General features: G+C 33.5%; 9 protein-coding genes and 1 pseudogene across 13 annotated transcripts; 6 read left to right on the top strand and 4 right to left on the bottom strand.

Moving 5' to 3' along the window:
- Positions 1-13,083: 13,083 nt before the first annotated feature.
- On the bottom strand, positions 13,084-14,680 carry LOC114179173 (uncharacterized). The gene has a single exon (XM_028065414.2). It carries the CDS (start codon positions 14,626-14,628, stop codon positions 13,204-13,206), a length of 1,425 nt encoding a protein of 474 aa, XP_027921215.1. The 5' UTR covers positions 14,629-14,680; the 3' UTR covers positions 13,084-13,203.
- A 7,066-nt stretch (positions 14,681-21,746) lies between these two features.
- On the top strand, positions 21,747-25,829 carry TBL12 (trichome birefringence-like protein (DUF828)). The gene is made up of 4 exons (XM_028060835.2): positions 21,747-22,346; positions 23,741-23,878; positions 24,220-24,469; positions 25,106-25,829. The coding sequence occupies exons 1-4, from the start codon at positions 21,820-21,822 to the stop codon at positions 25,385-25,387; spliced, it is 1,197 nt and encodes a 398-aa protein (XP_027916636.1). The 5' UTR covers positions 21,747-21,819; the 3' UTR covers positions 25,388-25,829.
- A 4,211-nt stretch (positions 25,830-30,040) lies between these two features.
- On the bottom strand, positions 30,041-32,512 carry LOC114179664 (glutamyl-tRNA reductase 2, chloroplastic-like). Its single transcript, XM_028066076.2, has 3 exons — positions 32,183-32,512; positions 31,825-32,066; positions 30,041-31,465 (listed from the first exon to the last, which is right to left on the bottom strand). The coding sequence occupies exons 1-3, from the start codon at positions 32,406-32,408 to the stop codon at positions 30,341-30,343; spliced, it is 1,593 nt and encodes a 530-aa protein (XP_027921877.1). The 5' UTR covers positions 32,409-32,512; the 3' UTR covers positions 30,041-30,340.
- Positions 32,513-40,274: 7,762 nt separating this feature from the next.
- KEA3 (K+ efflux antiporter 3) lies at positions 40,275-54,647 on the top strand. Of its 3 annotated transcripts, XM_028065601.2 has the most exons (19): positions 40,288-40,578; positions 41,037-41,405; positions 42,098-42,199; positions 42,701-42,781; positions 43,059-43,160; positions 43,522-43,599; positions 45,774-45,842; positions 45,989-46,039; positions 46,658-46,771; positions 46,899-47,000; positions 47,099-47,233; positions 47,788-47,969; positions 48,062-48,197; positions 48,558-48,635; positions 48,715-48,813; positions 49,295-49,456; positions 49,849-49,938; positions 50,012-50,173; positions 54,198-54,647. In XM_028065601.2, exons 1-19 carry the CDS (start codon positions 40,543-40,545, stop codon positions 54,420-54,422), a joined length of 2,373 nt encoding a protein of 790 aa, XP_027921402.2. In that variant the 5' UTR covers positions 40,288-40,542; the 3' UTR covers positions 54,423-54,647. The 3 variants fall into 3 exon arrangements, 2 of the variants coding, with proteins under 2 accessions (XP_027921402.2, XP_085527224.1); XR_014993770.1 differs by lacking the exon at positions 54,198-54,647 and having other exon boundaries at positions 40,275-40,578; positions 49,833-49,938; positions 50,012-50,039; XM_085671098.1 differs by lacking the exon at positions 41,037-41,405 and having other exon boundaries at positions 40,289-40,578.
- Positions 54,648-66,779: 12,132 nt separating this feature from the next.
- LOC114175981 (putative sphingolipid transporter spinster homolog 2) lies at positions 66,780-76,223 on the top strand. The gene is made up of 16 exons (XM_028060854.2): positions 66,780-67,172; positions 67,540-67,668; positions 67,906-68,007; positions 69,045-69,149; positions 69,261-69,336; positions 69,866-69,940; positions 70,363-70,465; positions 70,541-70,603; positions 72,677-72,758; positions 73,019-73,116; positions 73,324-73,400; positions 73,600-73,713; positions 74,309-74,428; positions 74,869-74,997; positions 75,141-75,219; positions 75,911-76,223. The coding sequence occupies exons 1-16, from the start codon at positions 67,051-67,053 to the stop codon at positions 76,048-76,050; spliced, it is 1,614 nt and encodes a 537-aa protein (XP_027916655.2). The 5' UTR covers positions 66,780-67,050; the 3' UTR covers positions 76,051-76,223.
- A 2,277-nt stretch (positions 76,224-78,500) lies between these two features.
- On the top strand, positions 78,501-83,767 carry LOC114176579 (uncharacterized). 3 transcript variants are annotated; one of them, XM_028061660.2, is made up of 3 exons: positions 78,501-79,111; positions 79,464-79,567; positions 80,090-83,767. In XM_028061660.2, exon 3 carries the CDS (start codon positions 80,443-80,445, stop codon positions 81,349-81,351), a length of 909 nt encoding a protein of 302 aa, XP_027917461.2. In that variant the 5' UTR covers positions 78,501-79,111; positions 79,464-79,567; positions 80,090-80,442; the 3' UTR covers positions 81,352-83,767. The 3 variants fall into 3 exon arrangements, with proteins under 3 accessions (XP_027917461.2, XP_027917463.2, XP_027917462.2); XM_028061662.2 differs by lacking the exon at positions 79,464-79,567 and having other exon boundaries at positions 80,128-83,767; XM_028061661.2 differs by lacking the exon at positions 79,464-79,567.
- Positions 83,768-84,095: 328 nt separating this feature from the next.
- Positions 84,096-86,613, top strand: LOC114176580 (uncharacterized). Its single transcript, XM_085671553.1, has 6 exons — positions 84,096-84,356; positions 84,440-84,784; positions 84,826-84,886; positions 84,973-85,199; positions 85,559-85,689; positions 85,896-86,613. Exons 1-6 carry the CDS (start codon positions 84,096-84,098, stop codon positions 86,611-86,613), a joined length of 1,743 nt encoding a protein of 580 aa, XP_085527679.1.
- Positions 86,614-93,148: 6,535 nt separating this feature from the next.
- On the top strand, positions 93,149-106,114 carry LOC114176639 (Ankyrin repeat family protein with DHHC zinc finger domain-containing protein). Its single transcript, XM_028061749.2, has 13 exons — positions 93,149-93,523; positions 93,756-93,896; positions 94,580-94,692; positions 95,099-95,178; positions 95,831-95,994; positions 98,616-98,754; positions 98,874-98,973; positions 103,414-103,471; positions 103,905-103,982; positions 104,130-104,228; positions 104,487-104,565; positions 104,671-104,819; positions 105,546-106,114. The coding sequence occupies exons 1-13, from the start codon at positions 93,290-93,292 to the stop codon at positions 105,732-105,734; spliced, it is 1,623 nt and encodes a 540-aa protein (XP_027917550.2). The 5' UTR covers positions 93,149-93,289; the 3' UTR covers positions 105,735-106,114.
- Positions 100,954-102,360, bottom strand: LOC146887469 (uncharacterized; annotated as a pseudogene).
- Positions 106,115-107,633: 1,519 nt separating the features above from the next.
- Positions 107,634-110,327, bottom strand: LOC114176640 (NAD(P)-linked oxidoreductase superfamily protein). Its single transcript, XM_028061750.2, has 5 exons — positions 110,094-110,327; positions 109,781-110,009; positions 109,370-109,669; positions 108,580-108,708; positions 107,634-108,041 (listed from the first exon to the last, which is right to left on the bottom strand). Exons 1-5 carry the CDS (start codon positions 110,252-110,254, stop codon positions 107,910-107,912), a joined length of 951 nt encoding a protein of 316 aa, XP_027917551.1. The 5' UTR covers positions 110,255-110,327; the 3' UTR covers positions 107,634-107,909.
- Positions 110,328-111,062: the final 735 nt, after the last annotated feature.

The following is a 111,062-nucleotide window of genomic DNA, read 5'->3' as shown; positions in this document are numbered from 1 at the left end:
ATAAAAATAAAGAACCATATGTGACAAATCTATTGTTAAGTATTTAGAAATCGTAATTTTATTGAGATAGTTCAATGAATATAAAAATAATTTCTCTCTCTTTTATTTCTTCCAAGTTTGCGACTTTTACGCACTCTTTTGATCTATAAGATCATCTTCATTTAGGTTAAGTGGGACAACATAAACTTAACTAATTTGAACTCTTTCAACACCTAGTTGGGAGCCCAATACAATAGTTGTACATGTTTTCTAATATTTTGGCTTTTCTTAAATATTTTAAATTTATACTTTTAGATCTTATTTAAATTAAAAAAGCATATACTATCTAAATAAACGTATTAATTTGTAGTAACATGTGGGTTTTTGAATGAAAAATTGTCTGAACAGAATCACACCCATACAATTTGACCATAATGTTGGTGGAATTCAGCTAACTTCAAAGTCAAAGGTGTTGTTAAAATGAAATAAAATTGTAGATGCTGCTTATTTATTCAAAGTAAAGCATACTCATTTGTTGACGAACTCTAACTAAACTTTCTTTACGAATTCAAATCAAATTAATTCAAATTTTTGTTTAATTAGATTTCATTTCAACTTCACTAAACCCGACAATTCATTTAAGTATTAAATGTAAATTTTAAAAATCTAATGAATCGTAATCAAATTAGTTGTGCAATTCTTTCATTATTACTGTTATGTAGAAACTTTTATGACAAAATTAAATATATATATATATATATATATATAAATATATAAAGTAAGTTTTGATATTAAACTCGAGAGCCATTTAAGGTAAAATAGATATTTTAAGGCTTAAATACATTTTTGGTCCTTATTCTTGTAGTGTTTGTTGCGAATGATTCTCACTTTGACAGAATATTTAAAATGATCTTCATTCTCGCAATTCGTGTTTTATTTAATCCTTTCCTATGACATCATTTAAATCATTAACGGAGCCACATGTACAATGTTCCATTAATGATTTAAACGACGTAACAAAAAAGGACCAAATAAAACATGAATTGCGAAAATGAGGACTATTTTAAACATTCGGTCAAATGAATACCATTTTAAATATTTTGTCAAAATAAGAATCATCCACAATAAACACTACAAAAATGAGAACTCAAAAGGTATTTAAGAGATATTTTAATTATTTCTATATCGTTAGATATCTCTCTAGACCATTACTATAAACAACACATATTAATTAATTAAAAATTAAGCTTTCTGAATATTTGGGTAGAACAGTATATATAATATGAAACAAGATTTGATGGAAGTTGCAATGGGAGAGTGGTTGAGTAACTGAATAGCCTAGAAAAGCAAATGTAAGTGGTCCACTAGGATCTTGCTTTCGTAAAAAGTGTAAAATATGAGAAGTGCATCCTTCCAAAATAGATTTCGCCCCACGCACTTTCTATTCCGTACATTAGGTGTTAGTGGTCACTCCATTTACTATTATTATAGTATTCAAGGATCGAGTTATGTTCTCCAATCTTGTCTGTAAGATATTATTCATCTGAAAAATAATTTTTTGAAAAATAATTTTATTGACAAAGTTATTAGATAGAGTAATTTTTTATTTTTTAATGGAAGTTAAGAAAATAAAGTAATAAAGTTTTAAGTTTTTTTTTTATCAAAAATATTGTTAGTCAAAGTTTGTCAATTTTTTTTTTTATCAAAGTATCATTTCTTTATTTATCTTAACTTTTTTACAACATACTTTTTGTCAAGTGACTTACTAATTTATTGGGTCCACACTGGTTTAATTAAGAAAAATAAAAGGAGATATTTTTTTATTGCTCCCGTCCAATTATGTAATTTAAATATGCAATTCTTGAATCAGATTTGAGATGAGAGAAAAATAGAGTGAAACAGAGAGAAAGAAGTTGTGAGTGTCTCTTAGAGAAAAGAGAGAGTGAAGATGAAAATATCAACCAATTTATCTTATCATGTGCAAGTTTGTGCAAAGAAACTACCTTAGAGAAAATGTTTTATTTCTCTACTCATATATTGAGGTTCATTATATTGTTTATTTAAAGTATTTATTGGGGTTTGTTATTCACCTTGTTAATGAAGAGAATAGTGCTCTATTAATCATTGGAATCTCCTAGAGAACTTGTGCTGTATCCATTAATTTTTATTAGTGGAAGTTTTTACTGTACAAGGTCCCGTGGATTTTTTCTCCATATTGAAGTTTTACCATGTTAAAAGTTTTGATATTTTTTGGTTTCTCTCTTCTCTATTTTATGTCTTTTATTATTTTACATATTATTTATTTATGAAAGATTTGATCTGGATTTTGCTTCCGCGTTTAGTTTAAACCTATTATTTTTTCTGAGATCTTCCCAACACTTTTAATTCTCCCTCACTTCATCTTTTATGTGTGCTTTTCATCAAGTTCTAATTTTTCTTAATTTTATTCAGTTTAATCTTTTTTTAATTAACTTGAATCATTAAAAATAGAGTGGACAAATTTACTCATTTTGATTTTAATGATGTGGCATGTTTTGTCTTCCACCTCCTCCAATTTTCTTCTTCTCCACAGTTCTCCTCTACCACTGTTTCTCTGATACACCACCTCCTCACTTTTTATTATTCTTCTAACTCACCTACCACCTTCATCTCCAAACACACCTAAGTAATAAAACAGGAGGAGGATATGTTGTGATGCGTTTAAGTTTAGGAAAATAAAATTTATATTTTGAATTTTTTTTAGCTTACAGGTTAACAAACTAGTTTGTCCCATCCCAGACCCGTACGGACTACGGATTATGCGAGTCAAATTTGTGTGGATCAATAGGTTCAAAATTGTAATTCATCCTATGTTTTTAATTGTGGATCGATTCATCCTACATTGTCACCCTTAATAAAAATTGATATTAATTAATATAAAATATTAATTACAATGTAATTTATTATTATCTCTAATTATAGTCATAATATTTATTTTTGTGGTAAAATAGAAGATTGTGATAAATATATGGTGAAAGAAAATTACATTTAACAACTTTGAGATGAAGAAGTTTCTAAGATAAGGAAGCTAACATGATATACAAAATCAAAAAGGGTATTAAAGTTATTTTGTTAAATAAATTATACCCGATTTAAAAAAAAAGAAAGAAAAATGAAGCTAATTATTTTGGTAGGTTTCAATTACATTATCTAATTTTATGACACATTTAATGGTACACTATGAAATAATTTTAACCATTTACTTTTAATATGAGTATTGAGAGAGTAAGAAAGGCACAAGCAATGTTGACGTGTTAAATCATCTTGCAAGCACAATTTTAAGAGGAAAGAATCCTCAAAGTTAATTTGTTATTGCTCAAATAAATTTTGAATTGTCAAAGTCTTAAATGAATCTTAAAAGAATAGATAAATAATAGCACTTATTAATAAAAAATATTAGGTACAATCGGTATCGAGACTATGTTCAAGAGAAAAATGTCCTTTAGTAGACACTTAATATATAATATGTTACATTCGTTGCTGATAATGAATTACAAACTTTGATTAGACTACAAAGATAATAGATAAAGAAGATTGGATTTAAGTTATGGATGAGAAGATGACCTAGTTGCATGACAATCAAATGTATGAGTTTATGGAGTTATCCAAAAAAGATGTTCGTTAAAGAAAAAGTGAGTATACAAGTTAAAATTCAAACAAGGAGAAAGAAAGTTCAAAATTACACTAAAGGGTTGTAACAAGAAGAAAACCATAAATTTCAAAGAGATTTTCTTAATTGTACTGAAGACATCCTCTCTAAGGATAGTCTTAGGTTTGATATTGTCAAGTTTTACAGAGGGGGTTTCACTAGGGAGAATAACACCAATGAGATCTGAACTTAACCACATAAGACATTGACATCACTCTCAACCCAAAACCTTAAGACAATGGGTTTATGGGTCTTGATTCTTATATAGTGCTCTACTTTCTCAATTTTGGTCAATGTGGGACTTAGACTCACACTTGGATTCTTAACAATCTCCCCCTCAAGGGTGAGTCCCTTCAACCACAGGACACTCCCCCTCCAGTGGAGGCTGCCCAACCACGAGTACTCTTTTTCTGCCCTTTTCTGTACCGCCGTTCTTCTTAACGGGACACGCTTACCTGGAACCCTTACCTGGGACTCTTGCCAGGAAGACTTTTGATACTAGGACCATACTGCACTCGTCTGAGCCGATATTAACCATCGGCTCAGACGAGTGCAGTATGGTCCTAGTATCGAAAGTCTTCCTGGCAAGAATCCCAGGTAAGGGTTCCAGGTAAGCGTGTCGCGTTAAGAAGAACAGCGGTACAGAAAAAGACAGAAAAAAAGTACTCATGGTTGGGCAGCTTCCACTGGAGGGGGAGTGTACCAATGTGGTTGAAGGGACTCACCCTTGAGGAGAAGATTGTTAAGAATCCAAGTGTGAGTCTAAGTCCCACATTGACCAGAAATGAGAAAGTAGAGCACTATATAAGAATAAAGACCCATAAACCCATTGCCTTAAGGTTTTGGGTTGAGAGTGGTGTCAATGTCTTATGTGGTTAAGCTCAGATCTCATTGGTGTTATTCTCCCTAGTGAAACCCCCTCTATAAAACCTGACAAGTGGTATCAGAGTCGATGGTTAATATCGGCTCAGACGAGTGCAGTATGGTCCTAGTATCGATAGTCTTCCTGGCAAAGGTCCCAGGTAAGGGTTCCAGGTAAAACGTGTCCCGTTAAGAATAACGGCGGTACAGAAAAGGGCAGAAAAGGAGTACTCGTGGTTGGGCAGCTTCCGCTGGAGGGGGAGAAAGTAGAGCACTATATAAGGATCAAGGCCCATAAACCCATTGCCTTAAGGTGTTGGGTTGAGAATGGTGTCATTGTCTTATGTGGTTAAGCTCAGATCTCATTGGTGTTGTTCTCTCCAGTGAAACCCCCTCTATAAAACCTGACAGATATTTTATAGAAAATTAAGGTCATGAAAAACCATGTAAAGAATAATTGATGTGTTCTATAAAGAAAAATATTTATAAATGAGAGTAAGTATTTTGTAATCATATTTTCAAAGTGAATTCTTTATATTAACTAATAACATAATTTTTCCTTTTCGTATTAGGTAGATTTTTCATGTTTGTTTCACTTTTTTTATTACTATTTTTTTTATGAATCTGTTTTATATTATGTCTATATTAGTGTTCACTTTTTTATACAATAAAAAATATAAAAAAATTATTATTACTATTATTACTATAAATAATTTTTATTTATTTTGGAGATGGCTTTTAAATAAAAAAATAGTTAAATTTAAAAAAATGCTCAAATAAAAAAAATAGTTTAAATTTAAAAAACACTTAAATTTACTTAAAAAGATAAAAATTAATAAAATAATTATTTTAATTTAAAAAAAAAACAAATTTAAAAAACAAACTTGAAAACAAATGTAGACCGCAAAAAGATAAATCTATTTTATTTATACTCGTGAAACACACATTAGTGAAACACACATGTATTCACTTTTTCTATAACATAATAAAATTATGATTATAAAAATAAATATGAATAATTTTTACAATTGCATTATAGTTTTTTTATTTATTTCTTAGATTCTTAGATGATTTTTTATTTATTTAATTTAATAATTAAATTTTAAAAAAATGGTTAAATTTATTATATATATATATAGAGAAAGATGACATAGAAGATATAAATATTAAGATGCATTTATACTTCAATATATTTCAAGTATTAGTGTCAAGTACGTATTTGTATCTGAGATACATATATAATATGTAAATCAATTACTTTTATAACACAATAATTTATAAAATTTTATGTTAAAAATGTTTAATACATTTGATTTTAATTTTGATTCAATAAAAATAATTATATAATTATCATTTTTTTTAAAAAGTTGTATATTTTCAATATGTATATATCATATATTGTGTCATATTATTTTTAAGATAAGTGTATGATCGTATCTGATACGTGTCATATCGAATATATGTATTTTAATATTAAAATTCATAATAAAACTGTTTTTAAATACATACATTACAACATATTCATTTATAACAATTTAACTTTGAATAAACTAATATTGATATTTTATCCGCGTTAAATATATAAATAAATACACGTTATAACATTATCTATCCTATGGGCACATGAAATTGATTGTGCATATCAGTAGTTGGACAAGGAGAGTTGGGATCCAAAGTTATCTTAATTGTCAATAAATGACTGATTGCTACACTTTTGTTCCCATATGTGTCTCTCACATGTCCACAACTTTAATGTTTCATATAAGGTATTCATAAATTTTATTTAAAAATTATAATAAATTGGATATAAAGATTATTAATTTATCTTTCTTTTTAAGAAAGTTATCTAAAAATTTTGATCTATAAAATAAAAAGTCAATTAATTTCTTGACAATTATTTATGTATAGATATTGAATTCATGTGTAAAAATAATATTTTTAAACTAAGAAACAAATGTATAAATTATATTCATAAAATAAGATTTGTAAGCAAATTTGAAATTTGAAATTTTTAAAAGAAATAAATTTAAGAATCCGTAAAATAAAATTGGTTAACTTAGGAAGATTCATTCAATTTTGAAAAATAATAAAAAAATCATTATACATTCATAAATTTAAAGAAATAGATTTAATAAATTTACTTATAAATAAACCAAATAAATAACTAATGAAGAGATTGTTTTATTATCGTTGGTATAAGATGACAAAGAGATAAAAACTGAGTTTATGAAAACATGACACAGCATGCTCAGTTTTGGTGATTTTATAATTTTGTTTTCTTTAATCCTGATATTTAAAGAAATAAAAAAGTTTAATTTATCATTAAAGATGTAAGATATATAATTTTGTATTTTTGTACACTCGAAAGATATAAAAAAAATAGGAGACAGTTTTTGTACGCCTTATACATTCCTAAATAACATTTACATCATCCTTTTAATAAAGATCTATATTTATATTTTTGATAAAGTAAAAATATTAGAAATTAAAGATTTAAAAAAAATGCATATTGATTTTCTAGTTTTAAAACAAAAATGAATGTGTTTTCAAAATGGATAGTTGAGTCCAATCCGATCATTTGGGGTAGGTTAAAAAATAAAAAATATTGTTCGTTATTAACTTGTATTTTAAAATGGACCATAATTTGTTTTATGGTATAATATGACGTGAGAACCTATAAAAAGATTTAAAAGTAACCATAATTTTAAATGAATAGAACATTATATAAATAGATTCTTAACAGAAAAAAATCATTCTTATAAATTATCATTTCTCTAACCTATTTTAGATTTTCTGTCATCTCTTTTCAATTATGATCCTAATATTTCAATCATCAGAAATCATAAAATTAGAATTATTCCAGTTGAGGAAGAAACCTTCTTATCAAAGACTTTAACAAAGTAAATTCTTGTTTTATCCCTTTAAAATGTTTAACTCTTAAGTTGTATGTGAACTTTGAGACAATATATGTGACTCAAGGTTGCTCTTAATGACTCTTTGTTGCTCTATGATCATGATGACATGTTTATAACTTTAATCGAGATCTTGATATTGATTGTTTAGGTGATATATATTGTCAGGAAGGTTGATTCTAGTTGTTGAATAATAAACATTATTTTAAATATAACCATATACTAAATAAAAATTATTAAGGATAACTAATCAGGTCAAGAAATTCTAAAATGGGATAAGCCTATGGATCTTAGGTCCAAGAAAGAAAGGGCCCACACAATACTATAAATAATTATTGTTCATGAGGTATGTTAGTAGATTCTAATTATTACAACATTTATTACCTGTGACATATCACTGACTTGAGCATCAAAATATATTTGTAGGCTCCTCGGTCAAGGACCTCAATGATTAGATCGGAAAAGAACTCAAAGGCAAAAAGACCCAAAGGCATGTCGAATTGCCAAGAAGGAGTGTGGTAGACACCTTAGAAGATTTCAAGTACATCTTAGTTCTTATAAGAACATTCTAGCACCCACTATGGAGCCAAGGTGAATTTCTGTAAACACTTAGTGTTTACTCGCAACATGACTAACAATGGGAAACCATGTGAGGAAGAGATACCAGCAAACAGTTGATGAGAAATGGTTGTATAGAGAACTACAAAAGGAGTTAACTGAAATGAAAAGGAAGAACGCAAAGAAATGACCGCATTGAAAGAAGAAAATGCTAACATGAAAATGAAGTTGGAGGAAGTCGGGCAAGAGAGTACCAATTGCCCGTACACGGAGACATCAAGGACTAGTTGTAACATCCCGTCTGGATATTACAAATTTAATAAAATAAAATAAAGTAAATAAGTACATTACATTTAATAATACTTCATTTTCCAAAAACACGGGAAATTTAAATCTTTATTACTTTACTAAGAAGTCCATAAATACAAAACTGCAAGTGTAATCAAAATATTCCATGAGTCTTTACAATCCATTTCAAATAAAGTAAAGAAAACATTAAGAAAAAGATCACATGGTCATCCTCTCTCCGCAGCTAAACCTCACCAGCTCCACTTGCATCATCACCTGCTCACGTGTACCGCGTACACGATCATCGCCAACCACAAGCAGATAGGGTGAGCTAACAGTTGAAACACACAAAAACATACCAAACATACATATACATGTATAACCAATACAAATAATATAACAATAACACAAACTCTTTCTTTATACTGCATGGCCACAACCATATAAAATATTCTTTCTTTTCCCACAGAACCTTACTCCATTTCCATCACATGGCCACCACCATGTACACCGATGCACCTAGTGGAAGACTCGTTACCTTCCCTCCACATGGCCACCACCATGTATATTAAGTACATCAGGGAATCTCGTTCCAGTTCTTTCACATGGCCACAACCATGTTAGCAGGGTTCTACATCTTCTATTAATTATCTCAAGGTGCCTTGCTGCCACACCTATCGGCCACAACTGATAGAGCACGTGCGAAAACCATGCTACGGATCACACACCGTAACGCCAGGTGGAGTTCCCAAGTACGAACATAGTTCGTAACGTCCTAGGACTACCAAACTCGTCAGCGACCACTAAGGAGGGCAATCCATCTGGACCCATCCGTACTGGCCACAACCAACACACTCACACTGGCACACTCGCCAACCCGAGCCACAACTCAAGGTTCCTCGTGTGCATCCGCTATCCCGAGCCATAACTCAAGGGAAGTCATTCCGGGCCACAACCCATAGAATGCCACGTGCTTAACCCCTATCCTGAGCCACAACTCAAAGATACGTTCCGGGCCACAACCCTTGGAACACCAGCAAGCCCACCATCGAAATATTCTTTGAAGCCTTTTAGACCATGCTTTACAATTTCCACCTCATCCCATTAATATAGCAATAATACATGCTTTGAAAGTTTCCCGACACCCTCGCTCATTTAAACTAAACTCCTTTGTTTAACTTGTCCAGCCTATCTCGCTTAAGCAAGACCCACTAGCTTGGACGAGCCCACATCACCTCTGCATCATATGAAGTCTCGCTTAAGCGAGACCATTCTCGCTTGGGCGAGACTCCCACTCGCCCAAATTTAATATACTTCATCTAGGCGACGAGTTCAACAACAACCACAAACCTTCCCTCGAGATCTCGCTTAGGCGAGAGGTGCTCGCCTGAGCGAGACGCCATTCCACTCAATACAAAATCGATCCCGCCTACGCGAGATGTCCAATCAAACCACCCAAAACACCCACGAATTCTCGCTTGGGCGAGGTATACTCGCCCAAGCGAGATGACCTGTCGCCCACGACCAATTCACACCACCTGGGCGAGATGCATGAGCAAAATAGAGGATACGCGTCCCTACATGTCTCACCTAGGCGAACCTAGCTCGCCTGAGCGAGAATTGCAGGGTCTGACACTGATTCACGCACAAACACATTGCACCAACGACCCAAAACACAACCCAACCATACCAATTCATTCAACATAACTTTGATAGACATATTAGCATAATGGAACACAGAAATATGCCCCAACAACCCCATTTTTTGCACAATCACAGAATAGGCAGTGTATAACCCCATTATTTTCATGCTTTTAGACCAGAATTCAATCAAACAATACCAATTCACCCAAACCCCCAAATTCATCACAGATACAAGGCAGAATCCATAGCATGTAGTCATAAAAACCATGCAATATAGTCAAAGGCATACAATTTCGGGTTCAGCTCCCCTAACCTGAAATTTCCTTGCTTACACTTGAATTCGGGAGGTTCCTTTGATCTCAATTGGCTAACCTTATCACCACTTCAGTTTTCTCCTCTCTAATTCACTCCCAATTTCCCTTTTCACTCTCAATTTTCGCTCCCAATTTCCCTTTTCACTCTCAATTTTCGCTCTCCCTTTGAGGCTCTCAGAAAACAGACTTCCAAAACCCTATTCTCCTCAAATTTTGCCTTTTATAGGTCTTACACTAATTGGTTAATGAAAAAAACGAGAATATGATTAAATTTGGGTTTTATTGCTAGGTTTCTCCACCTTTTCATATTCAGCCCACAACTAAAGTTTAAGCAAAAAGAGTTAAATTTGACTCACCAAGGTTTGAACCTATGACCTTCCTAATGCCAAGCCAAAGTTAAACCACCAGGCCAACTTATGTTTCTTGCTAACACACACAATTCAAGCATTATCTCATACAAAAATGTGGCCCAACATATCATTAAAACAATAATAACAAAAACACACACACTTGGCATACATAGGACTTGAACCCAAGTCCTCTCACATAATTAAAGTACTCTCAACCACTTAAGCTAATACTTTTCCATGTCATACATAACATAATTTAATGTCATAAATGCACTACCCTCCCGCATTTATTAATTAATTAATTATTTAATTAATTAAATTTCGCGGATCTTACACTAGTGTCCTGAGATCTCCCCAAATGGTGCAAGAAAGCACAAAAGGATCACCACCCAAGATAAACAACATTGCTAATACAACCTTCACTAGCCCATAAGGAGACATCCTTTATAGATGAGATCATTGAGGTGCCTTTACCAAGCAATTGGAAAGGGATGACAATTGATAGATATGATAGGACCCAAAATCCAGACGAGCATATTGACATATATCACTCCACCTGCAGAACCCACTCCACCAGCAACACCACCACCACCAAACATTGCGGTACAACAGCCTAGCCAACCATCTTATGGCATTAGAAAGATGATGCCAAAAATCAAATACGAAGGCCACCACGTCCATGATGAGACTACTGAATGTATTTTGGAGGGAGGGGAATATTTTATTTTGTAGTTATACTTTTTTTGGAGGAAATGAATGTGCTAATTGGGAAATAAGGATGTGTTATGAATTTCAATTTCTGGATTTTGAACACTGTGATATTTTGATGGAAGGCTTAAAAGCCTTAATTAGAAATGCAACAACTTTGCAATTTTCAGAATTTAGTCCGCCTTCTTCATTTTCAAATTGTTCGTTCTTCATTTCATTAAAATTACACAAAACATAAATAACAACTTTAAACAGTTGAGAAGATGTAATTATACAAAAAAGAATATCATTCATTCATATAAGCGATGCAATTATTCAAGCTAGCCAATGACAATTACAACCCATCAAAACCACTACATTCATTACAACTAGAAAACCTATCACAGCTAATGACAATTGCATTCGTTTCTTCCAAACACTCAATGAATTTTCCATATAAGCGATCTTCTGCCTTTGCCTAACGATAATGGCATCTTGCTCATCAACACCCTCTCGTAACACCATTTGAAAAAGTTACAGCCCAACACATCTTCACCACGTCTCTGCAAAACAGAAAAACAAGATGAAAGTGAAACACTAAAAGTGAAACACTGAAAGTGAAACACTAAGAAACAAACCTTAAAGTTCGCACAACCCCAAAATTGTTTACCCAAGTTCTTTGTAGTTCTAGTTGTGCACACCACTGCAATGTCTTCGCAATCGCAAATTGGGGGTGAGCCTGAAACCCTAGAACCACCATGGCATGAATTGCAAGTTTGGTGAACCCAACTATTGCAAGAAGAGGAAAATGCTCCACGAGACATTCCTTTTCAGCTGAAGATGGATGGAAGACAACCACAATTCAAAATCACACAAACCCTAACTTTCAATTATAACATCTAGTTTATGCATATAGTGGAAACAGACATGTCACTGAACAACAATCCGCGTCACACAAAAGAATCACGCTAACCACTGTTCTGTTAACAATTTAGACAGAGTTAAGGAAAAGAAGTTAATTGAAAACATTTAACGAAAGATAGGACCAAATTGAAAACAATTTCAAAAGTAGAACCAAAGTAAAAAAAAATTGACCAAAACTAGGACCAAATGACTATTTAAGCCTTATTTTAAATATAAACTATATTAAATAATAGAAGATTAAAGATAATTAATGAGGTCAATACTTTTTATTTAAAGAACAAAATTAAAAAACAAATGCACACACACAAAATACTCTCTTTATATACTGGAATATAGATACAAATATAATAACTAAAACTACTATTAAACCATATTTTTAAAACAATACCCGAGTCCGTCACTTGACCCTCAACCCTACAATTTCATAATCATACTTTGAATTCAATTATTAAAGATACCTTATTTTTATGGAGTAAAATGTTAATCAATTTTTCACTGATAAAGAAAATATATACTTTTAAATTATTCTTATATAATAAATTCAACAAATATTCTAAAACGCATCTAATTGATACGGAGAAAAATCACTGCATTGATGATATAAGTTTGGAAAATCTTGTAGCCAGTGAGTTTTGAAAATCAGTTCAGTCCTACTAATTCTGAAGCTAAAATCACACTAACAAATATTGAGAACAACAAAAATGAAGAATTCAGTGTCCCTCCACAAATTGTTTTCAACTACATTCAATAAAACAAAATCGAATAATAAATAAGCATTGATAAATTCAAGTTAAGAAGTATACTACTACAATCAAAGAAGTGGAGAAGCGGAGAACACTACGAGACAGATCGAAAGAAATTTAATCCTCAACAATTAATTATTAGCTAACAATATTCGTATTATATATATTTATATAACCATAAGAAGGAAAAAAGCAAAACATATTTAGTGTATTATTTCAAAATTAACATAATCACAATCTTAATCACAGCTATAGTCACACAGAACCTTGGTTAACCTTGTTAACCACCTTAACATCCTGGCCCACCGAAACCCCAACCGGCCTAATATCCGAACCCACCACCGGCGGAACGCCTTGGTACTGCGTCGGCGCGTGCACCACACCTCCTTGCGCAGTATAGTAAACCTGCCTCCCACTCGCACTATCATACGCCACCTGCGCGTACGCTGCATTATCCGGCACCCCAGTAGGCCTAACAACGCCGTATCCCTCAGCATACCCCGAAGCCTTAACCGGCTGCGCTGGCCCCGCCGACGAAAACGGAGTCTTCTGCTGAGCGACGCCTCCGAACACCGCCTGCTCACGGAAACCCTCAGACCCCATTCTCTGCACAGCGTAGTAGCCCTGCGCCGCCGGAGGCCTCACCACCGGCGCGTGGTAGAACGTCCCTGGCGCTGGGATAACATAGACCTGCTGATCAGCACCTCCGGGAGCCGTCGTGACTGTCGTCTGAAAACCCTCGCCGGAAAACTGCTTCTCCGGCCAGTACCCACCGGGATGGGGCGCATTAGGAGGCGGAACCTTCTCCGGCATCTTCTGCATGTAATAATCCCCTCCCGCAGCGGCATAGCCGCCGGCGAAACCATCCTCACTCCTCCTCCGATATTCATTCTCAGCAATCTGCAAACGCTGCATCTCCTGCTGCAACTGTCTCTGAATTTCGATCGAGTTCGCACTCGGATCCGATCCGACGACGCGATCAGAAACGGAGATTCCACCGCGGACCTGATACTCCGGCTGCGGCGCGACTGGCTCCGGCGCGGGATCGTGGAACTTAACGGCCGCGAAGGAAGGAGGGAGAGTGGGAGGAGCAACGGCCTTGTCGAGGCCGAAGAGGTAATCGACATTGGAAGGAGTAACGGGAGGGGTTTTGATGGGGTCAGGTTGCGGGGGAATTGGAGCAGAGTTAAGAGCATCAACGAAGCGATCACGATCCGAGGAGAATGAGGAATTAGGGTTTGAGGAAAGCGTGAAGAGGAAGAGTCTCATCCTGACAGGTTTTGAGTTAGGGCGATAGAGACGGTCGTACTCGTGCATCATGTGTTCAAGGTCGTCGTCGTTGGTGACGGAGATTAGGGCGTCGAGGTCCTCACCAGGGAGTTGGTACTTGAAGGTGAGGTCCTGCGGCGTGGCGTCACAGAGCGCGGCGAGCTTGGAAAGGAAGGCAGGGAACTTGATGGCGCGGTCGACGGCGAGGATCTTGGTGTCGCCGCCGACGTAGGAGAGCTGGTTGTCATGGGTTCGGGGCTGGATCTTGCCGCCGTAGCTGCACATGAACTTGGCCTTGTAGTTCTGGGTCTGCTGGTCGTCCCAGGGCGGCGGATTCTCGAAGTCGATCTCCCTGGAGCGCGGCGAGGAGTCGCCGGAGTCAGGGTAGGAGGGGTACTGATAGTTCTCCATGGTTGTGTGGTGGCTGTCAGAGATGAAAAATGAGAAATAATTAATAAGTAGGGATTTGTGAGGGTTTTTTAATTTATATTTTTGGGGTTTAATGAGTGGGTGCGTGGAGTTTTGGATGATACCTCTTGTTTTGTTGTGTCACGTGGCTGGAAACAAGGTTTGGTGCGTGTTTGTGGTGGTGACAATAACATTTGCCTTCTGAGGGACCCGCATCGTACTGATTGAAGGAGTGCGCGAGAAGCGAGAAACGAGAAGCGATAAGTGAGCCATGGTTTGGTTTTGTTTTCACGTGTTTTACACCAACATTTTCTTTCCTCTCATCTTTCAGCCTTGGAACTTCTTACTTCTGTGCCATATACATAATAATACATCACATCATAATACACGTTGCCATCACTTCATTTCACAACTGTTTCACAGTTGACGAAAATCATAATAAATAAATTATTTCATTTTTAACACGTAGGAAGCAAATCGGAAACGATCGAAAATTCATATAAAATTAAAGAAAAGCAATAGGTTGTGAATTGACATCCTACCATATACATTCACTGTCCCGGCATCGTGAGTGGCTGAAATTGATGAGATATTTTGAAATGACAAGTTAGACCACTGTAACTAACACAAATAAACTACAACAAAAAACGTTGTTATTGTTAGCATTGCGTCTTTAAAAATAGTAAATTAAACATGGATATTTTAACGTTTGTGTATGTCTATGGACCTGTCTGTAATTTTCTAGTCGTTGAATTGTATTCACTTACGTTAAAGTTATATAACATCAATTTCAGATATTTTGATGTATTAATATAAGTATATAATGACTAACGTTGCCATCTGGTTTGATTCACGTGATAGAGAAATTGTAAGCGACTTTTAGAAAGTGTAAATCATCTGGGCAGTTTTTTCTTTTTAAAGAACACTATTATCATAATTAAACTTAAAAGAGATTGAAAACACACACAGTGGATTTAGTCAATAAGATGGTTCGGAAATTGAAAGGAAAATGACATTATAATAATACACCAGAAGACCATAAAATCAACAATGAAATTTGAGTCTAGATATTTTGGATTCTATATTAGTTTTATAGGTTAATTATGTTTTTTTTTCATTTTGAAATTAATCCACTTCAAAACTTTGGACCAATTTAGTTCTTCATCTTTTGAAATATGTGAATTTAGTCCTTTTAACCAAATTTTGTTAAATTTATTTGACATTTCAAACGCGTTTCATAATAGTATTTAACTTAACATTAAAGCAAAAATGTGTCAAACAATATACACAATTCAAACACAATCATGAAATGCGTACGAAACATCAAATAAATCTAACAAAATTTGATTAAAAGGACTAAATCCACATATTTTGAAATATGAAGGACTAAATTGGTCCAAAGTTTCGAAATGGACTAATTCCAAAATTCAAAATTCGCTGAAAGTTAAGGGACCAAAAACATATTTAACCCTAGTTTTATTTGTGAATAATTTTTCAGATATAATAATTCTAAGAAAAATCATAAATAATTAAATTATTTGTATTATTATAAACTAATTTTACTTAATTACTAAATTATAATTTGATTATTAATAGTAATAACATTATTATTATTTTTATTATATATTATAATCATTATTTTTAATATTTTTATTAATATATATATATATATATATATATATATAATTATATTATTATTTTAGATATTCAAGAACTTTGTGCTAGTCCATTTAGAGAATTATTAAGAAAAAGTAGGGATGGTTAAAAATTCAATTCTCTTGATTCGATCAAGTTTTTCTTCAATTTAATTGTTCCAGTCTCAAATTCAATTTAATTGTTTCGGTCTCAAATATCAAGGAGACGAAAATCAACAATAAACTACCTTTCTAGTTCTTACACTGGTAGATATGTGTTTTCCATTTTCTGGAGTTCAGTAGTTCTGGTTCTGAAAAAGGTTTGTCAATTTCTTCCTCTCTTCTCCTTTATATAGGGCTCTTACCTACCTGATTCAGAAGAATACGTGTTAGTGTGGCAAAATATCAACAATTGATTCCTATTTTTCTGCTGGATATTAAATCCCTTCCTTTTAGGAACGTACTAACCACCTCGACCAAAATCCTACTCGGTCCAAATTCCGCTTGGTCCAAATCCTGCTTGGCCCAAATCCTGCTCGACCCAATTTTTGTTTGGCCAAAATCCTACCTGGCCCAAATCCTGCTCGACCCAAATCTTGCTTGGCCAAAATCCTACTCGACCCAAATCCTACTTAGCCCAATTTCTACTTGGTCCAATTCCTACTAGGCCTAAATCCTGCTTGGCCCAATTCCTACTTGACCCAAATCCTGCTCGAATTCCTTGCGACCTTTGTCCATGACTAAAACTTGTCGTTTTATGATAAATATTTATCGAGTCGGAATCAAAATGAGCATGTTGAGGTCGGTCATTCTCCAGACGATACACTAATCTATTTAAGCTTTATTTTATAAAAAAATTCAATCCATTTAAAATCTATTTTATTCAATTTAGATTTCAATCTGATCTATATTTTATATACTTTTTGAATTGGATATTTATTCTTTGAATCTAGATTTTCAAATATGAAAAATCCAAAATATCCAATCCTAATTTTCATTCTAAATTTTTAGTTGGGTTGGTCTGAAAGATGGGATGAACTTGTCCAAATCGTAGGTCAAAACGAGTCAGTCCAGGTTGACGGTTGAGACGGGTTGGTACCGACTTGAATTCGGCCGAATCATTCCTAGTCAAAACTTAACAAAGTCAGCCTCGATCGAAGATCGAACAAATTCAATTGAATAGGCCTCGACCAAAATATGGTTGAATTCAATCAAGTCGATCGCAGCCAAAATTTGGTTGAATATGACCCCAACCGAAATTTTGGCGCATTTGGTCGAGTTGGTTGCAACCAAAATTTGGTTGAATATGGTGGAGTCAACATCGGTTGAGACCAAAATTTGGCTGAGTCAACAACTATCGAAATTTGATTGAATTGGCCTTGGCCTAAATTTGGATGTATTTGGCCACAAACAAAATTTGGCCGTATACGACCGAGTTGGTCCCAGACGAAATCTGGCCATATAGGCCAAGTCGATCCCGACCAAAATTTGATTGTATTCAGCCTAGTCTACCAAAATCAAAATTCGGTCGAATAAGCCCTTGCTCAAATTTGGATATATTCAGTCGAGTCGATCCTAGAGAAAATTTGGTCCTATATGACAGACTTGGCCACGACTGAAATTTGGTCGTATTCAGCCGAGTCAACCCAACCGAAATTTCGCTGAATCCACTCCCACTCAAATTTGGACGTATACGGTTGCAATCGAAACTTGGCCCTATTGAGCCAATTTCGGAAGAGTCATTCCCAACCCAAATTTGTCTGTATTCGGTCGAGTCAATTCCGGACGAAATTTGGTCGTCTTGTTCGTGTTCGAGTTAATACCAGAATAAATTTGGCCCCATTCGGCTGAGTCGGCTGCGGTCAAATTTTGGCCATATTTGACAGTGTCAGCCTTGGACAAAATTTAGCATTATTCGACCAAATTTGACAAAGTCAGCCCCGAACAAAATTTGGTCGTATACGACTCGTCCAAAAATTGGCTATATTCAGCCGAGTCAGCCTTGGCCGAAATTCGGTCGAATTCAGTCGAATCGGCCCCAACCCAAATTTGGCCAGACGGCCTAGACCCAAATTTGGTCGTATGCATACAAGTCAGTCCAGAAAGAAATATGGTCGTATTCGGCCAAATTCAACTAGGTCGGCTCCAGTCAAAATTTGGCAGTGTCAACCCTGGACGAAATTTGGCTGTAATTGGACCAAGTTGGCCCTAAATTCAGCTGAATTTAGTCGAGTCTCCCCGATCAAAATTTGGTTGAGTCGTCTTTAGCACAAATTTGGTCGAGTTGGCCTAGGTTAAAATTTGGTTGTATTAGCCTAAGTCACCTTTGGTCAAAATTCAGTTGGATCTAATCGAGTTGACCCCAACCAAAAATTTGACCATATTTTATCAAATTTAACCGAGTCAACCTCAATAATAATTCATTTGAATTTGGTTAAGTCGGTTCAAACCAAAATTCAACGTGATTCCACGAAGTCGACCTCGACTCAAATTCTTACTTAACAATTTAAAGAACAACTGACTCATAAAAAATAATAATAACCATCTTTATCAACCAAATGCTAATGATGTGATTATTCATTAGTTCAAACTAACTACTTCCGTGTCTCTAGATAAAAAAGTAACTAATAATAAACAAAGTGACATGTCTTCTCGTACAACATGTATTCATAAAACTTGTCTTGGGTAATTTCGCGGAAAGAGAATCTATAGTTTGGAAAGAAAGCAATACTCACAAGTATGAGTTTTTCAAGTAAATAATCCCACGATGAATGATAAAATCATTTCATTTTTCAATGAGGACCTCGAGGAGTTATTTCTTCATTCCATTGCCATATCGGTAACCATGATAAACCAAACGTAGATTGGAATCTTAATTGATAAACAAAGCTTGACTAACGGCTATTTTAGGTTTACACTTGCTGGCCATTATGTCTTATGTGATTCTCTTGAACCATTTGACAAAGTTTTAGAGGGTTTCATGAGGTACGATTTTATGATGAGTTAGGAACAACTTTTGGTGTTTATGACGTGCCAAAAATATTGATGGTGAAATTTGGTGTGGTTAATTTTCCTGTGACATACAATAGGCATACCATATTTGAAGAAACAAAGAAGTTTGTGTAAAACAACATATATTGATAAATTAAATGCTTGATGTGGTTTGCCAATATTGGGATGATCAAGAAATTAAGTGAAAAGTGGCGGATATGCACTACTTTTATAGATATCAATAACGCATGTCATGGGATTTTTATTCCTAGTCTAATATTGATTGTTTTGTAGATGGTATATCATGTTGTGAATTATTAAGTTTTATGGATAGGTACTGGATATAAACAAATTTGCATGCATTTAGTGAATGAAGATAAAATAACTTACAGATGAAATGACATTTTTTTTTGTTATTGGATCATGTTATTTTGGATGATACTAGGGACGAGAACAAGTAAAGTGGAGACCGGTTTCATGATCTCATACCTAATTTTAGAGAAAAAAATTATTTTCATATTAAAATTTAACGAGTATTAAATTTTTGTCTCATCTCTATTTTTACCAGATATATACTTATATTCATATCCATTTTCTTACTATTTCAATATCAATTAATTAATTTTATAAAATAATAAAAATTATTGTAAAAAAATATAATATTATTAAATATTTAATATTAAAAAATATATTTTTACTTTTAATATAAAAAATATATATTTGTATACATTTCGGAACATGTTCGATCCACGTACATAAAAAATCATAAGCTACTCAAAACATGTTCAATTTTAATATACACAAAAAGAAATGTATATTTAATTTTATCCGACTTTAAATCAGGCCTGCATTAGTGGTGAAAAAGAATTAGAACATTCTATATATATTTTAGAATTAAAATAAGGGAAAAATACGAATGAGAAGTCTGACTAGAAAATCCACTTATCTTTTTTTTCCCTCCTTTGGCTTAGTATATATATGGTCCTAGAAAGAGGTAGTATGACGTAGCTTTTTCTTTTTATCATCATCATTTTGTATTTGAAAGCTAAGTTACTATATACTTTCTAAGTTGTTCACGCACTTATCCACAATGTACTGATCCTGCACGGAAACCTCAACTTTTTTTATCTAGAAATGTGAAAAAACATAAATAAATGTAGCATTGTTTGTTCTCGTTCTTCAAAAGAATCCTCAATATTTAACTTCTTTTCTTAATGTTCCTTCAACAATCTATGGCTACACTAGCATTGAGTTATACATATGGGAGCTTAACATGAAAATTGGAAATGATTAATTAATAGAATCAAGAATGATATAAATCTTGTTCAGTATTGCTTTTTCGATTTTGATAACAAACCTTTATTTTATTTGATATGGCCCAACATTAGAGTCTTCGAAAAGACATATATTGTTGTCTTAGAGAACTCATGCAATATCCTTCAATAAGCTTTTAATTTGGATTATTATTTTTTTCAATTTTTCATTAGTTTTTAACCAACAGATGTAAAATCTATTGAATTTATTATATAATGATCTCTAATATAGTGATGATTAAACTTTATATGTTTTTTTTTCTATAATTTATGATGAGATTTTTACTAAAAGTTTCAAGTTATCGAGTTTCATTACACAAAAATACTGAAATTGTCAAAAGCATCTTTAAATAACATTTAGGTGAAAGTTCGAGAGTAAGAGAAATGAATAATGAGAGAGATGAAACAAAGAGATGACAATAATAACAAAATTTTAATTTATTAAGTATTACATGTAAAAATTATGTAGAGAATTCCACTGCGAGACAAGAAAGGAGGAAGAGAATGTGGAATTAGAATTTTAGAGTTTTTAATAAATTTGTAATGAAGGATGAAATGGGATATAAAATTATGGGGGTGTAGGATAAAAAAAGGAGGTGCAGGAAGAAAAAAGATTCAGAAAAATGTCCTTAAATGTGATACTAGATCAAATTAAACAAGAAGAAAGAGAAATCAATAAGATGCATAATCATCCTAATTTTCTTAAAGTTTTTGTAATTTGTATAATATATATATAACACGTATATTAGCATAATACTTTAAGTAGATTGTAATGGTAGATAATAAATATAAACGAAATTTAACTAACATGTTTTCTAAAAATAGCTTTTCTTGTAATCTTTATTTTGAAGATAATGTTATTATTATTTATAGTAATCTTTATTTTTTATATAATTTTTTTATTTTTCACAACATTCGATTTTTCTTTTTTAAAATAAAAACACAATATTTGAGTACCACTTTTCAGTAAGATTTTTCTTTTATTATTCATCATTGTTATTTTGAAAGTTATAATAAAAGATTGAATTTAAATTAAAAGATGTAACCTAAAAATTAAAGAGTATATATATATTCATCATTAATTTGTATATTTTTCTTTATTATTTTATTGTTTGTGACGACATTGTTGGACTCAAATGCTTTTCTAAACTTGATAAAGAGTATATGAAATAGTTAACCAAATTATAAAGAAAATGGTTGAAAAATGTATCCCCGATCTGAGAGGGAGCAGGAATTGGACACAGGCATAGACGAGAATGTCTCCGAAGCTCCCTTCAAATCTCTTACCATGGCTCATCGTACTAACATTTGCAACCTTCTATTTCTTCTCTACATTCCTCTCTCTCCACACTTTCTCTTCTTCCACAACCTCACAATCACTCGCAATCTCCAAATGCAATCTTTTCACCGGCCACTGGGTCTCCGATCCTGCCCGCACCCCTCTCTACGACCAAACATGCCCTTTCCACCGTAACGCCTGGAACTGCCTCCGAAACGAGAGGCAAAATATGAGCTTCATCAACTCCTGGAAGTGGGTGCCCCGGAACTGCCACTTGAATCGGATCGACCCGTTTCGCTTTCTGGGTCGGATGAGGAACAGGAACATTGGGTTTGTTGGGGACTCCCTCAACGAGAATTTCTTGGCTTCTTTTCTCTGCGTTCTCAGGGTCGCCGATGAGGGAGCCAAAAAGTGGAAAAAGAAGGGTGCTTGGAGGGGTGCATATTTTCCCAAATTCAATGTCACCGTCGCTTATCACCGTGCCGTTTTGCTCTCCAGATACCAGTAATATTCTCATCAACCAATTTTTCATTCTTTTGGGTTCAGATTATTGCAAATAGATATGTACTACTTTGTTTTACATGAAGGGGGTATGTAATGTAACTCTTTGCCAGATAGTTTGTATGTGCATTTCACCTGAAGAGGTGGTGGCGAGTATGGTGCTCTATTTCAAGTTTAAAGCTTAATTTTGGATAGATGCTGTAAGAGTTAGCTTAGATCCTTAGAGATTGGTTGACGTACTGAAATTTGGTGTGAAATTTATATTTGATAGCAACTGGCTTATATGGTACTTTTGGATATTTTTATCCAAACAATCCTCTATCCTACTTGTATGTTGTTGTTGGTTGATAGTTTTAGCTATATTTGCGAATTGGATATTTCCTTTTTGGAGTTTTTATCCTACACATAATGCAGCTTATTTTATGGATTAGAAAAACTTATAAATATGGACTGTAGCACTGTTTTGAGGATTGTTTATGATTATGCATTAGTACTTAGAAACACAGAAATATAACCGCTGCAGCTGAACAATACATCTCAGAAATCTAAACATATATATTTTATCCACTTATTGAAGATATACAGCACTCCTGTTAAAGTTTCTGCATTGTATTTGTGTGAAAAAAAAAATCACTTTTCTGTGCATCATACTAAATTAGTAATTCCTTTATGCATCCCTACCAAAACATGCATCATACTACAATATATGCATGAATCTGAACAAAGATACATGAAGATTCTTACTCTTCACATTTCCTATTTTAGGATTTTAGAAGTAGATGTGTTTTTATTTTGAGTGTTAAAATGATGTTTATGAATATTAGATTGTTCCTTTAGCTCTGGTTCCAATATCACAAGTGTGTTTAATTTTAATTTTAATTTTAATAGGGCGCAGGCAAGGACAAAAGGGAACTAAGTGTAAGTATATAGGGGCAGCCACCACTCCTAGAAAGTTAAAAAGACTATAGCATTTACTGTAAAAATAAAGTTTCGCCCACTTTAATATTTGGCTCTTGGTATCAAGTCCATTTGTCACTAGGTTTGGGTAAAACTTTGCTCCCCTACCATTGTTTTCTGATTTTAGTTAGGTAATGATGATTAATGGAGTAAATGTTTCCTAAAACTGAACTTTATATAATTTGGGATTAAAGATTGGCATTCGACAAAGCTAACCAACTTGGTTTCCCTTCTTATATTTTGTTTGGCTACGCTATTTGCAGTTTCAACTTTCAGTTATTTCTCTGAAATATTTCATCTTTTTATAATTTTCATCCACTAACTCTATCTTAGTTTTAAGTGTTTCCTGTTTCTTGAGTTCTGATTGTCTTATTTTACTATGTTGTTTTATGTCATTTTGAAAATGGAAACCTTATGAGCTCATTACTGATTAAACAAAGGTGGCAGCCAAAACAAGCAAAAGGTGGGATGCAAGATGGATCAGAAGGCTTTTATCGAGTTGATGTTGATGTTCCTGCTGATGATTGGGCTAAAATTGCTGAATTCTATGATGTTCTGGTGTTTAATACTGGTCACTGGTAATTGTTCTTTGTTTTCTTGAATTTTGTAATTTCTGGATGATGCACTACCACTTAAATAAAATTGAATTTCACTGCTTATATATGATATGTTTAAGAGTTGTTGAATGAATGATCAACTCCTTACTCACAACGCATATACAGGAGTAAGCATGAATGAATTAAATAAGTGATAATATTAATTGTTAAAAAATTGAAAAGAGCTCAAAGAGGATTACTTGTATTGCTACATATTTTTTATGAAACTGGTTTGGGTCTAATTTTTTTTAGCTTGCCTCTGTAATCTTATGAACTGTTCCAATGATTGAATGTACATAGTTACTTGATTTGGTGTTGAATAGGTGGAATAATGACAAATTTCCAGAAGAGAAGCCTCTTGTCTTCTATAAAGCAGGACAGGCAATAGTTCCACCTCTTGGGATGTTGGATGGACTCAAAGTTGTTCTTGCTAATATGATCACATACATTGAGAAAGAATTTCCTAGAAACACCCTTAAATTCTGGAGATTACAATCCCCAAGACACTTTTATGGTGGTGACTGGAATCAAAATGGGAGCTGCTTGTTCAACAGGCCCCTTGAGGAGAATGAGGTGTGTATTTCTGAAACTCGCCTGCATTTTTTTGTCTCCTAGGTAAAGTCTTTTCTTTTTTTCTTCTTTGCGATGCTAATCACTTTCATGGCATCCCAATTTGTTATGCTATAAATTACTACAATTTACAACTTACTTTTATGAATTTCTCCCTCATGTACCTCTGTAACACAGTCTCGCAAAAGTACATCCAACCATGGGTGGCAGTCAATAAAACTTTTTAGAATTAAATATGTTTTTGTTCCTAAATTTGAACGTGAATTCGTCCGTGCACCAAACTTTGATATATTTTGGTCCTTGAATTTTAAAAATAAACAAATATAGTCATTTTAACCCAATAGCATTAGTTTTTTTTGTTTGTTAACCAGTGTTTCAGACTGACATTTGAGCTGGAACATGTCAATGTTGTAAATCGCTCAAATACCAATCTGAAACGTATTCTACACGTAAAAAAATATAACGCAATTAGAATAAAAAGATTATATCTATTTATTTTTCATGTTTAGGACAAGAACAAATTTTAATTTCAAATATAAGTTTAAGGTCTAAAAACATATTTAAGTCAAGTTTTTATTTTAAACGACTTGAATGTTTCACTTTTTCTGAGGAATGATATACTAATTAATACCTGGACAGCTTGACTCATGGTTTGAACCCAGGAACAACGGAGTTAACAGGGAAGCAAGACTATTGAATGAGGTGATTGAAGAAGCATTACAAGGCACAAACATTCACTTGCTTGACTTAACTCATTTAAGTGAGTTCAGAGCTGATGCTCATCCAGCAATTTGGTTAGGAAGGAAGGACGCAGTTGCAGTATGGGGTCAGGATTGCATGCATTGGTGTCTGCCTGGTGTTCCCGACACATGGGTTGATATATTGTCTCAGCTGATCCATGATGGCTTAGAAAAGAGGTGATGGGCCATTGAAAGTGAAGAAGCTGTTCCAATGGAATGATACATAGCATGAACAGAAAACTTCCTCGGTTATGTTGTGTTGGGGGCCATGCACCCAAGTTCTGGGACCAGGATACCAGAATTTTGGGTTGTGCTTCATATGTGCAAGGCTGATCTTGGTTGGAAGAAAAGCTGCAATGGAGGAAGGAAGAGACTAATTGGTCGATCATATGCTATACTGAACAGACCCGATCTAAATGCCATTCATCATAGGGTCTTAACTTGTTAAATTCTAGCAGTAACTCCTTTCATTCAGATTATTTTATGGATATTATTAGTGGTAAAAAAAATCTAAATTCTTGAATCTTCTGTTCAAAATTTCGATATCTTGTAAGATGTTCCATATTTTACCTCAGACTAACTTTGTGAATGAAAATTTTACACGAAATGAGTGCATTCTCACACTTTCTTCATGTATCTAAATGTTTAAAATGATTATTTTATCTTTTGTTAAATTGATTTTCAGATTATATTTCAGAAAATTTTCAGAACACCTGGAATTTTTGAAATATGACTTCTAAAACAGGATGTCTGTAATAAAATTTCTAAAATTGGAGTTTTAGAATGCATGAAATGTATTTTGGGACAAATTTGTAGAATAAGCTTTAATACCTTCCAGATTGAGTTTTCTGGAATACACTTTCCTCAACAAACTTTTCAAATATATAAGGCTGTTGCTTCCTACACCCATCACATGTTGACCAATCTAATTGTAATAAAATGAATTGAAGAAGGTACATCACTATATTCATTTTTTTAATATTTTTTATCGTAATAAACAATAATAAAGTTAATAATAATTTATTTATTATTATAATTATAAATTAAATATAAATCATTTATAATTTAATTTGAAGATTTTTTATTTATTTTGTAGATAATTTTTTAATTTAAAACTTTTTAAATTTAAAATAAAATGTCAAATTAAGAAAAACGTTTAATTTAAAAAAGAAATTGAAGATGAAACTGGTAAAATAATGATTTTAATTTAAAAAAAAATATTTACTTAAAAAGTAAAATTAGAAAAAAAAATATGGATAGCATAAATATTTTAACAGGTGTTTAAAAGGTGAAGAGTCTATAAGATGATAACATAAAAAGAAAATTACTCTTTCAATTATTTAATTACATTCACACTTCATGACTGATCTTATCAAAAACAAATGTTTGAATACTTTAAACTAAAGTATTTTTTTTATAAAATGTTTTATTCATTTAATTACAACCTTAAATATTTTTAACAATTTCAATAAAAGTTATAATTAGTTCCTCAATCAACTGCGAGAAAGACTCGAGAAAGAAAACATTTGGAAAAAATAAAATGTGAGAAGCTTTACTTTTTGTGTTACACTGGTTATACGAGAGAAAAGTCAATTTGTGGCGTCAACGCGCACATAATGACTTCACCATTTTACCCTTTTAATGTAGGATAACAAACATTAAAGTCAACTACAGTTGTTTACAATAATTATTATTTTAAAGTCAACTAAAGTTTAGCTTTGAAAAAAAAGTCAAAATTTAGGTGCTTTTGTCAGTATTTTATAATCCAGACTAACGTGGGAGTTTTTGAATTCATTATTAAATACATATAGGGAATGTCATAAAAATAACTTCAATATACCAAAACTCACGAAATTTTTGGGATAAAAAGTATATTAGTATAAAAATATACAAGCTACTCCACAGTTAATATTCTTTGAAATAAACAATTTTAATTCTACCACAATAAAATATTATTTGTTAAACAGATTCTATCAATTAAAAATTAAGAAACTTTGAGTTAATATAAATTTAGTAAAAAGTAACTTTAACTTTTGAATTTAAATTTTTATGTTTTATGTTTACTTTTATTTTAAGCACTTTTCACGTTAACTATTCTTAATTATTCATAGCGATATTATGAAAAATAATTTCAAAAAAAGGAAAATAATTGTTATTTTAAAGCAAAAACTGAAGTGTTAAAAAAACACTTAGCCTAAGTAGTTTCTAAATTTCAAGCTATTCTTTGGAATGAAAATGTTTACCTCTAAAAGCAGACATGTCTCTCAGTCCTTCATGAGAAGGGTAGGTCGAGTTAGAATTTTTAACCTATTAATTTGTTGTGGTCTGGTTTGCCTAACTCATCAAACTGACGGGTCAAAGACTGGTTTTGCCAACCCATTTTTTTTATGTTTAAAAATTAAAAATAATTTAAAAAATAAATTTTTTATATTATGTAAACAAATATATATATATATATATATATATATATATATATATATATATATATATATATATATATATAAAATTTATAAACAAAAATTTAAAAAAAAGTGACAGACCAATCCATCGACCCGTCCTAAGACGAGACGGGTTGCAATATTCAACCTGTTTGGTTGTGACGAGTCAGCTCAACCTAGTCTGTTTTTGATTAGTGAAGAGCAAGACAAGTCAAATCGGATATAACTTATCCGGTTTGACACCCTACTTCCAAGTTACTTCTTTTTTTCATAAAAAGAATGTGAGTTAGGGATTTAGAAGAAAATAAAGATAATTTTAAACAAAAATATAAATTTGTGGAAGAAATTTATACTTTATCTAACTGTCTAAAATTATATATTTAAATTGGTCCGTGAAAACAAGTGTTTTGAATTATAAGTTCTAGTTAAAAAAATTACGTAAAAGGATTACTAAAAGATTCATTAACTTAAATTTACATATAAATTCTTTGTAAATATTTAATATTTAATACGCAGATAAATACTTCTCTTCATATTTGCATAAAAAACTTATAAAATAGATGAATTATTCAAGTATGTATTTACATGTATTTATACTCATACAATCCCATGAAAATATGGTAATGCTAAGTGGATAAGGATGAATCTTGTTCACTAATTTGTAGTAAATCAAAATAAATAATTTTAATTAATTTATTATAATTCAAATTAATCATTTTTTTAACCTTTAGCTGAGGTTAATAGCATGAATGACGTTTAAAGTGGATATAAAATGACGTGGGAAAAAAATAAAATACAGGATTTTGTGTGTTACTTTTTTTTTTTATTGAATTGCATAAATCTAACAATTAGGTATTGAATTTTAATTCACTTATACTAAATTCATTCATGTGTGTGTGATTTTATTTATGAAATTAATACATCATTAATATTTATATAAATATATATTTATAAACTATCGTATCAATTTTATTTTGTATGATATATTATTTTCTAAACTATATCAAATTTATAATATAGAAGTGAATTAATTAGATTAAATTGAAGAATTAATACATTGATGTCGTGTTTCACTATGAAAAGAAAAATAAAAAAACTATGCACCGAAAGTAAAGTAATTTTATAGTATCCTTTGTTACAAAACGTAAAGTAAATTTGTCGATATTTAAAATAAACATCTTAAAGGAAAGTTAAAGTAATTTTATATTGTCATTTATTACGAAACACTTGTAAAGTAAGTTGGTTGATTTTACAATAAATATTTTTAAAGTCAATTAATGGTTATTCATGACTATTAAAATCATATTGTAAAGCAATTACAAACTTCTTTTAGAACATTCTTTTTGTAAAAAGTTTAAAACATTTTAATTACCTCAATTATGTCAGATTAGGAGAAATTAGATAAAAATTTCTGATGATAAACTAAAATCAGTTCATTTGTAAAGGAGATATTCTTGTATAAGCATGGTCATAACATGTTATTTTCACGCACAACCAATAAAAAATACATTTTATAGAATAAAACAATTTGGAAAAAAATAAAAAATGTGATTCTCAATTATATTTTACCTTTCATATCAAGTTCATATTAAATTTGTAACAACTTCTTTAAATTTTTTTTCTTAAAAGTTCTTACGAAAGTTATTAAGAGATAGGTTTAAACTAAGTTTATCAAAATAAATCTATAATCTGATTTAGTGAAAAATAAAATCTTTGTCTCCCATCTGACATTGGTCTGTAATACATATCGTATTTTGCGTCCATTAGTTTGAATATATTAAAATAAACACCATGGATTTCATGTGTAACTGGGATCTCCAATAAATTTATTCATAACGTGCACAAAATGGAAAATGAATATTATTGTCATTGAATGAACAAGTGTGTGCTGTAGAGAAGGTTCCGACGATGGTTTCAGAAAACACGTACCTCAATAAAAATGTGGAAAATTTCAACTGATCCCAGAAGCAAAATTAGCCATACAAGGCATGGACGGCAATCATGTACGAACAAAATTCCCTTTACTGTTCTCTCTTGAGAGCACCGGCCATCCATCGATGCTCTGAACCATGAATTCTAACGAAAATTGAATTAAAAAAGTTCAAATCTTTTACATAATTTTGTTGTGTTATTCTTTACTGTGTCTTCAAAATCATTATACATCCGTGTATTTTAAAGACATAACAGAAGAGCAAAGAACAACACAGAAAACTGCAGAAGTTAATCTAAATTTATGAAAAGAGTTTATTCAAGATTGTTAAAGAATACTCACACTCATCCAATTATCATGAAAATCTCCTACAACTGTCATCAATATTGTAGTATCTAACCGTCCAAATTTGTAACAAAAATGACTAGAAGATAAACAGTATATGAGATCAAAACCAAAATTCAAATTAAGACATTTGAACATACATAGATTCGTATTTATACTCCGCTTAACATTGATGTTATTATAAAAATACAAGAATCATCTGTTCTCATGAGGATCATGACTTTACAACTGCCTCTATATCAAGCTCATTGAGAAAGAATACAACACGTATTCAGTTGGAGCATCAATGTCTAATTACTTCTGTATTATGTTAAAAATAATTGAAAGAATTAGCCTACAAATCAATCTACTACTTTAGTGTACAAAATGGCGGGGTTGCAGTCCCCAAAGGAATCAAATTAAACTAAACCAATTGAAGAGTCTACTTCTTAGCCCGTTCCATCTTATCTCTGATCTTTTCTTCCAACAATGATACTTCTGTCTCAAGATCATACATTCTGTTAATGGCACGCATATTCTCAAGCACTTCACTCTGACTATTATGATTCTTATTATCACACCTCAGGTGCTGCATGGGACCTTGAAGTACCTTATTCACAATACCCATACTAAGGGCATAAATTGCATCTTTCTGTTCCTTTGAGACATCATTACCCATCTTCGACAAACACTTCTCCATCTCAGAGGCTCTTATCCTCTCAACGTAGGCTCTGAACTTCTTAATGGTAGGAGCAGTTTCCAGAGAGTCTTTCCATGCTTCAAATTTATTCAACTCCTCCATGATAATTTCCCTGGCTTCAGCAGCTTTCTGAAGTCTGTCCTCCTTGTTAGCTGCAACAACTTCCTTCAGATCATCCACATTGTACACATGTGCAGTCTCCAGATCTGAAACACCTGCTTCCACATTCCTTGGAATAGATATATCAACAAACAGCCGTCTTCTACCATGAGTAGCCAGAGGAAGCTTCTGCACATTCTCTACAGTGAACAATGGCGATTCAGATGCCGTGCTGGTGAAGATCACATCAGCTTCAGCAGCACATGTCAGCATTTCTGAAATCGGTCTAAACACTATCTCAACATCCTTCAACTCTCGCTGAATGGCTTTAACTTTCTCTTCACTCCTATTAACAACAACCATTCTTTTGCACCCTTTAGCAGCCAAATGCTTGATCACAAGCTTCCCCATTTTCCCTGACCCAACTACCAACATTCCAGCATCAGCAAAGGAAGAATCTGGAAGCTTCATCAGTGCAAGCTCCACAGCCGCCGAGCTAACAGAGACCGATCCAGATGAAATGTTTGTCTCAGTTCTAACCCGCTTCCCCACAGAGATCGCGTGCTTGAACAAACCACTTATTTTTCTATCAAAACCAGGCACTCCCTGTCCAGTTTTTACAACCTGCTTCACCTGAGCAAGAATTTGACCTTCCCCAAGAACAAGCGAGTCAAGCCCAGCTGCCACTTCAAAGAGATGATGTGTAGCATCCGCATTATACAGCAAAACTTGGTGCTCACGAAGGTCAGGTATTGAAACTCCACTTACCTAAACAAAAACACGACCATGAATTTTCTATACAAACATAAATAAGAACACAAGGATAAATCACCTATTTCATCCCTAACCATTCCCGAAACCAAGAAAATTAATAGAAAATAATCCCAGAATAAAAATCCACCAATCACATTTACCCAATCAATATATGAATTCATTCAAGCAATCATGTTAACATATGTTCCGGAAACAAATGGTGAGTGATTAAGTTTAGTAACTAAACCAAACCAAACCACTAGTGGTTTCAAGGATTTATTTAGACTTTTCCAGATTTTCAGATCCATGCAACACAATTAGCCAACAGAACATTCATAACTTTTACGAGTATAATATAATATAATATAATATACCTTAGACATCCAATCAGTAACTTCCTTAACACCACGGTGCTGAGAGAGCGCGACAACATAGATCTCCATGCGGTTGCAGGTGCTGAGAACAGCGGCTTCTTCAATGTGGTTGAAAGCGCAAAGGTCCTTAATAACCTGAGGCCACCGATCCTCTGGGATCGCAAGCTTCTCACGCATCTCAACGGGAGCAGTGTGGATGTTAAGCCCTATGCAGACAATGCAACTCTTTTCCTTCGTATATCCTGACACAAACACAACAAAACAACCCATCAACTTCATCTCCATACCCGATAACAATCATCTATCAAATTTAAATTTTGACAAATTTGCGAATGAGGAACCAAGGACGACGACTTACTGTCGGCAGCGGAAGCTTTGAGCAACTCGAGGGCCGAGGGCTTGGAAGCGACGACGTTTTGGGGAAGGGAATTGTTGTTGTCGGAAAAGAAGGGGCAGGCGGCTTTGACGGAAAAGCGCGCGCGAGAGAAAGAGAGTTGGGAGGGCGGGGGGCGGATGAAGCGGCGGAAGCGGGTGGAGGAGGTGGTGGCAGTGGCGGCGGAGGAGGATCCAGCCAGGGCCGCCATTAGAGTTGGTGAAGGATTGAGATATGAAAAACGAAGAGAATGAGAAAAGGAAGAGAGTGTGTTGAAGAAATAGAGCAATTGATAGGTGCGCTTCGTTTGACCAACCAAAAAGTGGGATTGCCTTCTCCACGCGCCCTCACCGACCCATTCTATAACCACTTAGTTGGACCAAGCTCCAATATCTTTTCCATCTTATTATTATATTATCATTATCATTATCTTCTTTAACTAATTTTTCACCAAACAAAAACTTATTATTTCCAGAAAATAAATATAATTGCATTCCAAATATTTCTACTCCCGTTTCTTAAATTTTTAAAATACATCGCTTCTAGTATTTCAGATATATTTTATGTAGTTTGGAAAATGGTTTAGTAATGCTCAGAAGATATATTTTAGATACCGAAAATATCTTTTATCTTCCTCCTGAAATAGATAAACAAAATTAACAATTCTAGATACCCAAAACATGTTTTATCTTTTATCTTTTTTTTTTCTGTCTAAGAGATAAACATATTTTATCTTTTGGCTTTTTTTTTCTATCTCTCTTTTAAGAAGATAAAAAAATTAAACATTTTACATACCTATAACATACTTCATCTTTTATCTATTTTTTATCTTCCTTCTAAAAGAGATAAAAAATAATTAAAAACTTTAGATATCCAAAATATAGGTTATCTCTTATCATATTTTTGTAATATTCGGATAAAACAATATGGAAAATATATTTAGTCTTTTAATTATTTTTTATCTCCTTAAAAAATATAAATAAATAAATAAATATATTAGTCACCAAACACGTATTTTATCTTTTATCTATTATTTTTATTTTTCTTCAAAGAATGTAAAAAAAGAATTAAACATTTTACGTACCTAAAACATATTTCATCTTTTATATATACTTTTATCTTCCTTCTAAAAGAGAAAAAAATATAAAAAATTTATATATCGAAAATATGTTCTATCTATTTTCCTTTTAATCTTCGTTTTAGAAGAGATAAAACTATTACAAATATTACATACCCAAAATATACCTGATGTTTTATCTTTTTTTATCATCCTGGTAAAAGAGATAAAGAATTTAAAATATTAGATACCTAAAACGTATTTTATCTTTTATCTATTTGTTTTATCTTTTCTTTAAGAAGATAAAAAAAAAAAAAACATTTCAAAGCATACTTCATATTTTAGCTATTTCTTTTATCTTCCTTCTAATCTAAAAGAGAAAAAAAATATTTAAAATTTTAGATATCCAAAATATAGGTTATCTTCTATTGTTTTTTTATTATCATTTCCAGAGATAAAAGTACTACAAATGTTAGATACTCAAAATATATTTGATCTTTAATCTATTTTTTTTATGTTCTTGTTAAAAGAGATTAAAAAAAATAAACATATTAGATACTCAAAACGTATTTTATCCGATCTATTTTTCTTTATCTTCCTTCTAAAAGAGATAAAAAAAAAGTATAAAGTTTAGATAACCAAAATATAGGTTATCTTTTATCTATTTTATTTTATTTTCTTGCTCAAAGAGATAAAACAATACAAATAAACAATCCTATTTTATCTTTTTTATTTTATTTTATTTTATTTTATCTTCCTTTAGAGAAATAATCAATCTTAAATTATCTTATGTTTGATTAACAATAATAACCTTATCATAAGTTGATGCAAACCATATTTTAAAAGTAACTTTAAATAATTATTCATAATTTTCTTATCATTTAATAGTTTTAATAAGTACCCATATCTAAGCATCAAATTAGTAAGGAATTGAAGATAAAATAAAAATTAATTATTTCAAAGTTTTTATGTAATAATTTAATTTCTTTAAGTTAGTTTTAAAAACAATAAGTTAATTATTTTTATAAAAGTCCATCTAAAATTTTTACATAAATTAATTTTATTGTATTAAAGTTTGTGCATCTTCTTATTTCTTTCGCATATGTCCCTCAAAAAGAATATTGTATCATAAGACATCTCACGCCTTAAATTAGTTTTAAATCTCACAAAATTAAAGTACATAAAAGTACACGCTGGACAAAGGAGAATAAATATGGTTTTTTTTCCCAAACTGGTGCAATTTAATTATGTATTTCCTGAAATGGTGCAAATCTTTTTAAAATTCTAGCAAAGGGTAAGTCGTGCCATGATGGTGCGATTTAAATATGAAGAAGTCGTGCCAAAATGAGGCGATTTTAATTAAAATGAGTTGAAGTCGTGCCAACACGGAGAGACTTCTGTGTTATGAAGAAGTCGTGCCATATTGAGACGACTTTAATTAACATTTTAAGCAAAGTCGTGCCAATATGGGAAGACTTCAGTATTAAATTGTTAATGAAGAAGTCATCTCATATTGGAGAGACTTCAGTGTTGTATTGATAATGAAGAAGTCGTACCATATTGGGACGACTTTAGTTCGAATAAAAATTAAATATTTTTTAGTCGTACCATGTTTGATGTGCAGGAGATTTCCACTCCTCAACTTGGACGTCAACCAATGTCATACATTGTTAAGTTATCTGAGTGGTGGTGTGACTACGGGGAGTTTCAAGCTCTTCACCTACCTTGTACTTATGTAATGGCTATTTGCTCATCCTTCCATTTACAGCCTTCAACATTCGTGGACCCTGTCTATAGTCTCCAAAATATTTTCAAGGCCTATGAGGTGCAATTTCAGCCTGTTCAAAATGAAGATTATTGGTCTACTTATACTGGTCCAAGTTTAATGCCTGACCCTCACATGCGACACAACAAACCAGGAAGACGAACTAAAACTCGTATCCACAACGAAATGGACCATTCGTTGCTAAATAAACCAAAGAAATCTTCTTTTTGCAGAAGTATTGGTCATAATAGAAGCAACTGCCCAAATAAATAGTGAAATTTTATTTTATGTAACTCTCGTATCTTTGGTTTACCAACTTTGTTGTTCACTTTTATTTTAATATATATCAACTAAAAAATTATTGGATCTTATATATTTGTTATTAAAAAACTCTTTTTTTTTCTTTTCTTTACTTTTTTATATCTCGGTACAATACAAATTTTAACTTTTTTATTCAATTTAATTTTATCATAATTCAATATTTTTTATCTTTTCAATTTTTCTTTGTTATTCACTTACAATTATGAAGTCGTGCCATTATGACCAGACTTCCTTTATACCGAAAACACTAAAGTCGTGCCATAATGACAAGACTTTCTTGAAACCTAATACTGAAGTCGTGCCATTATGGCAAGACTTTCTTAATAATCCAATATTGAAGTCGTGCCAATATGGCAATACTTTCTTAAAACCCTAATACTGAAGTCGTGCCATTATGGGAAGACTTTCTTAAAACCCATTACTGAAGTCGTGCCAATATGGCAAGACTTTCCTTGTTATGAAGTCGTCCCATTATAGGACGACTTTGATTATTCTCGTAATTAATTTAAGTGAAGTCGTCTCCGATTGGCACGACTTCATGAAAAATATTGAAGTCTCTTCAATTTGAGACGACTTCAGCTCAAATTAACCAAAGTCGCCTTAATTTGGCACGACTTCTTTAAGATGAAGTCGCTCCATTTTCTCACGACTTACCTCTGCCGGGAATTAAAAAAAAATCTGCACCATTTTAGGAAATTGGAAAAAAAATTGCACCACTTTGGGAAAAAAACCAATAAATATTTTCAACCACCAACAAAAATGAAAACAAACAATTTTTTTATAACAATGAAGTCGTAGTTACAATAAAAAGGGATGAAAAATGTGCAACTCAAGAAGATAAATAACATGAACTATGAGAAAATGAAAGACAAGTTTATGAACTACGTTTAATACATCATTAACACGTAATACAAAATTATGAAATATAAGTCATCAATTATTGAATCTTCACATAGACAAACGATGCAAGATGAAAAAGTAACTAAAATAATGACTTGTTTAAGACTCAATATAAAGGGAGAAAAAGAAGAATCCTGCTACAAGCAAAAATTTGAAATCATTGATTTTTAAGAGATTCTTAATTCTTTTCTTCTTATATTTTTTATACATATTTCTTATTTAGAGCATTTAGACCGGTTAATCTTTGTATGAAGATACAAGTTAATAATACAATCAAATTCAATAGAGTTAATTTAATACACATTTGAAAAAACCTTTCATACAGATCAAAGGTAAGTGAGATAATAATAGTACATAATTTATATTGTTCCACTCAAACAATGTTATGTATTGTTCTCCAAAGTCAAATAACATATTGTTTTACTGTTTAAGGTAACTTGCAAGTATTACCAGTGTCATTTATTACTTATAAAGTACATAATGTTACTCATAATTATTTGAGTACACAAAGTCTTTCTAGGTTGTCCATTAACCTCTCCCTACATAAGTGTCTCTTTTAAGGTATACAATAATAATAAAGTTGTAAATACAAGGTTCACATATGAAATGCATGTTCTCCTTACTTTTAGAGAATTACTTAATATGCAAAGGAAGAATTTTCAATTAAATCTCTCTATAACTTTGTCTTCTAGAAAACGAATTATTGTTCACGCGCTTAAAACTTACATAGCCCTTTATCATGCGAATGTATAATATTGATAATGTCTCTTATTTTTTTTGTTTGTGTGCATTGCTTCTTGCATGGTGGTGATTTCCTTATATAGATGTTTAAAAAGGACTATTGAAGGATTCATACTTTTGGAGTCACTACTTGTTAAAACTTTCTTGGAAGTCATGTCTTTTTGTTGACATTCTTTAACATGTGGAAATGTACTTTGAGGTGGTTGAAACATACTTCTTTACCTCTACAATTAGCTTTGTGTCATGGGTAATACCAAAAAAAGACTTCCATATATTCATAGTTGATACGGTCACCTAGGAACTTCAACCAATTATAATTAGTGTACAATTTTATGGGCATCAAATTATTGCAACTTGTCTAAGCTTTCATCATCATCATCATAATCATCATCATCATCATCATCATTATCTGATACTGCACTACAATATTTTCAACCAAACCAGAACATAAAAACTAGACTAGGTAGCCTAAGTTAAATGAACCTTTCATAATTATTATTCTCCTAAGTAACTTTAATGCACTCAATTGGACATAGATTCTAATCATAGTAAGAAAAATTAACTTTTGAAATTTTATGTTTCATCCATACTCAAACATTTAATTGTGTCAAAGTAAAAATTTCGCGTGCATCCACTTTTCCTTGTTTAAAAACAATTTTATTCCTTTGATACCATATGTTCCATATGATTGATATCCATACATCCTTCCATAATTTATTTCCTTTATTATTACTACTTGATAAAAATGTCGTTAGAAATGCATATTTAATTGGTTATGGTGTACAAAATTTATACCTACCCATTCATTACACATGTTCCAAACTTTGTTTACAATTTTTCATGTTAGAGAAAGGTGTGATACAATTTCCTCTTCCAGCCCGCATAACACACAATGCAGTATCTCCTAGTTGCAATCCTTTCCTCCTCAATTTTTTCTTTGTTGCCACTCTATTGGACAATACCCTCCAAGAAAAAAACTTGACTTGATGGAACCACACTTATGCTCCAAAAGATGTTATACATATTTGAGTTTTCCCCAATATTTAATTACACAACTTTATCTATGCAAATTTAACTAAAAACATGTGTTCCTCATCTTCCCATACCCATACATCCTAACCATACATTCCGGATTATACAATTCAAAATGCAAATTTACATTTCGGATTATACAATTCATAATACAAACTTACATTTGAAATTATACAATTTGTAATGTAAATTTATATTCCGAATTGTACAATCCATAATGCAAATTTACATTCCTGATTGTACAATCCGTAATGTAATTTTGCATTCCGGATTATACAATCTATAATATACACAAATTGTGGAATCCAAAACTTTCATTCCACATCTTTCATCGTTAATTTTCATCTTCTTCCTTTTGCTTTATATTATTGTGATCTTTCCATTTGTTTTAATGGATACTTGTGAATGTTATTGAAGGTAGAGGTGGAGGAAGAAGATAGGCCGGAAGTCGAGACGGAGGTGGAGGTGGAAGAAGAAGATGAGATGAAAGTGGGAAAAGATCAGGCGGAGTTGGAGGAGGAAGAAAGTATGAGAGTGTTATGAGAAAGGAGGAAAGGAAGTAAGGAGAAAAGGAGAAAAGGAAGACAAATTTGACTTTTTACCATGTTTATGGGGATGCAGTAAGAAAATACTGGGGTGCAGGAAGAAATTTCCTGGTATTGTCCTACCTTGAATCCTCTTCTAAAGAATCCAAGACAATTGCTTCTTGTATCCATCAATTTCTTTCTGCACCTCATCAATTTTCAAAAATGATCATTTTAGCCTTATTCAAGTGACTACTACATTATTAATTTCCAAACAGGATTTTTGGAATAAGATTTCCAAAATTTTTCAGAATAACATTTCCGGAACAAAATTTTCCAGAATAGAATTTCTGGAATAAAATTTTTGAAACACGATTTTTCAAGAGTGAAATACATTCCAAAATATGTTTTGGGGAACATATTTCTTTTTCAAAATGAATATAATACCTTTTGGAATAAATTTTCCATAATATTCCTACACGAAATGTATTTCGGAAAAAGTTTTTCAGAACACATGAAATATTTTTCGGAAAAAACTTTCTGAAATAAGTTCTTTTAACATTTTCTCTCTTCTTTTTCTTCTATGTAGGGATGCAGTGATAGTGGTGAACGATGACAATGGTGGTATGTGCAAGTGCAATGGTGAAAGATATTTGAGTATTTTTCTACGTGCAAGCTGATTACAAAAGTATGGTCTATTTATCTCAGTAAACTGTTGCCAAATTACAATTTTGTTCAGTTTATTTAGTTTCATTCATAATCGTGATTATCTCATTTAAGAAAACATTAAATTCTGGTTCAATTCTTGTAACAGACAAGTAGTTTTTTCCTGCACCTCCATAAATTCCTTCCTACACTCCATATGAAAGAAAAAATCCATTTTGCCTTTTCACGAATATACAATTCATAAGGCATTAATTATTGACTATCACACGCAATGTAAAAGTAATTTGGCATTCGGATTGTGAAATTAAGAGACCATTTTTTTCATTTAATTTTTTTTTCAGGAATTATATAATTTGAGTGTCAATGACTCTTAGATTATACAATATAAAAATTTCTTGGATTGCAATCTGAAGTCAAAATTTCGAGAATGTATAATTTAAAAGTTTTTTTCTACTTTCAAATTATGTAATTAAAAATTATTTTGTTATAAGAAAATATTTCTTGGAAAGGTCATTTTTAGTTTTTGAAATGCACAATCCGTCCGAGAGTAATCTTTATTTTATAGTTACACAATTAAGAAGGAACAAAATAAGATTTTTTCTATATGGAGATGAAAAAAGAAAATTATGGAGATGCAAAATGAAATTAATATATATATATATATATATATATATATATGTTAATTAAAATATATATTCCTATGTAATTGGATTTTCTTATGATAAATACAAGTTTCAATTGAATTAAAACAAAGATAAAACATATACAAAACTAAATTTGGATAAAAATTACGTATTTTATTAAAGAGAAGGATTAAATGTTTCTATTTTAAAACAAGAAATTATTTATTAAGCAAAATACACTAAAATTAAATTTAAGCATGTAATATTCTCTTTGGGATAATGACATGGAAAATAAAGCCACATGGAAAATGCGTGCCGTCTGACTTTAAAAATCTGAACAGCGTTTGTGATCCACGAAAACCACATCGGACAGCAGTGAAACTGAAATTCTTGTGGCTGTGGTGCTCACCCATTCGCGCAAACTTACTCTTATCCAATTATTGATATTCCAAAATTTCCAAGATCATGCAAATTCTTTCTACGAACCCTTTCATTTCCTGCGGAGTTTTCTATCTTTCACAGCTTCCTACGTGTACGTGTGCCTTTTTCCACCTCTGTTTTCTGAGGCAGCGAATCACAGCACACTCAAAAGATCAATTATTTCTTTTGTTTTCTTTCACCATACTTCTAATTCTTTTGCGTGTCTATAAGCGGAACAAACAAACGCAAGTAAGCTTTCTCAACTTGTGTTTCATTGCTTTGTAAGCACTGCCACTATGCTGGAGTCTTTAGCTTGGTGCCAAAGCTTTAAGGTAACATCTCTTTTTATGCATTTCGTTGGTTATATCATTCTTGGGTTAGTTGGGTATGGAGGGTCATGCTATTTGAGTTGTTCATATATCAAGCTGCAAGAAAACTTCTTTTCTATCTTGTACATTTTTCTTCAAGAATGTAGTAATATAGAAATTGAAGATGTTTAAACTTTGAAGTTGAATCGAATCCAGTGCATATTCAAATAATAGAGTCATTTCCTACTTCCATTGAGAAGACAGGAACTGAGAATTGAGTATTGACTGTTAAACTTCAATTCTTGAGAAAAACCCAAGTCATTCTTGATAAGAGCTTATGAAGATTTGGAACCTCATACTTAAAAGGCCGTTTAGAGGGAAGAGTTTGGCCCAAAATTTTAGAGTAAATTAATCTTGTTGCATAATCTAATTCATATTGTTGCTTGTTGCATAAGTTCTTTTGCAATATTGTTTCTCTGCAGGGATATGACCTTACCAAACAGAAGAGTCCGGGTTACTCTCATACTATTTCTCGAGTTTATAGAAATTCTATTTTTGTGCTTTATTCTGTCAACAAGAAAGTGCCGGTACTGCCACATGGTGCTAATCATGGGATATTTCATGGGAGTTCTGTGTCAGAAAATTTCTTTAAAAAGCCTCCTCTCTATGCCCCTTTAAGTTCTGGTTGGAAAGGTTTGTATAGGCCACGTTGGGAACGGCTGCAAACAAATGTAGCCTATGATGTTGCTGGAGCTGTTGATGTAATCAATGATTTAGGATTGGACACTCTTACCTTCTTGGCTGTGACAGTCATAATTGTGCCTGTGTTCAAGTCACTGAAAGCCAGTCCTGTAAGAAGTTCTTGGAGTTTAGCTTTTTCTCTTTTCCTTTTTGAAGTTATGCTCTTGAAAGTATGATGTATATCATCTCAATGATCGTAAGCATTATTCATTGACATGTAATGCTCTGCATTATTAGTTTAGTTAAATTCCTGAACTAGTTTGGTCAGCCAAAATAGACTAAGGAAGGCATTCTCTAAGTAAATGAGACAAACACAAGCATCAAAAGATGAGAAGGATGCACAACTTAAGGTTTGATGATGATTTGAATAACTATAGATTGGAGATACTTATTATACATCACAAAATAACTACTTGGAAATCTTAGTCTTCAAGTTATTTTTACAAATATTGCTTTGGAGGTTGTGTACGATATGATTACCATCAGTTATCAATATTATATGTGTTCTCATCATAGTACGGAACAAACAAATTTAGAAGGTATCTTTTCTTTTCTATGAATTTGAGATTGCAGTTCTATCGCTGACAAGATCTAGTTTGTAGTTTAGTTTCATATTAATTGTTGTACTCAGAAATTAGTTTGAAATTAATTGCTCTACTTAGAAATTAGTTTGAATTTATTTAAAGAGTAAAAACAATGTGAACATACATGTTGAATCTCACGCATAACAGGAATAGGCTTAGTTATCTATTTACTTTCTTATATTAATAATTGAAATCAATTTAATGGTTGTTATTTTCAGATACTTGGCTTCTTTTGTGCTGGTGTGGTACTCAATCAGTTTGGTTTAATTAGAAACCTTACAGATGTTAAAGTTTTATCCGAATGGGGGATTCTTTTCTTGGTAAGATACGTTACTGCAGCTGCTCTAGTTATTGCTTTTCCCCCAATGTGTCTATCTCCCTCAAATGAAGCTTTAAAATTGGAATATTTAAACACAGTTTAGCCATTTTATTACTCTACTTTGTAAAAACTACAAATCTAAAACACCTAGATATTAGCCTATTTTTTCATTGCTCCATATCACAAAAGCTAGTAATCCAAGGAAGCACTCCTAGTATTTGCTGCATTGATTGCTTTTATTTTCAACATTGCTCTAAAAACTCATAGGTATTGACCTATTAGTTTTTTCTAAATTTCGACAATAGCATTGTTTGATCCAAACCACTTTTCTGTTCACAATTGTTGTATGGTGTGGTGTTATGCACATTAAACTATGATTGGTGGCTATGGAAGAACCTTTTAAAAGTCTCACCGGCATCAATTTCATGGTGTATAATCCTTAAAAAAATTTCAGATAAACATGCTGTATATTTTCTCTGAAGAAATGTTTGTTTCTTTTCAGCTGTTTGAGATGGGTTTAGAGCTTTCACTTGCACGTCTAAAAGCTCTCGCAAAATATGCTTTTGGAATGGGATTGGCTCAGGTATGATGCTTTGGGAGTGATAATGGGCATGTAAAGAAAATTTCTTAAGCCGTTTTCATTCTGTTATTCATCATTTAGCTTCATCTATATTAAAGATTATATATTTGTCTTAGATGATTGCTATTTTTACCATTGATTTATTTTTTTAGTTGTTCATTCTTTATAATTGTTATAGTACTTTTTTTGGAGCATTCTGATTTCTTTTTCAAAATTTATAAAATTAGATTTGTGGCTTTTTTTGTCCTTGTCTTGATTTTTATTTAAACACTTTCTGTAGGTTTTACTGTCTACTTTAGCATTTACTGCTTTTGAGCTTCCTCCAAATGGAGCTGTTGGAACAAAAATTTTGGAATTCCTTTTTCACTCTAGGCCTGACCTGGTAAGGTTTCTATATCTAACAATTTTTCCTAGTTTTATGTTTGTACCCTTTAGTTGTTTATAAATTACAGTCATTCTGGTGAGACACAGAGACAGACAGAATGCACACATACAGATTAAATTATAGTGTCTGCTAAAAGTCAAGGGTGGTTTGTTTTCTCTGCACTAAAATGTCTTTTGCATTTGGGAGCATGTTTCACATAAAACCATCTGTACACCTACATCTAACAGCTTAATATTTTAAGATGATTGTTTACTTATATAGATAAATGATTATGGCTGGATATGAAAAAGTATAATGTTAATAAAACTTGAAGAGGCTTCATTGCTTTATCTAATTAATTTTAAAATCCTATTCATAGGTGAACATAAGGAGTGTCGATGAAGCTGTAGTAATCGGTGCTGCTCTCTCTCTGTCATCATCTGCATTTGTTCTACAGGTATTTGTTTGTATAATTTCTTCACCTTGTTTGCATGAAAGACATGATGCTGATTGTTGGGTTTGGGCTCCCAACTATGCTAAGGCCCCATATACTTGGTCAGACCCATTTGACTCACTTAGGATAAGTGAGAGAGCTTCCAAGTCAGTAGAGTGTGAGAGCATTGAGTGACCAAAAACGCAGCCAAGAAGAGGAAAGAAAGGGAAGAAAATTCTGCAGATTTTTCACACTGTGCAGTTTTGGTAAATTGACGATTGCGGATTCGTTAACCGTTGGATCGGACTGAAACTTTGACACAAGGTTCGCAGCATATGATTCTTCATTATCCGTTTGGATCGTCAATCGGAGGTCTCAGGTTTGAGATGTTGGTCCCGCACAGTACCTCTGTTTTAGGGATTTTTCTTACTTTGTTCTTCAATTAGCAAGATCTGATACTTTGTTGTTTGGCTGCATGTTAGCACTTGTTTGTGCAGTTTGTTAAGACTCATTTGTACACTCTTTTGATTATAGTGGAGCGATTTCTTTGGTCTGGACAATCCGTGGTTTTTTACCCTTGAATTGAGGGGTTTTTCACACTAAAATTGGTGTGTTCTTTGTGATTATTGTTGTTGCCATTTTATTGTTGTTGATCCTCATAGATTCTTGCAAGTTAGGAAAAATTAATCCGTTGCATTATCTGGTATTTTGGTTGTGTTGTTGTTTTTTCCATCAAAGTGGTATCAGAGCTCTTGGTTTAGGGCTATATATTTACTTGCTTGAATGATGGAGCCAAATACAAAAATGGTTGCTTTGAATGGTACAAAGTGGAAGGGCTCTGATACCGCTTTGATGGGAAAAATAACAACACAACCAAAATACTAGATAATGCAACGGATTAATTTTCCCTAACTTGCAAGAATCTATGAGGATCAACAACAATAAAATGGCAACAATAATCACAATCAAAGAACACACCAAGTTTAGCATAGGGTAAAAAACCACGGGTCTTCCAGATCAAAGAAATCGCTCCACTATAATCAAAAGAGTGTACAAATGAGTCTTAACAAACTGCACAAACAAGTGCTAACATGTAGCCAAAAAACAAAGCATCAAATCTTGCTAATTGAAGAATAAAGTGAGAAAAATACCTAAAACAAGGTTACTGTGCGGGACCAATATCTCAAACCTGAGACCTCCGATTGAAGATCTGGATGGTCATATGAAGAATCATATGCTGCGAACCTTGTGCCAAAGTTTCAACCCGATCCAACGGTTAACGAACCCGCAATTGTCAATTTACCGAGACTGCATAGTGTGAAAAATCTGCACAATTTTCTCTCCTTTCTCTCTTCTTGTTGGTTGTGTTTTTGGTCATTCAATGCTCTCACACTCTACTGACTTGGAAGCTCTCTCACTTACTCTAAGTGAGTCAAATGGGTCTGATCAAGTATATGGGCCTTAGCATAGTTGGGAGCCCAAACCCAACACTGATGTATCTATTTATACTTTCATTTCCCTTTGTTGGTAATAGTAGTAACTTAATGTAACAATTTCACCATGTTTTGACTTATGTACATTTTTCGCTAATACTTTTATTTTTCATATTTACAATAAGTAGGAAACGTTGTATGCATTCAATAAAATAAATATAATTTCATGACTTTTGAAAGATCCAAGGAAGTTCTGAAGAACTTTAATTTGATACTTACAAACACTTTCTTGCTTTTGAAAATATTTATGACGGTATTCACATTCCAACATAGTTTGTAACTTTTGGAGAAAATACTGAATGGAAGAGCTTGTTGTTATTATTTTTTATAGTAATACACTGCATACGTAAATACACACACACACACACACACATATATATATATATGTATATATATATATATATATATATATATATATATATATATATATATATATAATTTCTTTTGTAGCTGACCATGTCATTTTCGTCCTTTAGTTCTGCCACATCATGATTCTCCTCCTCTAGTATGCAATCTCTTGGTTTGTAAACTTCTTTGTCCAGCCTTGTTTATTTGTCTCCTATTACCTTGTCTTGTTTACTGTATTGAAAAGAAACCAAGGTTTAATTTTAAGCCTGTTTCAGGTGTTCCCCATGCATGAATCCACTGTCATGTGTGACACTAAATATGGATAATTCAACTTATCAATCATATATGTATTTGTAGCTTCTTGCAGAGAAAGGTGAGCTTCCTACAAGATTTGGTTCAGCAACTCTTGGAATACTTCTTCTGCAGGTTTTTGTCTTAAACTCTTGCATGTTACAGTCTCATTCTCCAACTATGCAAAATTTTTTTTTATAAAAAAAGGAGATGTGGTTGTTTGGACTCATCTTGTATGATTGATATAATTAACTTTGTTCCTTTTCTACTTGTTATTCCAGGACTTAGCCGTTGTTCCTCTTTTAGTCATACTTCCAATACTAGAGAGCCAGGTGAGATGTAATTTAACATATTGCATTTCTGCTTTCTTCTTTTATAAATTGATGGAGTTAACAATTGAGATTTAGTAGTGTTCTTTACTGGAAGCCACTGGTCTGCTAAAATAAACCCATCCTCAATGGACCTAATCAGTTGTAGGCCTATTCCCCTTCTTTCTAACATAATTAAATGATGGGTATCGATCGTGATCTTAGGATGCGATAGTGGTCCTTGACATATATAAAGGGTTACTTCTGCCCAGATAAATAGAAAATCTATGCTAAACTCTTAGCTTGCAAATCTTGTAACATGTTGTGAAAGATATGGACCTCTTCAATTTCCTCAAAAATTTTATATATAGATTGTTTTAATACTTATCTGGTAGAAACATTTTTCTATGTATGTCAGCATGCTTGTGTTTGTCTGTGTGCACACCTTGTTACAGGAATGTGCTAGTTATGTTCTTCATGGTATGTTTGTCCTTTTGTATTCTTTTCACCTGCTGTAAATTTGAGTTTAGCAATTATGTATGTTGCATGATTGTTATATTTTCTTCAATTAACTATTTTTTTTTATAGTCATATGCATAGACTTTTGCATTCATTCTTCATCCTGTGCTGTCTTCATTATAGAATATAACTGAGGGGAGTATTTGGCCCACGCTTGCTCAAGAAAGTTTAAAAGCTTTAGGTGGATTAGGTCTTCTTTCTCTTGGGGCAAAGTACATTCTCAGAAGAGTTTTTGAGGTCAGTATCAAATATATTTCAAGATGGTCAGTATCAAATATATTTCAAGATTTTTATCCAAAGAAATAAAATGCGTCCAAACTCATTTTTTATATGTTCTAGGCAGTAAAATCTTGGTCAAATTCAGGTTGTTGCAGATACAAGGAGCTCAGAGGCTTTTGTTGCTCTTTGCTTGCTGACAATTGCTGGAACTTCTCTAGGCACACAGAATTTGGGCTTTAGTGACACGGTTCTGTATTTCCCAATGCTTCGGGTTTTAATTAGGGATTTTGAAGAATCATAAAATTGAATATTAACTTGAAAATTTTATGTAATATCATAATACAGCTTGGGGCTTTTTTAGCTGGGGCTATTTTGGCAGAGACAAACTTCAGGACCCAGATTGAAGCTGACATAAGACCATTTAGAGGCTTGCTGCTTGGATTGTTTTTTCTAACTACGGGAACTTCAATTGACATGCAGGTTAATATGATTATTATTTATAAATGTGTAGCATGGTTTTTTGTATTTCTCAACATGGTTGGTATGATAATTTGACTGTTGTGTCTGCATAAATGCAAACTTCGATTATCAGGTTCATTAAACTAGTAACTACAGAGGTCCAAGATTTTGTTCACCTGTGATGTAACATAATGAAGTTGTATTTGGATAAATTGAAATACTGTAGTAAATGGTAATTTCCTTAAGTTATCTTGAAGTGAGGATACTCATCTACCAGCTCACTCACACATCCGTTGTGTTATTCTATTAAATCCAGTCCTTGTTTGAGTGAAATATAAGCGATTTATCTGTTTTCATGCAACTGGATTCATGAATTTACGAAGCTTAAACGAATAGTCATTGTTAGATATATGAATTAACGAATATATATACATATATATATATATATATATGTGTGTGTGTGTGTGTGTGTGTGTTTGTATCCTTTACAGCTTGCTTTTTGCGTGAATTACATACCCTCCACTGTTAAACTAAAGATGTATTTTTACCCTTCATAATTATTGTTTTTGTTGCAGCTCCTTTTACGAGAGTGGCCAAATGTACTTTCACTCTTGGGAGGTTTAATTGTTATAAAGACACTGATCATAACTGCAATTGGTCCTCGTGTTGGGCTTACTTTACAAGAAAGTGTAAGAATAGGATTGCTTCTATCCCAAGGAGGCGAATTTGGATTTGTTGTTTTCTCTTTAGCAAATAGGTACTTAATTATCTGATATAATGCATTGATGTTATTTGAGTGAGAACACTGGGATTTTTTTAGTTATCAAAATTTGTGGCTTCTTGTAACAGGCTTGGGGTGCTTCCTCTTGAGCTCAACAAGCTACTCATCATTGTTGTTGTATTGTCGATGGCATTAACCCCATTTCTGAACGAAGCTGGAAGAAGGGCTGCTAGTTTTATAGAAGAAAAATCTGATGCTGAGAATGTAGGTCTTTTTTTTCAAGATTTACAATTTTGGCAGCTATGTGCACTAAGACACATACGCACATGTGCATGATGCATATAAGTATTAAAAGTAGCTATGATGGATATTGGTGTATTTGAAAAAAAAAAATGTCATACATAAGAAATGTAATTAAAAAAAATACAAGAACATTCACTTACTGTGCTAAAGTAGGTCCTTATGGCACAAAATTCATTCTCTGGATTTTATTCTTCAAAAGCATCAATTAGTTTTCTTTTGTATACCTAATGTGTATAGGACAAAGTACAACTTTTTCTTCAATCTTAAGCCAGTGATTTCATTTTAACTGCAAATGTAAATTAAGGACTAAACTATTTGCAGAACGAGAAAGCTTTGGAGACCGTTAACTTCAATGCTAGTGAACCTGTTGTTATCCTTGGATTTGGACAAATGGGCCAGGTAGATCATCAATACATTGTAAAACCTGTCATTTCTATCACTCAATTCTAAATTTTCTCCTTCTGTTCTATATGTAAAGGTCCTTGCCAATTTCCTGTCCAATCCATTAGCTTCAGGAGAAGGTGATGAAGTAGGATGGCCTTATGTGGCATTTGATCTGGACCCCAATGTAGTAAAGGTCAGTGTATTTTGAGCACTGTGCATGACTATTGTCTATCAGTACCTTCATGAGACCCTTTCCTTTTCATTTTCTGAGGAATTATTTGAAACTCTTGGGTAGAGATCTGCTGTTTAGAATATCTGCAATAATTAGATGTTCAGACATTCTCTCTTGATACCATATATGAAGCATGGAACAAAAGGACAAGCTTCTTTATATGGACAAATTCTCTATTTATATTCACATCTGATGCACAGTTTTCTCTTCTAAAAATTAAAATTTCACGGATATTGTAAATAGCATGATTTGCAACTATAAGTCTTCCAATTTAGTGTTCACTCATCAATCATTTATCGTCTCTTTGTTCTTATCTTTTCCTTTTCTATATTTTATTAAGAGAATGAAAGCACTATATATGATCATTTCTTACCCTTCATACTGCAATCTCTTTTATCAAACTTTCTTTTAATTTATTCTCCCATCTTTAACTGCTGGACAGACAGCTAGAAAAATTGGCTTCCCTATAGTCTATGGGGATGGATCACGTCCTGATGTTCTTCAATCTGCTGGTGTCTCTTCTCCCAAAGCTTTTATGATTATGTACACCGGAAAGAAGAAGACAATTGATGCTGTTCAGAGGCTAAGATTGACATTTCCGGCGGTAATAATTTCTTACACCCCCCTACCCTCACTGCTGCCCCGTTTCTTCTTTTCTCAATTGGTTGAGAGAACGTGCATGTATATGTGCACAAGAGGGGAGAAGTAACGTGTTTCTATAACTGAATGCAACTATGGTAGTATGATGTGATTAGCTTATATTTTTAATTTGCTTATAAAATGAATGGTGATAATCTCCAATGTGTCATAAGAATCTCTTACCAAGTTATAAACAAAACCAAAGGGTATCTGATGCACTAGGACTTGTACTACTTGTTAGGTTTTTATTAAGTGTAACTTGGCTGATAAAAATTTGAAACTGTGTTTCATATCTTCCTTTAATCTTGTTGTCTTCTCTCTTGGTTTAATTGTATACTTAGTGATGAAATTCCTCAGATCCCAATCTATGCCAGAGCTCGTGATCTAAAGCATCTATTAGATCTGAAAAAGTCAGGTGCAACAGATGCCATTTTGGAAAATGCAGAGGTAGTGCCAAAAAGTTTTTTCACTCCCCTGATATTTGGAAAGGAAACTGGTGCTAAATATTTTATTCTTTCAGACTAGCTTGCACCTGGGTTCTAAGCTGCTGAAAGGCCTTGGTGTGATGTCTGATGATGTAGCATTTTTGAGTCAGCTAATAAGAGATTCCATGGAGCTCCAAGCTCAAGAAGCAGTCGGCCAACCTGAAAATCGTGGATTAGATATTATGAAACCACTGCAGGTACTTCAAAACAATGATTTGTCTTGACTAAATGCTAAAATATGGTTGTGAATGAGCTGTCTTATGGATTTATCTGAATTTAATAGGATATCTAACAAAAAGTAGGAGGAAAGAATGTAATGAGTAATAAGCAAAAACATTAGTACGTAATTGATTGTGTTGATGTTGCTTTGTTGGTTTCCTTATGCTTAACCGTAATATGGCCTTAAACTTTTGATTTTTCATTTTGAATGCTATTCCTCCTCACCCCATCCCCGGCATGTTTCTCCATTGCATTATAAGGATGTTTGAAAGCATTGGGAGGAAGATCCTTCTGTTGTTTATCTTTGATTACACTGTTCTTGTCATGATAAGCGAGTCCATAAAACAAAATTGAATATAGGAAAAGCTTGTGCGCTGATAAAAGACAGTTTTGGAAAAGGGCCTTTCACATTTATTGATTAATAGCACCATACATACATATACGCATATATTCATATATATATATATATATATATATATATATATATATATATAATAATTTAGTTTATTAAATACCGCTTGTATTTCAGTGTTGTATATTGTGTGTGTATACACACGTACACACCAGGGAGCAAAAAGGCTAGGACAGGGCAGTGGTAGAGCAAAATAGGCTTGGAGAGTGTGGGGGCTATGGGATAGCAAAAATGCTTACATTGGATATTGTTTACCTGAGAGAGTGACAACATTAGGGTCAATGCACCTCACTTTTATATATTGTGAATTGGTCTTATCTTTAGTCGATGTGAGACTTCCAACACACTTCCTCACGCCGAGATATATTCATCTTGTGCATGGGACAAGAAATTAGTGGGTGGTCCGTTAGCGGCCCGATATTGGGTGGAATAGAATATCCAAGAAAGTTTGCTAGGATAGGCTCTAACTTGACTCTGATACCATGTTAGAGTGGGCTTTAAGCCTAACTCAACCCCACAAAACCGGCTTGTAAGGTGAGGTTTGCATCTCATTTATATATTGTGAATTGGTCTTATTTCTAGTTGATGTGGAACTTCCAACACACCCCCTCTAGAGATAAGACAATTTCATAGTATATAAGCGAGGTGCAAACCTCACCTTATAAGCCAATTTTGTGGGGTTGAGTTAGGTTTAAAGCCCACTTCTTAACATGGTATGAATATACCTCGGCGTGAGGGGATGTGTTGGAAGTCTCACATCGACTGGAGATAAGGCCAATTTACAATATATAAGTGAGGTGCAAACCTCATCTTATAAGCCGGTTTTGTGGGATTGAGTTAGACTTAAAGCCCATCTTAACACTTATTTATAAAGAAACAGATACAATAATTAAACAAATACAATATGATGCATCAAATTTTGGGAGACTCTGTTGGGCCTGTTGTTTTGTGTGGGCTGATCTTGCGTATGGGTTTTGCTGATACCACCATAAGCTAGAGGTAGGAAGATGTGATCTAGCTCAAGCTTGAAAAAGTTGCCATCGAAAGGTTTGGCGAGAGAGCTTTATTGAAAAAGGCATGCTAATTGATTGAAGGATGAATCACATAGCAATCACATGAATCGTTGTTGACTTTTCTCGACCAATGTGGCAATCAATATTTAAATGCTTGGTCAACATAGATTTGCAGCTATATGTAAAAGACTTTGATTATCACAATATAACACATTTGGTCAAGAACAATTGACATGGAGATCATTGAGAAGGTTAATAAGCTATTGTAATTCTCATGTGGTGGAGGTAAGAAACAGTGCTTTGTTTATTTTATTAGCCTTCCATGAAACTAGTGAACAACCAAGAAAGAAACAGTACCCAATGATTGACTTGAATGAATCAACATCACTGGAGAAACTGTGCTTTGTTTCTTAGCCTTCCATAAAATTAGTGAACTACCAAGAAAGAAACAGTACCCAATGATTGACTTTGTATGAATCAATACACGTTACCTTATTTACATCACTGAATTCACGAATGTAAATGGAAGACTCTACTAAAAAGGGAGTCCCTTTCCTGGATATTTTTTGAGATATCTAATAATACTAGTAGAAAGATGTGTTTGAGTTAGTTCAGACACGAATTGACTTGGTTATTATGTTGCAAAGGCAATGTTGGGACGTTTGTTGGTGAAGTATATCAAGTTACGAACCAAGCTTCTAATGGGTAAAGGATGAGGCAGCATACTGCCAGAGTCTTGTTGGAGACAAAGGGTGGTTCCCTTAGGTGTGGAGATTGATTTCGAATCTAATAACCCATAATTAGAGTAAGGCTAGACAATATTTTTGCTGATGAAGAGAAATCTTAGTAGTTGAGTGTGCTATTTGCCATCAGATTTCATCTTAAACAAATTGGCATTAAATTGAAATTTGAAATTTAACATGGTTTTAAAAGCCTATAGCTCATCTTGGTAATTTTCTATTCTGGTAGGCTTGCCATGTTTAACAAACATCTGCAGAGGTTGGGTGTTGGGAACTCTTACATTGCTTGCTCAATTTTTGAGTACGACTTGTATATATATTGGGAAACTTTGCTTAATATCAATTGGTTTAAGATAAAATTTGACTTGGTAGCCGAGCCTACATCCCATTTAATAATCACCTATTCTGGTAGACTGCCTGTTTTAGTAGACATATGTGGAAGGGAAGTGTTTGAAAGTCCCACATTGCTTGCCTCAATATTGGACTGTGGCTTATATCTGTTGGGCAACTTTGCTTAATGACAATTGGTTTTAAGTTGAAATTTGACATGGTTTTAGAGCCTATAGATCATCTTGGTAATTACTTACTCTGGCATGAGGAAGGGAAGTGTTGGAAAGTATCGCAAACAAAAAATACAATATCCCTTCTCCTCTTCCCATTCAATGCATGTCTTGTCAAAGTTAAGTAATTCTTTAGTTTCTACATATTCAAAGTTTGAGCTATCAAATTTTAATTCATCCTCAATTCCCAAATGAATCTTTTCTTTTCCCTTTCTTCGTAGTGAGGCTAAAGTTGCATCTGACCTTTCTTGGAAGCATGGAAAGATCCAATAACAATACCACTACTTGATGATTGCTTTTTTTTGTTGTTTTCTTTTCTCCTTGTATAAATTCTTGGTTGTTGTTAGAGGTTTGATAGGAAGAATGTGAGAGTACACAACAAAGAATCATTCATCAAGTCCTTTGAGAAAGTGAAAGATGAAGTTTTTATTGTGAGATATTCTAGCTAGCTGCAAAGGTACAAGGAGTCATGGGAGGGTAATAATTTATTTATTTTTCAGATTGATTTCAACTTGGTATAGTATTCGGTCACCGGTATGACCCGTGTGCAGTATGAATAGAGCTCCAAGTACGAGCTTTGATACCATAAAACAAAAACAGATATTGGAAAAGCTGGTTTTCTGATAAAAGACCGTATTGGAAAAGGCCTTTCACATTTCTTGATCATTAGCAACATACTGAGGATATATATAGTCTAGTTATTGCAGCTCGTCAAAAGGATAAGATGGAATCTAAGATACAAGAAATCAAAGAAAACCAAATATGAAAAATACACTAAAGATGACAACTATGACAACAGTGAAATAATAGCTCAACAGATACAGTGTAACGCAGCAAAATTCTGGAGACTTATGGAAGTTTCAATTCCGTTGGCCATGCTGTTCTGTGTGACCTGATCATGCTTGATGCGTTGTTGTTTTTCAATGGATTTGGCTCTTCTAAAGTGAGAAAGTTTAAAGCAAGTAATTTTAGTTGTTAATTAAGAACATTAACTACTGATATTTCAAAACATCCATAATTTGTTCTCCATATGCATGTTACTTTTACAGATGACTTCTCTTCAATGACTGGTATAATGGTTTTTGTTACTTTACCCTCTAAAGTTAGTTGGTTACTTTAGAAGAGCCGAATCCTTATTTTCTGCGTCCCTTATTAATTTATTCTCAAGGACATTATATTATCTTTCCATAACTAGATTTCAACACTAAGTCCCCTTTACTAGTTTGTTCTTTTTAATAAACTTGCATAACAAGAAACTGTTGTGTCTGTAATGTAAGGTGAAAGCTTCTGACTTGAGGGAAGCACGTGTTCCTGTGGCAGTAACTTCACCAGAATCTGAATTATCAGAAATGAATCAGAAAGATCAAGCTTCATCAGTTAGAAATGAAAGGGAAGTAGATCCAGAAGAACAAGAACATGAACTTAGTGAAGCTGTGAAATTAGAAGGAAATGGTGTTTTACTTAGCAAACAAAGTAGTGAAGAAAGCGCTGAGGAGCCCTGAACAGGATTTCTTCCCAGTTATTTTTCTCTTCTAACCCCAATAAATTCTGAAAGATTCAGGAAGTTTTCATTTTCATTGCAGAGCTAACAATATATGTATAGGAAATATCCCAATGCCTTGTAGAACAGCATCATTCCAACTCTGATGCTCACTTCAATTCTTTTGAGAGTCACAAAATGTATAGTGATTTAACACCTTTAAAATAGTTTTTATTTCTTCTGGGAAGTCATGAACAGTTTAAGGTGGTATAAACTTCTGAAAATAATAGGGTCCTACTTGTTAAAATTATTTTGCAGGGCTCGTAGTATGCAGATAGATTCACTGTTGAAAAATGATGATGAAAAGAAGTTTGCAAATTGATTCACCATTGAAAAATGAGAAAGAAAATAAGTGGAATGTCACTTCTTCCCTTTGTAGAGAATCTTTTGACGGAGCATATCCAAATTGCATGTCACATGCCAGTATCTGACAAACCAGTTGATGTGAAATTTTGCAAAATCACATGCTGCTTACTATACAATGCACAGAATCCTTTTGCGACTGTGGCTTTCATGACATATATAATCAAGCACAAAAATGTTTTAAATTAATTTGTATTCTGTAATTTATTTCTATATCTATACTATTATACAAAAAAATTACTTTTTACATTTAGTTTTTTAGTTTTTTATTTTATCCTTTATATAACATGTTTCTAAATTAAATTTATTATTTTATTATTTTACCCTTTAACATACACTTTTTAAAATTTAAATGTTTTATTTTCAATTTGACAGCTTTTTTTTTAAAAAAATTATGTAACGACCCATTTTTTCCCCTACAATACAAACATTTAGCAGTTTCCTCCATTTTGGTATCCAAACACATAAATATTAAAGCCAAAAGATATAAACATTCATATTTAGTACAGTGTTTCTCAAAACAAAAGGTGGTTTTCAAAATTTTCAAATGTATATAAGACTAATACAAAATATTTCTCTAATATCTATGCTTATATCTATGGCGGTCCTTTGGCAACTTCAGTGATGCTCCGTATCACCTTCTACATTCCTTTTGGCTTATGTGAGTAACACTAGCATAGAGGTGAAATGAAATTAGTGATAACATTGTAGAGAATTACTAGTGATAGATGTATCATCAACATATATGAGGAAGAATAATGTAACAGAAGATGTAAATTTTATAAAAAGTGAAGGATCACTCTTAGTGGAAGAAACCAAAAGATTAGAGAGTGTGACTTAGCTTCTTGAACCATGCACGAAGGGCTTGTTTGAGGCCATAAATGGCCTTTGGGAATTTGCAAACCAAGGTTGGATCAGATAAAACAAATCTAGAAGGTTGTTGCATATAAATGTGCTCATCTAACTCACCATATAAGAAAGCATTATTGATAATGTAAAAGGAAACAAATTTTCATTGAAAATCACATGCTGTGAGATGTAAGTGCGACCTTTAGGAATAAACATAAGTACCCCGTATGCTTTGAACTGTAACCAAGAAATAAACAGAGTAGAATGAAAATCAAGTTTATGTCTATTATTGTTAGCAAAGACACTTTATCTCTAAAAATATGATTTATTTCACTTATGTATTTCATATGAACAAAACACTACAATTTATAGGACTTACATTTGGCTTTTCATTTGCAAGCCACAATGTCTCCAATTATTATAAAAACATAACACTAATCATCATTAACATCCAAAACATAACACATAAAACTTTTGACCTTTCCTCTCCTAAAACATCACAAATGTAACCACTCATAAAGTCTGCTCAATAACTCCTAATTTAAGTTTATCCTAACAAAACTCCCCCGTAAACTTAAATACTTCTTCCATCCTTCATTCCGATTAGATTTTTATAGTTATTGAACAACACAGTTGGCAATGGCTTTGTAAATAAGTCTGCAATTTGATCTCTGCTTCCCACGTGCACCATTTCTACATTACCTTCCTTCACCTGTTCTCGGATGGAATGAAATTTCACATCAATGTGCTTACTCCTTCCATGGTTGACCAGATTCTTTGCCAACTCAATAGCCGACTTGTTATCTACTCGAATTACAGTCCCTCCTTTTTGTTTCATCTCCAGTTTGCTTAGAAGATTTCTAAGCCATATTGCATGACATACACTCAATGATGCTGCAACGTACTCAGCTTCGCATGTAGACAACGTCACTATAGGCTGCTTCTTTGAGAGCCAGGTAAACTCTGTGTTGCTCATGAAGAATACATACCCGGATGTGTTTTTTCGGTCATCTACATCTCCGCACCAATCACTGTTCGAGTACCCTACTAATCGGTATTCGTCCGACCTAGTGTAGTATAATCCGAGTGATGTTATTCCCCGCACATACCTCAATATTCTTTTCAGTGCTCTCCAATGTGTGTAGGCCGGCTCCTCCATGTATCGACTTACTATACCAACGCTTAGTAACAAATCCGGCCTTGTACTCGTCAAGTAACGAAGACTTCCAACCAAGCTTCTGTATTTGTTGGCATCTACGTGACTCCTCCATCAAACTTTGAAAGTTTTGTACCTGGTTCCATTGGGGTTGAAACCGGGCTGCACCTCGCCATCTTGAATTTACTCAGAATGTCCTCGGCATACCTTTCTTGAGAAACAAAGATGTTTGTCTCAAGTTGTTTGACTTCCAGCCCGAGAAAGTATCTCATGTGTCCCAAGTCTGTCTTTTCAAACTCTTTCTCCATGGTTCTTTTGAACTTCTTGATTAATTTTGCATCATTACCCATGAACACAAGGTCATCAACATAAAGAGCTATAAACATTATCCTACCTCCATGCTTCTTTATATATAGTGCGTGTTCAACCGGGCATTGTTCATATTTATTTTCCACGAAATAAGTGTGGATTCGGTCATTCCATGCCCTTGGAGCTTGTTTCAGGCCATAAAGAGCCTTCTTCAACCTCAACACTTTCTTTTCTTCACCTCTCCTCATGTAGCCGAGTGGTTGCTCAATGTAGACCTCTTCCTTTAACACACCATTCAGAAAAGCTGATTTTACGTCCATTTGGAAAATGGGCCATTTGCTATGAGCTGCTATAGAAATTAGTAGACGAACAGTCTCCATCCTAGTAACAGGTGCAAACACCTCGGCATAATCAACTCCTTCCCTCTGTCTATAGCCTTTTGCCACCAATCGAGCTTTATATCGCTCTATCTCACCTTGTGCGTTCATTTTCTTCTTGAAAACCCACTTTACTCCAATGGGCCGAGTTCTTTGTGGTAACTCAGATAGTTCCCACGTGTTGTTACGTTCTATAACAGCAATCTCCTCATCCATTGCCTTCTTCCATTTCTCATCCACCACGACTTCTTCAAATCTAACATCTTCCGATTCTGCCAAAAGACATACAACATGTACCTCGTTAGTTGTATTATATATGTCTTGTAGGCTCCGAGTTCTGGGCTGCAATGGTTCTTCTTCCTCGTTAGAGACCTCCTGTTGTCTTGCTGGTACATTGTCCAAATTTCTTCTTTCACTTGCTGGGCTTCCAAAGGTAGTTTCCGAGCTTCCACTTGTCGTTGTTATGCTCTTAACTGTCACTGCCGAGTTGTTCCATTCGTTCTCCTCATCTATTACAACATCTCGACTCACAAGAACTTTCTTTGTTATTGGATTAAACAATTTATAGCCCTTTGTTTTTTCATCATATCCAATAAAAACAAGTTTCTTACTCTTGTCCTCAAGCTTGGTTCTTTGTTGCGCTGGAACATGAGCATATGCTACACTACCAAATACCTTCAAGTGAGATACACATTGTTTCTTTCCATTCCATGCTTCATGTGGTGTCTGTCCATTGAGCTTTGCATGAGGACACCTGTTCTGCACATATACTGCACACTGCACTGCTTCAGCCCAAAATTTTTTTGACATATTCTTACCTTTCAACATTGCTCGAAACATGTTGAGAATTGTCTGATTCTTCCTTTCAGCAACTCCATTTTGTTGTGGTGAGTATGAAGCTGTTAGAAATCTTCTAATGTCGAGCTCCTCACAGTATCTCATGAACTCGGCTGATGTGTATTCACCTCCTCTATTTGACCGAACAACTTTAATTTTTGTGCTCGTTTCATTTTCAATCATTACTTTAAATTTCTTAAACACTCCAAATACTTCAGATTTCTCCTTCAAAAAATAAACCCATGTCTTCCGAGAGAAATCATCAATAAATGTTAAAAAGTACCTCTTACCACTGAAAGATACAGGAGTAATTGGTCCACAAACATCTGTATACACCAGGCCGAGTTGTTCCTTCACCTGATACTCAATTGTCTTTGGACACGAGGCTCTCTGGTGCTTGCCAAGTACACAATCTTCACAAAAATTCTTCTTAAATTTTATGTTTAATAATCCACGCACCATTTCTTTTTGCACTAGCTCGGTCAACCCTCCAAAGTGCAAATGGCCGAATCGAAAATGCCACTTCATTGCTTCATCCTCGACGTCGAGTTTCAAACACCTCAGCTCCAGTTTATACATTCTGTTTTGTTTCATTTCTACTCGGGTAATAAGGTGTCTGAGTTTATCCCTCAACTCCAGCACTCGATCTTTCATGATGACAGAGTACCCCTTTTCCATTAACTGTCCCATACTCAATATGTTGGTTTTGAGGTCGGGTACGTAGTACACATCCCGAATTGTCCCAATTCGTCCATTCTTTTGAGAAAAACATATCGTACCTCGTCCTTTTACCATCACCTTGGAAGCGTCTCCAAATGACACATCTCCAGCTTCAATTTTGGAGAGCTCATCAAACATATTTTCATCTCCACACATATGGTTACTAGCTCTGGTGTCTAGATACCAGATCGAGTTGTTTTGGACTCGCAAACCAAACTCAGTGTTTGTGCTATAGTTCGGACCAAGCTCGATATTCGAGCTCCTTGTCAACAGCATCTCATCCTCATCAGTTTCCTCCCTTGCCAAATTCTTCATATCATGTGTCGAGCTCGCTTCGCTACTAGCCATCAACAATATTCCAGCTTGTTCTTCAACCTCTTCTGTAAGAAGATTGATTGATTCATTTCTCCTATTTTGGGACCGGCAATCCTTTGCAAAATGACCGATCTTACCACAGTTATAACACTTGACCGATCTACACTCATTTGCATAGTGACCGGGCTTGCCGCACTTGTAGCACTCACCATTGTTGCCTGACCGACCTCCTCGGCCTCAACCTCGACCTCGGCCTCGCCAATTTTGCTGGCTGGGAGCGTCGTCTTCGTAATCATATCGACCTTGACCACTACGTCCTCGACCTCTGCCTCCAAGACCTCGGTTTTGACTCCCGTGATCTCTTCCTCCTCTGCCCCGAGTGTTCTCAGTTCCAAACACCTTTTTCTCCTTGAAATTTGTCCTTGCTTGGAGAGCTTGGCCAAGGTAGTCCTCCTTCGTCTTTCTTCTTCTTTGTTCATAGGCTTCTAGAGACCCAGCAAGCTCCTCCACCGTGAGCTTTGAGAGGTCTTTGGATTTCTCTATAGCACACACAATGTTGTCGAAGTCAATTATCATTGACCCTAAAATTTTCTCCACAACTCGATTTGCAGGCAACGACTCCCCATTTTTGCCAAGTTGGTTTGCCACAGTCTCCACCCGAGATATGAAATCGGTTACCCCTTCGTTCTCCTTCATCAGCAACCTCTCAAACTCTCCTATGAGAGCTTGAAGACGAACCTGTTTCACACGGTCATCTCCCTTATATGTTTTTTCCAAGATCTCCCACGCCTCTTTTGAAGTCGTAGCGTTTGCTAACTTCTCAAGGCCTGCATCGTCCACAGCTCGGTACAATGCATACATAGCTTTCCTATCTTTGACTCGTGTTTTTTTCAATGCAATAATCTGAGCAACTGTCTGTTCATCAAAATCCTCTGGCTCTTCGAAGCCACCTTGAACTACATCCCACACGTCTTGGGATCCGAGGTAGGCCTTCATCTGCATGCTCCACTTATCGTAGTCGAATTTTTGTGTCAGCTGGGGTAAGGACATATTGTTGGCCATCAATCACACTTTTTCACTCTCAGACACTCAGGCTAACTGGCTCTGATACCACTTTGTTAGCAAAGACACTCTATCTATGAAAATATGATTTATTTCACTTGTGTATTTCATATGAGCAAAACACTACAATTTATAGGAGGTTTAATTACTCGAATCATACCCATTTTGGTTCAAAAATTTTAAAATGATACCCACTTTGAACTTTGTCTCAATTTAGTACCCAATTTTGATTATTGCATCAATGTAGTACCCTCCGTTAAGTCTTCACAAACGACGTTATCCACCTTGCCACGTGTCAGCCTCTGGATTTTTTAATTTTAATTTTAATTTTTTTAATTTTTTTTAATTTTTTTAAATTTTTTTTTTAAAAATTGCCACATGTCAAATTCTTGATGTGACACGTGGCATTGTCAGTGACACGTGACAAGGTATCGCTACGTGTCAAGGTACCTTACAAGTGTCATTGTCTTCATCTCAACTTAGTCCCCACATGTGTCTATTTGTTTCAATTTAGTACCCATATATGTTTATTTGTTTCAATTTAGTATCCAATTTATTTGTTTGAATTTTATTCAAATATATTTTTTTTAAAATGGAGAAATATTGTATCTCTTTTAAGACAAAATTTATTATTTATATAAATGTTATATTGATATTTGTTACTAAAAATGAGTTATAAAATTAAGTATTGAAATTTATATTAAAGTTAATGGTAAAAGTCATGAATAACATATTTGTAAGTCATTTTTAATAACAAATATAAATATAACATTTATATAAATAATAAATTTGGTCTTAAGGGAGACACAATATTTCTCTATTTTGTAAAAAAATATTCAGACAAAACTAAAACAAATAAATTGGGTACGAAATTGAAACCAATAAACATATATGGGTACTAAATTGAAACAAATAGACACATGTGGGGATTAAGTTGAAATGAAGACAATGACACTTGTTAGGTACCTTGACACGTGGCGATACCTTGCCACGTGTCACATCAAGGATTTGACACGTGGCAAAAAAAATTTAAAAAAATTCAAAAAAAAAATTAAAAATTTTAAAAAAGAATTTAAAAAAAATTAAAAAATTCAGAGGCTGACACGTGGCAAGGTGGTTAACGCCGTTTGTGAAGACTTAACGGAGGGTACTACATTGATGCAATAATCAAAATTAGGTACTAAATTGAGACAAAGTTCAAAGTGGGTACCATTTTAAAATTTTCGAACCAAAATGGGTATGATCCGAGTAATTAAGCCTTTATAGGACTTACATTTGGCTTTTCATCTGCAAGCCATAATGTCTCCAATTATTATAAAAACATAACACTAATCACCATTAACATCCAAAACATAACACATAAAACTTTTGACCTTTCCTCTCCTAAAACATCACAAATATAACCACTCATAAAGTCTGCTCAATAACTCCTAATTTAAGTTTATCCTAACAATTGTATGGTGTTAATAAGGGACACGCATGTCCAAATATTCTTAACAAATGATAATTAGATGTTTTGTTAAAAATAGTTGGATAAGGGTTTTGAAAAGAAAGAATCGACATGGGTCACATGTTGATGATGGTCACAACGATGGAGAAAGCTTCACCCAAAAATGCAAAGGAAGCAATGCAACAAGTAAGGAAAGTCAAGTCTTGGTGATATGGTGATGTTTGCGTTTGACTATGCCATTTTGCTCATGCGTATGGGACAGATGACCTGTGATGAATTCCATGCAGAAAAAGAAAAGATTTTAATGCAAGAAACTGTCTGTTTGAATATTTTTTAATGAGAACCTTGTTTATGTTTCAGAAAAGTGTTAAAGGAACGAAAAATAGAAGAAATATCAGATTTATTATGAAGCAAGTAGAACCATGTGTAATGTGAAAAAACATCCAAAAATGCTACAGAGTAGTGTGCCTAGTGGATAAGGGAACAATCAAAGGACCCCAAATATTAATGTAAACTAATTTTAAAAACGTAGTGTAACTAAAAATGAAGACAAATGAAAATTTAACTGATGTGATTTTTTGCGTACAGAGGGTTCACAAAAACAAAAAAACATGATGTTTAAAGTGTTTGATATTGCATATATTCATTACACGATGAGTGAATTTTGAAAAGGCATGAGCAAGACAGGAGTGCCACAATTGGTACATATTATGAGAATATGAAGTCAAGGCAATGAGAACACTAGGTTGGCGAATGTTCTTATAAGACTAAGTCGTACTCTCCAAAACTACCTAATTGTCCTAGTATCCGGTTGTTGGCTGGTCTTTCCTTGCTCTGGTGATTCTCCGAGGAAGGCGCAGAAGTGTCTACAAAAGACACTCTGATGCTTAAGTTAGCACTTGCGATATTAGAGATTTAGAGACTATATTAATGCATAATCAATGCATAGAACAATGTGCTATTTATATATTTTTTACTTGTGGGTCCTACCTGGAGTGGGCTTTTGGGCCCAAATACCTCTTTTAGTTGTCTCTAGATCCAATGACAATGGGTGAAATTACCAGGAGACCCCTTGATAGTTGTTGGTAGGCGGTTGTGAGTCAATAATGCCGGATACCACATACTCTATGGCGTATTCTGAGTATGCAGTATCCAGTAAGCGGTCATGTGGGTTTGAGTGGTTGGGTACTTCTTTTGCCACTTAGTCATTTGAGTAGTCATGGTTGGATGTGAGGTCGCTTACTCTATACTAAGGACTTCTTTAGTACAAAGTAGGCGGCCTAAGAGGATTATTGATGGCCGTTTACTGTGTACTAAGAGATTCCTTAGTACAGAGTAAACGGCCTAAGAGTATTGTTGATGGTCGTATGTCGTATACTAAAGGATTCCTTAGTACATAGTAAGCGACCTAGGGGGTTGTTGATGGTCGTATAATGTATACCAAGGGATTCCTTAGTACAAAGTAAGCGGCCTAGGGGGTTGCTGATTGTCGTATACTGTATATTAAGGGATTCCTTAGTACAAAGTAAACGCCCTAGGGGGTTGTTGATGGTCTTATACTGTATATTGTGTGCAGTTGCCCTTGGCTCGTGGTATGGTTGGGACAACGAAGATCAGTGAACACGTAGAGTTTGTCCTATCCTTAAGATGCCCATGAAGAATAATTTCCTTGGTTCCATATTGTTTAACAAATCAGTCATTAGGGTGAAATTAAAAATAAACATTATTATTGCGAGGGAACTTAGATACACTTAATGGATTCTTAATTCTTTGTTATATCTTGCACTTGCAAAAGGTGACAAAGAAATATAATATGATTTTTGGAAGGAATCGTATAATATGCAAACCCAACATGAGAGATGGACAAACATGTATCATTATCTATCTTGACATTTTCTTGGCCATGATATGGTTGTTTATTCGAGAATGTATTAGTGTCATGAGTAATGTTTTTGGGTACCAAAGACGTCTTGTAAAGTGGAGGGTGGGCCTAGTGAGTAAAGAAGGTTAAGAGGCATCACAAGCAAGGTGTGAAGAGTTAGCATAAACCTACTCAATATATTTTGAACATATTTGACACTAAAGACGTTGTGACTGTTGTAAAATCTATTTATTGCAAAATATGCAGTTGCAATTTGGACATTATAACTATAGTAGTTTCGTTTTGCTCATTATTGATACAAGATTTTTTATTTGGTCATTAGAATAAATATGACCGTTGTTGAGCTGTCACAAGATATTCATTATGAGCTATAAATTTAATCGATCACCATCCCTCGTTCACACCTATAAAATGGTGGTCTGGTGCTCTCTAAAAAGGGACACAATTCAACTCACATCTTTTCTCTCTTAGGTTTCTTCTCCTTTCATTCTTTCACTCTCTTTTTTCTTTATTCGTGATTTGGGTTTATTGATATTATGTAAAGAGTGTATCTTGCTAGTTTCTGTTATACTCAAGATATATCTGAGATGTTCATGTTGTACCATGAGAGGTTTGGACATACACTGCGAATAAATCCTTAAGGACAAACATTGGCGTGAGAAGAATGATTAGTGGTGCAATGCTTTTCGAAGCATTATTCCTGTGTTAAGCTTCAATATCTTCAACTGAGTAAGGGTCAAGAAAAGAGGTAATAGATGTGACGAAGTCATACCATGCAAAGAAATAGAAGAAAGAGAGAAAGGGTTTTAGAAAGAAAACATTCAAAGAAAAGTATTATTGCATTGTTTGCTATTATACACCTGGAGAGTTATGCAACTGCATAACTAAGTAACTGAAAAAACTATTTGGAAAGGTTATGTAACACAAAAAGTTGTATTTCTAGTTTCCCGTACCTTGTAGAATCTCATTAGTATAGTAAAAACACTTCTTTAACTGCTCAAATGAACAAGTGAGTCTATTTTCACAATAAACTTAAGATCAATTATCCGAAAGTATTTTTAGGATCATCAACAAGTAAAGAAACCATTTGAGTAAGATTGAGTCAAATGCGACTCACTTTTGCTCACATGCAACCAAAAACACCATTTGATACCAGAGAGGGTACAAAAGGAACAAACACTATAGCAGTTTTGATTTTAAAATACTCATTTCTTTATTCTTCTTACATATACAAAATAATTATAAAATAAATTTCTTACAAAATTTAATTGCCACAATTTATTCCTACAATTTCTTCTCCTCCTTACCTATCTTCTTATTCTTCACAATTTAACTATTTTTTAGTCTAAAATAACTATCTTTAACAAAAGCATTTCTACAAAATAAATAAAATTCACTTAAAATAAGAAAATAAAGCTTATTTATATTTATTTTATAATAATAATAATAATAATAATAATTTTATTATCATACAAACAATAAAAACATATAACATGTTTTTTCACGGGTGATTATATAAATATATAAAGAAAATTTATGTTTTGATATCTATATTTTTTTTATTTTACCTTCAAGTGAATTTTTTTTAATTTAACCATTTTTCAAATTTAATAGTTCTTAAATTAAATAAATAAAAATCATCTATAAAATAATAAAATCTATCTTTAATTAAATTATAAAAAAAATATTTATACTTATTTTATAATAATTTTATTATTTATATCAAGAAAATTTATGTTTTGATATCTATAATTTTTTTCTAATTTTACCTTCAAGGTGATTTTTTTTAATTTAAGCCTTTTTCAAATTTAATTTTTTTTAAATTAAATAAATAAAAATCATCTATAAAATAAATAAAATTTATCTTTAATTAAATTATAAAAATTATTTATACTTATTTTTATAATAATTGTATTAATTTTATTATTATTAAAAATTAATATGTTTAGTACGCATATTTTTACTAGCATTTCTACTCAAAATTTAAAATAATAATAAATTAGAAATTTACACCCAATTCAAAATATATTTAATGTATACATGACAAATATTATATTATGTTATAACATACACATCTTTTGTTTTTACATGCATATGTATACAACATAGAGATGTTCAAATTACTTCAAACTTAATGCTTTTAATAAAAAAAAATTATTACAAATTAAGAATATTTCAAAATCGACATCAAAATCTGAGTCTCTTTAACCTTAAAGTTTTTGAAAAAGAAATTTAAGAAAAACAAAAGTGAGTAGATAAGGATTTGGAAATTCAGAGAGAAGAATAAACACACACCACCACATGTCTTCAACTCACCAATCAAAAACGGAATCCCTACTCTCACCAATTCTGTACACTCATTCTCATTTTTGTTTTTTTTTTTTTTTTATAAAAAACAACAGTATGAGTACTCTCATCTGTACACTCATTCTCATTTTTGTTTTTTTATGAAAAACAACGGTATGACTTGTTGGTGAAAACGAAACACACAAGAAGATTTCTCTTAGCGTCTACCTTTTTTTATTTTATATTTATATTTTATTTTTAATTTAATTTTTAAATGATTGTCTTTTTAAAATTCAACTATTTTTTTTAAAATTAAATAAACAAAAATTATTTATTAAATAAATTAATGCTATTTTTAATTAAATTATAAAAAAAAATTTCTTTTTTTTTGCAATTGTAGTTTTATTATTTTTATTATTATAAAAAGTGAATCGTGCATATTTTTACTTATAATTCTAATAAAAAATAATAATAAATTTTAATTTTGCATCCTAACTTTAAAAATTTTAAAAGCTTAGATACATATTTTTTATACCGTTATCATTACTTAACTTAAAACTCAAGGCTTTAATAGAGAAAGTTATTAAATTTTAATAGAGAAAGTTATTAAAAGTTAAAAATATGTAAGCAAAAATAAAAATCTCGAGCTATATCAGTTAAGAGTTAAGGGGTGTGTGCAAAAATACTGTCTTGAACCTTAAAATTCGGACAACTTTTACGAAAAAATAACAGAAAAGAGAGAGTAAGTGACTAGGATAAGGATTCGGAATCCCTGTCCTGAACCTCTCTATGGGTTGCCAATAAAAAACCGAATCTCTACTCCTAAGTAATTCTGTTTTTTGTGATAACAAACAACAGTGTGACCTGGTCAGGTTGGACGTTGGTGAATCTTAAAACGAGGAAGAAGATATGAGAGTTTGAGTGGTGTAAAAAATAAGTACAAGGCACTGCCTTCTCTTTGACCGTTGCTATCATTAAATTGGTATGGGACCCCAACCTGAACATGAAGGAAAGCCTGCGTCATCGTCTTCTTCTCAGCCTCAACCTCCTTTGGAGCCAGCGGTGGACGCCAACTCCACCTCAACTTCATGGTTTACGCCAAAGAGGTGATTTTTCAATATTTAGTTTTTAGTTAATAGATCTGTGCTGAAAAGAAAAAAAAGTGGGTAAAGGGAGGGACTTTTGAATTTTTTGATGTGGGTATGTGATAGTGAGGGAGAGTGAGTCTGGGTTTTTTTTTTTTTTTCTTACCATTTTTTTGTTGATCAAACCAAAGGGACTTTTTTCCTTCCTTGATGAGTATTTGAAGTATTGCCACTTTTTATTAAAATGTTGGTCATGAATTTGAGTTGTTGGGTATGGTATCATGTTTGATCAATGCAGGTGTAGATTAGATTGAAATTTATTGAAATTTGAAAATTCGATGCTTCTGTGTGTTTGAAAAATTCTTGATCTCTTAATCTTGTCCTGTAGGTTGTTGGCTATATTTTGTGTGATTAACTTGTTAAACTATTTGGATCGAGGAGCAATAGCAAGCAATGGTGTTAATGGAAGTCAAGGAACTTGTAAAGATGGGATCTGCAAAGCTGGAACCGGAATACAGTAAGTGTGTAAGATATATTAGGGTCTTCGGCATAAATAGTGAAAACATTTAAACATAAACTTTGGTATTACATATAGATGGAAAATTAAATTTCTACCCAGCAAGTTAACTATTGCCTGTAACAGCTTTTCCTTTAGTTTTGTGCCATGACATATTGTACTATGTATGGAGCATTAGATTTTCATAGATTAGTGGTAGTAGTAGTCTTGGCTACATCGTTTTCTCCTTCTGTGCAGGGGGGACTTTAAATTGAACAATTTTGAGGATGGAGTTCTATCCTCCGCTTTTATGGTTGGACTTCTTGTTGCTTCTCCAATATTTGCTTCTCTAGCAAAGAGGTAATGGCTGTTTGTATTGAAATAGTTGTTTCATATTTATGCTCGATACCTTTAATACGTTTGGTCCATAGTTTGGTGGTTAAGTCTTAAAATTAATATCTCCTTATACTGGATAGACTTTTTCTTTGTCTTGTTGACGGGAAATAGGGAGAATGAAATGCAGTAAAATAATCATTTTATGATAACGGATTTGATATGTATATCTGGGATTCCCCATGTAACCATATCCCACTTATATGCCACAAAGTGAAGGGGATAGGGGGGCACAAAAAAGTGTTGTACAGCACTTTTTGTACTTCACTTCCTATTTGGCATGATGTATGTCAAGGTCCTATGGCATTTTGGGATCAAAGTAAATAATTGACTTGACACCTAGTTACTTACTTCAGTTCTTCCCACTCAATCGTCAAGCTTGGGCATATCCTACTTTAGACTCAGTGACACGAACATTCTCTGGTTTTTTCTTGTCTATATAACTACAGATATGTTTGGGTTAAAGGATTAGCATACCAATAACCAATTTATGATGTACACATTTAAGTCAAAGAATAAAGGCGGCTAATATTTTTCTTTTAGTTTTTGTGAAATGTACATCAGCAACTACTTGTTCATTTGTTGGATTCTTTTATGTTTATTTAACTTGAATATTCAACCTTTAACGCTTCAGAAGATATTTTGCCAACTCATGACATTATGAAACCTCTGAAAACTGACGAAGCTTTTGAGCAACCACTGATTTGTTATATTGAAGCTCAGAGTGTCCCCTTAGTTTGACTTTTTATCCTATACAATTAATGACTGCAAGATGTCTATAGTGTTTTGCAGCATATATTTAGCCGCACTCGTAAAATTAAGCCACCCATGTTCCAGACCTATTTTTCATTAAATTTAGGTTTCCTATGTTTGTTAGACATAATCATCTAATGATGAAAACTTCTTATATCTGTTGCACAAACTGACTATTGTTTATGTGATTTGTAATTGCTTTTATTGGCTTAGATAAATGTTTAATCGTTATATAATTCTACTATTTGCAGTGTAAACCCATTTAGACTTATTGGAGTTGGATTATCTGTTTGGACTCTTGCAACCTTCTGTTGTGGTTTCTCTTTCAATTTCTGGTCCATTTCAGTAAGCCGCATGTAAGTGTCTTCCATTATATTTTGAACTCCATGGCTTTTGTATACACAATATCGTACACGATGCAAGAGTAATCTTATTTTGTTTCCTTATATATTCATATTTCTCTACAGGTTAGTTGGTGTTGGTGAGGCTTCATTTATAAGTCTTGCAGCACCTTTCATTGATGACAATGCCCCAGTTTCACAGGTTTGTTTCTGTCCCTGGTAATCATCTTAGAATGTTTCTATTGTCGTCTATGCTCTTGTGTACATCTTGTAGACTTCAGTTATTGAACTCTGAAGCAATTTTATGGGATCCTGGTTCAATTATTAGCTCCATGTACAAATATGATATGAATATATGTATAAATGCCTTTCAAATCGTGAATCTACTTGCTTTGTGCAATTACATTTTGGATTCAATTATTAAAACTATACATTACAGATTTAGAATATTTGTTTAACAAGTTGTCATTGGTTTTCATTGGTGGTCTATTTGGGGTAAGCCTGTGGAATGTTTGCTTTAATTATTCTAGAGAGTTGATCTACATTAGTTGTGTGCTTGCTTCCTTTCAACATTTTTATAGTTTATAGATATAATATCATATAAAACTGACTGATGTTTTCCCTTCACTTGTTGGTAGTTGAAATGATATATGTCATTGTGACTGTCTTATGTTTTTGTGACTGTCATGTTTTATTTATGGTGGAAACCTATCTTCATTGCTGTGTCTCAGAAAACAGTGTGGCTCGGTACATTTTACATGTGTATACCAGCAGGATATGCAGTTGGCTATATCTATGGTGGTTTGGTAAGATTTCCTTTGATTTTATTTGCCATCATCAAATTGTAGTTGTAAAACCTGTAAACTAGGTAAAGAGGAAATATTTAGTTTCAATAATATATATAGATAGATTGACAATATAGTTATCTATAAATTTGAAAAGTAATGAAAAGTATAATGTTTTAGACAAGAAAAATCTTAAACCAGAAAGTCCTTAAAGGTAGAAAGGGTGTACAAGTAGTCCATTGATAATAAATCTGGAATGACAACTGTCTCTCCCCCCCCGCCCTTTTCAATGACAATAGGAACCAAATTTTGGACCTGTGTCGGTAAAGGAAATATTGTCCTGTATCAGTACTTATACTTAACATCAATCGTGTATATCTCTTTTTTTTTACTTGCTTTTAATGTGGTTTTTCTTATATTATCCTTTCATTGTCTATAAACAGGTTGGAAGCCATTTTAGTTGGCGATGGGCATTTTGGGTGGAAGCTGTATTGATGTTTCCGTTTGCTATTTTTGGATTTTTTATGAAGCCTTTGCAGTTGAAAGGTGCACATTTTCCTGCATATATTTCCTATAGTTCCCTAACATTGTTTCCCATCACTAAACTACTTGTGCATACAGGTTTTGCCCCTGCGGATTCAGAAAAGAAACTGAAACTTGAGACAGCTGTGTCAGAAACTCAAGGTAGCATTATGTTTTACAGTGGCACTACAAAGCCAAATAAATTTCTCCATTTTGGAAAGAGTATTTACTAGAATTGCGTCTGATACAAATTTATGTCGATGAAAATTCTAGAAAGAAAGAGTAATGTTAATATAGACTCACGCTCATGCTGAGTACTATCTATATACATGGCAGCTATCTACCATTGAACATATAATTTAAAATTTAAAACTATAAGTTTGTGCTCTATGAAATTTAATAATAGATAGATATAAACATGATGAGTCCCTAAGCACTTTGGAAACCTGCCCTCAGACCTTAGCTATTAAGGGAAAACTGTCGAACACTTCAATACTTCATTGATTATCCCATATTACTCAATGTGGGGCTTAGGTACCCCATAATAGACCTAAGTCCCATATCATAGTACCACCTTTAAGAATCAGCATCTTGGCGGGGATTTCACTCTAGGGTTTTCTGAGACATAGACAACTAGTTGTGATAGAATATTTGATGAGAACCCTGACACTTGGGGGACCCACTCTCAAAAGCTAGCTATTAAAGGGGAGAACCAAACACTTAAATATTCCACCAAGCTTTCCAAGTTACTCAATGTGAAACTTAGACACCCCATAATACCCAAGTCCCTAGCAATGTATACTACTAAGCATAGGAATAAATGTAAATGTTCTAGAAACAATGTACATTTTTTGGTTTTTGTTCTTCTGTCGGGTTCATTGTTCACCAAAAGCGACTCTCCGGCAAGCTTTTTCTAGCCGATGACTCCCACCACTGACATCACCTTGTCGTGTGAAAACCAACTCCATCGAACATTTTTTCTCTCTGGTAGCTGTCCAGCTCTTCTACAATTGTCATGCCCTTTGAGTATTTTTGCTTCCAACGATCGTTGCGCTCTTCAAGCATTTTTTGCTGTTTGGCCATCATCAGCCCTCCAAGTATTTTTGCTCTCTGGTAATCGCCATGACCAATTTAGTTCTCTAGTAGCCACTGCAATCTCCAAGCAGTTTTTTACTCTCCAACACCTGTCTTGCAACACCTGTCATGCCCTCAAATCAATATGTGAAGCTTTGTTATTATATACTTTGTTAACTCCATCAACTAATTGACTAACATGTTCATTTCTCAAGGAGTCTTGTGTTGATGACATTTGTAACAAGTTTGGCTTATATGATAGATGCCTGAGCTTGAGAAGGACTAATAGAATCTTGTAGACATGTCAAAATCCTATAGATATAGTAACCGTTGATATTAGGATCAATTAGATTGATTTTATATTTGTGTTACCATCCTAATATAGAGTCAGAATATTTAGCTCCTACAAAATTGAATAGCTCCACTGTGGTCTAAGAACAGAAATTCATCATTTGTCTTCTCGGGTTTTGTCTTTTCAACAAAATTAAATGATAGATATTCTATGCCAAGTCAATTAACTCTATTCAGTTTCAGACAAAATTAATAAATTCTATTTTTTTAGCTGTAGATTCTAACCAGCTTATCTCTCGTAGGATGTGCGCATGCTAATTTCCTTCATTGCTTCTTAAAACTTATTTTTTCCCTAGTTATTTCTCCTGTACTATGAAATACCATTTCTTCTCTCTTTATTGTAGGACTCCCGACCCTTCTTTTCTATATTTCAGTGGTATTATTGTGACTTATCTAAAGAAAAGGTTAAATCTATTCCTCTCCCAAGATACCATACTTGTTGAGCAGACCTTCAGATAAACAACTATAGGTTTACATATTTTCTTCAGTTTTCTTTTGCCCTTCCTTTGAAGAGTAGTAGGGAGAAGAGGCATTTTTCTTTATAAACGACAAAGATGTAGACGTTTACTAACCAAAATTTATAACTACACTTTTTCTTGGAAGGCTCAAAATTGTCTGTGTTTGAAGTTCTTGTAACCATTCCACCGTTTCATGGTTGTTTAGAAATCAATATGCATTTTCTCTGGGACAGGCTCAACTCTGACTAAATTTTTTCGGCTCACTAAAGTTTACATTTCGGTTTTATTGGTATGCTTCTGTTTCACAATATCTTTTGTTGAATTTAACAAAATTCACTTATTTTATGAAAAGATGTGAATGCTTCAAATGGAAAAGATGAAACGTTGTCCTTGAAGGCAGAGTTCGGAGACAAAAGCGCACATGAACCTTCCAGGTAAGAACAATAATAAATCATTCTTGGTTTATTGAGTGTTGTTTTTAGAGTATATGACCTATTGGCCATTATTGTGCCGATGGAAGCATTTTTCTCATCTTTATTAAGGATAAAATTCTCTCCCTCCATCTGAGAATGATTATCCCCACTATCCTTATTTACTAATTTCTTTTTCCCTCTTTTGATTGACTGTATGTGTCTGATATAACTCACTGAATAATGTACATAATTATATTTTTTTAATGTCTGTCTTATCTTAGGTCAAAATATGAAACCACAATATTGGGTCAGTTCTCAAGATTTCTGCAAGACATGAAAGAACTGCTTCTTGACAAGGTTTTTGTCGTCAATGTTCTAGGTACTTCGTCCTCCTGCTAATCTACTATGTGCATCTACTTGTTTTTGGTGATCTAATTTGTGTTATTAAATTTATCTTAGAACCTGCGTATACCTTACTTTTTTGGGAACTTCATATATCAATATCCTCTACCTATACTATACCATGTTCAACAATCATATTGTTTGTGTCATAATTTAATTACGTCGCATGAATGTCCATTTGCAGGGTACATAGTATACAACTTTGTAATAGGTGCTTACTCGTATTGGGGCCCCAAAGCTGGTTATAGTATATATAACATGGTGAGATTTTATTTGGTCATATGACCACAACTATACATGACATTTCATTAACACAGTTGTTCCTTCTATCGCTTATTATTTTTACTTGCTTAAAATAAGTATACTCCCAGTAATTTTAAAATTTGCAGGTGATATGCAATCCTATTGCTGTACTATTATTATATTAAATAATTGTATTAAGAACAATTTACTTTGGCAGGCTAATGCAGATATGATGTTTGGAGGAATTACAGTTGTATGTGGAATATTGGGCAGCTTAGGAGGAGGCTTTCTTCTTGATTTCGTGAATAGCACAATATCAAACGCATTTAAGGTTTGTATTTGAATTCAGAGAGTGAATTGTAGCATTTCTTTTGTACAAGTTTATGCATTGCCTAAACTGCTCTGCCTGAATCATTGCCCCTAACACAACATGAAGTGACCTCGGTTTAATTGACCAAAAAGAGTGGGCTTTTGCCTCATTAAAACCTTCTGTACTATATTGCAGTAAGAGGTTAGGAGTGTACGTTGTTGTATCTGGATAGCCAGATATGTTTTCAGTCACATTATCTGATTCTTAATTGATCAAAGTATACATCGTATATGTTTTTAACATCATGGTTTCAGTATTGAAATTATTTGCTGTGTAAAGAAGTAACTATTTCATACATAAGGGAACCCTTCTATCAAAGTCTGCTGAGTAAATTTCATTTATCAATTCTTCAAAATGTTTTCAAAGAAAGATTTCAGTGTTTATTAATAAACCCATCTAAAGTGTACATGTGCAATGATTCAAGTTGTAATGGAAAAAATTAGTTGAACTGTTAGGCCATGCATGCTACTTTTATTTTGTATCTCCAAGTAACACTCCTAAAATTCTCATAGAAATTTCATTGCTCTTTCATGAACATTTTCAACTTTTTTGGCAGCTTCTATCATTAGCAACTCTTGCTGGTGGAGCATGTTGTTTTGGTGCCTTCTTACTTAGAAGCGAGTATGGCTTCCTGGCTCTTTTTGCTGTTGGTGAACTACTTGTTTTTGCCACTCAGGTACTTCCCTTCTCTTTGAGAATTTCTTCGTTTTTTGCCACTCAGGCACTTGTTTCCAGAGTAATAGTTTTTTTATCCATTTTTCTCTTTTATGTATTGGATACATTTCCTGTTTCTTTAGCATGATGCCTTAAAAGATCATTTTTTTAATGGAAATGGAATAGAGTTTCTCAAATTTAGAAAGAAGAATATTTTATTTCTTATACAGAATAATCAAGGTCATTGCACCTATATGTACACAAGCCTGTTGACAGCTATGGAAATATTAATCAGCTAATTCTAGGGAGAAAAATCCCAATAATTATCGGATTTATTCTAAACACACAATAGGTTTCTGTTACATTATTTTATGTATAAGCTATAGTTTGTGATCATTAGAACTCATGGCCCAATAGGTTCACACTTTTTTTTCTTAAATTTTGCCTTATGTTTTTTTTTAGGCGCCTGTGAATTATGTGTGTCTCCATTGTGTTAAACCAAGTTTGAGGCCACTGTCTATGGCTATGTCTACCGTTGCTATTCATATCTTTGGAGATGTACCTTCCTCACCTCTTGTTGGAGTTGTCCAGGTTAGTCTTTTTTAAGTTGTATTCAATACAATTTTTAATGGAAAATAGTTATTTTACTTCTCCACAAAATGACAAGTGAGTTGTATTATATCATGATCATTTTACAATACAAAATGATTGCTTCATACACATTGATAATGCAGGACAAAATTAATAACTGGAGGACGACTGCGTTGATTCTTACAAGTATATTTTTTCCAGCAGCTGCAATATGGTTTATAGGTAAGTCATTATGCAACATCTATTGGTTTTCCACAATCATATAACATTACTAATTTCTTAATGATATCATTATTATAATTTATAAGAGCAAGATTGCATCATAAGAAAAAGGGGCTGGACCAGAGCAACATTGATGGTTGTAGAAATCATGTCCAATCCAACCTAAAAGTAAATGAGAACAAGTCACATCTATCATATCATGATGGATGTGCAAGATTGGTCTAGTTGGTAAGAATGAGATTCATATCTTACAAGAATGTGAGCCTTCAAAGTCTTTGTTGCCATAAGACTTCTTTCAACCTTGAAATATATTATAAACCCTAGTGAACTTCTGATACCTACCTCACCTATACTTCACACCAAAAACAAAACACCGTGATGGATGGCCTACTGCTTAAAATATCATAGTCATGATGAACTCATAGATGTGTGATATATGGAAACATGGAAATGGAAGGGCTTTTTAAGTGGAATTTGGTTCTCAACTGGGTTTTTCTGTATTGATCTTCTACTGTGTCTTTAATACATCGATGGACATTGATTCTGATGTTTTAAAATATATTAAAAAGAAATTTAATATACCAAAATCAGTGTATATTTAATGCGCAGTAGAAAACAACATTAAAAAAACTCAGCAGTGAATCCGAAGTCTAAATGGCATGTGTTCTGATATTATTGTGCATTATTGCAGGAATATTTTTGCACAGTGTAGATAGATATAATGAAGATAGTGAGCATGAAGGATCAAGCGTGGAAAGGACTAACACAGCACCATTGGTCGAAGAGAACACTGCTAAAACACCAATATCTGGTCAAACCCAAGAATGCTGATTTCTTTATTTTCAGTTCGCCTAGAATTTTTTCACACAGCACATTGAAATGTTAATATGTTCTTTTCTCTATTGTTTTCTCGAAATTTTGCTTTATTATTTTTTTTAGTGTAAATAACTTTTTGCTTTGGGTGAAATTAATTGCTAGAGTCTACTTTGGTAGCTTTTCTTTTACCCTCTTTTCTGGTAAAGATTATTTAGAACTGTGTTGGTTAACTTATGTTTCACTATCTTGGGCATAACCTTGTAAATATATATGATCAATTTGTCCAAAATTTACTTTGTTATGTAGTGCAACTCATTCTTTGTGTTGAATAAAAGCTTTGTTATCGTTGTACTGGCATAGTGATGATGAGACCAATTCATTGGGTTGAATAAAAGCTTTGTTTTAAGTTGCAACTCTAAATGAATTAGAGTTGAAAGGTTCTTTACTAAAATGGGTCGTCAAGTACAAAATCATGTTCTAATGTCAAACTCACCAGGACTATTAGATTTAACACACTTTCTTTGAGCACTCACATTCTTTCTCTCTGCAAGTCTATAGTAGTTGGATAAATCTAAATTGTTCATTTGTGGAAACATTTTGGATTGCATAATCTGAAAATTTATTTTGTACAATTTAAAATATGAAAGTGTATTTTAAATTATATAACTTGAAAATGTATTTTGAATTGTGTAATTTAAAAATGTATTATAGATTATATAATTTAAAATCTAAAACTGTATTTTGAATTGTTTAATACAAAAATTTGAAATATAATTTTAGATGTAAAATGTTTAAATTATATAATCCAAAATGTGTTTTAACATTAGAAAATATATTTTAGATTATACAATTTCAAATTTCAATCATGTGAGGAAGAAATAGCTTCTACCAAGTTTGTTGTCTTTTTTATCTTTTTGATTAGGCCATTTTATTAAGAACGCATTAAGATTAAAAATAAATGAGCTGAGCAAAAACTGAATTTATATGATTCTATAGTATTATATAGGTTAAATTATACTTTTAGTCCCCATTTTCGTAGCAAAATTTGAATTTGGTCCCTCAATTCATTTTTATCTCAATCTGGTCCCTATTTTGGGAAATTTGACCCAATCAAGTCCTATCCGTTAATGGTGGAGTAACGGTGTTAAATGGGTGCCACGTGTCAGCTTCAGGATTTTTTTTTATTTTTTTTATTTTTTTTTGAATTTTTTTTTGAATTTTTTTTTTATTTTTTATTAATTTTTTAAAAATTTTTTAAAAAATTAAAATTTTGCCACGTGTCAAGCGGACATTGTGCCACGTGGCAGTGACAGTGCCACGTGTCACTATTTGGGAGGTGTCATTTTCTCATTCTCAATTTGGTCCTTGTATTTTATTTTTTGTCTCAATTTAGTCCCAATTTTTGTAAAAATTGTGCAATTTTGTCCCTCTCCAAATTGAAACCAAATTTAATTTCTATATAAATATGCACAAATATTTCTATCAAAATTGATATTTCAAGTAAATATTTTTACCAAGATTAAGTTTATTTTAATTTATATTTTACGTTAAACTTTATTTAAAATTGTTTTAAAGTTGTTAATAGAAAATAATGTTAATAAAAAAATTCATAAATTATATTGATATTTTATTACATTATACTTTAATATTGTTTTTTATTTGAATTTATATTTTAAATAATTGCATATTTTTAAAATGTGTAAAATTCAATAATTTCTATACAAATATTTTAGTTAGTATAAAAATAACAATTATATAATTTAAGAAAAATTAACTAGTTTATGTAACAATAAAAAACAAATAAATTTAAAATTTGAAAACAATTTTAAGTAAAATTTAATGTGAAACAAATTTAAAGAAACTTGGTTTTATTGAAAATATATAATAAAAATATCAATTTGAATGAAAAAATCAAATTTAATAAAAATATTTGTATAACATTTTATAATTTTTATTTCAATTTAGAGGGGGACGAAATTGCATAATTTTTACAAAAATTGGGACTAAATTGAGACAAAAGATAAAATACAGGGACCAAATTGAGAATGAGAAAATGACACCTCCCAAATAGTGACACGTGGCACTGTCACTGCCACGTGGCACGATCTCTGCTTGACACGTGGCAAAATTTTAATTTTTTAAAAAATTTTAAAAAAATTAATAAAAAATAAAAAAAAAATCAAAAAAAAAATCAAAAAAAATTCAAAAAATCCAGAAGCTGACACGTGGCACCCCATTTAACACCGTTACTCCACCACTAACGGAAAGAACTTGATTGGGTCAAATTTCCCAAAATAGGGACCAGATTGAGATAAAAATTAATTGAGGGACCAAATTCAAATTTTGCTACGAAAATGGGGACTAAAAGTATAATTTAATCTATTATATATATATATATATATATATATATATATATATATATATATATAATCCAGCTTCGGGAATTAAAATTTCTGGCTGGTTGGCCAGCCTGCATCAATAAAAATTTAAAATTTAGGTTTTTTGGGAATCGAGTTCTGAAAATGAACCTTACTTGAATCCTACTACATGTGTAAACAATGGGAATTATTGTTATTGGTGGATCCTCTGTTCCTGTTTTCTTCTTCTGCCATAAAAATAAAAACCCTTTCATTGGAAAGATTCCAAAACCAGTCAATGGTTTTTTATTTTCCATGGTTTTAAACCCCCAGCATTTTGCACCCTTTCCTAAACGATAAGAACCACCTACATTCGCCCACAGATCCTCTCTCCAATCACGCACTTTCTCATCTACCATTACTCTATAAATACAAACAAAGTTCATAACTTTAACCCAGTTTGGCTTCATTTCAAATTTAACCCTTTCACTTTTATCCAAATCTATGGCACCTACTGCTGCAATGCTCATGCTCTCGCACAATGGAAAACCACATACCCCATCATCATCATCATCATCTCTCACAACTTTTTCTATGTTGAAAGACTCTGCACTCAAATGGGTTGCCAAAAACAAACCTTTATCCAAACCAGGATCAGAGAAAAACATCATTCAAACCCAGAAGTGTTTCGTGTTTCATCCTTCTGCTGTAGAAAAGAGGTTCGAAGAAGCCCTTCAACTCTGTAGCTGCTAGTGCTATTCCTGCAACTTTTATTGCTTCTGTTGCTCTTTTATCTCTCCTTGTTTGATTTATGTAAATTCGTATCAGCTTGTAAGTATAAATCACAGAAAGAGCAACATGTAGATACAACAATATGTTATAATCATTTCTTCTTGGTTCAATTGCTTGCACAAAACCAGACAACCTTATTCTTGAAAGAATCAATTAAAAATAATACTTGGGATACCTTTTCAGACCCATTTTAATTTTTTTGACTAAAATTGGTTTGTATTCTTCAAATATGCTGAAATCTGATTCCTTCTGTTGTTCGACTTGGAATTTATGAAGCAGGAACTTGAATTCTGTTGCTTGCTTCTGTTATTTGTGCGAATCAAATTTTGTTTTGTCATCCAGAATCGAGAATGTCATTCATTCTGTTCATCTTTGCGTTGTAGGTACAGTCCAAGTTTCAGGATCTTTATGACTTGAAATTATAAAGTGATCGAATTTAATTTTTTCTATTTATATTGGTAGAATTTTTTGTGGAGCACCATTATTAGTTGAAGTTTTCTTGGCTCATATCAGGGAGACTATTCTTTATATATATATATATATATATATATATATATATATATATATATATATATATATATATATATATATATATATATATATATATATATATATATATATATAAAGAATTGGCATCAACTCTAGCTATTTTATGACATCCCTAATTAGAGTTTTGTTTTGATGATTTTATGATTGATCTCGATTGAAAAACCCTTCAATTGAAAATAATCTAAGTTAACAGCAATTTTATTTTATTTTTTTGCTTAATTACTGTTTTAATTCTCGAATTTGTTCTGAAGTCTCAAAAAGGTCTTCTAAATATTCGGAGTCTCAATTTAGTCTTCTAATTGTCATAAGTGAATTAATTTGGTCTCCAAAATTAACACCGTTAAAAATCGTAACAGAACAATGACAAGGCTTTATGACTGTGTATGAGTTTTAGTGGCGTGGCCCGTATCAATTGTTGTGTGCAAGGTTAGAAGTGTTCGAAGGTGATCGTGGAGAACGCTAAGCTAGGGTTCGATTGGGTTCGATTTTGATTGTGATTGGCACTGCATCAGATTAAATTTCGACATTGTGATCAACGACATTCAACAATCCATGTGAGCTTCCAATTTTTTCGAAATCAATTTTAGGGTTTTAAGTTTTTTGCGTTGAATATGATTTTGGGGGTTTTGGGTTTGTTTTTTATTTTGATTCTCGTATATCGTTTTATGATTGTTATTGGTTTACTGAGTTGAATGGTTTTCTGATTTTGATGGTTGTATTGTTCCACCATTGTGATTCCTTTTTTTATAATTTGCGGTCCCCTTCGAAACGAGGTTTAGTTTTTTGTAGTTTGTGGTCCCCCTTCGAAATGGGGTTTAGTTTTCTATCGGTTTGTCGGTTTGTCGGTGGTATGTTTCGTAATAAAAGTATGTGGTTTTGGGTATGTGGACATTTCACAACTTTGATGGATGACGAGAAGTTTGAAGTGGTTATCCACCATAGAGTGCACTTCGTGAATGAGGGTGGAGTTAAATATGTTAATGGCCAACTTAGTGTTTTGTCGTGTGATGAAGATAGATGGTCCTACTTTGAGGTGTTATCAATACTACGAGAGATGGGTTATATTAATGTCAAAGATTTGTGCTATTCTATTGGAGGTTGTGCAGTGTTAGAGGAAAGGTTACAACATTTCATTGATGACGTTGGTGCACTCCATATGGTCAGCATCGCGAAGCGACATGGTTCAGCTCATATGTTTGTAATTCATTCAGTTTGTGAAGCAAAGGTAGTACATATGCTAGAATATTTTCCAGCTAGGGAGAATGCCACTCTGCCTGAAATTGTAGCAGACCAAGTTGAAGCTGAATTTGGTGAGGTTGAGGTTGAGGTGCAGTGTGATGGTGCAGAACAAGTCCAGCCTGAAAGTGGTGAGGTTGAGGGAGAGGTCCATGTTCGGGGTGAGGCTGAAGTACATGTCCAGAATGAGAGTCATGAGGTTGATAATGAGGTCCAAAATGAGACACATAATGAGGGGGTGCAAGAGCAAAATGCAGAAGAAGTTGAGGTGGAGGATGGTTGCTCTAGAGATAACATAGATGAAGATAGTGATGGTTTAATTCATGTGGATATAGATTGTGACCCAAATGTTGGTGGATCATATTGGACTTCCACTATGTAAGACCCGTGAAAATTAATTAATTAAATAATTAATTAATTAATAAATGCGGGTAGAAAACGTCTTTATGGCATTAATTATTGTTTAGTATGATGTGGAAAAGTACTAGCTCAAATGGTTGAGAGTACTTAGTTTGTGTGAGAGGACTTGGGTTCAAGTCCTATGTATGCTAATTATGTGTTGTTGTTTTATTATTGATTTTAAGGATATGTATGAGTATGTGATTGGTATTGTAAACTTATGTTGATTTGTGTATATCACCAAATGTGAATTGGCATAGTGGTTGTGTTGTGGCATTGTGGGTGGAAGGTCATGGGTTCAAACCTTGTTGGGTATAAAGAAGGCTTTATTTTTGCTAATTCTAGCTTAGAGTGGAGTTGAAAGGGCAAAGGTAAAAATCAGAGGGAGGAGTAGCCAAAGGGCTGAAAAACCTTAGTGAATAAGGAATTAAAAACATAATTAAACCCATTTTTTTCGTTTTAACCTTTAAACCCTTAATTAAGACACTTATAAAAGACCATTTTAAAGGAAAAGAAGGGTTTTGGCAGTGCTGGGAATTGGCTTTTGAGAGGAGCACGAGTTCTGAGGGTGAGGGAAGAGAATGGAAGGCTGAATTGAGAGGGTATTGGAACAAAAGAGTGGGCAACAAAGGAGCATTTTCTTTTCCCAAATTGAATCAAGAAGTCCAGGTTAGGGGTGCTGAATTTATGTGTGTTTTACATGGTTTGTGTTTCTGTGTGGTGTGCTCAATTGGGATTTGTATATGGTATGCTTTTAGGGGTATTATATGCGATTGTGATTGAGTAATTGAGAACTCTTGGTGTCGTGCAAATTCTTTGATATATCACGTAAGTTGGATGTGGGTTTTGGGTTTTCGCGTAGTTCTTTTGGGAAGTAATGAGTTGGTATTCAAATGGGATGAAAATTCAATTATTAAGCCTGATTCTGATGTACTTGTGCCACTACATTGTGTTGGTAATGTTTGGTTAGTGTTTTGGTATGATTTTGGCGAAGTGTGTGTGTGAACAGACTCGAAACCCCGCAAGTCTCGCCCAAGCGGGTCCATCTCGCCTAAGCGAGAGTTGTAGAGTCCCACGTTGAGTTCTGGTTCGTGGTTCTCGCCTAGGCGACCAAGGAGAAGTTTGAGCGACATGGTCTCTCGCTCAGGCGAGAGGCACTCGCCTAAGCGAGGTCGCGAGGAGAACCTGAGAGTTTGAGCGTGATATCTCGCCCAGGCGAGAGGTTTTGGAGTTTTGAGCAACTGACACTCTCGCCTAGGCAAGAGTGGCTCGCCTAAGCGAGTCCTCGAAGTGTTTCTTGTGTGTGTGGTTGAATACTCGTCTAGGCGAGGTTTGGGTGTGGTTTTGGGCGAATGTGTGGCTCGCCCAGGCGAGGGGATCTCGCCTAGGCGACCAAGGAGAAGTTTGAGCGACATGGTCTCTCGCTCAGGCGAGAGGCACTCACCTAAGCGAGGTCGCGAGGAGAACCTGAGAGTTTGAGTGCGATATCTCGCCCAGGCGAGAGGTTTTGGAGTTTTGAGCGACTGACACTCTCGCCTAAGCGAGAGTGGCTCGCCTAAGCGAGTCCTCGAAGTGTTTCTTGTGTGTGTGGTTGAATACTCGTCTAGGCGAGGTTTGGGTGTGGTTTTGGGCGAATGTGTGGCTCACCCAGGCGAGGGGATCTCGCCTAAGCGAGATAACATGAGGTTGTGGTTGTTTTAAGCTCGCCCAAGCGAGGTGAACTAGCCTAAGCGAAGCAGAGGGTTTAACTTGGGCGAGAGGCTCTGGCTTAAGCGAGTTTATGTGAATTTCTCATGGTTGTATGATCTTGTGTGTGTGAAATGATTATTTTTCTTAAGTATAGGAAGTATATGCATGTGTTGTGGTGTTTGGGCTTGAAGGACTAAGTCCAATAAGGGTCTGGGATGTGCTCAGTGGTTGGACACATGATGGGCATGGAACTGGTTGAGTTCCCGTCGGCTACTAATGGGCGAGGAGTCCTTAGTATGGTGATTGCATGTGTCGGGCGCACGAAGGGCAAGGAACTGTTATGTTTTCGTCAGCTACTATTGGGCGAGGAGTCCATAGTATGGTGATTGTGTGCGTTCCAGGGTCCAAGTATGAGGCTTGGATGTTTTTACTACAGGCGAGGAGTCTGTAGGGCAGGACTATGAGCGGGATAGGCTCATAGGGTTGGACCACGAATGAGTTAGTTTCGTGGGAGCACAGGGAAGTCCCAAGACCTAGTTCATGCATGTGACTCATGAAGGATTATGAGGTCATGGTTGGGTGATTTGAAAAGTATGAGAATTTTAATTATGTTATTTGGGTTGGGGAAACATATTTATATTCTTGTATCAGTTTTATATATTATGCATAGCTCACCCTTTCTGTGTGTGTGTGGCGATGATCGGATAACTCGTTATGACAGGTGAGCCAGGAGAAACATAGACTCGGAGCGGGGGCTAGCTTGGGATTTTTGTATATATATTTAATACTTTAGTTTTGAGATAATTATGTAATCATTTCAGGAGCCATTGAATTGTATTTTAGTTTTATGAGTATGGACTCTTGGTTTATGACAGTTATATTAAAGTTTTAAATTTCCCGTGTTTTTGGAAAATGGTTTTATTAAATGCGTTCTTTATTTTATCTTGGATTTTATTTATTAAATTTTCTTAATATTCCTTAGGAATGTTACACACTAGGTCGAGGAAAAAAATTAATCACAATCAAAAAAGTAATGAAATGAAGAAACATGCTAGAGGGTTGTCTGATAATGAATATGAATCAGATGAGTTGGTAAGTAATGAAGGCAGTGATTCCAGCAGTGGTGATGAAGATACATGTGGAAGTTTTCCCACTTTTTGTATGTCGAAAAGTATGGCTGAATATGAATGGCAAGTTGGGACATATTTCGTTAACAAGGAAGAATTTATAGAAGCCATAAGAACTTATGGGTTGCAAAGCGGGAGAAATTTTAAATTTGAGATGAATGACAAAAAAAGAGTAAGGGTGGTATGTTGGGTGCAAGAGGAAAGTGTGTATGGATTGCTTATTGTGCTTATGTACCAATACTTAAAACCTGGCAGTTGAGAAAAATTGTTGACAAACATACTTGTTGTAGGGAGTTTAACAATCGTCTAATCAATGCAAAGTGGTTAAGTGGGAGAATAGAAAAGACAGTTAGAGAGAATCCTACTGTGAAGGCCATGCACATTCGAGAAAAGGAGTTAAGGAAGTGGAACGTGTCTATATCTCGTGCTATGTCTTTTCGAGCAAGATCAATGGCTGCAAACAAGATTGATGGTTCCTTTATAGAGCAATACAAACGTATATATGATTATGCTCATGAGTTGCGTAGATCAAATCCTGGTTCAACAATTAAAATAAAGGTTGAAGATCATGATGGTTCAAAAATATTTCAGAGATTATACGTTTGTTTAAAAGCATGCAAGGACAACTTTGTATCATGTAGGTCTATAATAGGATTGGATGGATGTTGTGCCTCATGCACCTTTGTATCAGACCAGCAAAAGGTAATAATTTATTTTTCAGTCATTTAATTGGTTTTAATTATTTCATTGCAGTTCTGCTTTCATTTAAATGTTGTTATTTTGTTAAGGTCTGCTGCCAACTTTAAATGAGCTCATTCCTGGAGTTGACCAAAGGTTCTGTATGCACCACTTGTACGAGAACTTCAGGAAGAAATTTTCATGGAAGATTCTGAAACGTTTAATGTGGAGGGCTGCTTACTGCACACATCCACAAGCATGGGAAAAGGTTATGTTGGAGATCAAAGAAGTTAATGAGGATGCATTCAAACATTTAATAGCTATTCCTCCAAGGCAAGTATTTGGATGTTTGTTAACTTTCTGTATATTTTCATTTGGTGCACACTGATAAAGGTATTGGTGCAAAGTAATAATAGGTGTGATTAGAAACTAACTCACAACACTCTTCAACTGCAACTGATATTCTGATATGAGGTTAAAGGTTATTAGGAAAAGTACCTAGCATGGCAAATTTGGAATTAATGCATTACTGCAGTAAAAACTAGTTGCTATAGTATCTATTCCTGATTTAAACACCAAACCTGTAGCAGTTTCAACTTTCCAGTACCACTTTTTCTTTTTATGATTTGTTTCTGAGCGTGCGCATATTTTCATTTATCATTTCAATATTCTGATAATTGGTGCAAACTGATAAAGGTATTGGTCAAGATCAAGGTTCAATACCATGTCAAATGTGACACACTAGTGAACAACATGTTAGAGGCCTTCAACAGCGTGCTAGTGGATGCTAGGAGTAAGCCAATAGTTACCATGCTTGAAGAAATAAGGTTGTACATGATGAATAGATGGGCAAGTAATAGATTGAAAGTAAGTTCTTTTAAAAGTTCAATATGCTCTAAAATTCATGATAGACTGGACAAGGAGATGTAGTTAACAAAATATTGGGTTCCAAGGTATTGATTACTGTCTATTTTATTGTGAATTTTGTGATTGGACTGCTTCATGATGTACGTGACTTTTGTTATGCATGTAGTTGGTCAGCAGACAAGATTTTTGAGGTCAGACATGTTTCTACTATTGGTGACAAGTTTGTAGTTAATGTGGACAGCATGGAATGCAGTTGCAGAAAATGGAGTATTACTGGCATTCCGTGTTGCCACTCGCTAACTGCAATGAACTTCTTGAATCTAAATGCAGAACAATATATAGCACACTGGTTTACCAAGTCATCATATGAAGAAATTTATAACTCAATAATATATCCTGTGAACGGCCAAAATGTTTGGGAGATTACTCCATTCCCTGATGTCTTGCCTCCTGTAAAGCGTAGCTTACCTGGAAGACCAAAAAAGAAAATGAGACTTCTAGCTTCTAAGCTGAATAAAGATGAAACCCAGGTTAGAAGAGGAGGGGAAAGGAAGAAATGTGTCATCTGTAAACAAGTAGGACACAATAGAAGCACATGCCCACATGCTCCACCATCTCCAGAACCATCACCCTATACAACTCAACCGTCAACTTCTAATGTAGGTGATAATCTGCCACCAAGCGTCAATTTGACTCAAGCTTCAACTTCAAATCAACCAATTCCAGCACTTGCAACAACCATTGCAGCACCTGCAACAGCCATTCCACCACTTCCAACACATCCCACTGCAACAACAAATGCACCACAACGTCTCCCATCACGTGGCATACCCAACATTAGGCAGAAACTTCCACATAGGAGGGGGAAAGTTTGGAAACCGTGAAGTACTTGATGTATTTTGGATGTAGTATTTGTTGTATTTAATGTATTTTGTGGTCTGTATGCACTTTGGATTTAGTTTTGGATGTAACACTTGATGTTATTTTGGAATTAGTTTTGGATGTACCACTTCATGTGGACCCATATGTGGGTTAAGATTGCAGGCTTTGTTCAAAACTAGTTCAATTTATTTAGACAAAGGAATATATTTTGGACTTCTTGTGGCCCCTTTCAGAATATATTTTGCACTTCATGTGGCCCCTTTCATTGCTTTAGTGTTGCACACATATTAACACACATATTTTGCATTTCATGTGGCCCCTTTCTTTCAATTGTATAAGCCTTTTAATATTAACAAATTTTCACAGATAACAAATTCACCAATGCAGAACACACTGTGGTTTGAAACTTTATATATCACACCAAAACAAGCTATATAATTACACAACATACCAAATACAACCTTCACAACAATTTAGGGACTTTTCAACAACACTGAAACTAAGATTATATTAAGGACAACAACAACACCAACAACTCCTATTAAACATTTCACCCATTTCTCATACAACTTAATACTCTTTTCTAAACTACAAATCTCCCTATTCTGGCTGAAGATAACACCATCTCTTTGGTCAATATCATCTTCTCCACACCACTTGAAATAATTACACCCAACAGATTCATGATTTCCTCTCTGTTCATAAAACGAAGACAAAAACCAATCAACAATAATTACAATCAATAATTTTAAAAAACAAATCTGCAACAACACTCAAGCAACTAACCTTGAAATTTGGGCATCCCCAAAATTTCTTCCCAGCATTCCTAGTTGTTCTAGCAGTTCTAATCATAGCAACATCTCCACACCGACAAATTGGAGTTACACCCAACCCTTTCCATCCACCACTAGCAGAGGAGAAACCACCATTTCCATTACCCGAACACGTGCAAGAACAACAAGAGTTCACTTGTGACATGCTTCAAACCACAACAAACTCGCCACCTGCAGGATTTCACACCAGCAACGGAAAAAAGGGGAAGGAGGAAGAAAACCTTCTCAATTTAGGGTTTCCTTCTCAATTTAGGGTTTCATTAAGACTCATGCCACGTCAATTGCACCCCCTTTTAAAAACTTTTGACATGTATCAGTTCAATTATGCCACGTAAGTACTGTGTGAACGACGTTTGTTCGATTTAAACGGAAAAGACCAAATTGAGTCACTTTTGAAAATTAAATGACTAAATTGATACTCCAAATTTTTAGAGGACCTTTTTGAAACATCAAAACAAATTTAAGAACTAAAACAGTAATTAAACCTTTATTTTTCACAATCATCAATTAAAAATCTTGATAAACTTTGACTTTAAAATAATAATCAAGATTAAATAGAAAATTCATCAATATTAATATTTTAAATTATTAATAATTATTTAATATTTATATGTTTTTATAATTAACATTAATCATCTAAACAAAATATTAAAAAATATATTGATTTTAAAAAAATTCAATTCAAATTTAATATATTTAAATGTCATAAAAAAATAGGTATGGCAACACAAAAGCTAAAACAAATTTATTTTAGTATAATAAAATAATAAATAAATGTTAATAAAAGAATAACATGAAGACAAAATTAATCATGACTACTCTATGTCCATATCTTGGCTTTTCGAAAAAAGAACCTCGAAATTTGTAATTTTTAATTATTACATGTTTAAATTTTCGAGTTTTTGGTTTTTTATAAATTAAACATATTTTAAATTCTTCGAAAAATTGGATTTGGTTTCTATCTTAACTATTTTCATGACTAACTATAATTTTAAAGATTTATGTAACATTTCATTTAATACTATTTGTTTTTAATTTTAACTATTTTCATGATTAACTATAATTTAAAGATTTATGTAACATTTCATTTAATATTATTTAATAATATAATTATTAAACAAAAATATTTATATGGATAATCATAAACATTGAAGTATTAATATGTAATTATTATATTATAGTTATCCAAAAATAAAAAAAAATACAAAAAGAAAGTATGTATACTAGAATTCCAAACATCAGTTGGACAATCACATCATCATCTTTTTGAACAGATTCAGTTACAACTTTCTTTTTTCTAGTCACACTAATCAGGTGTTGCAAATGAGAATACAAAACAAGATAAAAACATAGAAAAGGATAAACTAATGTACACAAATGATTAGTCATTTAAAGGATATAACTTTTTAATCATACATAATCAATCATGAATCATTATCATCCTATTCCATACAAAGACCCAAACATATTCATTTACCTGGATTCATGCATTAATATCGAATCCTAATAAGTTGTGCACTTGCGGTGGATTCTACTGCTCTGTAGAGCCATAGCTTGTGGATTTCACCCTACCACTTGAGCAAGGTAGAGAGTCCTTAGACTAGGACCTCCTACTTTTCACCAGATACCCCATCCTTCTTTACTTGAGAATTTAATGGTTATTAGAGTATTATGATAACTTCCAACTAAATCTCTACATTAATGCATACACCACTACAAATCATAACTAATCCTTCTTGAGTTAGTATCTACCATTCTCAATTTACTCTCATACACCAATCATCTCACAAGTAATACATTCACATTATCCATAAGACATTAAAATTTAACATAGAATAACTAGTAGAGTATGATACATTCGCTCAACGAAATCATCCTCTCGCTAGACGAAAAGTGCACAAATGTCCACTCATCCAAGATCGGATGACTTTTCCAACGAGTGAATCACTGGAACTTAAGAGGAAAATTCTTCCAAAATTCACCTAGAGAGGTGTACTCAAGATTTTATTTGTTCTGGAGATTGAATTCGAGTAGATTTGAAGAAAAAAAGTTGCGAAAGTTTAGATGTTTGGATTAAGATAAAATTTGTGAAAAATGAGAAAATAAATTATGAAAATTAGTAGGTGATGTGATGGATGTGATTAAAAAAATGATTTAATTGATAAAATATAAGATTATCATTTTACATTTGTATACAAGTAATTTAAATTAAATTATAAATAGTATAAATTATATTATAATGAAATGTGAGTGATTATTTAAATTGAAAAAAATAATATTCATAAAAAATATTTTAAATTAAAATATGATTTTTAGAAATTAAGATGAAAAAGAATTTTGAGAATTAGTTTAAATAAAATTAAACAATAAATTGACATTATGAAATTATTTAAAATTGAGATGTGGCTGCTAAAATTAATGTAAATTAAATGGGATTAATTTTGTTAAAAAAATTATATATTAATAAAAATAATTTAAATGAAATTATCCACCTTCAAAATTGATGATAACACTTTTTATATGCTATACTCAAAAAACAAAATATTACAATAAATATAAAGTAGGTGATGATAAAGTTATTAAAAACTAAATTTAAGTTTGTTCATTGTGAAACATATTGGATTGTCATGTGTACTCACAATTAATATAATATGTTGATCGAAGAAGAATATATAATATGTTGATCGAAGAAGAATATCGCTTGAGTTTGATGTGGGTGACATGTATTCCTACATGTAATACCAACAATTTGAATTAGGAAGGTCATCAAATCAAATAAGTTGTCTCCGAAGTTTCTTAGACCGTATCAAATCATCAGAAAGATCGGTCTAGTAGCATATGAATTTGCATTATCACCATAGTTGACAAATTTTCACAATATTTTTCATGTATTGCAGTTTAGGATGTATATCCCAAATCCCATGCATGTGCTTGAAGTGGATGATATTCATATAAGGGAAGGTTTATCTTTAGATTCTAAGCCAGTGTGAATGTTGGATTACCAAACCAAAAAGCTTTGAGAAAAGGATATTCATACAGCGAAGGTGCTTTGGGACGAAGGAACCCAAGAAGCAACTTGGGAGTTGGAGGACAACATAGGAAGACCTATCCATATATCTTTCTTGGTAAATGCAATTTTTGAGGATGAAAATTTTTAGGTTGGAAAGAATGTAACACCTAGGAAAAAAAATTCACGAAGAGCGTCGGGCATAAATAAATTTCATGAAGAATATCGGGTGTGCATAATACCTTTTAAATTAATAAATATGAATCAACATAAGAAGTGAAATGTAGTACAGTGGGTTAAAGTCTTGTTATAGGTTGAAGGTAGAATCGTCAAAATGGGTTGAAACTTGTGAGCCAACCTAGTCCACCACGGGTTCAGGCCGAGTTGGGTTAAATTATTTTTACAAATTTTAATACGGGTTAATATTTGACCCAGCCCACCTAGAACCCGTGGTGAGCCAGATTTCCTCACCAACTCGCAAATAAAGGATCACACAAGTGTTTTTTGTTAAGTTGGACTTTGCATTTGGGTCAGGTTAGGTTTTTTTTTAGCCAACACATAAATAATTTGTATTTTTATTATTTTGGTTTGTATTTGAATTGTATTAAAGTTTATTTATATTTTGATTTTAATTATAATTTAGTTTTGACTGAAAAAAAATAAATGTATTTTTTTAATTAAGTGAGCTCATGAGCCAACCCGTTTAATTCACCAACTCGTGGTGAGTCAGGCCAGGTTTGATTTTTTTTGGCTTGCTAATAAGTGAGTCGGGTTTGATTGACTCACTAAGTAATCAACCCGTGGTGGGTCGAGCTAGGTCAGATCGGGTTACCCATTTTGACATCTTTAGTTGAAGGTCATGTATTTGATTCCTACTTTGTGCATTTGTTATGAGTTGGAGGTCATATGTTTGCATATGCATCAATTTGCAAAACACATCAAATGCACGACGTAAGAATCAAACGCACGACCTCCAACACTCAATAAGGCTCTAACCAACTATGATACATTTTACTTTTTATCTTAATTCCTAAACACGCCCAACACTCTTCATCTATGAAGCACTGATACTTCAATTTGGGTCTTCATGAAATTTTATTTATTTTTTTCAAGTCTTGCATTCTTCCCAACCCAAAAATTTTCGTCCTAAAAAATTACACTTATCAACAAAGATGTATGGATAGGTTTTCCTCATGTTTCCTCCAACTCCAAAGTTGCTTCTTGGTTTCTTCGTCCTAAAGCACTTTCACTATATGAATATCCTTTCCTCAAAACTTATTGGTTTGGTAACTAACAATTGATATTAGAGTCAATGTTACGAGTTCAATTTCGAATGGACAATTGTTGAGGGCGAAATTGTTGCAGGTGACATCAATTGTCCCATGGCAGAGGCCAAGAGGGTTGAGTCACGAATCATGGCGCTTGGACTATTACGTTCTTAAATAAAAAGAATTGTGTCCTAATTAATAGATATAACTTTTGGCTTAGTAATAACCACTCAATCCACTGTGAATCACATCCCATCTCAATATAAATAGACCACCATCAATCACACTCAACAAATTTAAATAAAACATTTCAAATTTAAAACCCTCTCAACGAGTTTAAATAAAGCATTCAAAAGTTAAAAACACCCACCTCTACCGCGACCGATGCATGAAGCAGAGAAATTATGTTTTTTGGAATTTGATCGGGTATCTCTGCATGGCGTAGATGCATGGTATGCACGATGGAAAAGGTAAAAATAAAAATATATACACAAAGGACAAGTAAACAAGTAAAGAAAAATGAAAAAAAAACATAAGGACAAAATGATAATTGTGTTGAAATTAAGTATTAAAATGATAATTATTAAATTTTTGTGGTATATTTACTATTGAAAATATTTTACATTTTTTTAATTAAAAGTTTTTGTCATTTAATTTTTTTATTAACTAGATATGTTATTATTATTTTCTTTCATCACCTTACTTGATTTTTGTTATATGCTATTGTATAATTTTTCAATTTTAATATTGTATTTTTGAAATTTCATTCCAAATGCTTGATATACTTCCATTTCTCCAAATAACTAAACCCATCAATCCCTTCTCCAAATAACACCCGAAGAGAACAACACTCTCAATACCTTAGGAAGGTGAATCCAAATAACAACCAAGTGTTTGTACCAAAAATCAAAGCTTAAAGATAAAAAAAAAAAACAAATCCCACATAAGTTTGTTCGTAAGTTCCAACTTTACCGAATTAAATTAAGTGCAACCAAACCCTACATGGATCAATACAAAATCAAATTCAAACAAACAAAAAAAGAAAAAATAAATTAAAATATTGGGAGCTGTTGGACACATCAAAATCACTAAACCTTCCTATATAATTGTAAACGCAAACTGGAATCCTAAATAAATCTTAAAAAAAGAGGATCTTTGCTTTTTATAGGATACATGTTAAGGAGTTAAAAAGATATGACTTTTATATTGTTGGCCAGGGAGTGTATAAAGAATTATACTCTGTATAAATGAATAACTGTATTCACATGAAAACCTAATTAATTGATTGAAGTTATAAAGAAGTATAGCAGTAATCACATGAAAACCTACATGACAACCATTAACCACATAAGAAAAAAACTAACAAAATATTATATAGGTTTTTAATTTTAAAAATAAAAATAAACGATATAGAGACATTGTTACTGTTGAAGAATCAGGAAATTGAAAGAAAAGACGAAGAGAGGGAGGGAGGAACACGAATTGATTTCGTTCTCTCTTTCTCAATTACAACCTATTAACCCATTTATTCTTCACCTTTTCCAACCCTAACAGTCAATTTCCTTCATCCATGGCTTCCTCGGAGATCGAGGTGGTATCATCATCATCATCGGTCTCCAAACCCAACGACCAGCCTCTTATCCTCGACGTCTTCACCGCCTCTACTCACGGCGACTTCAACAAACTCAGAACCTTCGTCGAACAACACGGTGCCTCCGTATCGGTTCCTGATGTTGGTGGCTATTACGCTATTCAATGGGCCTCGCTTAACAACTTTCATGACATTGCGCACTATCTCATTCAGGTACATTCGATATTGTTCCCCTTATTTTATTTGAATGGAAAATTGGGCGTTTCCTTTTTACTTTTTGAATTTAAGTTGGTCTCGGCTTCGTATGGAGCAAGTTTCGATTTTTCTTCTTTGAGTGGTTATGTGTCGTTCAAGAAATTAATATTTTTCAGAACACTCAGTGAAGCTAGTTTATGAAGTGATTTCAGTTGAGCGTGCTCTAATTTGAACTCTACTTGTTATGAAGCATGGAGCTGATGTGAATGCTAAAGACAACATGCAACAAACAGCATTGCATTGGGCTGCAGTTCGTGGTTCAATTGCAGCTGCTGATGTACTTATGGAGAATGGTGCTCGGATTGAAGCTGCTGACTTAAATGGATACCGGGTATTGTTTTCCCTTGGTGGTGTACTCTTGCATACTTGTCACTATTTTATAAATGAGTAATTTCAGGAGAATTTACTTGTTTTCTGTAATTTGGAGGCATGGATTGGGTATTCTAACATTTTAAATTATTGCATCCAAATTCATGTCCTAGTTTGAATTATTTACTTTTTTCAACTCACGGTCTCTGTATTTTAATGTTAACTTTCCATATCCAAATCTAAAGGGCTGAATAGCAACTGTATAAAGAATTTTATAGTTTATTATTTCATATTCGAATTTCTAAGTATCAGCATTTCACCCAATTAATTGATTGAAGTTATACAATTTTTTAAAACATAAGCTTTGGTGTTTTAGTTATTAAACAATATATGTTAGGTAAAAAAATGAAAGACGAGTTTAGTGTATGAAATTGTGACTTATATTTCGCCAATAAGATTAGAATCAATTATTAAAAAATACTTGTAATGATTACTAAAAGCTATCTATATTTTAATTATCGTCTAATAATTGGTGTCCATAAACTCTATTGGTAGTCGGGTACATAATAGGTAAGCAAATGGGTTACCGTGTGAGATTGATTGGCACCTCTTCCTGTATAAGGAAAACCCTGGACTTATTCTGCCTACTACCTGTTTAAATGTTTCTACTGTTGCACTATTTTCATAATTAAACGGTTTCTGCAGGCAGTTCATGTTGCTGCACAATATGGTCAGACAGCTTTCTTAAATCACATTGTAGCGAAGTACCATGCCGATTTTGATGTGCCTGATAATGATGGAAGGAGTCCTCTTCACTGGTATGCCTTGAAGCTTTTTGATTGCTATGTACGATGAAGAAACCGTATTTTGACAATGACTTGGTTGTCAATGTCATGGTCCAAAATTTGCATCTTTCTTTTGCTTTTAATGCACTCATAAAATTGGTTAAAATCAACATAATGCAGATTTTGCTTTGGGCTAAACTGTATATTTTCCTGTAAACTAATTATTTTTATGGAGTATGTTGACCAATGAAATGTTTCCTTGCACTTCGAAGAGTTTTGAAGTACTTTAGGTATGTAAAGTGTTGTGTCAAATTTGTTGAAGCTCACCCTAAATGATTTGATTTTGTTTCTAATTATTATGGTTTCATATTCAGCAAATCCATCGAAGAAGTTGAGTTTTTTCCTTCGTTTTTTTTTACTTCTTAATTCTCATGTCCAGGGCCGCATATCAGGGATTTGCTGACACAATAAGATTGCTTCTATTTAGAGATGCATGCCAAGGAAGACAAGATAAAGATGGTATGGCTAGTCAGCGCTTAATTTCCTATAAATTTTTTATAAGTTCTCCAATTATGTATTACTTATACCATGAGGTATCTTGTCTCTCTAGTTTTAAATATGCTAAAAAGCAGTTCAACATAGACTCTCATAAGCATAAACATAGTTGAAGTCATTGTCATTCTATCATATGCTGTATGCTGTGATTAGCCATCACTTAGGTTGGCATTGCATGTTATATGTGATTATGTTTTTGGTAATGAGTACTAGACAAGTTTGCATGAATAATACTATATTAGATTGAAAAAAACTTTAATTATTATTATTATGTGTTACTATGCATTCAATGTACACAATGATTTATTTCACGTTCTTGATGTTACTGTTTCAATGGGTTTGGATGCTGGACTAGTCTATTTGAAATCTAAGAGGCTTGAGACCTGCCTATAGTTTCAAGACTTTGTTTGGGATACATATTTTAGTTTTTATGTTGATATCTTAGACTATGTTTGACATTTGAAATAGTCATAGAAGTTGACTGTTATTTTTCATTATTAAAATAGATTAAATCTTTTTGGTAATACTTTTGAAACAGGTTGGTTTTTTCCATTTTGTTATAGTTGCGTTGATGTTTTGTCTTTTACATGATGATACTCAATAAAACTGGTTTTAGGCTGTACACCATTGCACTGGGCTGCATTAAGAGGACATTCAGAGGCATGCGCTGTGCTTGTACATGCAGGCACAAAGGAAGAATTGATGGTGAAGGACAATGCTGGACACACGCCTGTACAACTTGCATATGATAAAGGTCATCGACATGTCGCTCCTTTCCTTGTACGTAACATTATATTAATGAGGCTGTTGGTTGTGTAATATGTTAAGAACATTCTTGACGGGACTTGTAGTAATTAATAAGCTTTTTCAAATTTAGTTTTTCTAGGTGCTGGAAAGTGCTGAAATTAACAGTTTTATTTTAAAAATTATGAGGGGAAAACTAGATAACACGCTCATGATGACTTCAATACCATTTCATTTGCCAACTGTTCCAAAATCTTAAGCTGCTGTGTCAAAATACTGGAATAGTTTTTTGTAGTTAATTAACAAACCTGTTTTATGTTTTTCTAAACTCAAGTGACACCATTAATTGTTCGGAATATTTTCTATTGTGTTTTCTAAAACATTGAAAAGCAATCAAGGGCAAAAAGAAGAGGTTATTTTACATGAAGGTACATCCAAAGTTTTGAATAGTTTAATGTACAAAGAATGTGATAATTGTTTAAACTTGAATAGTAATCTCTAATATTTATGGTAATATTGAATTACTTTCCAACTAAGTATTGTTGAGACATTTTTTTTTGTTAAAAGCTCACCTCATTATTAGATATTAGGTGGTTTTAATATTTAGGTGTCTTTGTTAGAGTTTATTTGTAATTTATTTGGATTTATCTTTTAATGAAGTGCTAGCATAAGTGTTTGAGAGGACTTATTCTTAGAATTTGGGCTTAGGATTAATTCTACAAGGCTGGTAAGCCGAGGACATCCTAGCATATGAAGGACTAATAGGCTATATTTTAGTCGATGTAGATTTTGGGATCTCGACACCCCATGCTTGAGACTGGACATCCAGAGCATGGACAAATGTGGGTTACCTAATGATAATACCCCTGCATGTGTAGGAATAGACATCTAGAGCATGTACAAATATGGAGGATTCAATGATGAATCTAGGATAGACTCTAATCTCATTTTACTATATGAATATTAATTTTAAATTTAAGTTTGTTTAATGTTGTAATATAGAAGAGGTTATTGTTTTTACATATGTTGTTTCTTTATGTATATATGTTATATATGAATATAATTAACGTAAGATCTTACCATCTTGGTTACATGTTTTCATCCCCATCCCCATCCCTATTGTATCTTAAGTTAACAACATTGCTTCCTAGTAGGATCAGATTGGGACCATCCAGAAAACTGAAAACATGTGGGATTGGCCCTCTCCAGCTAATTTGGGACGTAAGTTCCAAGTTGGAGTTTTGCAACCTGGTTTAGAAAAAGTGTTTTTGTTGCCCCTTTCTGAGTTGCTGACCCATAACTTTGCGAGTTGACCCAAGAGGAGCAAACCCAGATTTGGTTTTCCTTTAAGCTTCAAAATCTCTTTTGTCTTCATGTGACAACATTTATCTCTCATTTGTTTCCACCTTTGAAGTTTTGAACCCTTATCTCTGCATTCTCAATTTTGTTGACTTCTATTTTTTTGTTCCTTTTTCTTTGGTTGTAAGTTCTATGGTCCCTTTTCAGTCAGGATGTAAAACAGTCTTACTCAATACTTTTGTATACACTTGACTGAGAGAGTATATAACCATAGTGGCCATGGTTATCAAACTCTAGGGTTAACCCGTAAACCCATTCGAGTTTACGAGTCCAATGGTGGCTCACGAGTGAACTTGGTGTGTGGATTAGTGAACTCGGACCTGACTCGTACAAACTCGGTGGACTTGATACTAACTCATGAGTCAGAGGTTGAGTGAACGGGGTGCGGAAGAAAAGGCCTCAACGACCTGGGTCCTTCCGTCTACGCATGATTTAAGTTTCGTGTTTCATACCAGAACCTTCACCTTTCAGATCTGGTCACTGACGCCATGCCTCTCCTCTCTTGTCACCTTGGCTCACCATTCCGTTTTGCCCTCACTGGTCTCACATTCACACCTTACATTCAATCCTCGCTATTGCATAGTGTCATCTCACCTTGAGTCAGCTTGTCGTCGCCTTGCTTTGTGGTTGCCTCATCGTGGTGTTCAGGCTCGTGCTTGGTGCCTCTTCCTTCTTCGGTTTAGCCTTTGTTTGAAGATGGTTCTCAATTTGGGGTTTTACTTTTCAGAATGATTTTCAGGGTTTAATTTAGTTAGGGTACTCTTTTGGGCTTTTATTTTGTTTAGGGTTTTGTTTTTCGGTTTTTTTCTTCCAGCCAATCAATTTTCTTCCTACACCCCATCAAGTCTTCCGACAAAAATATTTTCAAAATTGATTTAGTTCGTTCCAGAAAGCAAAATCTGGAAGTGATAAGGTACAAATTCATAAATGCGGAACTGGTATAAAAATAATTATTTGTCTTTATTGAACTTACGCATGAAATAGACTCTTATGAGTCTACAAGTCAGGTTTATGAGTTGAGTTTACATACCTTTCACGAGTCTATATAGACTCTCGAGTTTGATAACCTTGATAGTGACACTCGAATTTCTTTACTCATCTGATGTTAGTTTTGTGAACGATGGGAGTATATTTTATATCTTTTAAATTGACAAATTAATTTGAGAGCAACAATGCTGTTACCTTAAACATCAAATTTTACTTCTGAAAAGTGAACCCGCACCAGTGACTTGTTGCACTTTGTTTATGCAGTTATACTCTTATTGGCTTCATAACTGATTAATGTTATACTTTTGCAGTCAAATCAACAACAGGCTCATAGCAACAACTGGAAAGGGAAAGTTTGCTGTGGGGTGGTGACAGATATTGGTTATGCTCCCATCTTATTGTTTATTATGATCTTGTCCCTGATCCTCTTCATCAACTCAGTTATCGCTGGTACTCAAAACTTGTACATCAATTTGCAATACCGCACAGCCACACATATGCACTCATTAATTGTTACTTGAGCTTTTTGTGACGACTCAACTTCAATGAATCTTTTCCACTAATGCCAGCTCCTAACCTTGGAAAGATTACTGCTTCTGTTGGACTTTGGGCATGGACTGCACTTTCCCTAGAAGCTGCTGCCCTGATTATGTTTTATAGGTGTAGTAGGTAATCTTCTTTTCATGTATTCTTTCTGTTTTGGCTTTTGATATGGTGATATAAACACATGTACTTTCTTTGTATTTGTGTCATCTTATGTTGTATGCCTTCTACTGATGCATGCCTGTCTCATGTTGTGAATACTCCAATAAAATTCTATAGGAACTCAACTAAGACATTAGGACCAAAAAATGACCAGTGTTTCATTTTCTTGTGTTCAAGTCATCTTTTGAACGCTGTTGCTGAAGAAGAATTGTAGAATAACCATTTCTGTTTGTTGGTCTGCTTATTACTATTTACCAAGAAAACTCAGATAGAACTGGACCAGACAAACTGTAAGAAAAAAAAATCTGAATTTATTGATTGGAACCCTAAGTCCTGCAATCCTTGTAATATCAATCTGATTCTTGTATAATGTAGAATGAACAGACATGGATGAAGTAGATACCTCAAGGACCTGAAACTCTCTCCTCCAATGAATTCCAAAAATACTTGATACCCCCACCTCTATTGGTTTCCCTCACTCCTTTTTATAACAACTGTCCCTCTAGTGGTAACTAACTGTGGTCAATGTTTTATTACATTGAGTAATGCCTTTAAGGCATTGATTCCCTGATGTTCAACAAACTCCTCTTACTCTAGACCTTATTCATTTGAGGTTTTCTATCATATAATTGGTTACTTTTATTTTAACTCTTATTTTTCTGTCTGGCTATTGGTTTGTGGCTTGCATCATTTAGTGATTTTTAGGGTGACTATTGATATCTGATGACATAGCAAAGTTCTCAGTGATGTGCAATGAGTGCTGTGGGAATATAAACATGTTTACTTTCAATAGTTGAACTCAAAGCCAAACAACCAAGAAAGACATCAAACAACAAAACAGTTACATATATACAAACTCAACTTATAGTCCAAAAATATCACGCACGGAGTTGGGGTACTTGGCTTGAAGATGGTGAGGAGGGTGCTATGGCTAGAAGGGTGTGATGATCAGGAAAAGAATGCGAAGAAATGGAAGAGGAAGACAGGACTGGGTGCTATGCTGTGAGGAAGGAGTAATGATAGCCTTCCCCTCAAGCTATGTTGGGCCAAAGCATGAAGATGGTGGCTATGGTGAAGAATGGCTCGTGGAAGCAATGGAGTAATGGGTGGAAATGTGTCTCGGTTTGGAGGTTTTGGTGGTGGGATGAAGGTGGTTGATGGTGGTCTTAGAGAGGTTAACTTAGGCTAACTATAGAGAAAGGTGGCTAGAGGGATCTCTTGGGATGCTCTAGCAATGACTAAGAGACAAGTTTATGGCACAAAATAATTTTTGCAGCATAACATATACATCTCAAAGTGAAAATACATGGGAGGAGATACCTCTATTTATAGGAGAAGGTGTCTCCAAAGTAGACCCAAAACCCTAAAAATGCTACTTTGCACCAAACCCTAAAAATCCCGTCTTGGAAAAGGAGAGCATGACATGTGACACGCTAACTTTTAGAAAACTTTCCACTCCTAGAGTGCCATATGGAAAGCCATTTTAGTAAAAGTTTCTCCACTAAGAAAATGATACATGGCCACTACCTTTGTAAGAAAACTCTCCACTAAGGGCTTGCCATGTGGCATCATGTGTGTGGGATGCCCTTCACCAAGTTAGGTTACAAAACTAATCACCCAAGATTAACTTAAGCTAGGCACAAACATTGCCCTACAACTTTAGCAATATTGTTCAAAAACCTTACACTACTCGGCCCTTAATACAAGGCCTAAAAGAAATCCTACACTACATGACCCTTAATACAAGGTCTAGAAATGCTTCATGATGGCTCAAGTGAATAAGAGTTTAGCTTCACCTTGCATAGATGATGCTAACTTTTCTTGAATTTGTTTGGCCATGCTCCTTGCGATTGTACCCTTGGCTAGTGATTTGCCATCAGTGGGGAAGAAGAAAGAGGAGGTGTGGTATGCTCTTGCAATATGAGGAAGATGAAAAAGATTAGTTTAGGGTTTTCTTTTCCTAAAAGGAACATGGTACAGGCCTACAGCAAGCAACATAAAATAAAAGTAAAATTATTATAACATGGGCCAATCGATTAGTGGGCTGACCCGATCTTGGCTTGTATGGGTTATTAGGCCAAACGAGCTAGACTAAAAATGCTTTTGTCTGTTTAGGCCACCTTTTTTGAAGCCTAACCTTGCTTTATTTGTGGGTTACTTTACTTGGGTTAGGCCCATTTTGATAGCCCTGGGTGGAAGGGACATGAAGTGAATTGTTTAGTTTAATGGAAATATTTGAGTTAATGGGAGACAGAAGAGAGGATAAACAAAGCCATTAATATGCAAACCTTGACCATTTGCAATGAAAATGTGGCCTGGGCCATCAAATTGACTTAATTGATGTAAATTTTGAGGCTCACCGGTAACATGGAAAAAGGCACATGAGTTAGGGATCCATGTAGAGTTGGTGGCACCTTGTGAAGAATCATTAGCAAGCATAACGCCAGGAGTAGCTGAGTTGGCATTAGTATCGCATTTGGGTTCTTGATAATTTGCATTAGTTCTATAAAAGTAAATATTGGCAATGTTACTTCAAGCAAATTTCATTTTGGAAGTTCACAAAATGTTTTGCACAACCTTTCCAAAACCATCACAGCAACCACCATTACCGCCACCATGACTACCACCATCGTGAGTATATCCACCATTAGAGCCACCACGTTGTCCAACATCACCTGAATGGGATGAGTTAGAGAGTGCATAACCTTGATCGAAGTTGACAGAGGCATAGAACTATTTTTCCGGAACCTATTGGAATTCATACTCAACTCAACTTCAACAGCTGGAGGTGTCTTGAACTGGCTTTCAATAACTTAAATTACTAGTACATAATCTTGCACTAGTCCTTCCATAATAAAATCAACATGTTTTTCGTTTGACACTAATTTCCTACACTAGTGAGCTCGTTAACAATGTTCTTGAATTGAGACAAGAACGCACACATTGTTTTCCTGCTAGAGGTAACACGAAGATGAGTGAGAAGTTGACAAGCACACACCTTTGTAGACATATGAGGGTACTCATGTATTTTATTCTATACTTGATACGAGGGAATTGAGGCAATGACTTGAGAGGACCGATTTTGACAATGTTGACTGAAGCCAGGTTAGCAACATTTCATTTTGGACTTCCCAAGCTTCATACGCGGGATTAGCATTATCAGCATCTTGATCTTGATTAGTGTGGTATTGAGGAGGAATCAATGGGTTAACAACGAACCTTTAAATCTTGTGCGATTTGATGATGGGTTTGATTTGTTATCAACAGTGAAGATAATTTGAGTCATCAATTTCGAGCTGTGGAATTGGGAAAAGGTTGAGGCCATGAAGGGATGAGATTTGAGTTTACCATGAGAGAAGAAGAATTAGATTGCAAGAAAGGTTGGGGTTTACTGCACGGATCATTGGCTTTGGATACTATAATTTTAGAGAGAAAGAATTAAACTAAGAATTGAGTTTTTCATTTCATTCTTCCCACTGAACAAAACAAAGAGAAGCATTTATACAAAGGTTGATAATAGACTAACAAACATTTATAGCTGGCAAAACAAACTAAGAATATTCTATTTTTATGAATTATAACAAAAATGAAAAATGTAATATTTTTTCATATTATATTTTAACGCATACTAAAATTGCTGAATAAAGAGACTCAAACCATAGATCGACGAAGAGATCAACAAAAAGAGATACAAATGAAAGGAATAGAGAGAAACAAAAAGTTAGAGAAATAGAAGGAAAAGTAGAAAGTGACTCATGAACAGAGCTTATATAACCAAATCAGTATTTTTGTGACAGCAGAGGAGTTCAGTCAACTGAATCTCCATTGTTGGGTTTGAAGACTTGAGGCTACATGTTTAGATAGAATTTCAGTGTACAATAGTTGAATATCTGTTGACGGTCTCCATGTGGAGTTTTTAAATTTTTTTAAACAGAGCAGCTGCTTCCTTTTCGTCCATAGCTTCTATAGCAAAAGTGACCATCCTGCAAGGCGTACCCTGTAATGGCAGTTTATTGGAAATCTTGTATGTTGGGACCGGAACTGCCATTTAACATTGAAATGATGGAAATTAGGAGTCAGTATGGAAAAAAAATGAACATAAGAATATGAAAATTCTATTGAATGCAAAATTGCTAAATGTTCGTTGGTAGTATAAATTCTTTTATAACTTTGCCCGGGTCTGAATTTCAGAAATGTTTCTCCAGTTTTGTTGTCATATATTGTGTTATTTTTTTTATCTTGTATTCGCTGTCCATATTCATGATACCAAAATATATGTTTGCTATATGTATTATTAAACACGATAACGTGTCCTGACCACTGAATTCTCAATAAGATTTTGGAGTTAAATTCTAAAGTTTCATTCAACATTACTTTATTTAATGTTACTTCAATCTCATGCAGCAAAGATCCTGGTTATATAAAACGGCTGGGAGACTTGGGTACTCAAAGTGATACTGAGGTATGCCGCCCATTTGTAGCTGTTGTTTTATTGAATATTGCTTTTGAGTGATGATTGTTTTGAGGAAAAGACTTGTTCCCGCAGAACAGATTGTATAAATGGAAACTATCATTTCATGGGTCCTCCTTTTTTATTAATGGCATCGTGGTAGTAAGTGGGGGACATAAACATATGCATATTGCTATTATACTACATTTATTGTAACTTTTATATCAAGTGTTTCATAGAAATTACTTGGTTTTGTTTCAGTAGACAATGTATGTGTCACTTGAATTGTGTGTTGCATGTGAGGGAACACACACGACTTCATGCAACTCCCTTAGATTTCACTAGAGCACTGGCTAGAAAAATATGATTATTATATGTTTAATATGAGTCGTGCCTTACTTTAATATAGGCTCATTTACTTTTCTTTATGTTTTATATTTTGCAGGATCCTTTATTGAATATTGATCTGAATAGTTCCTCTGTTTGGACAGGAAATTGGTCTCAACTTTGCCCTACCTGCAAGGTTTACGTGATATTCTTTGTAGTATATTTTTTTCTTTGTAGTATTTAAAGTGTCTAATTTTGACATTTCACATACATTTATGTTTTACTTTATTATATTCTCAGAATAAGTTATCACTTATCAGGTTTTCTCAAATTGTATCATCAGATAATAAGACCTGTCCGATCTAAGCATTGCCCTACTTGTAAGCGATGTGTGGAACAGTTCGACCACCATTGTCCATGGATATCTAACTGTGTTGGGAAGGTAGGGGGTTTTGTGCTATCTGAATTGTTACCCACGAAATCAAAAGTGCATTCTTATTTTGAATTTCTTTTATTTTCAGTTCTAATCACAATATATTGCACTGTGATAAATCTACAAGATTCTTTCATTCCTCAATATATTTGATTTGGAAATAAGATGTCCTTCTTGACTTTCTGGTCAAATCAAGAGCTGTTTTTCTTCTTTTTCTCAGTCTATATTCTTCAAGCCTTATTTTCATACTTGGTATGCATCTTGCAGAGGAACAAAAGGGATTTCTTTATTTTTATCTGCCTTGGAACTTTGACTTCTTCCGTTTCTGGTGCCGTTGCAGTTCAAAGTATGTCTTGAAGACTCTCCTGCACCATTCTGTATTCTACATATTGAAAACTGCATAACTTATATTTTCAATTGAAATATATAACAGCCTTGTTTTCTATGACAGGAATTTGGACATCTACACCAACATTACTGGCAGGAGAAACATGGATCCATTATATGTTAGTACAACATCCAGGTTTAGTTGTGTTTTTGGTGATGGACGCAATTGTTTTCATTGCAGCTTCAACATTAACAATAACGCAGACTTCCATGGTGATTGCTTATTCCCTCTCCGCAAATAATAATTTAGATCTGTATGGGCAAATATATTGGGGAAAATTACTGGGAAGAATTATTTATGAATATATATTAATAAACATCTTCCAAGAAGGCAAAATAACCTCCTTTTGTTAGAATGACTATACTTTCTGATCAAACCTGGTAGCTTACCACAAATAATAGGGAAAACCTCCACAGGTCCAATTCTCCCACAAACGACTATATTTTTCCTCTCAGCTTCTTTGATTATTATTTATTGCCAACATGCCTTGTTTCTGTTAAACTAGGGAAGAGAGAAACATTGAGCTGAAACAATCTGTTTTTGACATAGCATGGGTGCTTTGTTTATATTGAGTAAAAGGAATCAATATAATAAATAGAGGAGATTTGATATCCTCTAATATTATATATGATACGGGAATAAATGAAAAAAAGTTCCTAATAAATACATATATAATCTATATATTGCTTGATTATATAGGATCAACTCCTTAGTTCTATTATTGTGACACTCCTCAATCTAGAGCATAAAGGATATACGCTAATGGTATTTTTTCTTATTAGTTTTCGTCATTCCTTCCGTTGAGCAACGTATCTCATACTCCATATCATAATTGTTGTGTACAAGCATCTCTAACATTCAACTTCTTACTTTCTGTTACTCTAACACCTATAAGATAGTAACTGGAAAGTTTTTCGTGTTTATATATTGTAATGCAGATTGCTCGAAATGTAACCACAAATGAACTAGCAAATTCTTCTCGCTATGACTATCTTCGTGGACCTGATGGGCGATTCAGAAACCCATATGACCATGGTTGTTGGAAGAATTGCGCTGACTTCCTTTCTCTGGGATATACAAATGATGATGAAATTGCTTGGCCTCGATTACAGCAGGTGGCAACTTGAACGCTCTCCCATGCCGTGTCTATGCATCCTTTGTTATATTGTCACATAGTTTTAATTCGTAGATATGTGTAGATGATAGTAATTTTCGGCTAGGGTGTTCATTCACTGACACATGTACATTTTGTTAGAGAGCACAAAGAAATAAAACATTTTTTCTTTTGGGATATCAGAAGATAACATTATTTGATACCCTCAAGTGGCAGTTGTGCTATTGTTTGGTGGGATATCCACTACTTCAGAGGGAGTGCATTTAAAGGACTGAAACAAATGTCTTTTAACTCTAACTCTGCTTTGGCATGGATGAAAAATTGGTTGGTGTAAGATGTGGAAATGACACTGAATTTTTACAGTGCTGGTCTTCAGCATTGGACTTTTAACAACACTATTTACCGTTTCCTTTGACAGGTGGGATTTATTTTAGAGGTAAGCGATGGGGACTTATCTACTGAGAAGTTTCGTCCCTTGTCTCTGCTATGACCAAAATTTCATACTAATATATATATATATATATATATATATATATATATATATATATATTTCAAAAGGGAATATTATCCTTCTTTAAAAGAAAACGTTTCACGTGTGACTTATTATTTTTCAAACGAAGCATGTATTAGATGTACCTATTTTTGTGCTAATGACGGACACTTTGTTTTAGTTTATTGGTATGAAAATGACATAAAGGAAAAGGTATACATATTCTTATGAAATTTCTCAATTGGTTGAATGAAAACAACAAAGGCGAGCCACTAATTTATTGATATCAAACAAGAGTGAGTAAAGAGCAGTTTCAGAAATTATATTGTTTTCTATGTTTTGAAAGTATACTACTTCGGTATTATTCGCTTCTGTAAAATATAAGAATTCAATTAAACAATTATCTTATTGAAAATTATGACAATTTCCATGATATGTACCCAAATAACTAAAATTAGGCTCACATCTGTTTTAGGGTACTTTAAATTTAGGTTGAGCTACACTTATTGTCTTTTTTTTTTATCTATCAGGTGTGAAGGATCCTCTATCTTGCTTACATTAATATAAAATAATATTTTAACACCTCCAATTGCACAGGGTATTTTTTATATGCGATCGTTAAATTTTGTAAATTGAAACTATTGAATCAATTCACATTTTATCACTAAATTATCATTAGTTTTACGAATTTTATTAAGTTTGTTTTCTTCATATATTGTCATCTAGTTCTTCAGTTTTTGCACATTATACCTTTATAGATTTTTTATACATTTAACCGATGTATACATAACAAAATGACCGTTTGTTTTACAGAAAAATGGTAATAAATTGAAGTCATATTTTAGAAAAACGTTTACGTTTTGTTTCACAATTAACATTTTGATAAAATGTGTAAAATCTAAAAAAATTGTAAATGTCAGAAAGAAAGACTTATGATAAATTTTGTAAAATGATGATAATGGAGAAAAGATCTGAAATAAAGTAAAAATTATTTTATTGTGATTATTAATGAATCAAATTAATATAAAAATAACATTTAATTCATTTTAAATTAAAAGATAATAGTATAATTATAACTTAGTTTCTAGCATAAAGGAAGATGTACTTTTAAATAAAAATAGAACGATTAAAATTGTCACAACCCAAATTATCCAATCTTGTCGGACAAGTAAACACTAACTAACACAAGATAATATTTGTCTTCCACTTTTATTAATGGTCATACAATCAAATGAAAATGATGGTGTTGGAATTTTGAAAGAGTTAAATAATAAACAATATACTAAACTCGTCTGAGGCCATTTCTTCTTGCCCTCCAATAATTTCAATCCCATAGGAGTGATAATGTGTCAACAAGACAATGCAAAATTGCTTCAAAAGAATTCTGCATTGTGAACACAATTTCTAAATTAAAAAGATAAATAAGGAGAACAAAATACTGCCTTTCTTTTCATTGTACTTTTACAAACCAGTTCAATCAGGGACTCTTAACTTTCCAACCAAGGATGAAGAGCATTAAATAACGACGTAGTGAGATATGTATTATTGGACACACTCTAGACTTAAAAACAAAAGTTATCTAGATAGTGGATCTTATTAGCTGTCAAAGCAATTTCTCTTATTGAATTGGATTATAGCAGTAAAGTAAACAGCAGGAGTGGATGTCTCCATAAGCAATACTAGGCAGTAGAAAAAACATCAGCTCTGCTGGATTCCACTAGGCCATGACTGATTTTTTACAGGCTTCAGAATAGCTTCAACTTCTGATAGAGCCTCTTCATCAATTCCAGAAATTGCAAGTTCTCTTGCAGCAGCAACATTTTCCTCCACCTATTTTGTTATATTGTCCCAGTTAGAACAAGCTTGGATAGCTTAGCAAGACAGTAACATCAACTCTAATAAGGCATTCTTTGAATTCCATCAATACACCAAGATAAAAGATGTATTATACCACAAAAGATGTATTATCAAATAACAAACCGCGACAGTTTGCAGTACTGCAATCAATTAGAGCCAGGAAATTTCCTTAGTATGTACTTTACTAATGCAATACTGTCCATTAACTTGCAGTATCAGATAATAAGACATTGCATTAGCATATACCTTTATGCTCAATATTGCTTTTTTATGTATTATTTAGTTGGTGGATGTGAAAAGGACAGGTGAAAAAGCCGTAGTTATTTTACAGAGGAAGATTCTCACATGTTTCAATGAACACAATAAGGAAAGGTAAGTACTTGATAGACTAGGCCATACAAAAGCTCTAGAGCAAGCAGCTTTCATGGATTATACACATAATTCAATAGATTTTGACAGTAAAGATATATATAATTAAACATGGTAATTCAGGAAGACTGTGAAACCGAACCTGTTCAACGGATTTCATGCCTACAAGCACGGATGAGATTTCCTTATTCAACAAGCTGTACTGCAACGCTAACTTTGAAATGTTTTTTCCCTTTTCTTTACAATGAGCGGCAGCAGCTTGGCATGCAGACTGCAAAGTTCAAAATTAAAATATAAATATGGCAATAGAAAGACCATAGTAATAAAATACAGAGCGATAGTAGCCTATGGTTGGATCCGTTCATAAAGATATTGCGAAAGAATGACGCAAGTCAAGATTTTTCTTCCAACATGATGACCACTTCGTCTTCCTTCTTTTTATGTTGTTTTTTCTTCTCTCTCAATTTCTAATGCTTTATTTCTTTTCAGCCGAACTGGGTCACTTTCTTTAACAAGAAATTCAATCACAAAAACGAACTTTAGGCAAACGATGGGAAGGGAACAAATACTATGCAGTTTGGTAATCAAACTCAACAAGGACTTGGTTTAAGAGAACATTGGGTCATGATCACTTGCTCATTTATTTCCTCTCCTCTCTCATTTAAGGTTCTTCCGTAACTGAAAATAGTATTAACATTTCATTTTCACCCCTTTTCATTTCTACATGTCAACAAATGCGTCTATATAAGCTAATTTAACATCAGTGAAAAACAGGAGTATAATTGAAAAGGAAACCATTAACACAGTCTTTCGAACTTTGAAAAGGAGAATTACATTGAAACAAAAGGAGATGGAGAAGGGTGTGATGTGAATTGAATTTGGGTTGAATGAGCATTTGAGAGTGAGAAAACATGCATAATGAAAGTGCAGACCTTGAGTTCAGGCGAAGCTGGATGCCATGGAGGTGGGCCAGCATGAGTGAGAAGGCCCATGGAGAGCGGAGAAGCATTGATGATTCCAACCCCTTTGGACTTCAAATAGGGTATCAAATCCCCCAAGCTGGAGTCGTTCACAGAGTAATGGCAATACGAAAGAACCACATCAAGCGTCCCAGGCGGAACCTTATCGAGCACGTAACTGAAAATCCCCAGAGGAAGCCCCGTTATCCCGATCAAACGCGTCTTCCCCGCCTCCTTCAATTTCACCAGCGCCGGAATCGTCTCATTCACGATCTACCAAACAACAACAACAACAACAACAACCAATCAATGAATCAATCACTCTTCCGCTTCCATGAAACGCAAGAAGCTGAACGAGAAACGACGGATGAAGAGGTAATTAACCTGGTCTAGGGAACCGAACTCGATGTCGTGGCACTGGAGAATGTCGACGTAGTCAAGCTGCAACCTCTCCAAGCTCTCTTCCACGCTCCTCGTCACTCTCTCCGCGCTGAAATCAAAACCCTCCTTGTACCGTCCGCACTTCGTCGCCACAACGTAGGAGCTCCGAGGAGCTTCGAGAGCCTTCAGTGCCTTCCCCAGCACTTTCTCCGACAGTGTCCCTCCGTAATACCTTCAAATTTTCAGAGAAAATGAATATATAAATGTATGTATGCATGGATGGGAGAATGTAATTGAAGCGTGTGTGGGGGCTTACGGAGAAGTGTCGAAGAAGTTGATGCCGGATTGAAAGGCGAGGCGAACGGCAGCGTTGGCCTGTTCCTCGGAAACTGTGCCGAAGACATTGCCCAGTGGAGAAGCTCCGAACCCGACGGAGCTCACTTTCACTCCGGTTCTACCAAGCTCACGTAACTCCATTCTCTCACTCTTTCAAACACACACTCTTCTTTCTTTCTTGCATCAGAGAGTAGAGTAATGGATGATTACCATAAATTTGAAAGAAACTTGTGAAGTGGACCCACCCAGCCACTATTTTATTCTGAGTGGAGTGGATTATTTCCTGTTAAATAAATACGGGATTCTATGTAATAATTCAAAATCTTAGTATTTTTAATTAAATTTTTATTTTTTTATATACTGAATATTTATAATGTTTTATATCGTTATATGGATGACTTTATCATTTACAATGATAATAGAATATTTGTTTAGTTGTAGATGATGACATGATGTCATTAAGAATAATGGTAAATTTTTTAATTAAAAATTAAGAATCTTTATCGTGCAATGAATTAACATTTTATACTAAGTATACATTTACTAAAATTTTGCTAATTTTTTTTTAATTTTCGAAATATTTAATATCATTGAACACATATCTCTTTTATCAATAAACTATGTAATAGTTACTAAATTAATTTAATTATTAACAAAATTTTGGACCGATTTAATTTTCATATTTAAAAATACGTGAATTTAGTTATTTTAATTAATTTTTTGTTAAATTTAGTTGACATTTTGAATACAATTAAAGGATTAAAAACATATTTAACTCAATCTAAACACACATAAAAAAAGGGTTCTTATGTTTGTTTTGCAAGCGTTCAAATGTTGTAAACTATAATGCACATATACGATATGTGTATCGGATACGACATGTATCTGATATGTTAATACGTTTGTTTTGAAAATAATATGATACGATACGTGATATGTAAATATTAAG

The sequence above is a fragment of the Vigna unguiculata genome, chromosome 3 (assembly GCF_037176805.1).
Source record: "Vigna unguiculata cultivar grain cowpea cultivar isolate G323 ecotype 2 chromosome 3, ASM3717680v1, whole genome shotgun sequence".
NCBI classification, from domain to species: Eukaryota; Viridiplantae; Streptophyta; class Magnoliopsida; order Fabales; family Fabaceae; genus Vigna; species Vigna unguiculata.
The sequence above is the reverse complement of the archived record's forward strand: the minus strand, read 5'-3'. Positions and strand labels throughout refer to the sequence as shown.

Bases quoted from the DNA above. Each gene is read 5' to 3' on its own strand.
- LOC114179173 (XM_028065414.2), bottom strand. From the start codon at position 14,628: ATGGAGAACTATCAGTACCCCTCCTACCCTGACTCCGGCGACTCCTCG.
- TBL12 (XM_028060835.2), top strand. From the start codon at position 21,820: ATGTCTCCGAAGCTCCCTTCAAATCTCTTACCATGGCTCATCGTACTA. The intron at 23,879-24,219 runs GTAATTGTTCTT...GGTGTTGAATAG, and splicing joins GTGTTTAATACTGGTCACTG to GTGGAATAATGACAAATTTC. The intron at 24,470-25,105 runs GTGTGTATTTCT...ATACCTGGACAG, and splicing joins GGCCCCTTGAGGAGAATGAG to CTTGACTCATGGTTTGAACC.
- LOC114179664 (XM_028066076.2), bottom strand. From the start codon at position 32,408: ATGGCGGCCCTGGCTGGATCCTCCTCCGCCGCCACTGCCACCACCTCC. The intron at 32,067-32,182 runs GTAAGTCGTCGT...TGTTTGTGTCAG, and splicing joins CAAAGCTTCCGCTGCCGACA to GATATACGAAGGAAAAGAGT. The intron at 31,466-31,824 runs GTATATTATATT...GTTTTTGTTTAG, and splicing joins TTACTGATTGGATGTCTAAG to GTAAGTGGAGTTTCAATACC.
- LOC114176640 (XM_028061750.2), bottom strand. From the start codon at position 110,254: ATGGAGTTACGTGAGCTTGGTAGAACCGGAGTGAAAGTGAGCTCCGTC. The intron at 109,670-109,780 runs GTTAATTACCTC...GTTGTTTGGTAG, and splicing joins AGTTCGGTTCCCTAGACCAG to ATCGTGAATGAGACGATTCC. The intron at 108,042-108,579 runs GTTCGGTTTCAC...ATAACAAAATAG, and splicing joins GCATGAAATCCGTTGAACAG to GTGGAGGAAAATGTTGCTGC.
- KEA3 (XM_028065601.2), top strand. From the start codon at position 40,543: ATGCTGGAGTCTTTAGCTTGGTGCCAAAGCTTTAAG. The intron at 42,782-43,058 runs GTATGATGCTTT...CACTTTCTGTAG, and splicing joins TTGGAATGGGATTGGCTCAG to GTTTTACTGTCTACTTTAGC. The intron at 49,939-50,011 runs GTAGTGCCAAAA...TTATTCTTTCAG, and splicing joins CCATTTTGGAAAATGCAGAG to ACTAGCTTGCACCTGGGTTC.
- LOC114175981 (XM_028060854.2), top strand. From the start codon at position 67,051: ATGGGACCCCAACCTGAACATGAAGGAAAGCCTGCGTCATCGTCTTCT. The intron at 67,173-67,539 runs GTGATTTTTCAA...CTTGTCCTGTAG, and splicing joins TCATGGTTTACGCCAAAGAG to GTTGTTGGCTATATTTTGTG. The intron at 74,429-74,868 runs GTACTTCCCTTC...GTTTTTTTTTAG, and splicing joins TACTTGTTTTTGCCACTCAG to GCGCCTGTGAATTATGTGTG.
- LOC114176580 (XM_085671553.1), top strand. From the start codon at position 84,096: ATGAAGAAACATGCTAGAGGGTTGTCTGATAATGAATATGAATCAGAT. The intron at 84,357-84,439 runs GTAAGGGTGGTA...AAAACCTGGCAG, and splicing joins AGATGAATGACAAAAAAAGA to TTGAGAAAAATTGTTGACAA. The intron at 84,785-84,825 runs GTTTGTTTAAAA...TGTATCATGTAG, and splicing joins AAATATTTCAGAGATTATAC to GTCTATAATAGGATTGGATG.
- LOC114176639 (XM_028061749.2), top strand. From the start codon at position 93,290: ATGGCTTCCTCGGAGATCGAGGTGGTATCATCATCATCATCGGTCTCC. The intron at 95,179-95,830 runs GTATGGCTAGTC...AACTGGTTTTAG, and splicing joins AGGAAGACAAGATAAAGATG to GCTGTACACCATTGCACTGG. The intron at 104,566-104,670 runs GTATGTCTTGAA...TTTCTATGACAG, and splicing joins TGGTGCCGTTGCAGTTCAAA to GAATTTGGACATCTACACCA.
- LOC114176579 (XM_028061662.2), top strand. From the start codon at position 80,443: ATGGTTGTATTGTTCCACCATTGTGATTCCTTTTTTTATAATTTGCGG.